Source organism: Pogoniulus pusillus, chromosome 28 (genome assembly GCF_015220805.1).
Source record: "Pogoniulus pusillus isolate bPogPus1 chromosome 28, bPogPus1.pri, whole genome shotgun sequence".
In the NCBI taxonomy this organism is placed as follows: Eukaryota; Metazoa; Chordata; class Aves; order Piciformes; family Lybiidae; genus Pogoniulus; species Pogoniulus pusillus.
This window is the reverse complement of record NC_087291.1, coordinates 10,452,421-10,583,245: the sequence shown is the minus strand read 5'-3', so window position 1 is coordinate 10,583,245 and position 130,825 is coordinate 10,452,421. Positions and strand designations below refer to the sequence as shown.

General features: G+C 42.5%; 1 protein-coding gene across 2 annotated transcripts; it reads left to right on the top strand.

Annotated features, from left to right (window-relative positions):
- The first annotated feature begins 41,657 nt into the window (after nucleotides 1-41,657).
- Nucleotides 41,658-98,974, top strand: ITGB8 (integrin subunit beta 8). 2 transcript variants are annotated; one of them, XM_064167297.1, is made up of 14 exons: nucleotides 41,658-41,889; nucleotides 59,275-59,360; nucleotides 63,035-63,209; nucleotides 65,067-65,313; nucleotides 67,480-67,645; nucleotides 70,769-70,927; nucleotides 76,732-76,827; nucleotides 76,924-77,013; nucleotides 80,628-80,762; nucleotides 84,037-84,442; nucleotides 87,624-87,849; nucleotides 91,550-91,653; nucleotides 93,279-93,442; nucleotides 93,536-98,974. In XM_064167297.1, the coding sequence occupies exons 1-14, from the start codon at nucleotides 41,760-41,762 to the stop codon at nucleotides 93,656-93,658; spliced, it is 2,307 nt and encodes a 768-aa protein (XP_064023367.1). In that variant the 5' UTR covers nucleotides 41,658-41,759; the 3' UTR covers nucleotides 93,659-98,974. The 2 variants fall into 2 exon arrangements, with proteins under 2 accessions (XP_064023367.1, XP_064023368.1); XM_064167298.1 differs by lacking the exon at nucleotides 93,536-98,974 and having other exon boundaries at nucleotides 93,370-93,442.
- The last annotated feature ends 31,851 nt before the right edge of the window (nucleotides 98,975-130,825 follow it).

The window sequence follows — 130,825 nt, the reverse complement described above, 5'->3', positions numbered from 1 at the left end:
AGGTTCCGTCTGTAAACACGGTTTCTTTGCCTCAGATTGAATAGCTGGGGCAGAGAGTAGCCTATCTTGTTTGGACTTGATCTCAGTTTTGCTGCAGTTCTCATCAGAAGAATGATAAACACCAAGGCTTCAGCGTACATTGCATATTGTTCTCATCTGGTTTGTTTCAGTTGTTCTCACAGCTCACAAGAAAACCAGTATGATCCTCTTGCCCATCAAAGCATTGGAAGAGAGACACCATAAACCCCAGGCAATGTGACAGTTACCTGTACTATTATTGCCAATGAAAATCAGCTGTGACCACTACACCATGACTTATGCATGCATGTATGAGAGGAAACAAAGGCACAATGTCAGGAGATGCTGGGTATAAGGAAGCCACTCAGATGTGGTCAATTGCTTTTTTTTTCTCTCACCCCTACTCACAGGATCACAGGCTGTCAGGGGTTGGAAGGGACCCAAAGAGGTCATCAAGTTCAAGCCCCCTGCCAGAGCAGGGCCATACAGTCCAGCTCAGATCACAGAGGAACACATTCAGACAGGCATTTCTGCCTCCAGAGAAGGAGACTCCACAACCTCTCTGGAGAGCCTGTTCCAGTGCTCTGGGACCCTTACAGTAAAGAAGTTCCCCCTCGTATTGAGGTGGAACCTCTTGTGCTGCAGCTTACATCCATCCCCAGCAATGGCAGAAAAATTTCCATGGCAAAGAATATTCTGACCAAAGATGTTTACACATGGTGTAGGCAGCTTGTGTATACCTCCCAATGAAATAATATTTAATATCCAAGAGAGGTGTGGGGGTGGAAAATGGGTTTCTGCCAGGCCTATGCTAGAAAATAGCTAGAAAAATGTTTAAGAGTATAGTTATGCTGGCAAAAGTGAGTTTGGCTGTTTTTACTGATTCCAGAACCCTGAGTGTAATGTGTATGAACAAAGGCACTTCCTCTGCTAGTTCTGTGTCCACATTAGGGCTGTTGCCATATCAAATGTCTCCAGAAATCACATTCCTAAAGGACATTACTTATACTAACAAAGGTTTCTAACACATAGCAGGCTTTACAAACACCAATGAATGCTGCACCCATGCAGGCAGGCAAAAGCACCTTTCCTGATAAACAGTGAACCAAAGCAATCAGTAAGCTTCTGCCTGGTTTCTGAAGGGCAGGGTAGACTTCTGGACAATGTTAAGAACTTTCAAAGCATGTTGTATCCTCAGTGAGTTATCTCTTGGGCTTTAGTGAAGACTTGCTTTAAAAAAATAATCTGCAGCAATGCATTTTAAGGAACACTGGGATGGTTTGGGTGTTACCCACCCCCCCACTCCTATGAAATCACTCAGACTAGACTGGAAGCTGGAAATTAAAGAATGAAGCTTTATATTTACTGCTTAGCACAATATACAAGCAGGGAGTTACAATACAGACAGAAATATACAAGTTAATAAAAGTAATACAGAAACACAGCAGCCTTCCCAGAAACCAGAGTCCCCAGGAGGGGCTCCCAACCACCCTTCCACCTCCTTTCCACCCCTCTACCTTATCCCAGACTTTGCCTTACATTCAAGGTGAGTTTGGAGAATTAGCCAGGGGGGTTAGGAAGGAGAAGGATTAGTTACACAGACAGCAGGTGAGAGAGAGAAGTGCAGGCAGCCAGAACCAGAGAGCAACTCTGTTATCTATGTTTGTGTTCTTGTTTTTATACATCTCAGCAAGCCTATGAGTGCAGTAGACATCACCATTGTTTCCTTTTCACAGCCTATCTTCTAATTCTTCTCACCAAAATATTCCAGCTAGCTTCAAACTAGCATGAGCACATAGAACTTGCAGCAACGATACCACAGTATGGGATACTACAGCCAAAGTCTGCAGGAAAAATACCTACTGAGACTGTTAAAAGGCAACAGATCAAACTGAAACAACACTGTGTAGCTTGGGCATTAGTAAGGAAGATGTTAGAGTGAGCATTGGCAGCTATATCCATATTGACTATATCTGCTTGTGCTCTGATAAAAAAAACAAAGTTGTATCAGCTCTTCTGATGAAGAGAGGAGCTGAACAGAAATTTGTTCCAAAAAAAAAGGAAAAATACTACCCAGAAGCTCCTGGTGAAAATGTAGTTGATCTATTTGCATGTATTGACCCAGAGAAATCATTTGTTTTCTCTAGTGCTTATCTTAGCAAAGGTATAAATACACCATGCCCTTATGCCAAATGAATATTAAATTACAGTAAAAAGAGATTCCCCCCCCCCCATTGAATAGAAAACTTTAAAGATGATCAGTCAATCAGAACAATATGAGTAGGTGGCTGGCAAATTGAGAAGTATCAGCACAGGAACTTTTGTGAATGGTGAGCATACAATTGCCAAAAGAGACTTGGAGGAAGAAGTCTTAAAGTCGTAGAGAAAGGTCTCTTTCTGCCCTCAAACAGCAAGTGTGTTGGAACTTGTGCCCTAGGGAAGGGTTCACAAAGTGTCTTTTGTATCATGAAAACATTTATTTCCTCTCTATAACTAAAACTGTTTGGCTTGGTTAACTGCAAGATTACTTTACACGAAATGTGTTCATTAAACAAACAGTTTCTTTTTGTGTTTGTTTACACTACTTGCACTCTGTTGCTAGCAAACCTCTGTCTCTCACAGCCAGAGCTGCTGTGCTCTGCAGGGAGCATGCTGACCTGTATCAGGAATAGTGCAGCCAGCAGGACAGGGGAGTTTATTCTTCCACTGTACTCAGCACTGGTCCAGCCACACCTTGAGTGCTGTGTCCTCAATGCAAGAGAGATATTGAGGTACTGGAACATGTGCAGAGAAGGGCGACAAAGCTGGTGAGGGGCCTGGAACACAGCCCTGTGAGGAGAGGCTGAGGGAGCTGGGGGTGTTTAGCTTAGAGAAGAGGAAGCCCAGGGCTGACCTCATTGCTGTCTACAACTACCTGAAGGGAGGTTGTAGCCAGGTGGGGTTGATCTCTTCTGCCAGGCAAGCAGCAACAGAACAAGGGGACACAGTCTCAAGTTGTGCTGGGGGAGGTCTAGGCTGGATGTTAGGAGGAAGTTATTGCCAGAGAGAGTGATTGGCATTGGAATGGGCTGCCCAGGGAGGTGGTGGAGTTGCTGTCCCTGGAGATGCTCAAGCAAAGCCTGGATGAGGCACTTAGTGCCATGGTCTAGCTGATTGGCTAGGGCTGGGTGCTAGATTGGACTGGATGAGCTTGGAGGTCTCTTCCAACCTGACTGATTCTACGATTCTGTGGATGTTCATTTCCTCTATTCTCACAGAGAAAAGATGACCTGTAAAGAAGGAAAAAAAACTGTCTTGAGCATGCAAGTCTGCCACCTCAACCAGTAAGATGCAGGCAAAGAACTCTGTGGCCCAAGCAGCGTTTGGCAGAGATCCTGTCCTGGAGAAGCGCTTACAGTGATGCCTCCAGAGCCATACAGAAGTGGCAAGCAACAGGGTCTCATAGCACTTAACCCTGTAGCAGACTGGGTAAAAGAGTAACACTTTTCAGGTCAGGAAAACACCATTTTTGTCCTAGTTCCTCCTTAAATCCTACCAAGTAATTAAAATGGATCGTTTCACTTACATTGCGTGTCACCAAGGGAAATGTTCCATGTTACAGTATAAAAAGTTCTGCAGATGGAGCAGCAAGGCAAACTAACAGTGTCCAGGCCACGAAGTTTGTGTTGGATGAGGTCTTCAGTGACCTGTTCTAGTGGGAGGTGTCCCTGCCTATGGCGAGGGGTTGGAACTGGATGATCCTTGAGGTCCCTTTCAAGCTAAACCATTCCATGTTTTAAAAAGGAATAAGCAGCAAGGCAAGAAAAATACTGTTCCATCTCAGAAGATTTCCTTATGATTAATGCACTGCACTCAGCCAGACTTGCACAGAAAACTGGCTGCTAGAGGTGAAGCAAATAAGATTGTATTGGGGTTTTTTAGGCTGATTTCCTCAGGAAACAAGGTCTGTGTCTGCCTAAGACTCTGACCTATCCCCCTCACCACTGGACTGTGAATCCATTAGCCAATTCAGCTTCATGCAGATACAGGAATCTTAGATTCAGTACAAGTCTGCAAGTTTCATGACAAGGCTCATCTGAGTAAAAGAGCAAGTGGAGGAAAGGTTGCTACATTATTAGACTGCAGAGAATCACAAGGAAAACAACAAATGGAAGAGAGATTGCTACCAAAGCACAAATTAATGAGAAATTGAGCTCCAGAAGCTACTCTTGTTCATAGGAACACAATTTTATTCTTCTTTTCATTTTCCAGCATCCATACAGAAAAAAAAAATAAAGGATAAAGAATATTTATGAGCATTTATACAACATAGACATAGCCCACCCCCCCCAAAATCTGATCTCACTGTAGATCCCAAGTAGCTCTGCTGATTCAAGTAGTAGGTGGATAGCTTTGACCACAAAGGTTGTAAACATGGACCAGTTTTTCAGCCAGGGGTGTGTTAAAACTTGAAAGTCTGGCCACGAGTGCCTCACTGGGAATCAGGAGATACCAGATGCTCCTGAAAGTCAAGTATTTGGTTAGATGTCTATATGGAAAGCAGGTGCTCCTGAAACCAGATTTGAGCTACCATGATAAGACCTGAGAAACCTATTCTAGCAACATTACAAACTTTAAAGTGATTGTCTCCATGTTAAACAAGGGTTGAACACTGGCATAAATAGTAGGAATTTCATGTTCTTTGTGCCGTTTAAAGCTGACACTAAGCATTTACTGTCTGTGTTTCCTTCCTTTTACTCCAGACTGATAAAAATGTAATTTTGGAAAGACCCAGACATAGTAATTATTTTTGTGTTGTACCTTCACACCAACTTAAATCACTATTTGCTAAAACCCCATCCATTACAGCATAATTATTACTTTTTACTTATAAACCAAGTATTCAGCCCTTTAACACTGATTGTGTTTTCAGTAACGTAGGAACTAGTAAGCCCTGAGACCTAGGGCTACACATTAAGTGTTTTCTTCATTGGAAGGTTAGGACTGGTTTGGTTTTGGGATTTCCCTCCAGTTGAGACATTTTCTCAGTTTAGTAGAAAACACTTCTCCTGATCAAATTTAACAACACTTTAGCCTGTATTTAATGATAAACCCAAATGTAACTGATCTTCTGAACTGGGGTCTCAAAAGTAATTAAGTGGCAAAGCTGTGAATGGAGCTGAGCACTGCCTTCCAGTCCTATCTCACAGTCACCTGGCATCCTTAATTGCAGCATCTTGTTGCTCACTATGAAGTGTCCTTGAAATGTGGCCTGCCAGATGACTGCATATCTCTGCAGTAACTGAAGTGCATTTCTTACATATCATACTCAGCACTTCATGTCTAATACCTTTGGTATTCATTAGTCATTATTTTCTGTGTGGTAGATCAGATAAAGTAGTGTAAAGATTTCCTTTCAAAAGTTGCAGACAACTAGAAGTAGGACTCAGGGTTTGGATAACACTGGTAGCATGAAAACTGATTTATCTGTAAAGCTGTGACAGAACTGTATGGGAGACCTGGATTAATCTGGTTTTATCCCTCAATTACCATTTTTGCAGGTTAAAAACATACAGGGGTTGGTTTCATTTTTCATCTATTCTCCTTTGATAACTTTACCTTTTTTAAAGCTAAGTTCTACTATGACTTTGGCACAGGTTTGGGATACAGAACCTTGGATGTGAACTCTTGCTTTCTATGTACTCATTACCTGGAAAAAGACTCTATTCTCACCATCAGGTACATCAACTAAGGGGAGAATCCCATAACAATTCAAAGGGGAAAAAACCCACAGCACTGATAAAGAAACTGTTCAGCTATTTAGTCACTGAGGTGTTCAATTAGGTTTCAGCAAAACATTAGCTAATCTTGCTGCTGTAATTCAGATGCACATGTAACTGTGTACTTTGCTCATTAGAAACAATATTATCCTACTTGCATTGCATATGTATATGGTCGGGTTTCTTTCTAAGCTGGAATCAAAGCTCTGGTGTATGTATCTCTCAGCTGTGCAAGTGACTGATATTAACCAGACACTGCCACCATCCTGATAATACCATTTCATAGAATCATAGAATGGTAGGGCTTGGAAGAGACCTTCAGAGATCACTGCATTCAACCCTCCCTGCCAAAGCAGGATCACCTAGGGCACATCACACAGGAATGCATCCAGGTGGATGATGAAAGTCTCCTGAAAAAGAAACTCACAAGAAGCATGTTCCAGTGCTTCATTACCCTTACAGTGAAGATGTTTTCCCTCATGTTGAGCCAGAGCTTTCTGTGTTCCAGTTTGTATCCATTGCCCATCAACCTACCACAGGACACCATTATGAAGAGACTGGGCCCTTCTTCTCAACACCTACCCTTCTGATATTTGTAAACATCAATAGATCTCCTCTCAGCCTTCTTCAGACTAAACAGCCACATGTCTCTCAGCCTTGCCTCATGCAACAGGTATTCCAGTCCCTTAATCATCCTCATCACCCTCTGTTGGACACTCTACTATATCCCTGTCCCTTCTTGAAATATCCCTGTCCCTTCTTGAAGTGGGGACTCTAGAACTAAATTCAATACTCCAGATGTGGTCTCACTTGGGCAGAGTAGAAGGGGAGCACAGTGAGCACATCACACTTCCTCCACTCCTTTCAGAAAAGACCTGGCATTTTCACCCTTTCAAGGAAAAAACTAGACCAGGCTTTAATTCCTAGGTGGCCTCACATAATGGCCCTGACACCTTCCTAGATAGTCTATAACATTGCCCACCAAAAGGGAAGCTCATTGCTGGCTGCCTTAGGAGCAGTAAGGCTGTAACCCAAGAGCTCTCACCTCTGGGTGAGTAGTACTTAAAAGAGATCCACTTATTCAGTAATGCTGCCAATTGCCTCTGATTACCATAATGCCAGTAATTAATGCCCACGCTAGCAGAGCAGTGTGTGCCTGTACAGCAGCCCTCCACCCACTGCAGCACCCCCGGCCATTCCCCGCAGCGTACGGGGCGGAAGCAGCGCGGCACTCCCTGCATGTACCAACACCTTTTGCGTTGAAGCTGCTAGTACAAGAGTAGCAAGAAGACAGTATTCTGACCTCATCTTCTGTTGCTCTCGTGTTTCATTTTAAGTTTCCTCTTTTAAGGCTCTCAAGAGTTCCAAATGACAATTATTTGCCAGCTCAGAGCAAAGCCACAAAGTGTAACAAATAGTGTTACGGTACAGCGTATGAGGAGAACGTAGAGTGAGAAAGAAGTAATGCCAAACCTTCAGCTGCTATTAATCACAACAACTCTGCTGAAGTCAAGGGGGTAATTCCAGTTTACATCTTCTAAGGGTCTGATCCTACAGCTACTACCAAAGCTGTCAAACATGAAACATTACTTCAGCACACTAGGTCCCTGTTAATTCAAAGCTGTGAAATCTCCTATGCCATTCTTTCTCGCTCACTACAAGAAAATGACACTGAGGTGCTGGGCCATGTCTAGAGAAGGGCAACAAAGCTGGTGAAGGATCTGGAGAACAAGTCTTATGAGGAGCAACTGAGAGAACTGAAATTGTTTAGTCTGGATAAAAGAGTATGAGTGGAAATCTCATTACTCTCCACAGCTACCTGAAAGGGGTTGCAGTGAGGTGGGTGTTGGTCTCTTCTTTCCAGTATCAAGTGACAGAATGAGAGAAAATGGCCTCCAATTCTACCAGGGGAGGTTTAGGCTAGATATTAGGAAATTAGGGTGGTCAGGCATTGGAATAAGTTGCCCAGAGAGGTGGTGAAGTCACCACTGCTGGAGGCATTCAATAAAATGCGTAGACATGGCACTTCAGGACACGGCTTAATGGTCATGGTGTTGTCCCATCGACAGGTGATGACCTTGATGACCTTAGAGGTCTTATCAAACTGAAACAATTGTATGATTCTGTGATTCTGTATTTAGTTTCAAAACCTTTCTGGGACCTGTTCTGGAAGGCAGCTTCCTGCAGTGCACTGAATATTTTCAGAGCTGACTGTCTCAAGGGAGTGCTCACTCAGAAATGTTGCAGGGTTTGCTCTTGCTGTGTTCGTTTAGGACATGATGATTTATCTTTGTTGACACCTACAGATGAAGGATAAGATCAAATAACAAACTGCTTTAAACTACTTTAAATTACATGGGTGGTTTCAGGAAATATTTTCCATCAAAATAATACTAGTTGTATTCCCCTAGTATCTTCCAGTCTTGTATGCAGCTCTGTTTGGCTTTAAGAACAAATGCATTCAGGAAGTGATGGTTATTCAGGGGTGTTGAAGTTGCACTTCTGCACCAAAGTTTATTGTGGTACTAACAGCTTGTGACTTTGCTGACTTCAGACAGCTTTGAGTTTAGACCAGCAGTGGCACTTCCCTATGGGTGAAAGTTCAGGTAGGAACTGGAAATAAAAGGGGCTTTAAAGCCATCTCTAAATGACACAAACAAACAAAACAAACCAAAACAAAAGCCAACAACACACACTGAAACGTTAACCAGTCTGTGAAGTAAGATGGTTTCAAATGACAGTTTGGACTGCAGAAGATTCATGAGGTTTCCCTTTGCATGCCTTTCCTGCTGAAGGCTAACTTCAAAAACATACTTAAATTGGCCAGTGACGCTGGTACACCTCAGTGAAGCTTCTAGATTATTGTAATGTGAATGCAAAAAAGCACATTAGAAGTGCTCAGCAATATCTGCACATATAAAAATCCACATTTTTCTTTCTTATTATTAGCTAATCTCTTCACTGTTTTAGTTCATTGACTTTTTTTTTTTACTTCATTTCTTCATGACAAAATACTTTTTGGAATAGGAGCCCATTATCTTACTTTAATAATAGTGAACAGATTTAGCCAGGTGGGGGTTGGTCTCTTCTCCTAGGCACCCAGCAACAGAACAAGGGGACACAGACTCAAGTTGTGCCAGGGGGAGATCTAGGCTGGATGTTAGGAGGAAGTCCTTGCCAGAGAGAGTGACTGGCATTGGAATGGGCTGCCCAGGGAGGTGGTGGAATCGCCATCTCTGGAGATGTTCAAGAAGAGGCTGGATGAGGCACTTAGTGCCATGGTCTAGCAGACTGGACAGGGCTGGGTGCTAGGTTGGACTGGATGATCTCAGAGGTCTCTTCCAACCTCTTGATTCTCTGATTATACATAAAAACATTAATCTTTTAAATATGAAGGAAGAGAACAAACCACAAATCTGCAAAAAGTCCAAAGAATGATCTTATGAACAAGTGTCTCAAAACGAATTCTTCAGCAACATCTGCAAGCTGTAAGTCATCTTTTTTTCCTCTTCACAAACATGTAAAATCATATACAAGTTCAGTCATGACTGCTAAATTGTGGATCAAAGCTGCAGTTCATTATAATGAAGAGAGTATTTATACGCCCACAAGACAGCATTCATTATCAGTGCCACCAGGCTGATCCTTACTGCCTTCACTGCTTTCAAAACCAGACCAAGTGCTTGCCTGAACAAATATACACAGGTCTGAGCTGGCTTGAACAATCTCGATGTGACCTGACAATGTCTCAAAATTGATATGACTTGTCAGGTCTCACACACTGAAAGGGAAGCTCTTGCATGGGGCCGCAGTCTCCTGCTCCCCTTGTAGCTGGGGATACATCTCATGCGCTGGCCACATGGTGCCTGTGCTCTGGTTTCTTTATTGCTGTTTGGTTCCTGACCAGCTGCACCTGCAATGTTCAGTTAGAGAGCAGGTGAGCCTGCTATGTGAGCACTAGAGATGTTGAGCAGACAAGTGGTAGCTAATAGTTGCCCTGTGTACAAAGACTTCTTCCAGGACTCATTTTTCTAGCTTAAAAAGTGTTACTTCCATGCTAAACCCTTTGACTCAGTTGTCAACCTCACATCCTTCTTTCTGTAATGCAAAATCTCCCTCGTGTGTTGAAGCACAGAATCATGGAATTGTTTAGGTTGGAAAAGACTCTTAAAATCGTTGAGCCCAACCAAAAGCAGACAAATCCTGAAAGGAAGCATATTAGGAAAATTGGAAGATCAGTCAGTCATAGTGGCAATTACAGAATCACAGAACCTTAGAGGTTGGAAGGGACTTCCAGAGATCATTGAATCCAACCTACATGCCATGGCAGGGTTACCTAAGGTAGTTTGCTCAGGAATGCATCCAGGTGGGTTTGGAAAGCCTCCAGAGAAGGAGACTCCACAATCTCCCTGGGCAGCCTGTTCCAGTGCTCTGTCATATTCACTGTAAAGAAGTTTCTCCTCATGTTGAGGTAAAACTTCCTATGTTTCTATGATGCTCAGAGGGCTGGAGCAGCTCTGCTAAGAGGACAGACTGAAAGAGTTGGGGCTGTTCAGTCTGGAGAAGAGGAGGCTCTCAGGTGATCTTCTTGTGGCCTTCCAGTATCTGAAGGGAGCCTACAAAAAAGCTGGGGAGGGACTTTTCAGGCTATCAGGTAGTGACAGGACTAGGGGGAATGGAGCAAAGCTGGAGGTGGGTAGGTTCAGACTGGACATGTTCAGCATGAGGGTGGTGAGAGCCTGGAATGGGTTGCCCAGGGAGGTGGTTGAGGCCCCATGGCTGGAGGTGTTTAAGGCCAGGCTGGATGAGGCTGTGGGCAGCCTGCTCTAGGGTAGAGTGTCCCTGCCCATGGCAGTGGGGGTGGAACTAGATGATCCTTGTGGTCCCTTCCAACCCTGACTGATTCTATGCTCCACATTGTACCCTTTGCTCCTTGTCTTATTGCTACAGATCACCAAGAAGAAATTGGCCTCATCCACTGGACACCCACCCCTCAGATATTTACAGATGTTGATGAGATCTCCTCTCAGTTTTTTCTTCCCCAGACTAAACAGCCCCAGGTCTCTCAGTCTCTCTTTGTAAGGCCATTACAACCATCCAGCAATTACAGCCATTCCCCCAGAGATGTCCCCATGCATGTTTCTGTTAATGCTAACATCATTATGAATTCCCAGATTTCACATCATCGGTGTCTCCTCTGTTCAAAGTCTGACTGAGTGCCGGACAGTGGGAAAGATATTTGTGAGCCAACAAAAAAACCTCTTAACATGCTCTGATGAATCTGAGTGTCTGGTTTTATTAGTCAGCCATGCTTTCTTTGGAACTCTCTTTTTCCTTGGAATCTCAGACACCTCCAAGTATTCCTAACTTCACATATTTTTGGTGGACGTGTCCTAGAATGTAACGTTTGGCAAGTCCTTGCTGCCAAAGTGTCTGTGGCAGCTCAGAAATCGCACCTGTCACAGATTTTCACCCTTGCTTCTCTGCCAAGGATTTTGTACCTAGAGCTCTTCCAGCAGAGTATATCAGCTGAGTGCTCCTCATTGCTCCTCCCTGCATACATCATGGGAAACTGTTTCATGAAAAACTTCTTACTGCAGCCCCATTGTGATGGTTTTGAGGCTGGGTGACTTTAAGGATCACAAGGGGACAAGGGGACACAGTCTCAAGTTGTGCCAGGGGACGTCTAGGTTATTATCCATGTATGCTTGAATGAAGTCAGTTGGGGAAATTTGCTGTTTTGTCAACCATGACTGGATACTGTTTACAAGAAACCATTGCAAAAGTAGCCCTCACAGACTTAAGATCCATGATTCCTGTTATCTCATCCTGAGTAGCTGGAATTGTGCATTTGTTCTGACCCTTTTCCAGTTGTTGTAAAGTACCAGGCTCACATCTGCTTGCAAAAAGCAGCTGAAACAAGTTTCCTTTGACTTCTGAGAGGCAGGCATGTCTTCATCTTGTTCCACAGAGTCATGTTCTGGTGCCAGTCTCTGCATTGCAAGATGACAAACACAACTTAGAATTTACATCTGCTTGCAAAAAGTTCCACCTCACACTACATCAGGCTGTCTAAAGCCTCATCCAGCCTGGCCTTAAACACCTTCAGGAATGGGGCTTCCACTGCCTCCCTGGGCAACCAGTTCCAGGGTCTCACCACCTTGATGGTGAAGAACTTCTTCCTAACAACCAGTCCGAATCTACTCATTTCTAGCTTTGGTTCATTCCCCCTAGTCCTATCACCACCTGACATCCTAAAAAGTCCCTCCTCAGCTTCCTTATAGGCTCCCTTAAGATACCAAAAGGTCACAGTAAGGCCACCTCAGAGCCTTCTCCTCTCCAGACTGAACATCCCCAACTCCCTCAGTCTCTTCTCACAGCAGAGCAGCTCCAGCCCTCTGATCATCCTCATGGCCCTTCTCTGAATTCACACTGGTGCTGATAATGATTATTAACTTAACCCGTGGACATAGAAGTCTTTTGTCACACATTTAACTTGCACTGCATGCCTTTCGCTGAATCATGCACTTGCACACTTCTCTGATGTCAATTATTTAACCAAAAAAATCAGTTATTAAGATTCATTTTCTGCAGCAACCTGAGTTATTTTGGAAAATGGACTCTATTCTGCAGCAGATGTTGCACAGAGAGCTGAACAAAAAAAAAAAGAGTGACAAAGTGATGCTCACCCACACCAACTTAGGTGCAGCTGAGCTGAATCAAGAGATAGTTAAATGCGATCTGTATGTGAAGGTTTGAAACCAGGGTTAACAGACACCTTGAAAACCAAGCAAAGTCCTCTAACATCTTTTACAAACCTTTCCACTGACAAAACACCCATGAGTCATATTTCTGAGTCTTTGCAATAAAGAAAGCTGCTATAACAGGGCTCTATTCCACATGCACACACGCAAAAGCAGTTGGAAACTCACATTAGTTTGATAGTGGAATAATTTTCTTCCAGAACACGTTCTTTTGCCAGCTTTTTTTTTTTCCCTATGAAAACAGCAGATCTTTCCCCATGAAACACAAGGCTGGGACACACACTCAATCACCAGAAAAGCATGTGTCTTTTCATAGAGTCACCTCATAACAGGATAATGCAATTAGAAATAACAGCATATTTTGCTTCTATTTATATTTCAGTCAATGAACTCTCATTTTTAAATGGAGGATTTATTCTTGTCATTAGATGCACGATTAAATGTTATGGAGAAGGAAAAGGGAATGACAAATATATTTATAAGGCATTTTCTTAGAACTTGTAAGTTTTCAGTACTTAATGAAGCTTGGGTTTAGTTTGCATAACATTCTTTCAAACTTACAATAATTAATAAGCTAAAACAATAAAATCAATCTATCACTGGCTTACCAGTTCCAACTAGACACAAAATGAAGGAAGCAGATATAAATCAGGCATGTCTGTGCCTTGCAGTGTTTGTTCCAGGAACAGACTATTACTGTAAGAGAGCAGCAGAGAGATGCTGCACACTACAATTGTTTGCAGGTGATGACCTTCAGAGTACTCCATGGGTCTGGCACCCTGCCACCTCTGATAAACCAGACAATTTGCTATGCATATCTTCACTGCTGAGCTTCTGTCAGAAGCAGTGCCAGCAGACAAAAGTCCAGAAAGTCAGTAAAGTATTACATCAAATTATTTGCCTAGCACTCCTAGATGGGAATCCTACTGGGAGCTATGAGAGAGTCCTGGGGCTGAGCCATTCATGTGCAGTCTTTTCCAGAGAGATTACATGCAGTGTTTTATCTGAGAGGGCAAAACAGACGATCACAACAGCCCCTTCTACTCTCATGAGCTATGAAAAACCAAGGATTCCATAAACTTTGAGATGAAGATATGGCCAAGCCTGTGAAGAAGAAAATTTATGGAGCCAAGAGTGGTCTAATATACTACAGCAACAAAGTGCAGGCCAGAGCTGGTTTGTACAGAGAAGTGTGCTAACACAGCTGAAGGGTTTAGGAGAAAGGGCTGAAATAAATCAACTCTGGCATTTTTAATGGGATGAAAAATGTAGAACGTCTTGGTAGGGCCTTGTGATAAGTTTAGCTGAGTGAGATGCATCAAGAAAATGCTTGTCCTGGTGCCTTCTTTTTAGAACAAGCTTTTCAGGCAATGATAAATTATGTTGTTTTTTTTTTTCCTGAGGACCCACTTTATATCTCATCAGGCTCATCAGCTCTTACAAAGAGTTGAAGGTTGGGTTTTTTTGCATCATTATTGCACTGTGCACAATTTCTCTTTAGCTCCTCTCTAGTACCATTCTTCTTCAGGGACAGTGTACACAGAAGACACAAAAGGAGGTTTCTGCAAATCATGACGTTTTGGGCAAAGAGGCCTGCTCTGGGGACTTGTGGCAGCCCCATCTGACTGAAGTAACCTCCTCAGCTGCAGGAGCCGAGTATGACAAGAGCAAAGTTTCTGTTGCCATAGTACTCCCTTCCCATTAAAGGGAAATGATCCATGAGTTTCTTAAATGACATTGTCTAATTATCCAGCTGAAACGTTGCTGAACATCTTTAATTAGTAGAGCTTATGCATCCTTTTGCTGCTTCTTCTGTCATTGTGTTAGATGTTTGGACTACAGATGTTGCCTTAAAGGAGAAAGAAAAACTTTCTTCTGGTTCCAGAGGAGGTCTTCTGTGTTTTCTTGGCATAGAACTGAATGAGGATAAAACTCAAAGGTTCATACTTGATTGTTGCTAGATGCACTGCAAAATAAGGTGCTAGTTCCAGAAAAACTAGAAATAGTTGGAGAAGATCTGTTATGATATTCAGCTGCATGATTAGTCATCAGAGTTTAAAATATGTAGCCAGGGTTGAAGAACAATGTCCATTACAAGGACAAGTTCTTTACCATGAGGGTAGTGGAACACTGGAACAGGCTGCCCAGGGAGGTGGTTTGGGCTCCATCCCTAGAGATATTCAAGGTCAGAGTCTGCAGGGCTCTGGGCAACCTGATCTAGTTGAGAATGTCCCTGCCGACTGCAGAAGGGGTTGGACTAGACGACTTTTGAAGGTCCCTTCCAACCCAGATCATCCTATGACTCTGATTGTTTTATTCTGAAACATATCTTCAATTAGGAAAACAACATTTCTGTTTAGGCTGTAAGAAGCATTTACTTCAGTATATCAAAGATAATTTCCTATCATGTTTTCTGATGTAGAAGATAACTATCTGAAAGTCTGGCTTACATTTAAAACTCTCCTATGAGTTGTGCAAGGGTGATTTCATTTGCAAATGACTGTGGAAGGGTACATAATGGAATGAAGTCGAGTAGCAAAATTAAGCAAGAGCAGAGAAAGCCTCTCAAAACATGGTCATGAGAGTTAAAGACAAAGGTTATTGTCTTTGGTTTTGCTGAGAGCTATGAGACCTTGTACTGAAGCAACAACTTTTGTCTCTTTAAATATGCTGTGAAAAAGAAATTACATTATATAGTATTGTATTAATCATATGCTGCATGCTGCTGTCTTCCAGTCTGTCTCCCAAACCCTACAACTTCACTTTCCCACATGGCAGACAACATTTTGCTGCCTGGGTCACACATCATATTTTTCCATCACAACACTTTCTATGGGAACCTGGGAACAGTAAAGCTATTTGAGATGCAGAGAGAATAAAACTTGTAGTAAGAGAGCAAATATAAAAGACATTTGAGAAGTTTCTCAGTGGGAAAAATGAGTAGTAGGAGGCTGAAACTCACCAAAATACAGAGAAACTCTGGGGCTAAGCAGAAGCCACTTCAAAATCAACTTTTCTGCCTACTTGACATTTTGTTTCATGTTTGATGCTTTTTTTCCTGTCTCCTATTTTCCACTGTCACACTGTGCCTTTTTAATAAGTTGACTCAATGGAGAGATCCTTTCATCTCAGATTTCAACTTTGCTAACCTTTCAATCTCTCTAAGCAGATGAAATACATTGACAGTGCACAAGGGGAAAAACACAGAAGAGTGAGATGTAAACTACATGTACTAGGACAGATGGGTATGCATGTCAGTCTATCTGTGTTCACTCAAATGCCAAGCATCTTAACCTCCTTCAGAGATACAGGTTACAGCCTTCCACATCACCCTTCCACGATGTTCTCCAGCTCTTTTATGGTCATTGCTACTTCCAGTTTCCTTTGCGTCACTTTGACCTTTCAGCCTTTTCCTAAACTACACAGCAGGGCATGTAATAGGGAAGAAACCACAGCATAAAGCTGCTAGAGGGGGATGTGAAATGTGGAAAGGTTCCTCTGCAACTGGAGCAGCAGAAAAGGCATAAAAGATGTCCCCATGATGTGTGGGCAAATAGGGATAGAGATGAAGGTACAAGGCTGCCACTCAGGATGTGAGATTTGACAAGTCTGCTCTGTCCTATGTCTGCTTTAGGCTCTCTTTTCTTGGCTTCTGGTTCACTTCTAAGTCAGATAGGGAGTGCCACCTACTGGGTGACCTTCTGAAAATAAGACATTAGCTTATGATTTAAGATAATTGTAACACAGACTTAGAGAAGAAACAGACCAAGGACCTAAACATAATGAATCAATGAATCAGACTCAGTGAGAAGGACAAATTGCACTCAAAGTAGCTCCCCAACAGTTTCCTGACCAGCTTGCTGCCCCTTTTACTAGTCCTTTTATGGCATCTGGTCAAAAATCTGTAAATCTGATCATTATCATCTTATCCTCTTTATGTGTAATGAAGCTTTTCAACAACTGATATGCCTTTTTAAAATACCAAACCATTCCAAGGGCTGAGTTGATGTTCCTGAAGCCAGCAATGTTGCCTGGGCTCCTTAGCTGGTGGCTGTATGGGCAGTGAGGCCCCAGAGACTCTGACCTTCCCAGGTCTTTCACCTGCTGCATTCTAGTGGAAGGACTGAGCTCTTGGGACTTCAGGAACCAGCCAGTTTCTGAAAAAACAATCAATCAAAACTCTGGGATCCTCATTATGAATACAGGCTGGGGGATGAGGTGATAGAAAACAACCCTGCAGAAAAGAACTTGGGAGTTCTGGTGGATGAGAAGCTGCACATGAGCCAAGAGTGTGCACTTGCAGTGCAGAAGGCAAGTCATATCCTGGGGTGCATCAAAAGTGTGGCCAGCAGATCCAGAGAGGTGATTTTGCCAAATGAAAGATTTTTATTGATGTCAAAGTAGCAAGATAGTGCTGAGTTCGATAGATAATGTGACATATCAAACCATCAAAACCTAAAACAAGGCAAGCAAGAAAAGGCTATAACTGAGGTAAACAGGGAACCAAAAAGCTGAATGCAAAACTGGGAGAGAGGAATGAAAGTTCTGCAGAGATTGGCTGTCCTGAGTTTATTTCTGTTCTCAGAATTATGCATGATGTGAGGGATCTATTTTATTGCTCTTAAGTCTCCTATTTTTACACTTCTATTTGCATATAGGACATCTAATTATGAACTACTGGTTAATGTTTCTGGTTGCCCAGAGAGGTGGTAGAAGCCCCACCCCTGGACATTTTTAAGGCCAGGCTGGATGGAACATTGAGCAACCTGATCTAGTGTGAGGTGTCCTTCTCCATGGCCTCTTTTAAGACATAGGAAGTTACACTGCTCGGTTGGTGTGTTAGTTTGAAGCTAGCTAGAATGTTTTGGTGAGAAGAACTAGATTAGAGGCTGTGAAAGACAAACAAGGGTGATGTCTGCTTCACTCATAGGCTTGCTGAGATGTATAAGAATAAGAATGCAAACATAGCTAAGGCACTTCTTCCTGGGGCATTGCCTGAGCAGCCTCTCTGCCATCTCTCTGATTAATCCACTTTGCTTCCTAACCTCCATTCTTCCTTGGAACTGAGGTAAGGTTGAGAGGGGTGGGAGAAGGTGGAAGGGTGGTTGGGAGACCCTCCTGGGGACTCAGGTTTCTGGAAGGGCTGCTGTGTTTCTGTATTACCTTTTACCTTGTATATAAATGTATATAGTGTAAATATCTGCTTGTATATTGTGCTAAAATGTAAACATAAGCTTCATTCAAATTCCCAGGGCTGGCTGAGTCTAGTCTGGGTGATTTCCAAAGTGTAAGGGGGCAGGGAACACCCAAACCATCACATCAACAGTCAAATCTGTTCCGACACTGGATCCTTGCCTTGAAATAATACTTTTTTAATACAGCTTCATGCACTTTGCAGTGGATTTTTTACTAATGCTCCTATGCAAGGGGAAGTGCAGCTGTAGGACAACAACATCTTCTAATTATTCAGTAATATTTTACATTCCAACTTTCACAAATTCAACTAAATGTACTTGCATCGTTCTTGTCACTCCAACAAAAGCTCACTCTTAAAGAAAAGCAATACCACTTCATTTCTTCTGAGTTTTCATTATAGGCTCTTCTTCTTGGGACTCTGGAAATAGAGAATAAAAATACCTCTGCTGGTTTCATGGCCCTGTTGCTAAGATAAAAATGGGCCATAGTCAGTTCAAGGCTTCATTGTTTACACCTAGAAAATAGAGGGCACGTTTACTTGCCTTTATAAAATATTTTAACATCTAAAGTAATCAGATCTCAACAAGCTTATTCAACAAGCTGAAGAGGAGAATGTTCCCCTCTGCATTTATTTCATGGTACAATTGTGTACCAGTTACATTTTTCATTTGTAAGGTTTGCCTACGTCTTGCTTTAGTCTTCATTTGCTTCCATCACTCCAAACTGAAGCAAAATTTGTCTGCAGTTGACTTTCAAGTAAATTCTAAACTGCCAAACCTAAGTTCTAAACTGTCCAAATTGCACATATCATTTGGATATTCCCAGCAGAACCTGAACATCTGCACAAAAAGAAATTTCCTTCAAAGTCAAATATGCATTCCCCCAAACCAATGCTTCATGTCATATTTTGATGGGAAAATCTAGGCAGGAATCAATATCAGTAGACATCATTCAAGCATAATTTCCTTTTCAAAGACTCTACTTGATTGATTTCCATTTGATAAGACATTTATATTTCAGTAGTTTAGCTTTTCTCTTCAGACATGGCTTTGCCTCTTACGATTGCTTTACCACCTATGTGGTGTGCAAACCTTTGTGTTCTGTGTTTCAGCAAGGAGCAGCTTTTTTGTTGGGCAGTGTGTATAACTGTCTGGGGGAAGGAAACACCTTCTGGTGGGTTTGTTTTTGTAAAGTATTCTGTTCTCACATATTCCAAGTAGCATAAGAACCTCCATTATTGGTAGCTTAATGTGATTTTTTTTTTTTAAGCTAAAAGACTAAAAATTCTCTCCCTGCTGAGTATGTAGAGACTACTCATATCTGGCTTCCCAGGAAGCTTGCTTTAGATTTCATATGTGCCAAACCATCTTACTTTGCTGAAACTTTTTAGAGGCAGCAGAAAATGCATGTGGAAGAACAGAATATGCAGGAGCAGAAAGGTTGCCATCTTTAGGCTCCTAATATTCCAGTTTTCCGAAAGGCCCTTAAAGTCTGCTTTAGTAGTACAGCAGCTTACAGCTGTTTCTGCACATCTGCCTACAAGAGACTGTGGTCTATGTATTTCAAAAAGCCTCTACTTTGAGAGGCTACCCAGGACAAAGAAGTAACTGTGCTGGCCCTTCCTAAACAGCTCAAGAATTCTAGCTGTGCCACTGCAAATACTTGGCAGGTTCTTCATGTACCCTGGCAGCACTCAGGGTCAGTCTGGAGACCTCACATCTGATTGGGGAGGGCAGTGCCGTCAGTGACAGCAAAGTAACCAAAATGGGAGCTTGTTATGTGCAATGAAAGAGAAGCTCCAGCATGACCTCTTACCTCTTCATACCTGGCTCCTGGACTTAAGTTAACTTCTTCTGTGTTGTCAGTGCTCAAAAAAATTCTCACTTCATGCCACGCTCTGCCATCACCAAAACGTTTGACAGGATCCAGAATACATGGCTGTGGCACAGCTTGTTTAGAAATCAGCATCTGGTTATAATGTCTTTCTTGCCAGCAGTGAAAGTGGATTTGTTCTGTATATAATAGCTCAGCTTGCCTAAGTGTAATCGTTTTAATGCTTCTGCTTAAAGACCCTTGCCACCGTCCGCTGGTCTCCTGCCTACACAGTGTGGAGAGTGCATTCTTTACTTGATGGGATCTTAATAAAGCTCTGACTCTAACTAGTCCCCAGAGGTTATACCTGCCGTGTTTCTTCTTGATCCCTCTTTCCTGTCTGTCTGTGCCATATTTATACCTTTTCCAGTAAAAGCAGAACTTTCAAACTAATTATCTTTTACACAGTGTTAATGAGTTCCCTTTCTGTGTAAGCTTTAAACTACATGCTGGTTACAAAAACTTAGTTACCCTTCAAACTTCATCAAAACTTCAGTTAGTTCCTCCTCTGCTCCCAACGACCAAATAATTTATGCCACACACATAAATCAGCCTGTCTCAGACAACACTGGGAACATTTATAGCTCCTGGTAATGCAGCTTTCCCTATTTGCAACCTTTACAAGCATCTGTTTATTTTAAACTTGACTTGGGGGTGAGAGAATAACTAAGAGTGAGTCTACAACTACCTGAAGGGAGGTTGTAGCCAGGTGGGGGTGGCCTCTTCTCCCAGGCAACCAGCAATAGAACAAGGGGGGACAGTCTCAAGTTGTGCTGGGGAAAGTCTAGGCCAGATGTTAGGAGGAAGTTGTTGGCAGAGAGAGTGATTGGCATTGGAATGGGCTGCCCAGGGAGGTGGTGGAGTCAGCATCCCTGGAGGTGTTGAAGAAATGCCTGTATGAGGCACTTAGTGCCATGGTCTAGGTGACTGGCTAGGGCTGGGTGATAGGTTGGACTGGATGATCTCGAAGGTCTCTTCCAACCTGGCTGATTCTATGATTCTATTCTATGATTCTAACAGCCCAGCTAGGGATAGGCTCAAGAAGAGCATTTAGGAAGTTCTAAGGGCATTGTTTTAACAGCTTACATCCAGAGCTGCATGAGGAGATGAAAGTCCACCTTAAACGTGCACCAATGACCATTTCTGAAAACAAAACAAACCCAAATAAGTCAACGTGTTCCAAAAAAAAAGTATTTTTAGGAATGAAAGTGCAAGAGATGCAGAAAACTCACTTTCAACTATCAACTTTGCAAAGAACTACAACTCATTGGAAAATATGGGGGGGGGGGGGGGGGGGGGGGGTGGGTTTGTGCATATATAGGAGCGTCCTGGAAGAGGAAATTTGGTGCCTACTTCCAATTGGATTCCATACTTCTTCATTGTGCCAAGTATCAGAGGCATGGGTCTCAGAGCAGGAGCACTCATCCTTTCTCTCTCAGAAGTTCCAGATAAGCTCAACATGTTTTATAGCAATGCAGAAAAAAGGAATACATTCTTACATGCTTGTTGTGAATACCAAACTCAGAGCAAGCAAGATCCCTCTACATCAGCCAAGTCCTTACCATTGCTTTTCTGCACAGTTTTATCCATTGCACAGCTGATGTCCCCTTTCTTGTAATAGCACTTAAGAGAATAGCAAGAAAAAAAAGTTTCTCTATTGTCCTTTGTGAAAAAGAAAAACCAGAAGAAATATCAGAAGGACAACTAATCTTTTAAAAGCTATTTCTGAACCAGCAACAGATCATTTAGGATTAGGGGTTATTTCACTGCAATTTTGATGGAGAGAACAAGGCATAGCAAGACAGTGTTTATACTGATTAAGCAGTGTACTTATGCCTCAAATTGCATTCCTCTAGGGAATCTATCTGTATCTATATTTTGTCTTTGCTCTGGTTCATCTCCATAGCAACGTGTTTGTTCCTGTGCAGAATCTGGGTGAATAATGTCAACCCGAGCAGGAGATGTTTAAAACAAGGGGGTTATTCTGCAGCAAATTATTATGGGCAAAGGCAATTTTTTAAAAGTTCAGAAAAGAAAATCTAATTTTGCCTTTTGTTTCTTTTACCCTGATCTCCACATGGTTGGCTCTGAACAATCCTCTGATCATTCTTTCCTCTGCCCTTCAGAGTGAGAGCAGGCTTATCCGCATGACTTCAGCGGCTGCTATAAAATCTAGGGGGGGACATCTTTGTTCCAATTTTAATGGCTCTCTTACTATATTCACTGATTATGTTGGAATATACACACATACCAAGTTTTGACTCAGAAACTGGGATTTTTACTTAAAAATAATGGAAAACAAAGAAAAAAAATCTCATAGAATCATAGAATCAATCAGGTTGGAAGAGACCTCCAAGATCATCCAGTCCAACCGAGCACCCAGCCCTAATCAATCAACTAGAGCATGGCACTAAGTGCCGCACCCAGTCTTTGCTTGAACACCTCCAGGGATGGTGACTCCACCACCTCCCTGGGCAGCCCATTCCAATGCCAATCACTCTCTCTGCCAACAACTTCCTCCTAACATCCAGCCTATACTTCCCTTGGCACAACTTGAGACTGTATCCCCTTCTTCTATTGCTGGTTGTCTGGGAGAAGAGACCAACCCCCACCTGGCTACAGCCTCCCTTCAGGTAGTTGTAGACAGCAGTGAGTTGCCCCCTGAGCCTCCTCATCTCCAGGCCAAACACCCCCAGCTCCCTCAGCCTCTCCTCACAGGGTTTATGTTCCAGGCCTCTCACCAGCTTCGTTGCCCTTCTCTGGACACATCCCAGCACCTCAACATCTCTCTTGAATTGAGGAGCCCAGAACTTTTAAGTCTAGTAGTAAAATGATCCAGGCTGATTTTCACTCAGATAATTTCAGGAATTGTCACAGAATTGCTACATTTGTTTGAACCAAGTCAGCTTTCCTGCATTGCACAATACAGCAAGACTGAAAATCCTGTCCGTAAGTTGGCACAAAAGCAAGTGCCCTTGTTTGGTTTGATTGCTCAGATGCTGGCCTGTTGAATTCATCCCAAACAATGCTATTCATCCAACTTACCAGAATTACAGCTGTGAAGTCTGAACAATTCTGCAATGTTTTAAGACAGACCCAGCATCTGCATCATCTGGAGGCAATAAGGCTTTCATTCTCCGTGCCAGCTATTCCAGCCTTCTATCTGGTACTCAAAAAGTTTTCACAGATGGTCCATTCCAACCTGTGCTCTTTCTGCTTCCCCTGGGTCTGTATTTTTTTATCCATTCCCCATCTGCTTACTGCAAGACCTTTAAATAGGTGGAATATTCTGGTGAAAGGAATGAATACTTTTACTCTGATTTCAAGCTCTTTCCCAGTGATGCCACATGCACATTAGAGCTGGCATGCCCATGCTTTGAAAAGAAGCATAAAGTTAAGAAAGGAAAATATGGGCTTGCTTTATGTGACAGTGAGTCACTGCTGCATTTCAATCAGAGGCTATGGAGTATAAAAGGGAAATGAGGTGTCGATGGTTTAACTGGCAGTAATAGGCAAGGGCTATACAGAGACAGCATTATCTCTATAAACTACAAAACTGCATTCATTTAGGGGATAGGTGCAGCTTTACCAAATCTACCTAGGGTAAGCAAACAGGACATAGAGTTATGGAAGTGGTTTCTGAATGCCACTGGGAACAATATACTTGCATGATACAAAATAGGCAAGAAATAGCTACTAAGCAAAGAGAGATGGTATCATTCATTCTGAATAAAAGCATTGAAGGAAATACATTCCTATTTCACAAAGGGGAAAAAAATGCATTAAACAATATCTGTGAATCATTTAAGCCAAACTTTCCTAGTTCAGAACACAGAAATGAGTGGCAGCTTTGTTTGGAACTGAGACTGGATTTATGTAAGAAAAAAAACCCCACGTGGTACGAGTGGCTTTTATTATTGCAATGTGTGTGCATTGAACTGGTTCATCATCTTCAGATTTCAATTGCAAGTCACTTGATTTCAGTGGAAAATAGAGAAAAAATCAGCTCCTGATTAAATCAGATATCCAAACTTGTGTTGCATAGTCCCAGGGTACTTAGAATCTCAGTCCACTCCTGCAAATCCAACTTCAGTGTAAAGCAGCCTATAGCCACTTTTGGAGTCTACTCCTATGTGTAATTCAACACTTCTGCTTCGAAACTCTAGGAACACCTACAAAGAGGATCACGTTCATCAGAATTAAAAGTCTTGGAGATGATGTGAATTATTACCCAGGTTCACACAGCCTTAGTGTTTTCTGTCCTAAAATTCAAGCTGATAAATATATCCTGCGGTGTAACATCTGTGCACCATCCCACAGTGAAAACCATGGGTATTCATCAACTCTGTGCAATATAAATACTTTGAAGACCACTCAGTCAAGCACTGAAAGATGGTTTTGATGTCATGAAGTGGACAAGAAGCTCACTGGCATCCTGGAGTTTACTGGAGACAGTGTGGTTAGGAGGTAGAAAGGTTCTTCTCTCCCTCTACTCTGCTCTGATGAGGCCACACCTGGAATATTGCACCCAGTTCTGGGCCCTGCAGTTCACGAAGAACCTCAAGGAACTGCTTGAAAGAGTCCAGTGCAGAGCCACAAAGATGATTAAGGGAGTAGAACACCTTCCTTCTGAGGAAAGGCTGAGGGAGCTGAGTGTCTACATTGGAGGAGACTGAGGGGTGACCTTATCAATGTTTATAAATACATGGAGAGCAAGTGTGGGCAGAAGAGAGCCAGGCTCTTTTCAGTGATGTCCAATGACAGGAGAAGGATCAATGGGTGCAAGCTGAAGCATAGGAGGTTCTCTATAAACATAAAGGAAAACTTTTTCACTGTGAGGATGACAGAGTACTGGAACAGGCTGCCCAGAAAGGTTGTGAAGTTTCCTTCACTGGAGGCATTCAAAAACTACCTTGATGCATTCCTTAAGTGACCTGCTCTAGGTGATCCCACTCTAGCAGGGGGGTTGGACTGGATGATCGTTCAAGGTCCCTCCAGCCCCTAACACTCTGTGACACTGAGCAATTCTGTGTAACCAAGAAGCAAGTCAGAAATAAACCACTGAAATGCAAGAAGGAAAAACAGCATCAGACTCATTTCAATAAATTATCAGCAAGTTTCACATGCAGTTTTTTAACGCTGATGGATACTTCCATGAGATGTTATTAAAAGTTAAAAGCCTTTTTCTGACAAAGGAATATTTGGAGACTCACTATCTAATAGCAAGCAGTCATGGATAAATAAGTTCTCCTTTTCAAGTACAAGAACTGTCTCTAAATGTGTGGAGACATCATAGGAAGCCCTCGGGAATACTGTATGTGTTTTGGAACACATAACAACTGAATGACTTTTAACTGTGGTTATACTGGAATCTATGTCATACTAGAGGTTGTATGAGGACACATATGATAGAAGTTAAACAGCTAGCTGACTGAATAAAATGAACCATATTACTATTTATCAGTCTTTGGTCTGGTGTATATTTTGTTGAGCCTAAATAAACATTCCAATGTCCTCATGAAGTGGCATGTCATGTTAGAAAGGATTCTTTTCTCAAACACCCTTTCTATATATCTATGTTAAAGAAAGACAGGCCAGAGAAATACATTTCATACTTGGAAGAAAATGTGGAAATAATAAAGGTGTTTAAAAACTTGTAGAAGGCAATTCCACTCTTGCATACAGAAGTTTTACTTGTAAAAAAGGAGAGTTTTACAGACTTGGAAGAAGGACACAATATACCACACCAGTCATGTAAGAGACAGGTTGACATTCCCACTCTCCAAAGTAAGCCAAAAGTTAGGGCACTTGTCCAGAGGTGCAAGTCTTGTCCCTGGAGGTGTTCAAGGAAAGACTGGATGAGGCACTTAGTGCCATGGTCTAGTTGACTGAATAGGGCTGGGTGCTAGGTTGGACTGGATGGTCTTGGAAGTCTCTTCCAAACTGCTTGATTCTATGAATTTGAAGCTTGTTAATCCAGGATATGCCTCAACTAATATGTGAGCTTTTGCATCTCAGGTTGGAGAACTTTTATGTGAGCTTTTGCATCTCAGGTTGGAGAACTTTTACGTGAGCTTTTGCATCTCAGGTTGGAGAACTTTCTCCAGGACAAAATATGCAAGGCTATGTATTGCCAGAAAATACTCTAGTTTCAGAAGGGAGGAGGGGGGGGAATATAGATAAGAACTTTTTGTTGGCTCTACAATGAATTAAGATCATGTTATCAACTGCTAGGATGGGATCTAGTATAACATTTACAGGGTAAAATTAAAAATCAGAAATAGTGCTTTCTGGAGTACCCATAAGGAATTGAAAACAACCCAGACACTAGAGGATGAATTAGCAAAATGTAAACAGAAAAAAACAGAAGGCAAATAGATGAGCCCCTCAGACTCTTTAACACTTCTTCATCTCTTCTTGGTTGGCTTTAGCACATTCTCCTTCCATGAAATGTTCTTGTCAAACATCCAAGATCAACTTACTGGCAGCATGATCTTAAGTGGTGAACATTAGTTAAAACATTTACGTTTCACACTAAACATGGATACAATCATCAACACAAAATAAAATCCTTTACCTGCACCCTTACTTATGAACATTTAGATTTCACATGGCAATTACATAAATAGGCATTTAAGATGTGCTAATAAAATAATAAAGTCACCTAAATACAAATTATGAACCCTGCCAACATTTCCTAAAGTCTACCCATTGCATCTGGGAGGCTATAGATTATCCCTTTCTCAGTAGCAGTCCTTCCTGAAAAGGTTTACCTAGAAATGTAGATGTAATTTCTGCTTTTGGTATTTCACCACCTCCTCCAGCCCTCTGTTGTATTTCTGTTTACAGAGTAGAACCACTTCTGCTTTAGTGTTTCCACTTAATACCGTTGTATAGCAGCCTATGGGTGTTGCCTAATTTGAAAGCCTCAGCCACTTAAAACATGGTTGGCAGCAGCAGTTGCTAAGAAACTACAACTTAACTGCTTTCAAATACGGTTTTACTAGAGTGCAATTACTCACACCTGCTATTATTATTTATATGAGCTAATGTGTAATTCCTTCTTCACCATCCAGGCCACGTCCTCCTGCACCTCCCATTGCACTAAGCCCCTGATTTCCAGCAACTTGTGAGATCATTTTTCGTGCATCTAAACAAACATTTTAAACCACCTCCATATCCTGGATTATTCCCCAGGCAGGGAAATGTGTCACAAAAATATTTTAGCATAGCTCAGCAAAAGACAAAGCATAAAAACCCAGCTGGTCACCGTCCCTTAGAATACTACTATTATGAGGCAGAGCCTCCATAGAATCATAGAATCAACCAGGTTGGAAGAGACCTCCAAGATCATCCAGTCCAACCTATCCCCCAGCCCTAACCAGTCAACTAGACCATGGCACTAAGTGCCTCATCCAGGCTTTTCTTGAAGACCTGCAGGGACGGTGCCTCCACCACCTCCCTGGGCAGCCCATTCCAATGGCAAATCACTCTCTCTGGGAAGAACTTCTTCCTAATATCCAGCCTATACCTACCCTGGCACAACTTGAGACTATGTCCCCTTGTTCTATTGCTGGTTGCCTGGGAGAAGAGGCCACCCCCCACCTGGCTACAATGCCCCTTCAGGTAGTTGTAGACAGTAATAAGATCACCCCTGAGCCTCCTCTTCTCCAGGCTAAACAGGCCCAGCTCCCTCAACCTCTCCTCATAGGATTTGTGCTCCAGGCCCCTCACCAGCTTTGTTGCCCATAGACATTGTATCCCAAGAGAAACAGTACTCGGAGAGGAAGCAGATGAGCATTTTTAATTGAAACAAATGCTTCTGCAGTGATAAATTATTTAACTAAAGAGTCAGTAGACCACTTAGCAACTCTCCTTCTAGTAAATCAGCCTCCAATGTTTTGTTAAATAAACTGCCAATAAGAAGGAACCTACGCTCAAGAGGAGTGGGGTATCTTTTGAGCACAAATCTTTGGTGTTTGCCTTTTTCTGTAGTATCACAGTATCACAGTATAATCAGGGTTGGAAGAGACCTCACAGATCATCAAGTCCAACCCTTCACCACAGAGCTCAAGGCCAGACCATGGCACCAAGTGCCACATCCAACCTTGCCTTGAACAGCCCCAGGGACGGCGACTCCACCACCTCCCCGGGCAGCCCATTCCAGTGTCCAATGACTCTCTCAGTGAAGAACTTTCTCCTCACCTCGACCCTAAACATCTATTGGTGCCTTTTGAATAACAAAGGCATCTTTTAGAGTATCTTGGCTGTATTTCACATCAGCTCACACCATTCTGCTCACTAAGTAATTTCAACCGTGTGGATGAGATGCCTTGGTCTGTACTTCCTGCAGGTGAGTGCAAACATCTTGTAGCCAGTTAAGCAGGGACTTGAATGAGAGGTAGTTTAGGCCAAAATCTGGGAGTGAGCCATTAAAATGCAAAGAACGTGTGAAGCTTGATGTCTGCTCTTTGTATGCAATGGGAGGTGAACTAGCATGAAGCAACACAGAGGAGTAAAGGGATAACAAAAAAGAGTAAAGCAAGGCACCTTGCCACAGGCAGGAAAAGTCAGGCTCACCTCTTGCTTCCACTCAGAACTTGACCAGACACAAACCAGTGAACAGGCTCTACAGGCTCAGACCAGGCATGTCTTAAAACAGCTCTAAGTCTTCTGGAGAGACCCTTGCTTGGACCTTCATTGAGAAATAAGACTTACAAACATCCTTAGTCATTCACATTCCTCCCCACACAGAAAGTAGGGAGGAGGAAAAGATTATTTTTTTAAGAAGGAACAAAACCCCCAAATCTTCTTCCCAATAAATACCAACATGGACTACATGCATTCGCAGCCTGTTAAAACGTTACATGTTCTGATGCAAATCTTGACACACACCAACATTGTTAATCATTGAACCTTACTCATTGAAGTTAAACAAGCTGATTTTTAACATCTGGCTTGTAGTTAGGGTACAATTACTTGGGATTGCACGTACAGAGGTTCCTGGCACCGCGGTGCTGAAGGGTGACGCAGCGTATGCAGCATCAGGCTGCTGAGGTAAACAGTGTGATTCGTAGCTGCATGTGATTGTTAATTAGGCAAAGAATAGCTTTGAAAACAAGACAGTCAACAGGCAGGGGTATTCGTAAATCTCTCATTTTTGTGTTTTTAACTCCCAAAGCACACAATATAAATCTGGCCTCATTTTCTTGCATGGCAGCAAGTTTAAAAAGAAAGGCAAATTTTGTCTCCAAAGATATCACTGTGCAGTTATTTGTAAAAACAAACAAGCATTTTCTTCCACAAGCCTCTTGAGTCTACAGTGTCTTTCAAATAGTTTTATCTTCATTAACAAACATTCTGACATCCTTATATGACTTAATAACATATTGGAAGAATGTATTTCAACAGAATTTCAACACAACTGCCACATAAATAACCTTAGGGTTTTGATAAGCCCATCTGATGAAAAATAAAACTTCTCAAAGCTCTGGTTTAGAATGGCATGAGTATAATGAGTACTCCTGAAGATGCCACTGGAATGACTACCTTTGGAGACACAGACTTCTATGGCATGGCCCAAATTGCCCTGGAGACTTGCAGAGGCTTTACTGTGCCAGAGAGAAAAGTGGCCCAGCAACCCCTGCCACTCTCCTGAAGTGGGCCATGGGGCAGAGGAGGAGCATGCCAAGTGGTGTCAACCTTTTTCCAGGTCCAGATGCACATTACCCTTCATGTTCTGGCTACAACATGAAAGCACTAGAGTGAGTGTCATCTTTATAACAAATCTATCAATAGGAGTAAGTTGATGGGGTTTAGAATCTGCTTTTAGGAGTGCTTTGAAAGAGACAGAATGGCAAAAGGACAGCAAACCAGAGAGAGCTTCCAGGTGTACATCCAGATACACTCCTGCTTTTTACAAATTGCTTCACCTGTGTGAAATTTATTCTGATGGATCAGAAATTCGTTCTTTATCATATCCCCTTTGTCACCTAAACCACGTAGCTAACAAATTTAGCGATTCAAACTGTAGCCCTTGGCTGCCACCTAAAGGTCTCACAGTCCTTCAGAGGGATGCCATCTGATTCCATTCCTGTGTTTGGACCGAAAAACTGCTTGCAGGCGGCTTCTGCAGTTGTTATTGCTAAAAGAGGTTGAAGGGAAAGGAAAATTTGCTTTGGAAGGAAAAAAAAATAAACTCAACCAAAAGAAAAGAAAAAAAGATTAGAAATATTAGTCCAGCGGTTTCTTCTTTGCAAATATTTTGGACTTGAAAACCAATCTAAAAATGAGAGGGGGAAAGTAGTATATATATCACTTGTTTTTTGGTAAAAGAAGAATCTCAGAACAAAGTGGGAGAAGAAAACAAAAGAAAAAGAGGAAGAGAGAAAGGAAGAGAGAAGAGGAAGAGAGAGGAAAAGAGAGAGGAAGAGAGGAAGAGAGGAAGAGAGGAAGAGAGGAAGAGAGAAGGAAGGAAAGAAGGAAAGAAGGAAAAGAAGGGAAGGAAAGAAGGAAAGAAGGAAGGAAGGAAGGAAGGAAGGAAGGAAGGAAGGAAGGAAGGAAGGAAGGAAGGAAGGAAGGAAGGAAGGAAGGAAGGAAGGAAGGAAGGAAGGAAGGAAGAAGAAAGAAAGAAAGAAAGAAAGAAAGAAAGAAAGAAAGAAAGAAAGAAGAAAGAAAGAAAGAAAGAAAGAAAGAAAGAAAGAAAGAAAGAAAGAAAGAAAGAAAAAGAAAGAGGGAGGAAGGAAGGACGAAGGAAGAAGGAAAGACATAAACTACTGAGTAATGGATATCTCAAGAGCAAAAAGGTGTGATGTGCACTTCTCAGCTCCCATTTGGGTAATGTAATGGTGACAGCAGACAAATCGAGTAGGATTTATGCTCTCTACAGAGAAGAGATTGGTCTCTCTAGGCACTCTTTAGAAATTCAAGCTACTCTGGCCATTGACTCCTTTTTGTACCAACAGGCATGATTCTGCCTCAACTCTCAACTCTATCTAACTTCATTTTCAATTTCAATCACGCCAAGATTAGCAATCACGTTGGGAAACATGTACCTATGTATCTAGAATTACTATACTATAGAGTGAATGTTACGTTTTGCTTGGTTGTCTAAATGGATCTCATCAAAACCTTTCAGTATGCTGTAAAATACACTGTGAGGATCTGAATAAGGACAAAGAGGGAACTGAAGGGTTGTGGCCACTCAGTATAAATGTAAAACTACCTGAGAATCCACCTATAGTTTGAAATGAAGTTGTACTCCACTTTTTAGAGTAATATCAATGCACATTCTTTTTTTCTAATTTCTGTGATACATTCAACATTTATGTTTTGCATCCTGGAGCACAAACAAGAGGAAAAAAATCCACATGATCAGCGGGCACAGCTGGCACTGTATTTCTGCTGGGTTTGGTTTTGAAGTTTAATCCTGATTTACTCACTCATCTTCATTTTGACTCCCTACAAGATCTCAGCTGTTTTATATTCAGTTTACCCTGTCCTCCTACAGGAATGACACCTCTCTTGCTCTTAGAGGGAAGTGGCCTGTCCAGCTAATAATCATGCACTGAAAAATAAACCAAGAGACTACAGAGAACTAGTGGTTTCCACCCACACATGGGAAGAAGCTTAGTGACAGCATAATTTGGCCCTCATTATAAAAATGAAAACCCACATGGAATCAGTAAATTCATAACTGCATTTTGAAGCTCTGATCATAGGGTATTTGTAGTATTGCCTAGGAGACAGTTAACAGCTAAGAGTAAAAGAGCCAGTCATTCCCTTCTGCCCTTTGAGTGTCCCATCTGTGTATGTCTTCTGTGGCAATGCACAGTTATATGTGAGTTGATTAACTTGATCACATCTCTTGAGATGATAACTTTCCATGGCAGTTGTTGTTATGATGGTTTGTGCATTGTTAAGGTGCACGTCACTGCTATTCGTACTGCTTTTGGTGTTGGCTCTTTGTGTTACTTCAGCTCCGCACCTGTATTTTTCTGTTAAATATGGTAAAATTTTACTTTAAACTGGTGTAATGCAATCCTTACTGGTTTCAGAGTCAGACAATCTTCTGCAGATTAACATTGTTTGTTCCATTTTCTTCCAGGTCCATGTCACAGAGCTTTGTTAACTGCCTGTAGAAGTATGGAATCCTAGAAGACTAATAGAATTTAAACTAAGAATTACAACGATCATCTTTTCTAACCTCTTGTGCTATACAAGCTCTACATCTTCACCTAGCAAATTCTCCATTAACCTTCACACTGTTTCATCTAAGGTCTGTTTCTTATACAACCATCAGGTTGTGTTGAATTAAAGATCACCTGTGATGGAAAGTGGTGCCAAAGAAATCTAATCAAAATCAGTTTTATTTCAAACATAGTTAGGCTTACTGACTTACTTTGGAACCACTACTTTCCTCACCTACCAGTGTTCATTAGTGTGTCATGTTACACAAGGACTACTTGCTGGTACAGTATCACATTCAATACATTCTAAAGGAACAAACTGCTAGTATGGCTGCCACTTGGTTATGTAAAATATTTTCTACTGGAAATAAAATTATAAAGTCTGGCAAATCCTCAGGTAGCTGTGTACTCTTATCAAGTACATGCTAACAATTCTGATCCTCAGTTTATACTGACTCTTTAAATGCTATTGAACAATTCAATTACTCCTAGACTGCTCAGCTCAGACTAGAAGTGTCTGCCCCAAACAAAGTGATATCTGTTTCTTAGCACCATGAATCCCATGGTGCCCCTCATGCCTTAGCTTTACTTTAGTGATGGTTGGTACCAGATGCCTCAGCTAAGGTGCTTTAAAAGGAAATTTCTCTGCAGCCCCAGACAGTGCTTGGGTATTGTTCTGAAGTATGAAAGCTTACCTTCATCACGCATTTTTATCCTGGCTAGTGTAAAGGCATATAAAAGTCATATGAATATCTCCTCTATTTTTAAACATACAACTACCTAAAAGGAGGTTGTAAAGAGGTTGGAGCTGGTCTCTTCTCCCGAATTACTAATGATAGGACAAGAGGAAATGGCCTCAAGTTGCATCAGGAGAGGTTTAGGTTGGATGTTGGGAGGAAGTTCTTTACTGAGTGGGTGGTCAGGCACTGGAACAGGCTGCCCAGGGAGGTGGTGAAGTTGCCATCCCTGGAGATATTTTATAAGAGTGGATGTGGTGCTTGAGGCTATGGTCTGGTGATTGAGGATTCTGGGATGAAGGTTGGACTGGATGATCCTGGTGGTCCTTTCCAACCATAGCAATTCACAGTGATTAGATGTTGTGCTGAGGGATTTGGTTCGGTCAGGGACTTGTCAGTGTGAAACTATTGACTGGACTCGAGGAGCTTGAAGGTCTTTTCCAATCTAAGAAATTCTGTGACTCTGTGATTCTCTAAACCCTACAAAGTACTTATCTGTAGTCAATTAATTCCACAAGTTAATATTTTATTAGAAGATTCTTAGCTTTATTATAGCATAAAGGTTTAAACAGTAAACCAAATAACTACAGTTCTACTGGATCCTGGAATTAGACAAGAGATTTATTGATATGAATAAAAAAACAAATCAGAGAAGGGATAGCTTTCAGAAATAGAGATCACAGGATGTCAGAGGCTGAAAGGGACCCAAGAGATCATTGAGTCTGACCCCCCATCTCACTTGTGGAAGATGCTGCCCAAATATGTACGCTCCTATGCCAAAATGATAAGGCTGTAAGGATAAGCAGGATGTGAGAGGTGATGAGACATACATATATATACAGACACATATTTGAAACTACTACAAAAATCAGTAATGGGACTTTTTATTATTTCTAAATATTCCCATCTGCCTCCATTCTTTCTCCACTTCACCATTCAACATTTCTTAATTTATTTTAGTTGTCATGTTTAGCAGCAAGTCTTGACCAGCAATCTGATCAGAGAAGGGGAGTGAGGGGGGGAATATGCCCCAAAAAATATCCCACAGAGAGCACCTTGCCTTAAATGTGTGAACCATATTTCAAGGCTGAGAGCAAGAACAGATGAAATCCTATCAGAAAGGTTGCAAATCTTTGATAATGCTGGAAAAACACATCCTCCCTGTCCCTATTTCCCACCCCTCCCATGTCCCCCTCTTTGCCACGCACATACAAAGTTTGCCTGGGGGATTTTTCCACTCATCGGCCACTGCTCGTTGCACCAGACTGAGCAGGTTAGCCACGGGCAGGAGAAATGATTTGTGCTCATTAATCACCCAGTTCCAAACTTCTGCACTGGAACTGTAGGCTACATTTGAGCCTGATCTACAAAGGCTATACTGTGCTAAAAAAAAAAAAACCCACCTTTAATTTTTGTTAAACAATACTAGTGCTGTTTCTAAACCACAACTTAACTTTCCCTTTCAACCTCTTAACACTTAATTTCCTTAATAGTTTCTCAGGAGGAACTTCACCCTTTCAGAAGTCCCAAGAAATATTTCCTACTATTTCTGAGCTACAGTCTATCTTTTTTTTTTCTTTCTACCAGTTCCTTGTAAAACACTACATAGAAAACCTCTGGGAAAAACAAGCATGGCAGGGGTTTACCTGGGAATTTTCTCTGAAAACTTTCCACAATTTTGTCAAGCCTGCTGTATTATTATGGAATATTTCATTTCACCACCACCATCCCTCCTTTGGTAAGCCAAGATCTTGGGGGGATCTTGGGGACAGAGGAGAGGTACAATCATCAGGGAGAGAGGATGAGGGATAAACTGCAGTGCTTCTTGAGACAGCTGCAGTGGCAGCAATCATGACCTTGGGACTCCATTAGGGAAGTGAGAGGAGCAGGGTAGAGGCCTGTAAAGTATCTAAAGATCCACATAAAACGACTGGGAAGTAACAGTCTTCAAGGTGAAACTCATTTGCTTAGCACCTAAGCTGGTCCTTAGCAGTAAGTGGAGATTACACACCTATTCAGGTACCAGAGGGACAGGCACCAAGAAGAAAAGAAAACAGGTGGAGGTAAAAAGACAGGCAAACACAGGGAGACACAGGGAGTGCTGGTGCAATGTGGAGAGGTTCAGCTTGCAACAATACAACAAAACAATAAACTGCTAAGTGTGTGGCTGTGCTGAACTTTACAGAGGCTCTTGCTCCTCTGTAGAAATGAAACCTTCTTTTCTGTCACAAACTACCCTTTGAAAAGTAGGTTCTGAGAGTTCAGTAGCCTTAGCATCACTAGATCTATACCTACAGCTACTGAGAGGACACTCAACCTTTGCTCATTCTCCATGGGGATGGAGAACCATACCATCAGCACCAAAACTGCAATGACTGTTTTGAGATGGGCTGTGAACATAAAACTGACTAAAACAATATGCTCTTCATTCTGCCTTTGTCCATGAAGGGAAACAGGAAAACGGCACAAGGATTAGTATCATGGGCTCTGGTTTTCAGGCAAAACTCCCACTGAAATAAGTTTAATACAATAACTTCTCTGGCTTACTGCCTTTCTATCCTACTCCTTCCAAAATCAAGCCACAGTGCCTGAAAAGTCCATGGTGTAACATTTGGGAAATACTAATGAGAGCACACAGGAGAAGTCTAGGTAAATTTTGTACTTTGGAGACAGGCCACAGGGTAGCTCTGCTGTCTTAAGTCAGAAAGGCTCCAAAAGCACACCACGTGCTTATCTGTTCAAAAGGAAGACAGCACTTCTATCTGAAATATCAGTTCCAGCACATAAAAAAAGCATTAAGCATTATACCAAAAAACCTCAGCCTAGCAGCATTCTTTAAAACTCTGCATGTGACCACAATTAAAATGCTCTTCTTTCAGAACACATCTGCTTCACTGAATTTACTGTTGGGCTTTTTTTTTAATTCCCAGTAAATACTTCCAGGAAGGGATTATCAGAGCATTTAAATAAACAACCCCAAGCTTCAACCACTTGTAACAGGACATTGTTTTGTGCTCCTGAGCATCACAGTTGGATTATGTAGATATTTTCTTATGCTTGCTCATCCCTAGAAAAATCATCCTACTCTTTCTTAAGCCTCATTGAGGCTCCCCTCAATGCTAATTTATGGATCAGCTGTCTGTGCTACAGATGTCCTAGGAAATATGTCCTATAGACTTTAAAGCATTGGTTTTAACCTAAGTAAACCCTAAACAGTTTCATGTCTTCTGGTCTGAGAAGCCCTTGCTCTCTATCTCAATTGCATGCTGACCATTCTGGTTGAGAATCAATCTTCATTGCAACTTCTCTTCTTCTCAATGGTGTGAAATAGATCAGGTTTAGTATCTTAAAATGCACTCCTCTTCAGTGGGCTCCTCACAAGCACTGAAGCACACAAGGTCAAGACCTGGGATAGAGGATTACATACTCTAATACATTTTTTTGATGATTCAACTGTAAAGAAGTGCATTGCTGAGGAGCTGGATTTAATTGTCTATGGAAAAGTAGAAGGGAGGGAATATTGCTGGCACTTAGACCAGGATTTAAAAAACCTCATCTTATAGTTAAACCCATACAAATAAATGGCACTTAAGAACTAGACACAGTATATACAAGTCACCAGGCTGAAAGCACGGAAAACAAAAGATGTTATTCCACCAGTCTATGTATGACATTGACCAAACTGATAGTGTCAAGAAGGTAAATGCAGAAAAGATCAGGCTTGCCAGACTGTTTCATGCAGGCCTGCTAAAGCCACTGGAGAAACTACAAGCAGGATTTGCAAGCCCACGTGAAATGTCCCTATGAAATCAAATGAAGCCTTCATGAAAAACTCTTAAACAAGAGTATCAGTTATTATGAATTATTGCTTTTCCTTAAAACAAACCATTTTGCCTTTGTGCAATGTGCATCAGGAAGTTCACTCACAGGGATTGGTAACTAACGTAGGCATTAATAAAAAAACCCCAAAAACTAATATTCTGGGGAGTAAATATCCTATTTTCAAAATCACATTACCACTTTTCTCTGTGAGAAATGAACTTAAAGTCAGTTTTAATATCTTCTATGGAAATGCATCATGACTTTGTCAAAATTACATTTTGTTTATAAATGTGTGCATTGCATTGGGCTGCTAGAATTGTACACAGTACTGCATACAAAAACCACCATAGGTGGATTGTTCATGGTCCACACCCATGGGGGGAAAGGCCTTTGAGTCCTCACCAATCTCTTTCTTGGGAGCAGTTATTGAATTTGAATTGTTCCACCATTTTAAATTAATGGGTTGTGAAAGATTAGCAAAATACACTGAGTGCTTTATATGAAACAGATGCAGCTTAGATTCAAATGCTCTGTAAAAGAAAAGTAGAACCCAGGCAGGCTACAGCAAATGCAATTGTATCTGACAGACAAGCATGTGATCCTTTTATTTAGTTAAGCAGCAAAAAAATTACAATTTGCATGTCAGTGGGACCAAGTTAAGATGCTCTATCAAAAAAAAATTACTGTGCTCCTGCAAGATTTTAAGTTATTCAAATAGGGAAGTTGGAGGAAAGTGCAGTTGAGTATATCAGAATCCTTTCTGTGGGGATTTTAATTATGTCTAAGATGCCACAACAACTTCAGAAATTATGTGACAGGCTAATGAATGCATTTTTCATGTTAAAAAAATTCTGAGATTAGAAATTGTAAAACACCATCACTTTTCCCTTTGCAGTCTTGGTTTGGACTCTCCCTCGTGACCTGGGTACATCCAAGATGGTTGGAAATATCCAACCAAAAAAGGAACATGGGTTTTGCAAGAAATGTTTTGGGTTTTTTGACCAGCTCTGGTAAACATTCATTGCAGATGCCACATCTTCAAAACTGTTTCCTGAAAAGAGAGGCTCAGCACCATGATAGACAATGACATTTTGTTTTCAATAAGCAAAAGTAAATGGCAGAAAGAAATCAAAGTTGGAACACTTCAAGAAATTTGGTGTACATGTAATACAAGAACAGAGGATTACACACTACACCATAACAATTCATGGAGTAATTTAGGTTGGTAAAAGCCCTAAGAGGCCAGAAAAACATGTCCAATCAGATCAGTCTGCTTGGGGACTTGTTCAGTTCAATTTCAAATAGTCCAGGGATGGAGATTCGACAACCACATTACTGTGTACAGTTCTGGGCCCCTCAATTCAAGAGAGATGTTGAGGTGCTGGAACGTGTCCAGAGAAGGGCAACAAAGCTGGGGAGGGGCCTGGAGCACAGCCCTGTGAGGAGAGGCTGAGGGAGCTGGGGTTGTTTAGCCTGGAGAAGAGGAGGCTCAGGGGTGACCTCATTGCTGTCTACAACTACCTGAAGGGACATTGTGGCCAGGCGGAGGGTGGCCTCTTCTCCCAGGCAACCAGCAACAGAACAAGGGGACACAGTCTCAAGTTGTGCCGGGGAAAGTATAGGCTGGAGGTTAGGAAGAAGTTCTTCCCAGAGAGAGTGACTGGCATTGGAATGGGCTGCCCAGGGAGGTGGTGGAGGCACTGTCCCTGGAAGTGTTCAAGAAAAGACTGGATGAGGCACTTGGTGCCATGGTCTAGTTGACTGGATAGGGCTGGGGGATAGGTTGGACTGGATGATCTTGGAGGTCTCTTCCAACCTGGTTGATTCTATGATTCTATGATTATATCAACCATTCATGGCCCTGTGGATAGGACAACAGACTGAACTCTAAATCCAGTTCCAGTGGTCCTGAACTCCTTGTTAATTCTTTTATGTGACCTTAGATGATTCTGTTTCTCCACCAGAGAACCAGAACTATTAGACAAATCTGCATAACGTTCTGTGAGATGTGACTTCTTTCACTGCACTACAAACGCTGCCTAAATGACAATATATTCAAAGATCATGCTTTAGGAAATATTTTTAAGGAAATATTTTTAAGTTTTTTGTATTCCACCATATGAGGAATGAAATTAAAGAAACATGGAGAAGCTGAGTGTTTCATAAACTGGCAGAATACTTTGGACAGTTACAGCAGCCTCAGCTCAGAGGCCTCAACTGTTGGCACCTTCAGCTCTTGGCTTCTTGGCTACTGCTGATACTGGTGACTATTCAGGGTGCACAGGTCTCACCTGGCACTGGCAGCCTTCTCCTAATGTTTTCAGTGTTTAGATTAATGACTAGAATGCATTTAATTTGGTTGCCTTATTCCATGGTTTTATATGACAATCATCTATCTTCTTCTTGTTGTTATTGTTCTACGTCAGACTGGAGGTATTGTGTCTTTCTGCTCAAAGTCATTGGATATCATTCTCACTGGGAGTAGTGCATAGAAGGTATATGCTTTCTATTTATATGGTGAACAGCCCACACTTACAAATTCACAAGATAATTCATTTTATTGAGGATAGAGCCACTCAACTTTGTGATGCTGATAACTTAAGTTCTGATCTCCTAACGAGATTCATAAAGAATAAAGGCATGTGAAGTATTAGCTGTATTTTTCCTCCCATCAGCACTATTTAGATCATGCAGGTGAAAATCTGAAAAGAGAGAGATCTCAATTTTGACAACTTTTGCTTCTGCTGGGATTTGGTTTAAAGATATTCCCCTTTAATTTCTTTATGTGAGTACCTGAACCCTGTTTTTGAGACACATTCATATCATGGTGAATTTGCAACATCATGATGCAGTAGCTAGACATCATAGTGTCGAATATGAGTAAACGGAGCTTGGTTCACCTGTCACTAGGGCATCTCATTTCAAAGAATAGCATGCAGCTGAGCTCCATGGAACATGTAACTCACCACTTCCATAGTTTGAAATTGTCACCACTGGAGTCACAGAGCTTTTAGGTCAAGAATGCCAAACATTTTAAGTCATGTAGATGCTATCCTTTTATGTCACCATCACTTGGCTTTGTCACATCCCATTATTAGGGAATTGGAGCATCACTTACTAGGAGAGGCTGAGAGACCTGGGTATCTTTAGCTTGGGAAAGAGAAGACTGAGAGGGGATTTTGTCAATGAATATAAATGTCTAAAGGGTGGAGGTCAAGAGGATGGGGCTGGGCCCTTATCACTGGTGGCCAGTGATAGTCAAAGGGCAATGGGTACAAACTTGAACACAAGAGGTATGCTTAAACATAGAAAAACCTTTATTTTGAGGGTGACAGGGCACTGGAACAGGCTGCTCAGAGAGGTTATGGAGTCTCCTCTGGAGAAATTCAAATCTCTGTGTTAGCAGGAGGGTCAGACTAGATGACATCCAGAGGTCCCTTCCAACCCCTCCCATTTTGTGATATCCCCATTTGGGCTATGGTCATGCAAACAGTGAAGCTCAACAGGAATTTTTTTGGAGATGAAGCAGAAATACAATACAGCATTTAAAAATGCCCAAGAGACAGGGTATGGGACTGTTTTGTGGACATCCCTTTCTCGGAGACCTCGAACAAACCCAGTGTACCCTCAGTTTCTGACCTTTGACATGCAGATAATAAACCATCTTTATCTCAGTCGCGGCAAGGCTTTGCACGTCTGAAAATGCTTCAGCAGCCTTTCATTTGTAAAGGCTGTGAAACTGCCCAGTACTCGCACCGGTTGCATTTGCATGACTTATTGAAGTCGTACCCTGCACAGGCAGATTTGGAGGCTGCGTCAAGATACTATTTCGGGACCTTGCACACACTGCCATGTGTTTGGTAGTATCAGCAATGAAGTGATGACACAGCGATGGCTATCGCTGGCTCTGCGCTCACCCCAGGGGCACCGAGGCCGGCACACCTATGCCTGAAGTGAGCTCCGTTGCTGGGTGTGACAGGACGAGGTGCCCAGGCGCGTTTCACCTGCCACAAAAACGACACCCACCACCTCCTCTGGGAACGGAGCCCTCCAGGGAAGAACAGTAAAATGAACGACAGGAGAGGCGGGCAGCAGAGCCGGTCTGGGCGGCGCAGGGCGCACCTAGGCCTGGCGGGGCTTTCCTGGCCCGCTGCGAGGTACTTTCCGCCCGGCCCCGTGCACAGTTAACCTTTGCGTTACTCTCACTTGGCCCCAGGGCGTGGAAACTCCGAGAAGAAACTTGTCGGGGTGGGCGATCGGAACGCTAAAAGGAAGGGAGATGGTTTTATGTAATGTGAAGTCGTCGGCGGTGGGGGGGGGGGGGGGTGAGTGGGTGCGCTGTAGGAGGGCTGTTTGCCGGCCTGCGGGAGGGGCCAGCCCATGTGGGCAGCGGTGCAGAAGGACACTCCGGAGAGAAACGGAGATGTTCCCCAAGTAGGGAGATGAAGAGGAGGAGATGCGGGAGAGAGACACGGCCACCGGCAAGGCGGGAGGTGCCGACAGGCCACCTTCGGGCCAAGGCAGCGGACTAGCGGAGGCTGGCGCAGCACCCTGTCCGCAGCCTGTGCTCGCCTCCCCGCGGCGGCTTTCGGCACGGCCCAGGAGCGAAGAGCTGCACGGCGCAGGGAACAATGGGCGCCGCGAGCCGCGGCTCAACGGAGAGACGCGCCGGGGCGGAGCGACTGCACCGCGAGGGTTGGCCCCGCCCCCTGTACACAGCCGGCCCCGCCCCCTGCACAAACTGGCCCCGCCCCCTGCACAAAACCGGCCCCGCTGCCGTCTCTTAGCAACCGCGGGGGGGCTCCGCGGTCCCGGCGCACACCGATCGCGCCGGGGCCCGACGGCTCAGCGGGCGGCATCTGCAAAGTAAATGCCGCCGGCCGCGTTCTAGACACCGGCGGCGATTTGGGACGGCGGCTGGCAGCGCCCACTTGGCGGCGTGGCGCCCCCGCGGGGGAGAGTGGCGGGGGCGGGAGCGGAGTGGCAGCTGGGGAAGGGCGGGGACAGCGCCCGGGCGATTGTTGCTCCGAGGAAGGTGCGGAGCCACCGCCGGTCCCTGCGCGGTGCCAAGTGCCTCCCCACAGCCGGGCGGGGCGCCCCTTTTGCGCCGGGCTGGAGGTGGATGGAGGGAACTGTTCTCTGCGCTCGGCCGAGGCCCCGCCGCCGCTGCGTCCCCGGGGCCGTCCCTCGCGGGGCGCGGGGGCGCGGCGGGCGCTGCCCCTGAGATGCGGCGGCCCGCGCCCGCCCCGCCGCTGCCGAGCTGCCTACCTGTGCCGATCCCGCCGCCGCCCCTCCCCCGGCCCCGCCGCCGCCCCCGCGGGGGCCGGGACAGAGCGCGCCGCGGCCCCGAGACGCGGCCCCGAGGAGAGGGCGAGGGAGCGGGAACCGTGCCGGCCTCGGTGCATGATGTGGGTGCCGCTGCTGGCGTGCCTCACCGCGGGGATCGTCTCCGTGCCCAAGTGCCAGCGCGGCCCCGGAGCCCTCCTGGGGGCGGCCCGGCTGCTGGCGGCCGTGCCGGGACTCTGCCAGCGCCGTAAGTTGCCAAGCCCCTCGGGGAGCGCGCCGTGCCCTTGGCTGGTTGGGGTTCGGGTTGGTTTTCTCGCGGGGGCTATGTGTGGGCGGGGGCCATACCCAGGGTCGGCAAGTGTGCTCTGGGCACAAGTCCTGACAGCTGGGGCCGGCCGGCGCCGCGGGCAGAGACCGCCCCGGCCGGACAGGCGGAGCTGGCGGTCGGAGGTACTGTACCTGTGGGGAGAGCCGGGCTGGAGCGGCTGGCTCCTGCCTGGGCTTCAGTACCGGTAGTGCGAGACTGTGATTAAATCGGCCCTCCTGGGAGCGACCGGCCGCCACGGAGCTGCGGCAGCTCCCCAGGAGCTTGGGGAGCCCGCGCTCCCTGCTTTGCCCTGTCATCTGCTGCGAGCTACCGAGAACTGGCGTACGGACATCTCCCATCCCGGAGATCACAGACTGCAGACGGGCAGTTCTCAGGAATGAAAACGCTCGGGTTTACATCGCTTATATGGATGGCATCGAGTGGCAGGGTTTAAAGTGGAGAGAGTTAGTGTGAAGTGTCTTTCTCTTCGGGTAACGTGTGTGCCTGTAGTACCCTGCGAGCTATGTATGATATTGGTGGTGCCTCTGGTAAAGGATGATAACCCCTCAAATTGTGGAAGGGCTTTCCAAACACCCAGGCATCAGGTCTGAACCGTGCAGGCTGCAAACTGTGCTGGTGTATCTTTGTACAGCAGTTGATCAGACAGGTTAGTCAAATGTTTCATAAAGAAACTTACTAAACTAGTAGTGGTCAGAAAAGCAAATCAAGTTGTTTATCACCTTTCCTTATTTTTTTCCTCCCTTGTGGAATGATTGCATATTCCTAGTTTAAGCCTGGAATGAATTTAAAATGTTAACATCTGACCTCTAAAAATAAGATTTACAATGGGAACAGTGTATTAGTCTTAAGTTCTTTATTGCATATGTGACAAATTCATGCCTAATTCAGCGGGATTTGCCCAATGCTATTAAAAACAATGGAATAATTTGTTAACTTTCATAGGATAATTTATTTTGTGCTTTTGGCTTCAGATTTTGAATTCAAAACCAAACTAAATGTCAGTAAGAAAAATAAAATATAGCATTATTAAATTTCTTATGAAACATGGCATCTTGTGTTTAGTATCCAAGATTCCTTTTTATACAGTGTAATTGAGTTGAAAGGCTAATTGAAACTTTATGGAGAGGATAGTTCTGTGTCTGAGTGCTGTGCTGTGCTTGCTCCAGGGTACACACTAGTGCAAATCGTGCATCAGAACAGAATACCATAGAGGAAGATTTTGCATGAGGCTATTGCTCTCTTTGATGTGCTTGATAGTGAAAATATACATGGGTGATACGTCATGGGTTATGTGTTTACTGTGACAACAACTGCCTAATTGGGCAGCCTGTAACTCAGACCTTGTTTTTTCCTCTTCCTTTGAAACCTCTGCTAATTCATGAAAGCTGAAAGTCACAGTGAATTCTTTCCTTCATACATAATCCCTTTACAGACTAGATCCACAATTGAAGCAAGAAGAGTGTTTTGGGCTTTTTCCTGTGAATAAAGACATGATGTTTTTTCTTCATTATTATTAATGTTACTAGTGGTGGTGGTGCATCCTTTTCATTTTTGGTTGTGATAGCTCTATCAGCCAGTGCAGCACCACCTGGATCTTCTGGCAGGCTGCTCTGAGAGACTCTGGGCAGCAGTTCCGTGTACAGCTGAGCAGCCACTCCTCTTTGTTTCTGCCTTGAGAGTGCTGAGCATGGAGAAGAACACCATCAGTGAATTCTGTTCAGTAACATGCAATAACTACCTGTGTAGTACATACCTGTACATGCAGTACGTACCTGTGTATCTGTTGAGTTAAATTTCCAGTTCTAAAAGAGACTGGAATGAAAATGACATATAGATGGTTTGATGTCACCTGAGGTAGTTATTCTGCAAACTGCAGTCCAAGATGTGATTTTTCTGCCTGGGAATAAGAAAAGGTAGAATTTGGCCCCAGGTTTGGAGTTAGAAGAAATGCAAAAGTAGATCTTACAACACTGTAAAGTTGCAGATCCCAAATTGAAGGTTCTTTAAGCTCAGATAAAAAGGTTAGTGTTGCCGCCTTCTACAAAGGGTCCCTTGTTCAGTAAGTCTTACCAAAGGAAATTTGCAGTTCACTAAGCCAACTAAAACAAATACCTGACATAAGAATGGACCTAGTTCCATAGTGCTTTCTACAGATCCCAGATTTATATTTGAACCTGACAGGCTCCTAAAGATGTAAACCAGTGAGCTGAATAAAATCTGGATTTGACAGCAGGAGCACGTGTATACATTGTATTAACCAGTTGTGCAAGCGCTCACTTCAGCGGAGACAGTCAGTTCCCTTGCTGTGTACAGGAACTGAACTGTTGAAACTCTTTATCTGCTCTATAAGCACATGGAATATGTAGGGCTTAAATACTGAGAAATGCCTGATGGTTCAAGGTTAACAGAGGACACGGGTTCACATCTCAGCAGTGTGTCAAAACCAGTTTTTACTTACATTAAGTTTTGAAAGATAAGGTATTTGAGGCTTTAGGAAAATTTAGGTGGTCATTCCTGTGTGAAGCTCAAGTAAGCAATTGTGATGCACAGACAGGGATGGAATGGCATTAAAAGCTTTAAAGAGTTGTAGAACAGTCGTGCAACAACTCTGCTGCAGAGTCATGGCTGACAAATCTCTTGGCTCTTTAAAAGTTGCTGTTTTCAGCCTTTAGTGTGCCGTTTGGGAGACTTGCTTAGTGGGCTGAGGAATCTGTGATTATGGCAGGGACAACTGTTAATTGTTTTATCCCAATACCATGAATTCTGAAGCCAAACATTAATTGATGTTACCTCATCTGGATCTTTGGTGTTTTGCCAGTCCCGCCACATCAGATTCTTCGCTGTGTTCCCTCTAGGAAGAGAGTTTCATAAATTGTTACTGTGTTACTTCTCAAAGGAATAGGTAAAGTCAGTCAAACCACCCATGGAAGAGCTGTTTTTGAAGAGAGGTTGTCAGGAAATGTCCCTGCGCACAGAAAAAAGGAAAACAAAAGCTGCCATGATACACCATGAGAGCTTTAACCACTGTTGCTTTCTCTTCTGTGCTGCTCATTTCCTTTTGGGAAGCATTGGAAGATACTGTTGTGTGAGATACCTAGCACTGTGCCAGTTCTGCTCTTCTTAAGGCTTAAAACAATCCAAGAAGGGACAGCCCATTTTAAATTTCCTGAGTCCACGTGGGTGATCAGCTTTGTAGGAGTTCTGGATCATCTCTGGGAAAGCCAACCTGTGTGTTTGAGGAGGCTGTAGGTTGCAGTTTGCAGGAACAGCAAGGGCGAGGTTTGCTATGTGCCTATTTCCCAAGGAGCACATCATGCCAACAGTCTGCATAAATTTGCTCTGCAGATTGTACAATTCTCATAATCTGTTGCAATTTCATGTCTCTTGAAGGCTTTTTTGTGGTAGTTTTGTTTACTTTATGGTTTTTGCAAGTTGAATGTCACTGGTGGTGGTTGCATTCAGAGTTTTTACAGTATTTCCCTGTTAGGGATGTTTGGATGGGGTGAGATTAGGAAAAGAGATGACAGTTTACCAACTAAAGAGCAATAACCATACTCTTGGTACTCTGAGAAGATAGTCTCATTTAGGACATGCTGTTGCTCATGGAAGTTGTGAAAGGCAGCCCAAACACTGCATGCAGCAGGAACAGTGTATAGCAGCTTGAAGAGGCAGTAGTTTCTTTTCTGGTCCTTAAACTTTCAACGGTTGGAATCACAACAAGGATTATACCTTGTTAGTCAATGAATAAATTTGATTTTCCATTGAAGTACAGTTTAACTTGAATTTGCCTCCCCAGAGCATTGGAAAGATGTCAGTGTGAAGTTTATGTAAGTTTAAGAAAATCTTCATAAAATATACCCTCATCTATTTGTGTGTTCAACAAGAGGACTTTAAAAGGTCAGATTACAATCTCCCTTCTACTTCACAAAGTACACAGATGCTGGTGATACTTTTCAAGTCCCTAGAAAGAGTTCATGATGACATGTCTGTGCATTGTATCTGGAATTTGAGACAATTGGTATTAGTTACTAATCCACAGGAGGAGTTAAGAGAAACATAAGTTACTATGTTTACAAATAGTGTAAATTGACACAGGTTGCTGATATTTATCAGGACTCTTTCAGAAAGTCACATTCATCATCATTAATTTTGGAGGTCTGTAGGAATTAGGGATCTCACTTTAGAATAGGGCTGATGTAAGAAACATTGGAGTTTGTGTACAAATAGAATCTACACTGCATAAGTGGATTATTTATCAGCAATGTACATTTTAAAAACAGCATATAGAAAAAATCATGGTTTTACTCAGGTCTGGATGCTAGGTTGGACTGGATGATCTTGGAGGTCTCTTCCAACCTGATTCTATGACTCTGTGATTCTATACTATCAGGATATGTGTATCTTAGGCAGGGACTGGAATTTAATGACTTCTGTCATTAGAATGGAAAGGAAAATAGCTTTCTGTGCTAAGCTTTAAAGTTTGCTCCGTGTTCTTAAGATATTTCAATGACACTAAAATTATATGTTATATTTTGAAGAATCATATGTGTGAACTATCCCTGTGCACCAGACACCTTTGTGTAAGGCTGGCTTCTGAAGACGAATGTACTAAACTCAAAATTCTGGAAAAGAATATGAATTCCTTTGTGTTAATAAACTTTAAGTGTTTTTTTTTAATAAAATTCTTAAGGCCTCAGTGTTTGTCTTTCCATTTATGACCTTTCCAGAGAAATCTACCTTCAAAGCTCCTCTATGTGTCTATTACTAATTGCTGACTTCTGTCTAACCAGTGGAAATATGTAATACTTCTTTCTGATCTGCTTAAATAGGCATGATTTATAATGTTCAAAGCAGGATACTGTCTGTTATTCTTCTCTAAGCACTTGAAATTTATGATTTTTTTTTCCTTCTTCTTTTGGCAGTTTACATAAATGGACTTGGGCTATTTAGTTTAGCTTTTGGGAAGGCAATAGGGCTCTAATGAATTAGTTCACTGTCCTCTGTAATGGAACCTTTCTTCAAGAAGAAAAGTAAGCTTCTTGCCAGCCATTCAGGATTCCCCCTTGTTCTGGTGGCAGAACAAGAATAACCCCTTAAGCAAAATGTATTTCAGGGTGATTGGAATTTGCAGCATTAGAAAGCTGCCAAAAAGACATCCTTCAGCTAAGGCTATTCTCTGCCAAAATTCAACAGTTTGCGAAGCTCATAATTGATTTTTTTTTCCTTCATATGCTTGTATGCTTCTCATAACTTCATTGTTACACACCTGCAGTGATTTATGCCTCTTGTTACCCACGGTGACAGTAGTGAGTCCGAAGTGTTTATAATTATCAAAAGATAATCAAGACAGAAAATGTAACTATAGTTCTTGGAGAAGGAAAATACTTCAGCTTTGAGCAGGTGGAATTATGTTCTTGGTTGCTGGATTTTTTTTTTCCTAGACCCTTCTCTGCTCAGTGACTTAAGTTGTTAGCAGCAGTATGTCACTGACTTCAAATATCAAAAACTTAAGTGGTTTTGGTATTTTGCTGTTGTTGTAGCTGTGTTATGAATACAGCTGCATGATGTATGGTGGTATCACAAAAGTAGTCCAAGTGTGATTAATCCAGTAACTGCCCTTTCCAAAATAAATTCTGTTCCTTCTCAGTGTTCAAAGAATTTAGACTAAGTGAATTCCACTTGTTCTGCTGTGCTTAAAAGTACAATTTATTTCTGTGTCATCACTGCAGTGCTGAGGACAACTTAATTCTCTCAGGTGGTAGCTTCTTGCTGGAGAGCTGAACTGAGATAACAAACAGGATGGCAATGAGATTAAACAAGTTTCAAGTGCCAGTTTGGCCACAACAACCCCCCAGGCAGAAAGGAACCTGAGGGTACTGGTCAACAGCCAACTGAACATGAGCCAGCAGTGTGCCCAGATGGCCAAAAAGACCAATGACATCCTGGCCTGTATCAGGAATAGTGTGACCAGCAGGACCAGGGAGGTCATTCTGCCTCTGTACTCAGCACTGGTTAGGCCACACCTTGATTACTGTGCCCAGTTCTGAACCTCTACATTTAAGAAAGATCTTGAGGGGCTTGAACATGTCCAGAGAAGGGCACCAAAGCTGGTGAGGGGGCTGGAGCACAGCCCTGTGAGGAGCAGCTGAGGGAGCTGGGAGTGTGCAGCCTGGAGAAGAGGTGGCTCAGGGGGGACCTTACTACACTCTACAACTACTTGAAAGAAGGTTGTGGCCAAGTTGGGGTTGGTCTTTTCTCCCAGGCAGTCCATAAGAGCACAAGAGATGCAGTCTCAAGTTGTGCCAGGGTAGGTTTAGGCTGGATGTTAGGAGGAAGTTCTTCACAGAGAGAGTGATTGGCATCGGAATGGGCTGCCCAGGGAGGTGGTGGAGTCCCTGTCCCTGGAAGTATTAAAAAGAGACTGAATATGGCACTTGATACCATAATGTAGTTGATTAGATGTTGCTGGGTGATAGGTTGGACTTGATCATCTCAAAAGTCTTTTCCAACCTGACTGATTCTGTGATTCTGTGATTCCCAGGAAATAAGAAAACTTGAAATGACTTACACTTGGGAAGATGATGCAAAAATGAAACTAATGACATTAGCAAGCATGTCATTTTGCTGGTGAAAATGTTGTGATGTGACTTCAGGACATTAAATAACCCACTACTTGTTTAAAACCTATAATTTGCATGTTTGAGGGCTGTTCCTTAGAGCACTTGCAGTGCACCTGCATGCAGGCCATACACACGTGTGAATGGAAAGTTGCAGAAGCACAAGCAGAAGCTTGCATTCAAACTGTGCATGTGCACCAGTAGTTGCAGTTAGTATGTGAGTGCATAGTTTATAGACTGTGGTCAGGTTCTGTGTAATCTCTGCCTCCAGATTCTAAAAAGCTAACAAGCATGTAAAACCTGAAGTAAAAGCTGGATGTCTGATCCTAAGAGGTATTGTTAGGTTGGGCTTTGGTGGTGGGGGTGAGAGGAGTAGTGTGTTGAGTACTTGTGAAGAATGTCCCTGGAAGTGTTCAAGCAAACTCTGGATGAGGCACTTAGTGCCATGGTCTAGTTGACTGAATAGGGCTGGGTGCTAGGTTGGCCTGGATGATCTTGGAGGTCTCTTCCAACCTGGTTGATTCTATGATTCTATGATGCATTTATCTCCTATTTGAAAAACTAATTTCTCACTATTCTCTTAGAAGATCTTTGTATTCATCCGTTTTTGATCTATGCATCCAGAAATGCACTATAGTTCAACTCCCCTTTGAAGGATGTGTAATTCAGCTGTTAATCATACAAATGTGGTCTTAAGATTCTCTTCTGCTGTTATCATACAGTTAATTAAAATATCTCATCTAATTGTTTCTGCATTCAAAGAGCATAAAAGTAGCCAAAATATTTTAGAGGAAAATCCCAGAAAGTTTTAACCACATTCCATTTTCCTCAGGGCCAATAAACATGTTTGAGGATTGAAAACTCTATTGACAAGCAAATAGAGAAGCAGCAAATACCAAACACTTTTGTATTCCAGAAAGCAATAACATTTTTTTAAATAGCTTCATTCTGATTCCCAGAGTTAATTAACAATCATTCAAAATTAATTTGCCCCTCGTTGGAGTGCCAAATAAAAAAAGATGTGATGGTTTGGGTGTTCCCTGCCCCCCCCCCCCCCCCCCCACACACACACACACTTTAGAAATCACCCAGACTAGACTCAGTCAGCTTTGGAAATATGAATGAAGCTTTTATTTACAGCTAGCACAATATACAAGCAGATATTTACAGTATATACAGTTGTAGATAGAAATATACAAGGTAAAAAGGTAATACAGAAACACAACAGCCCTCACAGAAACCTGAGTCCCCAGGAGTGGCTCTCAACCACCTCTTCACCTTCCCTCTACCCCTCACTTCCCCTTGCATAGGAGCATTAGTAAAAAATCCACTGTAAAGTGCATGAAGCTATATTAAAAAAGTATTATTTCAAGGCAAGGATCCAGTGTCGGAACAGATTTGACTGTTGATGTGATGGTTTGGGTGTTCCCTGCCCCCTTACACTTTGGAAATCACCCAGACTAGACTCAGCCAGCTCTGGGAATTTGAATGAAGCTTATGTTTACATTTTAGCACAATATACAAGCAGATATTTACACTATATACATTTATATACAAGGTAAAAGGTAATACAGAAACACAGCAGCCCTCCCAGAAACCTGAGTCCCCAGGAGGGTCTCCCAACCACCCTTCCACCTTCTCCCACCCCTCTCAACCTTACCTCAGTTCCAAGGAAGAATGGAGGTTAGGAAGCAAAGTGGATTAATCAGAGAGATGGCAGAGAGGCTGCTCAGGCAATGCCCCAGGAAGAAGTGCCTTAGCTATGTTTGCATTCTTATTCTTATACATCTCAGCAAGCCTATGAGTGAAGCAGACATCACCCTTGTTTGTTTTTCACAGCCTGTAATCTGGTTCTTCTCACCAAAACATTCTAGCTAGCTTCAAACTAGCACACCTTGCTGAATAAAAGCTCCTCCCAAATGTGTGCCCTACTTACTACAGGTCCTTAAGAGGTGGTGGCTATCTTCTCTGACACCAGGAGTAGTTTTTATTTAATGTTCTTGAGGTTTTCTCATCGTGAGTGTAACCTTGTCTATTATGTGTCCAACGTTCTGTTTTAACCTGAGCATATCTTCCCACATACACCCATATACACAGTATTTGGTTCGAGGCTTCTGGTTTGAATCATAGAATCATAGAATCAACCAGGTTGGTAGAGACCTCCAAGATCATCCAGTCCAACTTATCACCCAGCCCTAACCAATCAACTAGACCATGGCACTAAGTGCCTCATCCAGTCTTTTCTTGAAGACCTCCAGGGACGGTGCCTCCACCACCTCCCTGGGAAATCACTCTCTCTGTGAAGAACTTCTTCCTAATATCCAGCCTATACCTACCCTGGCACAACTTGAGACTGTGTCTCAGGAATCTATAAAAGCACATTTGGGTTACCATTTTGTGTTCAGAATTGCAGAGCTGGTGCCGTTAGATTTTCAGCTTTAAGACTTACAAGCTGAAATACAGAGTAGGTTTGTTCCAACTCACGAGGTATGCAAATAAAAGCAAACAAAGTGGCTGCGTGCAAAAGTGAAATGAGCTGTTTGTGCTGCTGTGGACTAAAAACCTGTGGGCTGGGTGGTCTGTGGTGACACTCCTTGAAAAGAAATAGCTCCAAGTTGTTGCCCATCCTCTGTCCTGCTTTGGGGTGTGTGAATGAAGGCTCAGCGCCAAGATGAGCTAATGGTTTTATGGGAACAAAAGCTGTAATTTGATGAAGATTACGTATGCAATAGAAAGGTAGATTAGGGAGGTGATTGAGGCCTGAGGGACTAGTTTAAAGAGGTAGAGCTATAGAAGATGGTGGGAGATAAGCTTGGACTTGTTTTTTATTCAAGGTTGAACTTCTTCAGCAGGTAATACCCTATCATTTGTGTCTACCTTTATATTCATCACAACCTCAAGTTTAGGTAAAGTCTTTATAGTATACACAGGAACATATTGATCATTGTATACTGTTGTGCTGCTTGCTAGCAGTTAGCTATGAAACACACCAGTTCCAGGCTTTGCTCAAGCAGCATGACTGTATCCAAGCTGGCCAGCTCCAAGGGAGATTCAAGCAGCTGGAAATGGCTAGAGTATAATGATTCCTATTCCCGAGCTGTGTCCTGGGAAACTAGTGAACTGACACATCTCCACACATCCTGAAGTTTCCTTTAAATCAAGGGATTTAATAAGAATGAATACATTTAAGCTCTCAGGTTCCATATGCTTTGCATTTTTAGTAGTACAAAGCTGCAAAGAGTACCATCAAACCTGTGCCACAAAAGCTCATGGCTGTGGGAAACAGTAAATTGTCCTGTATGGTCTTACTTGCAAGAAACAGAATAGATTGTTTTCAGAAGCTAAATAGTCTTTGACTCATTGTTTGCAGGCATGGACTGCATCAACATAAATTGTGTTGTGAAAATTTTCAAGGTTACACGACTTGTTTTCATTCTGTATTGCAGCTTGGGAACAAAGTCAGTCTAGAATAGTCAATAGCTCTGTCTCCCACAGTCAAGGTCATGTTTGAGGCTGTGGTTTGAATGTTGTGAGTCATTAACTACTATACCAGTAGCTATTTTGGGTAGTACCTTTTTCAAAATGCTGCTTTGCACATCTCTCTTTAAAAAAACAATCCTCTATATTGATATATATACATGGAAAACTTGAGTTTATGTGCATCTGTGAGGCTTCTGGCTCCAGGTTTTCCTCCTGAGCGATGTGCAGCATTCAAATAAATGATGGGACTTTCCAGAGACAAGGCTAAGAACACGTAGGCTCAGAGAGGTGTCAGGAGCACCTCCTTGAAGCCTAGTGTTTAAATCATTCCCTAATTATGGAAATATCCATACACTGCTTGGGAACTCCATCACCACGTGCCATTGAACAGCAACCTTTTGATATATTTGCTGTCCCTCCAGGATCAGCTATTTCTATTTCTGCCAGGGCTTTCCTAATGTTGTGTTGACAGAGGTGTGCCTCCTTCCCCCCCTTTTCCTCCCCTTTCCCCCTCTTCCCCCTCCCTTTTCCCTTTTCCCCCTTTTTTTCCTTTTTCTTTTTCCTTTTCCAGGTGGTAGTCCAGCATCAGTTCTCAAGTGGCATCACTCTCAGCTTGCACAGTGTCCACAAAGAGGAAGGTTGTGGTTCCTACACTTCATAGTTTGCAAAGGCATAAATCTTCATACAATAAGGCTGCAGTATTTTGTGTTTTGATGACTTTTAATACCATTTGTGTCAGTCAGTAATGCCCCTCAAGTTCATAGAGTGCTGTGTTCTTATGGTAATACAGATTAATTTGGGACCCTGCAACTATCAGGGGGATATTGGCAGTTAGGAATGGGAGCATGTATCAGCCATCAGGACTAGTGGTGCTTTTCACTACATTCATCCAGGTGTGGATACATTAATATCTCTTATTTTCTTTCTGTGGTGGTTTATCTCTTCCAGGATACTCTTTCTTGTTGGGACACTGTAACACCTAAATTTTTTTTTTTAATTTATGTCTTTATTTATTTTTATTTCTGAATGAGTGGTAGATAAAGAAGCTTTTGGCTGGTTTGTGGTTTAGGTTTGTTGTTTGTTGGGGTTTTTTCCGTGATTTTTTTTAATAGAAAGGTGGTTTCACTCACTTCCTGTGCTTACAGAAGTATTTTTCCAGGACTCAGGATTTAGCAGGGCCAGACATGTTTTGCACCTTTCTTTTACACATCTTCTTTTCTTTATAAAAACATGTGCCTCTTACATGCCTGGTCTTAGTTTACTGATTCATCTCTTGCTGGTAAAGGATATTTTCAAATATCCAGTGTGCAGCTTAGCTCCTGTCTGAATACTAAAACTGAAGTGCACAACCATTAATAGAGAAGTGAAGCCAGTTAACAAATCCAGTATGTAATAGGGAAAATGGAACAAAAGCTGTCTGATACTTCTGCTCAAGTAGTCTTAGGAATTTATTATAAAGCATAATAGATGTACAGTTTTCAAGTCAAAATCTCCTTTTCTGAGCAAGAGTGAGGACCTCCTAAAGCTGATTCTGTGGTGTACCTTGTAACCCTCTTGGAGAGATTGGCGGTCACAAAGTGAGGCTTTGAAACATGGCATTGTGCACGAAGGGTAGAGAAGATTATTCCTTGTTTGGAAGAAAAGGGAGGGAATTCCCTAATTCCAGGATTGGTAGTTAAAGTACAGACACTCCTTTTTTGTTGTTTTTTTTTTTCCCTTGTAGTCTGAGCAAGTAAGTGTCAGACACAATAATGATAGCAATAAATCCTCCCTCTGCAGCACTTTTACAATGCTTGTCGTTGTATCTACACACTCGGCCGATGCAAATGGAGAAGTTTGTGTTAGTTGGGACAGTCATTATCTCTCCCTTCTGCAGGAGTCATGTTGGTTTATCTCCTCAAGACAGAACTGTGAAGGTAACAGCAGTATACTGTGTAAAAATTTCAGCTTTCCTCATAAGTGATGCTACACACAAGTTACTGAAGGCCACTTTATGGACAGGGGCAGCCTGTCTGTTGCTCTAGATCACGACTGGATGCAGGATTTAAGGAAGAAAGCTCTCTAGAGTCTAGATGATTTTGGATCTTTTTGCCTTAACCCATGTGCAAAAGTCACAGAATTGTCAGAGCTGGAAGGGACCTCAAGGATCATTCATTTTCAACCGCCCTGCCGTGGGCAGGGACACCTCACATTGGATCGAATTGCCCAGAGATGCACCCAGCCTGGCCTTAAAACCTTCCAGGGATGGGGCTTCCACCACCTGCCTGGGCAACCTGTTCCAGTATCTCACTAGCCTCATGGTGAAGAACTTCTTCCTAACATGTAATCTAAATCCTCCTCTAGCTTGGATCAACTGCCCCTAGTCCTATCATTATCCAACATCCTAAAAAGCCCCTCACCAGCTTTCTCGTAGGCCCCCTTCAGATGTTGGAAGGCCACAACAAGGTCTCCTTAGGGCCTTCTGTTCTTCAGACTGAGCACCTTCAACTCTTCCAGTGTGTCCTTGTAGGAGAGGTGCTCCAGCCCTCTGATCATCCTTTGTGGCCCTTCTCTGGACATGTTCCAGCATATCCAGATCTTTCTTGTATTAGGGGTTCCAGAACTGGATGCAGTACTCCAGGGTGATCTGCTGGCCACACTTCTCTTGATGCAACCCAGCATACAGTTAGCTTTCTGGGCTACAAGTGTACACACCAAATGGCTATGATCCAGGAGTATAAGCTGCTAGTATAAGCTCATGGTACACCCCCCAAAACCACCACAAACATGTACCAACAGTAAAACTGACATAAATCCAAACACTTGGCTATATGCTTGGAAAAAAATGCTGTTTGCAAACCTGTTTAACATCCCTCTAAATGCCAGTGTGCATTATTGTTACTCCATCTCTGAGATAAATACCCTGATGATGATAAAGTGGTTTTCATAATAGTGAGGCAGGATACGATTGTACCGTGGATGATACTTACTTTGCCTCGATCCAAACTGCTGAAGGTTTAGGCTTGCCACACCTGCCATTACTGTAAATAGTTGCAGCCCTTGGAGCATGGTTGTGTTTTGTGGAGGAGGCTGGAAAAGTGTAGCTTAACCTGCTGCACTCATTTTTTATTATATGCATATGCCTGTGCAGTTCCCAGCACAAAATTTGGCCCTTGTTGAAAATAGCTTTGGCATACATCAGTTCTAACTAAGCCAGTAGAAGCTTGCCCTTAACTTTGGCTGAACAGTAACTCAGTCTTGTCTGGACTCTGGTTTTGGTGGAGTGGCAGGAAAAATAGTTCTTTTTTTTTTGAGCCAACTCATAAAAAAAGAAATGTTTCTTGCTTTATCATATTTTTTTAAAAGAAACTGAGAAGTTTATACAAAGTTATGATTTTAGAGTGGGCTTGTGAGTAAATAATAACTAGTTGTTGAATGAAAGCGTGCCTATAAGTGATACTGCTGTAAGGGACTAGCTACCTGGGAATTACAGTAGTGATGTCACCAGAATGTGTCTCAGGCATTAATAAACCTTTTTTCAAGTTTCTCTTCATTCCAAAAAGAAATCCACATTTGGAGCCATTGGTACCAAGCTTGTGAATTGCCAGTCTGTGACTTCATGTTGCAAAAATGGAGCTCTTAAGACTGGGGAGTTATCAGCAAAAGGATTTTCGTCCAGCAAAACTTTGTCTCTCATTTGGTAAAACATTTCATCTGCCATGATCACAATGAAAACCTCACTTGGGTTTTAGTATCTTCTTAGTAGTTTAGAAAGGCAGACACCTCCCCTGTATTTTGCCAGGCAGACTGTATTAATGAACTACATCAAGCTGGCATAGATTCAGTGAACTAACCATACAGGGAAAGGAAAAAAGGTTAAAAAGGGACAGTTCTTTTTCACTGAGCTTTCTGATGCATCTGAAAATATAGTACAGTTGTTTCAGCCATATTTACTTATTTTTAGCAAGTGTCCATTACAATAAGATGTTAATGTTTTGCTACATGGTCAGTGGCACTTAATTTTGGGAAATGTACATTATGCATGTTGAATTACACATTTTAGAAGGGAGTCTCAGACATTACTGCAAGAAATTAATTAGGCCAAACTCATTATTTGGTTTACTTTGATTTAGTGATTATAGAATCATAGAATTGTCAGGGCTGGAAGGGATCTCAAGGATCATCTATCTCCAGTCCTTCCTGCCATGGACAGGGACATCTCACACTAGATTAGATTGCTCAGAGACCCATCCAGCCTGGCCTTAAAAAGTTCCCTGGCTGATGACTAGGAATGACAAAGCCTATGAGGAGAGGCTGAGGGAGCTGGGGTTGTTTAGCTGGAGAAGAGGAGGCTCAGGGGTGACCTCATTGCTGTCTACAACTACCTGAAGGGAGGTTGTAGCCAGGTGGGGTGGTCTCTTCTCCCAGGCAACCAGCAACAGAACGAGAGGAGAGAGTCTCAAGTTGTACCTGGGGAGGTCTAGGCTGGATGTTAGGAGGAAGTTGTTGCCAGAGAGAGTGATTGGCATTGGAATGGGCTGCCCAGGGAGGTGGTGGAGTCACCAACCCTGGAGGTCTTCAAGAAGAGACTGGATGAGGCACTTAGTGCCATGGTCTAGTTGATTGTCTAGGGCTGAATGCTAGGTTGAACTGGGTGATCTTGAATATCTCTTCCAACCTGGTTGATTCTATGAATACAACTTGACTTAGTCCTTATCTGCATAGCTAGAAAGACAGGTCTCTCATTTCTTCCTGTCAACTATTTATTCTTACCATAACAGCTCTGTCTCTGACAGTATATATTAACATGTTTGATCACTTCAGAGTTCCTATTTTCTTCCCTGTTTTGTCCCATGGTGGACTTCAGCCATTATTAAGCACCTGATCAGCAATTCATATATTTCCTTGTCCTTTGGCACTTTTACCAAATACGTCACTCTGCTCTCTTTTTTCTTGTAATGCCTTTCATCTCTGCAGTCTTTGGTATCCAGTTGAAGATGGGAGTCATGTTTCTATGCCAAGAACAATTGCATTCCTTTTATTTTCACGCCTTCAACAACTTTTCATCCTGTGCCTTTGTACTTTGCTGTCTAGAAAGGGACCTGTGGCAAACTCTGCAACCCTGTGCATGTCAAGACCTACCTGGAATCCTCATCCTCATACTCCTCTCCTGTGGTTTGCAGTAACTTTTTCTATGGCCTCCAGGTCTGCTCCTCCAGACTGCAGAACATAAAGTGCTGTTTCCATCTTATAAGTGCAAAGTTTTATTGTGTCAGTGCCAAATGAGCTCGTTCTCATTTCATATCCAAGTTAAACTTGCTGGTTGTGTTTTCATAACAAACACATAAAAACTTCTTGGATTTTTTTCCTTCTCCTTAGTGGTGACTCCTGTATCCCTGCCCACCTCTCTCTAATCAGTTTTCCCTTTGTTTTACACCTTCCAGGTCTACTGTTCAGATTATTGTTTGTAGCATATGTGTAAGTTTCTCTCACTTTTGTGTACATTTCTTTTCTCATGTTGCCTGCATGACAAAATTTGCCAAGAGCAATTTATATGAAGTAGAAATAGAGTCTCAACCTTTGAAATGAATGACATTTCCACTAAGCTCTGTGTTATCAGTATAGTGCTGCAATTGTGCTGCACAAGGCTTTTTTTATCTTCTTAATACTGATAATGATACATATGTTGTTGATAACTTGCAAACTCCACTTAGTTCCTTAAATCATAAGTCACTCAGTCTGACCTGTTGAGGAGTAGCTGTTGATGTGAGGTCATCTTTGAATCCATAGCTGAAGTCACTTAAAGCCAAGCCAGATATTTTGGTTTGCATTTTCCTAATGCGGTTTTCATATACTCTAAAAAGAGAAATGGTTTGCAGTATTGCAAACTGGAAAGAAATAATCTCAGAGACAGTACAGGTAGCCAAAATTTTGGCTGAAAACCAAACCTTTCTTCAAACTCTTTTGATACAACGATCTCTACATGATCACTATTAGGTAACATATGTAGCCTTGCTGGTCTGCAGTAATTAATCATGGGTTGTTTCCAGTGTATTCTATAGTATGCCATGCTGAATATGCCACAAATATGCAGTGTTGTGAAACAATATTACTACTGTGCTGTGCATCTTCAATGTCATATTATGGGCCTTCCGCATAACTCTTTGCAAGTAACTTCTGTCTCATGTAGATGGACCCCAATCTACAAGAGACTTGTGTTGGACATGCTGAAGTGGTACACTAATGCTGACTTTCATGCTGAGCTGACCTAATCCCTTGGAAAGAATCACAGATTCAAGCAGGTTGGAAGAGACCTTGGAGATCATCCAGTCCAACCTATCACCTAGCCCTGTCTAATCAACTAGACCATGGCACTAAGTACATTATCCAGTCTTTTCTTGAAGACCTCCAGGGACGGTGATTCCACCACCTCCCCTGGCAGCCCATTCCAATGTCAAATCACTCTCTCTGTGAAGAACTTCCTCCTAAGGCTGCCTCTTCTCAATTCTGGCTGCCAGAGTTTCACAGCATAGAGTAGTAGCTTAAGCAATGACCTATAAAAACAAAGACTTGAGCAATGACCTATAAAAGCAAAGATGTGAGAAGCACACCAAGGACTTTGCTGTTAGACTTGTTGGTAGGCAGAATTTTTTGCAGTGAGTAGAAAGTGATGTGTTTTCTATCTGTGACACATGTAATTTGTATTCACCTCTGAAAAAAAGAATGATGTGCTTTTTCTGGGAAACCATTCCAGAAAATGCAGAAGGGGGAGTATTTATAGAAGGTGAGAAAATATTTTGGATTTCATGTGGAGTGAATAATGAATAACTCAATGAAGTAAGTGTAAATGACTTAAAAGGAAAACATCTATGAAGAGATAAGCTACCTGGTAAAGTGTTTTTTCTGTTAGGCAGTAAATCATCAAGGTACATACCCAAGACAAACTTTCACTTCAAAATTATTCTAAATCAGGATCTCAAACATTTGGCCCTGAGAATGGAGTGTGTTGAAGCTGTAGATCTAGTTCTAGACTGTAGATGAAAAAAGAAAGCACTGCAAGTATTCCCTCGCTGGGCTGCCTTTGTTCTGTTTTACTTCTGCTTGGATACGTTGTCATCACGCTTAATCTGCTGAAGTCATTTTTGAACTCTTGGTTTAAAATTAGGTATTTTACAATTCCCACATATCACCATAAATCACAAATGTTTGGGTTTGTGTTTCATTGCAGCGGAAAACAGATGTGCCACTTCAAATGCAGTAACATGCACAAAGTGTCTTGCTTTGGGTCCAGAGTGTGGATGGTGTGCTCAAGAGGTATGGCGTTTTGCTTCTTTACATTGGATTTTACAGCTTGGTTGCTTCTGATCTTTACAAAGACAAAAGACTTAAATGGTGAAAATTATAGGGAGAAATAGCAAGAAAATCTTTTCAACAACTCCTGGGGATAGAACCTGAGAAATCTATTTTGTTTCCAAAGCAGAAAACACCATCTTTTATTTGGAAAATTGCATCAATTTTAAATAAAGTGAGAACTTTTTAATGCATTCCATCTGCTTTGTAGACAGCATTGGCAGACTTATAGTGGCTTTGAGAGTTCAACAATTCTTGGCTTCAAAAGCAAAATTACTTATCAGTAATTTATATTGAGCCCTGATTATGTATCAGAGCAAATCTATACATATATGCCTGTTGCATTTAGCAAAAGGTTTTACTAACTGTGGAGGTAATTTTGACTTGATATATTGTGACCCTCTCAAAAAATGGCAAGAATTGGTATTTTTCTAATTTTGACACTTGAAACTAATCAGTTTTGAGACTTAGCACAGACTAAAGACCTTAAGTAGCAAGAATTTTCTAACATTTTCCTTTTTGCTTTGCAAACTGTAAGCACATGAGAATTTCTGGTTTTGCCTGACAGGAGGAAAAACAGTTGATTACATGATTTCAGATAAGGCTGGACCACTTTAAGCACTTCAGAGGAGCAAGGTCTTGGAGAATATCACTAACAACTACAAGCTCATGTGCTCTTGAAGGTCACATGCATATTATCTGTAGTAGCTTTCAGGTGAACGGAGAAGGTAAATAAGTTCCTAGGGTGTGCCTGCAGGTGATAAGGATTGTAAGGTGCTGCTGTAATTATATCTCAGATATCGTCTTATTGTTTCATGGAATGATTAACTTAGTCTACAACAAACATAAGGGCAAGTAATGCAAGGATCAAGAGAGGTATGGAGGGTCTGTTTTTTAAGCAGAGCTTTAGGGCTGTGTATATATAATACAATGGCATAGGAGCAGTCCATGGTTGTGGCCTGATGTCCTGCCTTGCGCATCGTTTTGTTTTGCTACATCTGTATTTATCATAGAACAGCAGCTTGTTAACTTTCCAGTGCTGTGGAGCTGTGGAAGGGCTAGCTAGGCACTCAGATTTGACAAGGTCTCACTTCTGCTCTGCTTCTTACTTTACTTTTCACATCAGTTCTGAGAAGAAGGAAAACAGGAATGCATCAAACCCTCTTAGACCATGCTTTGTAATAGCCAGTTCACCACAACTGCCCATGGCTGTGGAATGGCAAAACCCATAGCAATGGAGAAATCTTCCAATGTTATAGGAGCAGCTTTCAGCTTAGCTTGCTTCATCTAAACCCTGTTCTGAAAGGGAAGATTATCTCTGAGGAACACTTGGAATACTTTGTAGTACTCTCACACAGTGAACTCCAGAAAATGCTGCCTATCAGTTGTTACTGACAGCAATCATAGAATGGTTTAGTTTGGAAGGAACTTCAAGGATCATCCGGTTCCAACATACTGCCATAGGCAGGGACACCTCCCACTAGAACAGGTCACTCAAGGCCTCATCCAGCCTGGCCTTCAACATCTCCAAGGAGGGAGCAGCCACAACCTCCCTGGACAACCTGTGCCAGTGTCTCACCACCCTCACTGTAAACAACTTCTTCCCAACATCTAGTTTAAATCTCACCTCTGCCAGTTTAAACCCATTACTCCTCATCCTGTCTTTACAAAGCCTTGTCAATAGTCCCTCCCCAGCCCTTCTGTAGGCCCCCTTCAGATACTTGAAGGTCACTATAAGGTCTCCTCAAAGCCTTCTCTTCTCCAAGCTGAAGAGTCCCAACTCTCTCAGCCTGTCCTCATAGGCCACACTGCTCTTGCTGCATCCCAGCACAGGGTTGCTGTCAGGGCTACACTCACACTGCAGGCTCATGTTGAGCTTTTCATCAACCCAGACCCCCAGGTCCTTTTCCTCAGGGCTGCTCTCAGCCATTCCCCCACCCAGCCTGGATTTGTGCTTGGGATTGCTCCAACCCAGGTGCAGAACCTTACACTTGGCCTTGTTGAATGTCATGAGGTTGGCCTGGGCGCACCTCTGCAACCTGTTCAGGTCCCTCTGGATGGATCCCTACCCTCTAGCAAGTTGACTGTGCCACACAGCTTGGTGTCATCTGCAACTTTGTTGAGGGTGCCCTCGATTCCCTTGTCCATGTCGCTGACAAAGATGTTAAACAGCTCTGGTGCCAGTACTGACCCCTGGGGGATGCCACTTGGCACTGGTGGACATTGTGCCCTTGATCACCACTCTCTGCATGCCACCATCCAACCAATTCCTTATCCAGCAGTGCTCCACCTACCAAGTCCATGTTTTTCCAGTTTGGTGACCAGGATGTCAATGAGAGTAGCTGAGATCTTTATACATTTTAAAATCTACCTTTTTTAAATGTATATACACTGAAAAGGATATCACAGAATCACAGAATTAACCAAGTTGGAAAAGACCTCTAAGATCATTTAGTCCAACCTATCACTTAACCCTTCTAATTAACTAAACATGACACTAAGTGCCTCATCCAGCCTCCTCTTAAACACCTCCAATAATGGTGACTCCATCAGCTCCTCAGGAAGGTATGTAGATAGCAGTAAGCTTAAAACCAGGAATCTCTGTGGTCTAGGTTAAAGAAAAAAATGTGTCAGAGGTAGACTACAAAAATGTGTTGGAATTTGGAAAACAAGATAAGTGACTGTCAAGTCTTATTCTTCAGGGGCTTTCTCTGGTCTTTTTTGGGTGAGGATGGCTGTATGCACCTTTTGATTGTTTGCTTTCCCAGGCTGTCTGAAATATCAGAGATTGTCCAGTGCTGTGAGAGAGTACAAAGGATCTTGTCTTTTTTCCTTTACATGATCAGGATCATGATAATCATCAGATCTCTGGTCAGGAAGGAATTTTGTGTTGGGTCATGTTGGTACAATTTTGGCAATTTCGCACTTTCACTGCAACAAAGGATGTGCTGCTTCTGAGATCACCCCACAATTAATCACTTTTTTGTTGTTACAGGGTGGTTTGGGTTTGCTGTTTTTTTATCTTAAGCTGTCCAGTCCTGCAGTGCATAGCTTCCTCTTCCATGGGGTTGAAATTATATGGTCCAGCTGGTCTTTGGATTTGGTGTAGGGTACAGAGTGAAACTTAAACATCTGTGGTAAATAAATTCAGGTTAGCTAAAACTGAAGCTGAATTTTGCTGCTACTTTTAAATGTTAGCCTGAGTAACATTACCAGTGGATTCCTCTGGAAATTAACCTGGTTTGATATATCACAAGAATTAAACTTTCTTGCTATTTCTAACCCACAGCATAGCACTTAACTTCTTTTAAGGCCATAGTGACGGTTCATAGTTTCCTTTTTATCCAAAGTCAGCTTGTTCTTATTGTGCAGAATTCTCTTTCTCATACAAAAGTTTTGTCCTTGGTAGGAAAAAAAGTAATTGTGGCAGTTAGGTTTAACTTCTGATTTAAACATTTTGTCATTGCCCTTATGAAAAACATGTGGCTTGCATGAATTCATGCTACAATGTATGCAATTATAGTAGCATCTTTTATTGTTTCAAAGACTATTCTTTTAGTTTTCTCTTCCCTTTGAAGATATTACAGATGCTTTTCTCAGCTCAGTTTGTTTTGTACTGTTTGTCTCTTACAAAACAGGATTTCATGGCCGATGCAGCACAGAAAGGACGCTGTGACACTGTTTCCAACTTAATGAAAAGAGGCTGCCAATCAGACTTTGTAGAAAGTCCCACAGTTGATGTCACAATACCCAATGACCGTGAAACAAATACACAAGTGACGCCAGGAGAAGTTTCAGTCCAACTACGTCCAGGTTGGGTTGTCTTAATGTGTTGATACTATAGTCAGTTTAAATACAATACTATTAAGTATCATAGAATCAGCCAGGTTGGAAGAGACCTCCAAGCTCATCCAGTCTAACCTAGCACCCAGCCCTGTCCAGTCATCTAGACCATGGCACTAAATGTCTCATCCAGTCTTTTCTTGAACAAAGAGAAGAGGAGGAAAAGAGGAGGCTCAGGGGTGACCTCATTGCTGTCTACAACTACCTGAAGGGAGGTTGTAGCCAGGTGGGGGTTGGTCTCTTCTGCCAAGCAACCACCAATAGAACAAGTGGACACAGTCTCAAGCTGTGCCGGGGGGAAGTATAGGTTGGATGTTAGGAGGAAGTTGTTGGCAGAGAGAGTGATTGGCATTGGGATGGGCTGCCCAGGGAGGTGGTGGAGGCACCGTCCCTGGAGGTGTTCAAGAAAAGACTGGATGAGGCACTTAGTGCCATGGTCTAGTTGACTGGATGGGGTTGGGGGATAGGTTGGCCTGGATGATCTTGGAGGTCTCTTCCAACCTGGTTGATTCTATGATTCTATGATTCTATGACCTTCAGGGACAGTGAGCAGCTGGTATAATTATTTTGAAGAGGAATGCTATAGCATATTGTAGAACTATGGTGATCTTACTCCCTTCTTCCTCTGCTTTGCTGTATCTTCAGTGCATTGTACTGGACTCATCACGTGAAGAGTCATTTCTTCTTGACCTCACACTGTATGTCGTGCATTACTGTACCAACGCTGCCCATGCTCCAGTCACTTTACTCTGCTGCTATTAAATATACTAGGCAAGCAAAAATGTGGAGACTATACTCAGTGACTTCCAAAGCATTAAAGTTTTTGTTATACATGAGAATGTATTCTGCAGGAGAGACAGACATTTGTCATCCTGGAAAAATAAAAAAGAGTTCTGTTGTGTATATGCACAAAAGATGGAATTTTGTTATATTCAAACTTCTTAAAAAGATTAATTGATCCTATTGAGGTCTGTCATGGAATCTCTGGAAATCATTGCTGTCTACAACTACCTGAAGGGAGGCTGTAGCCAGGTGGGGGTTGGTCTCTTCTTCCAGGCAACCAGAAAGAGAACAAAGGGGACACAGTCTCAAGTTGTGCCGGGGGAGGTCTAGGCTGGATGTTAGGAGGAAGTTCTTGCCAGAGAGAGTGATTGGCATTGGAATGGGCTGCCCAGGGAGGTGGTGGAGGCACTGTCCCTGGAGATCTTCAAGAAAAGACTGGATGAGGCACTTAGTGCCATGGTCTAGTTGATTGGATAGGGCTGGGTGATAGGTTGGACTGGATGGTCTTGAAGGTCTCTTCCAACCTGGTTGATTCTATGATTCTGTGATTCTATGATTCTGTGATTCTATGTAAATTGATGTGAGTTTTTCAGGTATACCTGTAGTTTTAGGCTTACATGGCAAGCTATTTGCAGAATACACTTAGATACTTAGCTGTGTCAACCTTGAAGTGACTGACCACAATTTGTATGCAAACTCGTGTCCTTTGTGAGTCATGAATGCTTTCTGGTGTCATGCCAGAGGGATTGCATAACCAGGAATTTAAAAGAAAATGGGTAGAAGTCAGATTTTTACAATAAATTGCACAGTGCTCCTGCAAGAGGGAAAAAAAAAAGAAGGCAAGATGATCTACAAAGAGCCCCTTTATGGCTTGTTTTTGAATGGTGTTTCAAAGTTTCATTTACCCTTGGGAGGTTTTCTTGTTTGTATTTCTCTCTGCTGACACAAACAACTTTTTGCTGAGGTCGCTACAAAAATAAATTAATTGTTAAGAGTGTCTTTTCTAAAATAGTAAATAAACTGAACTTGTTTCCTTTGACTCAGGAAGTGAAGCAAGCTTTATGTTGAGAGTTCGTCCTCTAGAGAAATACCCTGTGGATCTTTATTATTTAGTTGATGTCTCAGCCTCTATGCACAACAACATAGAAAAACTGAATTCCGTTGGATTTGCTTTGTCCAAAAAGATGGAGAATATTTCCCTTGATTTTCGACTTGGATTTGGATCCTATGTGGATAAAACTGTGTCACCCTATATTAGCATTCATCCAGGCAGAATCCATAACCAATGCAGGTATGTAGCCTTTGTGTATTTATTGTACAACTGAGAGATTAACTGCACAAATATGCATTATGCATATTTATTTCTAAAGCACTTCAGAATCTTGTCTTTGTTTTTCATTATATCTTGATTCTCCAGCAAAGTTGTTAAGAAAATGCTGAAAATTGTTAGGCAGTGGTTACTTCTGAAATATCTGGTGAGTGATTTCAGAAGATCTGTTCCTGTGTCAGGAAAAACAAGAGAGTACTGTATTTTCCTCATCAAAAGAAGCCAAACAGCATACTGGTTTGGTATGGTTGAATATCTTGCTTTTCATTTCATAGTCAACTGTTGTCATAGAATAGAATAGTCATAGAATTGTTTTGATTGGAAGAGACTTCTAAGGTCATTGAGTCCAAGTCATCAACCCAACACCACCATGGCCATTAAACCATGGCCACAGGTTTCCTGAATGCCACCAGGGATGGGGACTGCACCACCTCCTTGGGCAGCCTGTGCCCATCCCTGACCACTCTTGTAGCAAACAAATTGTTCCTAATCTCCAAACTAACCCTCCCTTGGCACCATTTCAGGCCATTTTCTCTCCTTCTGTTGCATGGTAATAGAGAGAAGAGCTCAACTCCCAGCTCACTCCAACCTCCTTTCAGGGAGCTTTAGAGAGAGCAATGAGGTCTGTCCTCAGTCTCCTGTTTGTCAGACTAAACACCCTCAGTTGACTCAACTGTTCCTCACCAGATCTGTGCTCCAGACCCTTCCTCAGCTTTCTTGCCCTTCTCTGGACCCATGCCAGCCCCTCAATATCCTTCTTGGATAACAAGTATTTGAGGTGTAGCTTCACCAGTGCTTAGTACAGGGAGACAATCCTTGCCCTGGTCCTGCTGGCCACACCATTGCTGATCCAGGCCAGGATGCTGGTGGCCTTCTTGGCCACCTGAGCACAGTGCTGGCTCATCTTCAGCTGGCTGTTGATTAACACCCCCAGGTCTTTTTGTGCTGGGCAGTTTCCATCCACTGCCCTGTTCCTGGGCTTGTTGTGACTTACTTATTTTGGGTATGTTGCCTCGATTAATCTTAAAGCTTTGTACTCTCTGACCTAAGCCTTCTGTTGTGTTGTGAGATCATGTATTCATTAACTCTTTTCTTAAAACTCTGTGGGTTTTTGATGTGATGCAGTTTCTTTCAGCTCACTTAATGAACAAAAGCCATCCTCTGGTTTAATTCCACAGCTGTAATGTGAATGAACTCTCAAATAAGAAAGACGTTCTGACTTGCATTTCTTTTTCATACCATGTCTTTTATAGCTTGCACTCAACACTTACATAAAGTGAGGGATCACTTTCAAAACCCTCTGGTGAGCAAGATTATTCACAACATATCCAAATCTGTCTAAAATGTAGTGCAACAGAGGTTAACTGAGTTGGATGAAACCTGCTCAATATCTCTGAATTAGAAAAGCGCTTCAGCTTGAGCAGCAAATTCCACTGCTCTAAATAGGTCACAGAGCAATGACCTGTAGAAGTGCCGTGGCATTAGATTCCTTATGTCAAACCTCCTACTTTCTCCCTTATACATGATTTCAAAAAGTGTCATTTACAACTAAAAATGGAGTTTCTCATCCCTGTAATGAGATAACTTTTCCTGTTCACAACATTCATTTTATGTGCCTCTACTTACTACTAGTGGATGTCAGAACTTAAATCTCATTTTGATTTCGGTCCAGTATCCTTTGTGCCAGGAATTAAAGGAGCTCAATGTTGTGATGACCTCTCTCAGGATAAGGAGATGCTGTGGGCTTTTTCTTAGGATAAGGAAAAGCAAAGATGTACCACTCTCTAGATGTTCCAAAAGGAGTCATGTACCCTCTGAGATCGTGCCGTCACTCACTTTGTCTTTCTTCTCATTCTGTACAGATACAAATATTAACTTAAGTTCTATTCTATACATTTTCCTAACAAAAAACCCAAACTAAACCAAAGCAAACATTTTTTTTTCAGAGTACATTAGAACTGATTCCCACTACACTTTCTCTCACACGGAGTTATTCTTCTTTCTTTCAGCACTTGTTTCTCTGTGCGTAGATGCATCTTCATTAGTCACAGAACTAACAGGGACACAATATTTACATCTCCTTAAAATATGGACTGTATTAGACTTCTGTTTTGTTTTATTTTTATGCAGTGATTATAATTTAGATTGTATGCCTCCCCATGGTTATATTCACGTGCTATCCCTGACTGACAATATAGCAGAATTCAGAAATGCAGTGAATAAACAAAAAATTTCGGGGAATATTGATACACCTGAAGGCGGTTTTGATGCGATGCTCCAAGCAGCTGTCTGCCAGGTAAAGTACTTATTTAAAACCAAAAAAAGAATGAATTTAAGATATGATTTCTGGGCCTTGAAATAGTAGCAGTACTTTTTTTCCTTCTTTGCCAGTATTTCCCCCTTAACTATCCATTCCTTCTTTTCCAAATTGAAACTGAAAAAGGAGAGCATAGAATCATAGCATGGTTTAGGTTGGAGGGGACCTCAAAGAGAATCATAGAATGGTTTAGGTTGAAAGGGACCTCAAAGATCATCCAGTTCCAACCCCCTGCCATTGGCAGGGGCATCTCCCACTAGAACAGATCCCACAAGGCCTCATTCAACCTGGCTTTCAACATTTTGAAGGAGAGAGCATCCACAACCTCCCTGGGCAACCTGTGCCAGTGTCCCACCACCCTCACTGTAAACCACTTCTTTCTAAAATCTAGTTTAAATCTCCCCTCTGCCAGTTTAAACCCATTACTCCTCATCATGTCATTATCAGAGCTTGCAAATAATCCCTCCCCAGCCTTCTTATAGGCCCCCTTCAGATATTGTAATGCTACTCCAAGGTCTCATCGAAGCCTTCTCTCCTCCAGGCTGAAGAGCCTCAACTCTTGTCGCCTGCCCTCATAGGAGAGGTGCTCCAGCATAAGGAAGTATTTTTCAGTAGTAGCTAATAATGTTATTCAAATTCTGGCTTTAACCAGCCCAACCTACATAGGATGGATGATGAAAGCTTCTTGCTTGAACAAACACATGTGTTTATTCACAGAATTACAAAATTGGTTTCAAAAGTCATTAGACCCCTCCTTGTGTTGCTAAGTGCAGACATGCCATTTAACTTTTCTTCTGCTTGAGAGTGTATCTGAGAGCTGAAGCATCAGTCACACATCCACTCGTGTAAATAAGGAAAACAAATGCCCTTCAATGTCATCTCAGCTTTTAAGGAATTTGTCTGTAAAAACTGTACAAATCAGCTGAAAAATAACTTTTGCATGTTGATAAAATTTCATCACCATCCCTCCCATGCAGAATAGGATGACAAAGATCTTCATCAGTACCTCTCAAGCTGTAAGCATATTAAACAATAGGAATTATGTTGCTCTCAAAGGCTATTTTGCATATTGTTTTTATTCTGTTGCATATTCTGCAACAGAAGTGTTGGAAGTTGGCTGATTGATGGGTTTGCTAATGCTCTAGAACATACTAAACATAGATCTTCATCAGTACCTCTCAAGCTATAAGCATATTAAACAATAGGAATTATTTTGCTCTCAAAGGCTATTTTGCATATTGTTTTTATTCTGTTGCATATTCTGCAACAGAAGTTTTGGAAGTTGGCTGATTGATGGGTTTGCTAATGCTCTAGAACATACTCTTTTCTGGTCCTCTTAAGGAAAGTCATTCAACTCCAATCCAATTCAGAGGTTTGGTGTGTTTCTCATCTCTTGGGATGATGTCAGGACAATGTTTTTATTTTGTCCATCTTCACTGTTTTGATTTTGTTTTGTTTCGTTTTGTTTCTTTGAGCATGGAATGACTTGAGGACAAAAACTAATCCAAACTATGCTAAAACTTGATAGTTTGGCATGATTTTATTTTCAGGTTTTGATAAGCTGTAAAATGGATAAGTAAATGCCACTCTTCATGGCTGCCAACAGCTGTTACCAAAACAAAATTGTTCTGCAACTGGAAAAATGCCTTAAAATTCAGTGTTGCTCATTAGACACATTCCAGTTACGACATGAGAGCTCTAGAATAATACATGCTTCTGAAAACAATGGGATGGAAGCTTTCAGGAGAATGGAGAGTTTTTCCTGCTAACTGAATTGCGACCCAAAGTGGATGAGAACAATGCACAATTCATAATGACCATCATGATGTATCATTTAAAGTGCACTCACTTTGCCTGCAGTGGAACTTTACCACTTGCCCCATCTTGCTTTAACCAATATATCCTTGTTGCAAACAGCAGCATGTTAGAACATGAAGGTACTTTAAACTTTTGGTTGCTGTGACACGTAGGTAGGAGTCTTGAGGTGATAATGTAAAATGAGGAAGTCTTAGGAGCAAGAAGTTTGTGGTGCTGGAGGAGAATTTGGTGTTATTTAAGACACAACCTGTTAATAAGCAAAATCTCCTTTAGGGGCTGATACCTAATGTGTGTCTAACAAAAATACCACACTCCCCTGTACTTCATCATCCCTGCTTTTATGAGATACTTAACCATGCAGAGCTAGCAAGGAATGAGCTGGGGAAGGAAGCTAAATCCCTCTGCAAAGCAAAGAAAGGATAGGAAAGAGTAAGTGATGAAGCCTGTCTGAGTAGAAGGATACAGGGATGGTACTGCAGATGACATTTCATATGAAGTGAAAGATACCTGGTGGTGTTGAGGGGAATGGTAGAGGTGAGACAGTGTTGTAGGAAGGACGAGCAAAGAATGATGAAAATGGAGGGGAAATGGAAATGGTGAAGAAGATGGAATAATTGAGAGGGGCAATAATGAAAACCAGGATGAGGTGATTCATGGGTGCCATTAGAGTTTGATTTAAAGCAGTTTATTCCTTACAGGAAAGTAAAATATTATGAAAATATGAATTTGCTATTTAACCATTAGGGTGGTGAACAGATGTAGTATTTTGCTGCATAAGAAAGGTTTTCTCAATTTGCAGGTGCATGGAGTCACTCACATTTTAGTTGGTTTGTTGATCACATGCCAGTGTCTTTTCTGGAAAGCTGCATAGGAAAAAGAAATTCTAGAATGATGAGATTATAGAGTAAATATAAAGTAAAAATAGAAGAGGGCAGCAAGTACCAACATGAGTGAATGCATATTTATTTGTTATAATGCTTTTTGGATCCCAGACACACACAGTGTGGCAGCTGTTATCCGTGCCCACTACAAAATGTATAACTTGTGTATGTTTTGAGAGGTCTTTCTTTCACAAGCAGAGAAAGTGATAAGTGTATCTCAGACTCACAGTGTTAGTTGTCAGATGTAGGCCATGATAGGTTTCCACACAGAATGGTTTACATGGCCTTTTTTAAACACAGTGCTGCTAAGCAGTGTAGTATCTGGAAGAAGACTTTGATATTCATTTTCCACTTTGTTGTTTATTGTTTTTAATGCTTATGCTTAATGTTGTTTTCTTTCTAGAGTCATATTGGCTGGCGTAAAGAAGCAAAACGACTGCTTCTTGTGATGACAGATCAAACTTCCCACCTGGCCCTTGACAGTAAATTAGCAGGGATTGTAATTCCCCATGATGGAAACTGTCATTTGAAAGATAATGTGTACATCAAAGCTACGAGTATGGTAAGGTATATGTCATAGTTTCTGCCTCCAGTGATGCATTGTAGAACTGTAAAGGATTCTAAATTGCTGTCAAATCATTGCTTTTATATTCAGTTATTAAAGTAGTACTTTTCCAGGTAAGCAAGTTGTGAAATGAAGAATCAATCACCTGGTCCAAGTGCAGGGTCCTGCACTTTGACCACAATAACCCCATGCATCACTACAGACTAGGGGATGAGTAGATGGAGAGCAGCCTGGATCAGAGAGATCTGGCAGCGTTGGGTGACAGCAGCTGAGCATGAGCCTGCAGTGTGCCCAGCTGGCACAGAAGGCCAGTGGCATCTTGGCCTCTATCAGGAAGAGTGTGGCTAGCAGGACTAGGGATGCCATTCTTCCCTGTACTCAGCACTGGTGAGGCCTCACCTCAAGCACTGTGTGCAACTCTGGGCCCCTCACTTCAAGAAGGATATTGAGGAGGCAGAGCAGGTGAGGGGGCTGGAAGGAAAGTTGCGTCAGGAGAGGCTGAGGGAGCTGAGAGTGTTCAGCCTGGAGAAGAGGAGACTTAGTGAGGACCTTATCAGTATCTACAACTACCTAAAAGGAAGTTGTAGTCAGTCTCTGTAGGCTGACTGTAAGCAGTCAGGCTCTTCTCTCAGGCAATGTGTGACAGGACAAGAGGGCATGGCCTGAACTGTGCCAGGGAATGTTTAGGTTGGATATTAGGAAGCTCTTCCTCATGGAAAAGGTGATTAGGCACTGGAACGGACTGCCCAGGGAGGTGGTGGAGTCTCCATCCCTGGAGGTCTTTAAGAAAGGATTGCATGTGGCACTCACAGACATGGTTTAGTTGATGTCATGGTGCTAGGTCATAGGCTGGACTCAGTGATCTCAGAGGTCTGTTCCAGCCTCAATGATTCTGTGAAATGTGAGCATTATTTTTGTCTGGGATAAAGTATTGTGGAGCCTGAGACACAGCAGAGGAAGATATGTTACTGGGGTTGGTATGGGGGGTGTATTACCATTTTATAGTAATGAGCAGTTCTTACATGCATATGTAAGGATTGCACAATCCTGCTAATGAGACAAAGGTCTTTGTGGTCTTTATGGTCAGAAGATGCATAGTTGCATTGATTAAAAAGGCTTGGTAAAAGCAAAGCAGAAGGTATACAACAGCTATGATCTAATTGAGCCACGATGAACTAGAAGATACTGTCATGCCACAAAGTTGTGCTGTAGCATTAAATACCTTCGGATCTCACACTATGAAACTGATGTGGCAATACAAAACCTGTGCAGAACATTGCATCAAATCCAGTGCAGCAAAGTAATACACCTTCAGCAGATAACTGTTAGCTTTGAAGTGATGAGTGACTGAAGAATCATTTATTTAAGAACCATGCACCACTACTTAATTGCCAGAAAGCAGAAATATGGCTCATTAGAGCACTTCATTCTCTGTGTTTGCTGCACTTAGTTAAATTATGTAGCCTGTGTTCAGCCCAAGCATCAGGGTGCTGAGTGTAAGTTAGGCTAGACCTGAATCCATTGCCAGCAACTGGTGTTTACAGGGATAGTGGGGCAGCAGGAAGCGTGGCTGTGTTGTGTGATCATGAAATACAGGAGCTTTCTGGGAACTGGTGGCTGTTCTGGGCCCTGCTGAGCAGAGGAGGGAGCTGACAGGAAGGTTGTTTGGATTCCCCATTATCTGATGTTCTTGCATTCGTGTACTCCCTCTGTCACCTCTTGGATATTCCCTCACAGATGCCAGGATTGTTTCCCTCTAGCCAGTCTGTTCAGTTTCAGTACTGAACAGTGTCCCTGGGATAAAAACAGCCCCTTCCTCTCTTCTACTAAAAGCAAATAATCATAATACCTCCCTTTCCCAAAGCAGAGTATGCTTACAGGTTGTGGTGTCCCTTTCTCTTAAGGGGGATTTTTTTGTGGTCTGGTTTTGGTTTTGGTTTTGGTTTTTTGTTTGTTTGAGTTTCTTTGTGTGCTTATTTTGTTGTTGTTAGTGTTGTTTTGGGAGGTTTTTATTCCTACTTGCTGTGCTATAAATTAGAAGTTTCTCTTCTCATTAAACAGTTGCTGAAGATACAAATCTTTTTCTGATGTTGAGTAGTAAAGGTACTGTCTTTTCAACCTATATTTATTTTCTACCCAACCTGAGAAATTAAAGTCTGTTGCAGCTGGAAAACATCACCAACATAAGATACAGACAAAATCAATCAGTCTTTTCTAAGCACCTGCAATAGGTTGATGGCTGACTGAAGAAAGACTTTGAACTTACATTCTGAATTCTGTTTGGGAAGATCCTGATTTTACTGCACTAGATAGAAAAAGAAGTTTCCATGATTATTGCTCTTGATGCTGGGTGAGGCTTAGGCTTGATATTAGGAGAAAGTTCTTCACAGAGAGAGCGATTTGCCATTAAAATGGGCTGCCCAAGGAGGTGGTGGAGTCACTGTCCCTGGAGGTAGAAACAATTAACCAGGTTGGAAGAGACCTCTAAGATTATCCAGTCCAACCTAGCACCCAGGCCTATGCAATCAACTAGACCATGGCACTAAGTGCCTCATCCAGTTTTTTCATTGCTGTCCATGGAGGTGTTCAAGAAAAGCCTGGATGAGGCACTTGGTGCCATGGTGTAATTGATTGGACAGGGCTGGGTGCTAGGTTGGACTGGATGATCTTGGAGGTCTCTTCCAACCTACTTGATTCTATGATTCTATGAAACGAAGTGATGTCAGCCACCTAAGTCAAATGACTTTGAAAGATGCTTTGATCTGTGGTGACTCATTTTGGCCTATGTGTTTTCTGACTGCCTTCTCAAAGTTTTTTTTTCAACCAGGGTCTAATTCTCAGATGCCCACATGTAACAGAGGCAGTAATAGAAAAGGGACAGAATGGAAATCTTTCTCCATGTTAGATATTTTCTAGAGTAGCTTTGACATGACACAGTAGTGTCTCTAAGGATAGGTGCACTAGTTTCTGGGGTTTTATTTCATAGGAATCCATAACAAAGCTTCAAATGATCAAATTGAAAGGATGGGGGAAAGACTATTGGATGTTTAAATAAAATGTCATTAAAGGCTATCAGCTTTTAAGAAAAACATATGATACATATTATTGCTTACCTTTTTTCTTATCCAGTTTGTTTGTACTGTGATAAATTAAAGAGCTGTCTGTAATCACATCATTTTCCTACTTTCACTCTTAGCCTGTAGTAGTCTTAAGAAGAATCCATTTCAGCATATATTTATTATGCCCTCATGCCAATCAAGAGGACTTTGCTTTAGTTCCTTGCATAAGCTTAGCCTTCACATCAGAGATGTTTCCAGTTAGTCAATTTTCTGCCTGTTTCTTTTTGACTTTTGCTAAGCAGTCACACAGAGGTCAGCAAAAAAAGCATAGACAGGAAAGGAATCTAGTCCATTTTAGTGGAATCTGTGCTTGGTTAACTCCCTTTCTGAAATGCTTAACATCTGCAGTAGTTATCTTCTCAGCTTAACACAGTAGGTTAAAATAGTAAGATGAATGGTGCAATTCAAACAAGAAAGATGATCTAAAATGAAAATATGTTCATTTAAGTAGTAGTGGGAAGACATAAGATAAAGACACATAAGGTATAGCAAGGTTTTCACATTAAGCAAAGCAAGGCTCTATGAATGACCAACAATTCATTATGTCATTTCCTTACATGCTTAAAATAAGAAAGATAGCATGAGTCTGTTGATGCTTTTATATTAAAACTCCCTTCTAATAAAAAGAAAAAAAACTTCTTTCTAATCTGAAGTGAGACTTTAATATGCTGCTAACCGAGCTGGGTACTCTTGTGTGTTAGAGCTGACAAGCAGATGAAGGTTTAGCTTTACTTGTAAACAGACTAGGGAGTTTGGGGAACCAATCCCTGCAACCCTTGCACATCTAAGCCTGTCATCTCTTGCCTTCAGTAAACTCCATCCGAATAATTTTTTGTTCCATGAGAGCATGGAAGTCAATTTTTTATATCACTGCTGCTAGAGTTCTGCTGTTAGTTGCAGAGATGGTGAGGGGCTGCTCTGCTGGAGTTTGAACATGTCTAGCATCCCGTGTTAAGCAGGAAGACTAACTTACTTGACCACCATCTCATGAGCTCTCAATAGTACTCCTGTCCTTCATACATTTACAGTGCAGGAGGTATATGCAGAACATCTGGCTTCACTCACCCATGGCCTTGGGTCACCTATGGTGTCTCTGGTCTGCCTGCCAGTTGAATGTACAGTGCCGTGGAGGCTCACCACTGTGCTGTGTGGTCATGGAGAAGGAGGAAGGTTCTAGTACTGTGGTCTAGGCTACTGAAAATAGCAATAAAGCCACTGTTGCTGCAGTTCACTCACAACTACTGTCCAGTGAGAATGCATGCTCACTGGACCCCATGTATGGTAGGCTCTCCAGCTGCAGCTCTAAGAATGCCCATTTACTGCTGTTGCCTACCTTCCACCACCTATCTTAAGGAATACTATCTCCTACCAAAGGGTAGAAGAATTGAGAGGCACTGACCTTGAATAAGATCGAATTGCAGCAAGAAACTCCTTTGTTCTTTTTATACAAGACTCTTTATAATGGTGCAACGTGATGGAAAATAGATTTTGCTTCCTTGTGTAGTCTCAGATGTCTTGGCATTCAGATTATTTACTTCAGATTTTCAGAGTGTTTGGAGCAACAAGTAGCACTGTGGAGAAATTAATTGTGTAGGGAAACTGTGTGTTTGTGCAAGAGAGACAGTGTGGGGCATTTGTGAAACATACCAGGAGAAGAAAGTATAGAGGGGAAAGAGCTTGAAGGACTTGACATGAGTGGAGGTGTCCAGAAGACATCTCTGTAAGGGGAAACACTGGTCAGGGCCCCAGTCACTGTAAGTGTTGAATTTACTTCTTGAATGGTGTTTGTGAATGTGTGGTAAATAAGCAGTAACTTTCAGATGCAGTTTGTTTGAGAACACTGGAGCTTGGAAGTTCTCACATAGCCCAGGTGTACAAAGAACACTGGGACCACACAAACACCTTTGTGCATCCCCACATCTTGGATGAAGGGATAACACACCTCTTACTCTCAAAGCCATGTCAGATCTCTCAATAGGAAATGTAGAAAGACAGGTTGCTGTCACAGGACATGCTGTCACGGATACTTCACCAGACAGAGCAGTATCATTAGTGGGAAGAGATGTAAAATCCATACTACCTTCTTCAAACACAAGTGTCACTAAGGAAACAGGCAGAGGCGTCACTCCTAAGGCAGATCTTGGACACACAGAGAAGGAGAAAGCTGTCAACCATAAGTAAGATATGTACAGCATAGTGACATTGCTGTGATGTGCCCCCATGGCTGCAGTTACCTGATGTGTCTGATCCCGTGTGCCAGAACACATTTCTGAGAAACAAACTTAGTTACTCACGTTGCTGTTCCCAAAAGCAAGGCCCCCTCACCTTAGTGCCCCCATATGGTACTTTCTCCCTGACTTTCACTCAGGAATCCACATGTCACTCTCAGGAGACAGACCATGTACAACACCTTATGCAGATCTCTTAAGCATCAGACTCAAAGAGTACTGTATGAGTCCCACCAGATAACCTTGTCACAGTCCAGCTGATGCTCTATTGATTTTCTTTGTCTCGTGATCTCTTTATTTAGTTGGCCCCACCTTCTTTTGGATGTAGGCTGAGCATTGCTCTGTACCTTTAGAAATGAAGACTGGGGGGCATTTTGGAGTCCTGTGCTGTGTCATATGTGAAATCTAAGGGGTTTCCCTCCTAACCCACTGTCTTCTCTGTTGTATTTTGCAGGAGCATCCATCTCTTGGGCAGCTCTCTGAAAAATTGATTGACAATAACATCAATGTTATTTTTGCAGTTCAAGGAAGCCAGTTCCATTGGTATAAAGTAGGTTAGAAACCTGATGTATTTTTTGCCACTTTTGAAAGAACAATATTTATGTCAAAAATTAAAACTGTGCAATAATTATGGTCTTTTTCATAGGATCTGTTACCCCTGCTGCCTGGTACTGTTGCAAGACAGATAGAGTCACAAGCAGCAAATCTCAATGATTTGGTGGTAGAAGCCTATCAGGTATAATCAGAGTGACAATGGTTTATGTAATTATTTGTGAAGGGATTTTTTTTATTACCTTTTGTAGCCTGAAGTTGAAGATTCCTGGATCTTGGCTCTGATCTGAAACCCACAAGGTTAAGTTCCCTACTTTTCTGACTATCCAGGTTGGTAGGTGACACTATCACATGATAGCTGTCAAATTCTTATGCTGTCAGTATCTCAAAGCACTTTTCTGTTCTGATAATGCCTGTAAATATGCTCTTTGAGTCTCTGCACCTGTTGCTGTGTGTCTCTGAGAGAAGTGTCTGACCTACTTAGTTTTGGCACCTCAAATTATTACCTACAGACCGTCTAAGGCACTATATAAATTCAGAGCAAAAGGGCAGTGTAGTATCTAGAAGGTTTTACAGCTGAATTCTTAGAAAATGGACAACAGTTGAAAATTTGCAAGGAGGTAACTTGACAACAGTGGATATTGTGCCAAGCAGAATTTACACTGCACAAAGCGGTGTGATGACTCGAAGTTTTGAGGCATGGCAGGGGTTTGGGGGAGACAGGATTGACAGGGATTTGGGAGACAGGATTGACAGGGATTTGGGAGACAACAATGGAAATAGCTTTGTCAAATCTCATAGCTTTAGCCTGAAGGAGACTGAGAGGTGACCTCATGAATGTTTATAAATATGTAAAGGGTGAGTGCCAGGAGGCTGGAGCCAGGCTCTGCTCGGTGATGCTCAATGGCAGGACAAGGGGCACTGAGTGGAAGCTGAGGCATAGCAAGTTTCATTTAAACATAAGGAGGATTTTCTTCACTGTGAGGGTGACAGAACACTGGAACAGGCTGCCCAGGGGGGTTGCAGAGTCTCCCTGTCTGGAGATACTCAAAACCCACCTGGACACGTTCCTGTGTGATCTGGTCTAGGTGATCCTGCTCTGGCAGGGAGGTTGAACTGAGGATCTTTCAAGGTCACTTCCAGCCCTTGACGTTCTGTGATTCTATGATAGGGAGTTCTCAGCCAAAAGTAGTGGTATGGAACAAAGTAGTAGTATGGGAAAGAGTATAAAGTAATTTTTCATTAATGATTGACTGGGAATGGCAGCTTGAAAGTGGCAGTTGACATCTTGATAGTGAATGAAAGATAGCCTGATAAGAGGGCTCACAAACAGCTTTGAACATGAAGCCAAGTTGTATATATTTGATGTACCAGAGCCAGGAAGCCCACAGAGCAGTACCAAAATGAATGTGATGCATTAGATGGTTGAATGATGTTGAAGTGTGTAGGTTGCACAAACATGCAAGTTTAAGAGTTGAAAAATCTCTTACAAAGCTATATGCAAGCTATTGACTTATATCACATGAATTTTAATTAATTGGACATGGGAGGCTGAAATTACCCATTGTACTAGGTTAATCACCTAAATCAGGCTATTTGCTTTCAGCAAACTGGCTGTAACAAAGAGCCAAGTCTCAGCTCTCTTCCTAGTCAATACAATGGGTTTCTGCACATATTTCTCACTGTCATGTTGGAAACATTATACAGAAGACGAAGATATGCCAAAAGGAGGAGATTAGGTGCAGAGAAATTGCAGAGTAGTCCTTGATATAGTACTTTCTCACATAAAATCAAAGAATCTCTTTCTCACATAAAAACAAATAATCTCTTTTTGAATGTGGAGGTTTGGTGGAAATTGCTGGCAACAAAATTTTGACAATCATAGTATGCCACTTCTACCCAGTCCATCTCAAACTGCATCCTGGTTTTCAGAGTGCAGTGTGGGGCAAACATTTGAGGAGAGGAAATGAAAATTTAACAAAAGAATGGTTTAGATCAATGGAAGATTCTGTGGGACTTTCCTCTTCCAGCCACTCCCAGTTTGCTCATGCCGTATTTTAGTGTTTTAGACACTGTGTTCCTTCCCATCCTAAACTTCATTGAATTTGACACTTTGAAATGTATACTGTAGTTTTAGGAGCTTTTGATGTACAAACATAGAGTGAACAGGGCTTGAATGTTCTGCTTTCCTGAAAGCCAAAGCTCTAAGATAAGAAGTTGACGTTCAATGACAGTGTGCCTCTTGCACTCTTGCTCTAAGCAGGGAAACCTTAGGCTTAGATGTGGAAAACCCTGGCTGAAAATCCCTGGCTAAAGAGCCAAAGATGAGTCACTAGTTTTTAAAAAGTTACTAAGATAAACATGTGTTCAGGTTCATGCAATTCCATTTCTATTTGCAGTGGTAAAAATATCCCACTAAAGAAAAAATTTAATGGGAATGTGCCAAGAATTGTAATAATTTCTTTGTGCAGTCTTCAGCTCAGAAGTGTATACAGAGCTTTAATAAATTGTAAAGATGTCCAGAAGCAATATGTCTTCTTGGAAGGAAGGGGGATTTTAGAGCATGCAGTAAATACAAATTACAAAGTAGCTGGCTTTTTTGTCGTCTTACGTTGAAAAAAACCCTAATGGGAATCAATCAGCTGTTGACTTACATAGTCCTAGCTGACCCAAATAGATCAGTAAGTATAATCTTAATAGGTTTGGATAGAATGGTTTAGGTTGGAAAGGACCTCAAAGATCATCCAGTTCCAACCCCCTGCCATAGGCAGAGACACCTCCCACTAGAACAGGTTGCTCAAGGCTCCTGGCCTTGAACATCTCCGAGGAGGAAGCATCCACAACCTCCCTGTGTCTCACCACCCTCACTGTAAAGAACTTCCTCCTAACATCTAGTTTAAATCTCCCTTCTTCCAGCTTAAAGCCATTAGTCCTCATCCTGTCATTACAAGACCTTGTCAATAGTCCCTCCCTACCCTTTCTGTAGGCCCCCTTCAGATACTGGAAGGCCACCACAAGATCTCCTCAAAGCCTTCTCTTCTCCAGGCTGCAGAGCCCCAACTCTCGTAGCCTGTCCTCATAGCAGAGCTGCAGTAGCCCTCTCAGCATCTTTGTGATCCTCCTCTGTACTCGCTCCAACAATGTCCTTCTTATGTTGGGGGCTCCAGATCTGTACACAGTACTCCAGGTGGGGCCTGATGAGAGCAGAGTAAAGGGAGAGAATCACCTCCCTTGCCCTGCTGGCCACACTTCTCTCAATGCAACCCAGTACATGGTTGCACACACACACTGCTGGCTCATCAACCAAGACCCCCAGATTTGCTCAGATGAATTTTTTTCCCAGACACATGCAAAATACCAGAAGTTTACAAAGCACCAAACCAGTTAGGGATGTTTCCTGCCGAGTAACAGTAGCTGCATGTATGTTTACTGGTTTATTTCAGATGTGTGGCTAACAGCCAGTGTAGCCTCTCAAACAATCGCTTTTGTTGTGCGTGGCTGTTAGAATAGATTTTCGAATCATGTCAAACACAGGCTCAAAACCATCTCAGAAGAGCTGAAAACATTCTTATCTGGAAAACATAATCCCCTTTATCAGAACTGCCAATTCACTGGTTGTGTATATTTGGAATGTAATTGGGTCTTTATGTGGAAAACAATGCTTTAATTCATTCCTTTACTCACAGAGGCAAGCTTTCTTCATTTTCAGTCAGACATAGTAGCCTTACTTGGTATTAGTCACCAATGTGCATGATATGTGGAGATGCAGTGTGACTAAAACTGGTTTTCTCGTTGCAGAAACTAATCTCTGAGGTGAAAATTCAAGTGGATAACCCAATACAAGATCTTCATTTCAATATCACTGCAATCTGTCCTGATGGAAGTAAAAAAATTGGCATGGAAGGATGTAAAAACGTGGGATATAATGAAGAAGTATGTTGGTAGTTCTCATTCTTTCAGGACCTGGGATACTTACTTTGTTTAGTTGCCTGTTAGTGGTGTGAAGTCTTCTAGGGATTTACTTAAACTGAAAATGGATTTATGTGATTAATGATCACAGACTCTCTATTATTCTCTGGTTTTATTTCCCCTGAATCTTATTTTAGTTCTCACTAATCTTGTGGAACTAAGGCTCAAAGCTTTTCCTGAAAGCTAACGTCCATTAAAACTCTCCTCCTTTGTCCTCCGCTGGGCACAATGGCCACGTTCATTGTGATGAAATCTGTACATAAAGAGGCTGAGAGATAATCACCCAGTGGAAAAGAATCACTGGAATTTGTATTCCTTGGCTCTGTATTAGACACCACTTTTTTTTTTTCTCCTTTCTTTCTAGTAGTCTTCCTGCACAGTCAGGGCTGTGGATAATTAGTTTATTTTGTAAATCAAATTAATAAAATGATTTATCCTCATTTGGATCAGTGCCACCTACTGAATGAAATGGATTGTAAAACTGGAGCATCGTGCACCGAGAAAATGTGGGGGAAGATGCATGGTTTTCTTCCCAGAACAACTTCTCTGTGCCTTGACTTATTTATTTAATTGCTTGGACTAGTAATTAATTTTGCTTGCCAGGAAGATGTCTGTGTTTCTGGAGAGCAGGGTCAAGGAGTTGTTTCCTTCTTGATGTGCACATATGTCTCATGTGGTGTGATTTTACTCGTGTTGGTGTGTAGAAATAGCAAACCAAATCAGTAGATTAAAGATGTGAACTTTAAATAGGTTCCTTTAGATGGATTTTTATGCTCTTCTGAATTTTATCTGCGTGACTTGCTGCTAATTAGCTTCTGCAGTATGAGGGAGATTTGCTGTGGTTTTCTTCTTAACTCATATCTTCTCCAGTGTTGTTCCCTGTGCATGTCACAAGGAATAGGGATGGAATTTTTCTGTTTAATGAAAAGAAAAATATTTATATCTGTTTCTTTTTAATAAAAAGCCAAGTCAGTTGATTGTAAAAGGTTGCATGTGGTCCTAAACCTCTGCTGCTGTTGAAAATGAGCCATCCTCAAGAGATTAGTTTATTTTAGCCCTAAATCCTCCTTTCAGTACTTGTTTACAGGCAAAATGCTTTTCCCTAATTCTCACATTCCTTTCATTGTCTAATCCTTCTTTCTTCCTTTTCTTACCAAAACACAAAGTGTATTATATTCCGGAAGAGTCCTGCAGCCTCTTCAGGGTGCAAAACTAACTTTGGCCATGAGCGAGTGTCAGTCTTCACGTTGGTGTATTTATCTAATCACTAATTTCATGGCTCCTACACAAGACACATTTTGCCCTCCCTCACATCTCCCTGCCATCTCCAGTACTATATTGTACATCAAGATGATGTTTTCTAGCAGGGTTCTGTGTTGAATAAGCAGCACATTCTCTAGCTGCAGCCTGTCCTCCCTGCGTGATACGCACCTGCCATATGAATTAATTGCTGCAGAGCCACACTTTTGGCCCCTAACCAAAGGGAAGAAGTCTCATGCATGGAGAGTGTAGGCGGCCAAGGGGCTATGTGTGTAGTGATGCATTTGAGAAACAACAAGAAGAAAAGCAAAGGGCAGAACAAAGCCTGTGTGCCCCCTCAATACAACACAAAGTGCATGCTTCTGCACAGCATTCTTCTCCTGTTGTCCGTGTAGGCAGCCATGGCCTCACTCTTCACAAAGCCACCATTGTCCCCAAAGGCTTGACTGTTCTGATGTGGGGGCATAGCAGGAAGAGGAGACAGTGATGAGAAGTGAATGGCCTCAGTCTTTGTGGGTAGCTTCAACCTTGTATATAATCAGTTTCTTAGTTTTTATCTTTTTTTTTTTTCCCTTACTTGGAACTCTTTGTTCTTTGGTGGTAAAGACTAAAGGTATTTCCTTCTCCTGGGCTCCTTTCTCATCTTTTCCTCTTGCTTATATTTTCTCTGTGAGGAGGCAAGGAAGAGTTGTTTTCTATCAGCAGACTAAATAGCCTTAGTGAGAATACCCTGTCAGAATCCCAAACCAGCCATGAAGTATGAGATTGGTATCCAATCAAAGTATTTCATGTGTCAGGGTTGCCAAAGAGTTTTGGTAGTGGTTGATGCAAACTCTGCAGTAGTCATCTAACCACCAAAATGGTCCAGAATCCAGTGGCAGGACTCTGGAAAGCCAGAAGAGTTGCTGGGGCAGTGGGTGTTCATGAGGAGAGGACCTGGGGCGTGGTGGTGATGGCCATGACATAGCCAGGAGCTACATATTGGGTTCACTCTAAAACAGCACTTGATCTGCCCAGGGCCACACTAAGAGCAACAAGACTTTTGCTGCATCCCTATTATAGGAATTGAGAAAGACAAGATTCTGCCAAGATGTGAGCCATTTCTGTGGTTTAGTAGGAGTACACAAAGCTGTGTGGTTTCTGCTTGCGCAGACTGTTTTTGCCACAAGAACATTCATTGTAGGTTCTTTTAAAGAGTATCTCCGTCTCTGCTTGTGCATTGTCTTGCTTAGTCTTGTCCCAATTCTCATCTATTTCTGTTTTATATCAGAGTGTGCACATTAAGTAACAATGAGAATGTGATGATGGTAATTCTATTACTATTTAACTTGCATTAAACTTGTCTTTTGCAGCTATGCTTTCTTAACTGATGTCAGTCTTCTGCTGTTAACAGTATTTGTGATGCCTATCATTACTAATCTATAAAGGGGGGGACTGGAGAGACTGAGGGACCTGGGACCTTTTAGCCTGGAGAAGAGAAGACTGAGAGGGGATTTAATAAATGTTTATAAACACTTGAGGGCTGGTTAGGAGGGGTGGGACAGGCTCTGCTCACTTGCTACCTGTGATAGGACAAGGAGCAATGGGTTTAAGTTGCAGCACAGGAGGTTCCACCTCAACACAAGGGGGAACTTCTTTACTGTAAGAGTCACAGAGCACTGGAACAGGCTCCCCAGAGAGGTTGTGGAGTCTCCTTCCCTGGAGACTTTCAAAGCCTGTCTGGATGTGTTCCTCTGTGATCTGTGCTAGATTGTGTGGTCCTTCTCTGGCAGGGGGTTTGGACTCGATGATCTCCTTGGGTCCTTTCCAGTCCCTAATATCCTGTGAGCCTGTGATCAAATGTGACAGTTGGCCCCTATGTATTTTATCATCAGCTAGCGCACGTACAATGTAAGAGTCTACTTTTATTTGTGTGTTAAATGCAGTAAGCAATGTATAGGAAGTGCTAATGATGTAAAGTCCATCTTTTTCTTCTTAGGTACTTTTCAATGTATCAGTGACAATGAAAGGATGTGATACAGCAGGAGGAAGAAAGTATGCAGTACTTAAGCCTATTGGTTTCAATGAAACCGCCATCGTTAACGTGCAGAAGAGCTGTGCTTGTCAGTATGGAGACAGCGCAAAGCACAAAAGAGTATGGACTGAGGAAACTTTTTCTGAGGGCAAACAGTCCCATTGCAGTGACAATAGTTGTAGCTCTAGTAGAGATATCCTTCCTTCTGAGACATGCAGACAGCACCAGGACCAGCCCATCTGCAGCGGTCAAGGAAATTGCATAGATGGGAAATGTTTCTGCTACAAAAACAAGCTGGGCAAGGTGTATGGCAAGTACTGTGAAATGGATGACTTCTCCTGCCCGTATCACCAGGGAAACCTGTGTTCTGGTAAGCTGCCAAATTAATCTCTGGTTTGGGTTTTGGGTTTGATTTTGCTTTGTTTTCTGAAGCTTGTATACATGATGCAGCTGAAAAGGATTACTTAAGGCTGTCAGGTACGAGAATTCTGTGCCCAGAATTAGTGTGGAAATGTCCTGGACAGCCTTTAGGAATTCATGCTCCTGAGCTGTCTCCACCACAGAGGTATGTGCTGTCTTCTGAACTTCAGCACTGCTTTTTGAGGGCTTTATTGGTTTTCTTTCTAGGTTCAACTATTTTAAGATTTAAATGTCCGTCTTGTTCAAAATAATGATGCTGATCTATTGGATAAAACAGTAGCATCCTTCCAGAAAGTAAGCTGATAGACTTCACCCTTAGTGGGAATATGACATGCTAAGAGACTGGGAGGAATCATAACTTCCAAAGGGGATTGTGGTTTTCTAACACTGTAGATCAGCCTTGTGAGAGAGAGAGACAGTGAGACCTGATTTCAAGTACTGATCCAGAGCCTAACGCTGTTTTGATCACCTGCTCCGAAAAGGAGAGTGTAAGTGAAACAAACAGGAAGAGTTGTTAGAAACTCATACTCTTTTTTGTGGCTTACTTTATGTTTATTAAAGAAAGCATGCAAATGAAAATTGCTTAGGAACAATATACAAAAGTATGTAAGGAAAAATGGGATTATATCAGTATCATTGCTGTATGTCTGCCAGATTTCTTTTTCCCCTCAAAAGTAATTACATACTTAGAAAGCTGTACTGCTGCCCTGGATCCTTTGTTTCACTGTATATTGAGGCACTCATTTTTTAACCACAGTAAAGTTATTTCTGTGTTGCTGTGAACTTTATGTGAAGAGAAAAATGAAGAGAAACAATGATAGCTGATGCTTTAAATACCTCATTCCAACACAGGGTTGCAGTTCATCTTCTAACTCCTCTTCACAACCCACTTTGCAAACTTGCTATTTCTTAAACATAAACAGACACCAAACACAGAAGCTCTTAAAGCCTGAGACATGGTTGGCAGAGGACACAGGGAGGTCTTTGTCTAAGAGATGTTGGACACTGTCACCTGTGATGGTGTCCTGTGATGGGGTACCACAAGGAAGCCTGCTACCCAGGGCTCTCGCTGAGCTGTGTACCTCTTCATGACATGTGTTCTGTGCAGAGCTTTGCTCAAATGTGTCCTATGATGCCCTTCCCAACTCCATTTTTCCCAGCCCAGGCTAAAATTGGGGCAGCCTGGGCCTTGGCCTCACTCCCATTTGGGGGATCACATCTGCTAGATGGAACTGTCTCCCTGCACCTGCTCTGTACGCCCCTGGAGCACAAAAAGGGCCAAGTTTTGTGAAACTTGGGTTTTTCTGAATCATAGTTGAGGAGGCCTCATGAGGTTTGCTAGACTTGCCTGTGCTTTGTGTACTGTTTCCTGAAGGTGATCTCACACACTGTAAAAATGTGGCCCAAATTATCAGCACATCAGTCATACACCTGCCTAAACATGCTACACCGTGGAAAACACAGGAATTATGCCTCCAAGCTCCCAGAGATTTGCCTAGGAAAGTATAAAGGCCAATTGAGGTTTCTCACTGCCTTTGAATCGCAGAGCCTGAGTGTTCTAAGTCCTTGCTAGACAGCCTGGTGTTCATAAGGGCAGCGTAGCCACCCGTCCAGCTCAGTCATCTGTCCTTCAGAAAGGCAAGAAAAGCTGTGCTGTCATGCCTTCTTCTGAAAAGGAAACACAACCTGGTGTGTGCACAGCAGCTGGAGACTCCTTCCTCCACTGAGTCTTGCTGTTTCTTCGAATTTAATACTTTCTTGCTAAAGACAACTTTGTTTATTTTGCCTGAAAACTGTTTTTCTGGTCATTGAGTAATTCCAAATCCCCACTGCTTTGATCCAAAGCACAGGGGAAAATTCTGTTAAAATATTCTAGGATGCCGTCAAGGTTTTGCTCAACTTAACAACAGCAGCCATTAATGTACATCATGCTGGTAATTTCAGCCCAAGCTGTTCACTTAAAAACTAATTAGCAAGCTGTGATGGTTTGGGTGTTCCCCACCTCCCCACACTTTGGAAATCACCCAGACTAGACTCAGAGGCTCTGGAAATTGAATGCAGCTTTATATTTACAGCTTAGCACAACATACAAGCAGATAGTTACAATAGATACAGCTATAGACAGAAATAGACAAGGTAAAAGGTAATACAGAAACACAACTCCCTTCCCAGAAACCTGAGTTCCCAGGAGGGGCTCTCAACCACCCTTCCACCTTCCCCCTACCCCTCAACTTTACCCAAGATCTTGCCTTATGTTTAAGGTAGCTTGGAGGGTCGTCCAGGGGGGTTAGGAAGCAGATGGATTAGTCACAAAGATGGCAGGTTAGGTTTGCAGCCCAAAGCCCAGACAGTGACTCTCTTATCTATGTTTGTGTTCTTGTTCTTGTACATCTCAGCAAGCCTATAAGTGCAGTAGGCATCACCATTGTTTTCTTTTCACAGCCTATAATCTAATTCTTCTCACCAAAACATTCTAGCTAGGCTCAAACTAGCACACAAGCCAGGATCTCAGTCAGTTGTCTGTTATGGGTTGGACTTACAGCCCAACAAATCAGGAATCTATCACATTATTCAGAAATTTGGAAATGAAATTATAGTCACAAAAGTGGACCAAATATAAAAAGTGTAAAAGGCAATAAACACATACAGGGCAAATTTACATATATTTACAGTTCAGTAAGCAGCACAATATCCCCTTGTACAGTATTTCAGCTCTCCCCACTGCTGGACACACAGAGGTCCAGAGGGCCTGCTGGCTCTCCCCCCCACACACACCTTGTACCTTTGCTAGTAGACAAAATAACCATCAGGCAAGGTCAAGAGAGGCAAGCAGCAAGCAGTAAGTGGCAGAAAGTGAGGAAGTGCAAGCTTTCACTCCAAATAGATATTCAGCAGACCAATGGAATTAGATAAATGTATATTCTTATTATTACTCTATGCCCTATGTCTATAACTGTTTCTTCTAAACTCAAACTCTCTGGAAAGTTTTTCTCTTAAATGTAGACATAGCCTCAAACTGTTACACTGTCTTTAAGGTAAAGCACCAGCAACACCAATGTATGTACCAATATAGGAGCTGACTTTCTATGTTTTCATAACAGCACATGACTGAAGACTGTCTGATGTTGTAGGTAACGGTGAATGTGAAGCTGGCAAATGCAAATGCTTTGCTGGCTGGGAAGGTGACCGTTGCCAGTGCTCCATACAGTCCTCGAAACACTGCCTGAATGCAAAGGGCCAGACTTGCAGTGGAAGAGGAAGATGTGTATGTGGAAGGTGTGAGTGCACGGACCCAAGGAGCTTTGGCCGCTTGTGTGAATATTGCCCTACTTGTAACAAAGCCTGTGATGAAAACTGGTAGGTGCCTTCTGCTAGACTTTAACAGTGCAGTCTTGGAACAAGGAGAAAGGCTTGGGCTTGCCTAGATGTGTGCTCTACTTCATAGAAATGCCAGGTTGGAAGGGGGGCCCCGAGGGCACAAGGCCTATGATGAGGGAGCTGGGGTTGTTCAGCCTGGAGGCAGCTCAGGGCAGACCTTATTGCTGTCTACAACTACCTGAAAGGAGGCTGTGGCCAGGTGAGGGTTGGCCTCTTCTCCCAGGCACCCAGTGACAGAACAAGCGGACACAGCCTCAAGCTGTGCCAGGGCAGGTTCAGACTGGATGTTAGGAAGAAGTTCTTCACAGCAGGAGTGATTGGCATTGGAATGGACTGCCCAAGGAGGTGGAGTCACCATCCCTGGAGGTGTCTTAAGAGGAGGCTGGATGAGGCACTTAGTGCCATGGTTTAGTTAAAAGAAGGGTTAGGTGGTAGACTGGACTCGATGACCTCAAACATCTTTTCCAGTCTGGTTAATTCTGTAATTCTGTGATCTGGTCCAAGCTTTCTATATGTTAGTGTCATTTAAATCAGATGGTCCAGCAGTCTGTCAAGCTGACTCTTTAAAACTGACCAGGCTAGGGAAATCCACTGCTTCTCTTGGGAAATTGTTGGATATTTAGACTGTAGAAAACTGAAACAATTCATAGTTGAGAATTTACTCTGTGTAGCTGAGTGGCAATTAAGAGAACTGCATGTCCCTGCCTGTGGTCACCAGCCTGTCCAGCTTGCAGCTTTTTGAAGCTGTGTCCTATGAGTATCCTTTTTTTTCCATACATTTATGGAAAAAACGTTCTTCATACAAAATTTTCTGGGTAGGAATTAAAGCCCAACACTTTGGAGTTTTAAGAATGGAGAGTAGGTGCTATTCTTGAATGCCACAAAGTCCAGCATTACTTTCCACATTTGTTTTTGCACACTCCGTGTGCTTCTCAACTGAAAGGAGGTGTGGAGCAAGAACAGTACCTGCACATTATAGTGCTCTTTAGTATCTTCATCAGTAACATAGGCTGTGGGATTGAGGGCACCCTCAGCAAGTCTGCAGATGACATTAGGCTGAGTGGTGCAGTTTACTTACCAGAGGGAGGAGATGCCATTAAGAAGGAACCTGGACAAGCCTGAGAAGTTGGCCTGTGTGACATCAAGACAAGGTGCAAGGTCCTGCACCTGTATCAGGGCAATTCTCAGTATCAATACTGGCTGGAAAATGATGGGATTGAGAGCAGTCCTGCAGAGAAGGACTTGCAGGGACTGGTACATTAAGCTGGAAGTGAACTGGCAATGTGTGCTTGAAGCAGTGAAGGCCAAATGTAGCCAGGGCTGCATCAAAAGAAGCATGGCCAGCAGATCTTGGGAGGTGATTCTGTTGCTCTGCTCCTCTCTGGTGAGATCTCATCTAGAGTACTGTGTCCAGCCTTGGCATCCCACACACGACAAGGACATGAGCCTGTGGTAGTAGGTCCAGAGTGCCACAGATATTATCAGAGGTCTGGAACACCTCTCATTTGAAGAAAAGGTGAGAGAGTTGGGCTTGTTTAGCCTGGAAAAGAGAGGACTCTAGAAAGACCTTGCAGTATTTAAGTTCTTATAGTGGACCCACAAGAAAGATGGGACTTTTTAGCAGGGCTTTTTCTAACAGGACCAAGAGCAATGGTTTTAACCTAAAAGAGGGTAAATTTAGACTGGATAGAAGGAATAATTATTTTTTTTCAAGGGGAGTGAAACACTGGCACAGGTTCCCCAGAGAGATGGTAGATACCCCATCCCTGGAAACATTTAGAGTCAGGTTGGATGGGGCTCTGAGCAGCCTGATATAGTTAAAAGATGTCCCTGCTTACTGCAGGAGCTCCCTTCCAACCCAAAACATTCTGTGATAGTCACTATCATTGATCAGCAGAGCAGAGCTGATCCTGCCCAGAGAGCAACATTCTGCATTACTCATTTTTAAACCACTTAGTCTTTGTCATGCTGGTTTTAAAGCATGTCATTGTTCTTTACCCATATCAAGGAAGAGACAGTGTGGAGGTCAAAATGAGCAGCCCAAGGAGCTTGACCAAGCTCTCAGTGACACAGTGAGTGCTGTTGGCTTAAAGAGTCAATGAAGCCCTGTCTTCATTGAGTCAGTGAAGCCTGGGGATGTCTCTTCTATGCCTTTCCATCAGCACAGGCAATGTACTACATCCCACTGTGGGATGAGGGTGAGAAATCACCATTTCACTGGAAAGGGAATCATGATCAAAACAGAATTGTTGTTTATTTATATTCACTTGAATTATAGCTCATCTGGTGAATATGCTGGAGAGCCAAGCTGGATCACATCTGAAAAGGTCTCTGCTGAGATTTCACTAGATAAAAAGCAGTTAGCCTTGCTGGCTGAGACTTGTTCAAAGTCCCTGTGAAATGTGTGCCTTTATTAAATTCAGGAGATAGCACAGCTTCATTAAAATGTCAGTCAGGGCTTTTTCAAGGTGTCCATCTTCCACAAGGCTATATAGCGAGGATGGTAAGACTGACAGCACTGCCTCCCGTGCTGCTTACCCTCTGAACCCCTCAGCATCAGGAGTTCATTTGGCTAGGTCTTAGCCCATCATCCAAAAACATATTAACAAAACCATGTTTCCTCCACCTATCAATACCCAGGGTATCACAAGCAGGGATAAAGATGACATTCTCCCACTCTACTCAGTGCTGGTCAGGCCATACCTTCAGTACTGGGTGCAGATTTGGTCCCCACTACACAAAAAGCATGCAGACAGGCTGGAAAGGGTCCAGAGACAGGCCACAAGAGTGATCAGAGGACTGAAAGACCTGTCATGTGAAGGAAGGCTGAGGGAGCTGGGTTTGTTCAGCCTTGAGAAGAGAAGGCTTAGGGGAGACCTCATAACCATATACCAGTACATAAAGGGGAACTATCATGAGGAAGGAGACTCCCTTTTTGAAAGGAGTCATATGGTAAAGAAAAGAGATAATAGGCACAAGTGGCTACTGAGGAGATTTCAACTGGATGCCAGGAAATAGATGTTCACCATTTGAACTGTTAAACACTGGAATAAACTCCCAAGGGAGGAGGTGGTTCCCCTCCATTAGACAGTTTCACAGTATCACAGTATCACAGTATCACCAAGGTTGGAAGAGACCTCACAGATCATCAAGTCCAACCCTTTACCACAGTCCCCAAGGTTAGACCATGGTGCTGTGCCATCTCATTTAAACTATGTTCTTACCCTGAAAGGTTGGACTAGATGATCCTTGAGGTCCCTTCCAACCTGGTATTCCATGAACCTATGAATCTCTACCCTTCGGTTCCAGCATGCATCCCAGTGAGACTGACAGGACTGAACTGGAGGCCGATAGCTGGTGAAAGGGTGCTGGACTCTAAGCTACACCCCATGGAGAACTCACATGACAAAATGCAGGAGCAGTGGCCAGACAAAGGTGGCTCAAAGCCAAAGACTTATTTTGCTTTGAGACTTTTTACTCATTACTGCTGAAAAGTGTCACAGGGAGAAAATACTGAGAAAGGCAGCCCCATCTCAGAAAAGAAATAGCTAAATGTCACAGTGTTGTCACTAGCAAGAGGAAAGCTGCATGTGCCAGCACTATGTCAGCCTGCTGACACAATCTCTTGGAGTGCAGAGACAGAGAGACAAAGGGTTTTAATTACCTTCTGATTTTACAGGAACTGTGTTCAGTGCCATCATTCTAGCAACACATCTCAAGCAAAACTTGACCAGTGCACAACCTCATGTGCTTACCTGCTGCATTATATTGACCAAACTTCAGGTATGTGACATCCTCTAGGTAATTTCAGTTAAAGATGTAGTTCTGTTGGGATTAAGAATTGATTTCACCCTTGTTACGATGTCTTTCCAATGTGTCTCATATTGCCTTAAAAAAAGCTGACCAGCTTTATCTAAGAGCCCAATTTCTGCTTCTTCTGCAGTGGTTTAGTAGATTGGGTGGTCATCTTCTGGTCCTGAGTGAACATTTACTTACATCTCAGAACTGCTAGGCTGTCTTTTCCAAAAGGAGCAGTATGTGCTTTAGAGCAAACTTGAGAGTGGGGAGGCTGCAAGAGTGAAATTAGACACTAGAGTGGTGGTCAGGTCAGTTGCTGGGGAAGTGAAGAACACAGTTGTCACCTCAGTAGGCTTCCTGCATGAAATGGCCATAAGAAACAGCCTCAAGTTGCACCAGGGGAAGTTCAGATTGGATATGAGAAGAAACCTCTTCACTGAAAGGGTTTTCAACCACTGGAACAGGATCCCCAGAGAGGTGGTTGAATCCATACTCAGACATGTTTCAGAGTAGCAGAGATGTGGTGCTAAGGTACATGGTTTAACACCAGCCTTGGTGGAGTTAGAGAGTGGTTGAACTTGATGATCTCAAAGGTCTCTTTCAAGCAAAACAATTTATCTGCTTTGAGTTACTAAGGAAGCAAAGAAAGAAAGGAAGAAAAAGAGAAAAAAATCACTCCCAGCATCAGGGAAAGTAAGAGATACGTAACAACAGGAAATGTGATTGGCAAGCACTGCTGAACTAGATTTCCCATCTCATTGAGAATTCACATCTAGCAATAATGAATGCTGCCTGAGCAATGCTTAAAGAAATATTTAGAAAACTCTGTTATGGCAGCTGTATGTTTTATTACTGTGGGTATGCTTACATTATTTGACATTACCAGAGAAGGAGGAAGAATGAGCATTCAGTAATGTTTAAGTATTACTTCCAAGTATGAAAATCTGCCAGATTATGAGGGCTGTGGAAGAATAAATCAAAAACTCAGTAAAATCTTGTAAAGCTTAATCCACACTGCAACAAAAAATGCAGGTAAATGGTTACCTTTTGTCCCTTCTTTGTATCTTACAGTTGCTCATAAAGGAGGAAACTAAGGAGGTAACTTCAGTATTAATTAAGGAAAGCTTACTGTGTGAGAGAGGTCAAGCAGTGAGGAGAGCACTGGACAAGGATTTGAATAAACCACATTTCCTTTCATGTTTTTCCAATGATCTGCACTCTGATCTTGTGAAGATCAAATTATCTTGGCTTCATACATCTCTAGCACATCATCCTCTCTATTTCAGCTAGGAACTCACTGGCTTACGGAGAATTTATGGTAGCCAGCACGTCAAAGCCTGAGTCTTAACTCTGTAGCTTAAAGGAATAGATTCACCATTTTCCTACAGTGGATCTTGATTGGACAGGCTTTTCTTGGTGTGGCCCTCTTTGAAAGCTTGCATATGGCAGCTTTTCTTCTCAACATCCCTGAAGTTATTTTCTCTTAGCTTTTATCAGGCCCATGTTACATTTACGCTGCTTTTACTATGCAGTGGTTGATACCAGCTGTGTTTAAGGGATGTGCCCGTTGCCTACCTTAGGCTTTACATTGTGTTTCCCTTTTGTTGCAGAATGTTTCTCTGGACGAAGCTACTTTAGAGTCTTTTCCATAATCTTTATAGTTACCTTTCTGATCGGGTTGCTTGTTGTCCTTATCATCAGGCAGATAATTCTGCAGGGGAGTAGCAACAAAGTTAAATCTTCAGCTGATTACAGAGTGTCGGCAACAAAGAAGGTAACTGATTTCAGAGCTGTCATGTGTAGTAATCTTGTTCTGGCATATAAAACTTAGCTCATTGCTGATAAAAATTGTATCTTCTCCTTCAAGGATAAGATGTTTTTGCCTACTGTTTGTACAAGAACAGTAACGTACAGACGTGACAAGCCAGAGGAAATAAATATCGACATCAGCAAGCTACGACTAAACGAGACTTTCAAGTGTGAGCTCTGAAGACACTGTGTTTCCTGCAAACGTTTGTTTCCATCATGCTTGACTTTTCCAAAGTCACCTTTTGTGCTCTGGCAGAGGCTCGACTGTTGCCCTCTGGTTTTGTCTTGTGCATTTTGTTGAATACTGTAACAAAGTGACGTGTAAGCATATTCACAGAACTGTGTGACTATGTTTGGAACTAGAGCTGCTGTATTTTCTTTTTTTACTTGGGTTTTGTTTTGTTTTGTTGTTGAAAGAGAAATGTGCATTACTACTGTTCAGGAACATTAGTGTCAACGTAGCACTTTAGTATCTTCTAATTTATTTAGTTATGGCCTAGAATGTAGATATGAACTGGTCTGACAAAGCACTGATCTCACTGTACATGTAGCTAGGACTGATGTGCTCTGTGGGAATGGACAAAAGCTGTGACTGAAACCTTAACATTGCTGTATATTATAGCAATAGATGAAACTATTCAAGCACTCTTAAGTACAGTAAATGGTACTTTTATAGTCCTCTCAGTTGACAAATTCCACTGATTTGTCTGCTTTAGCCTCTTAGCTTTTCCTCAGTACTTAAAAGCGATTAGATTAAATGAGTGCTTAGTTACTGTGTGGGTGTGTGGTTGTGTGTGTATGCACACACACACATGCATACACACACACAGAGGTGAATTGTATGCATAGTTTTCTATATGTACTGAAAGATAATTTATGTCATTTTTAGTCTTTTTTTTTTCTTTGACTTGTTTCAACATAAAATCTTCTATACAAATTCTAAGGTGTTTGGAAACTGAGTGGCTACAGAGAACGAGAGGGTTCCTCTGTTCAACAGCATAGTCTATGTGGTGATCACTGCCAGCTGACTTCACCTTTGGAGTCAGCAGTATCCACTCCATTGCAAGTAGATAAATTACACACCAGGGCTGTGTTTGCTTTGCTAGCTACATGTCAGTGTTTTGCCAAATAAGGGCTTTGTTCTTTTGATGTGATATCAGACATACGTCTGATTGTACACATGTGCTCTTTTTTCTGTATAAATGAGTTGACAGGATTAGGGGGGCTGTGAATTCTTATGTAAACACTTCCATTTTGGTGACTGTATATTGAGAAATGTGTTCACTGTGGTGTGAAAAAGAGCCTGCAGTTGGGAAGAAGGTGAGGAAAACAGGAGTCTTTTTCTCAAGAGACCACACTAATTGACTTCATAAATGTGGGATCAAATTCTGCTTCAGCAATAGGCAAAAACTCTTCTAAACACAGTGGGACCAATATATGCTTACCTGAGAGCAGAATTAGAACTACAAGGTCAAGCAGAAGCATTTTTTTTACCCCTGAAACTGGGTATAGTGGTGGAAGACAAGTTATTGTTATATACTAGTTGGAAGAATTAGCCAACAGTCTGATTTACTAACTTTGTGCTGCCAAAATCCAATGAAAATCTGATCAACCTCTAATGCACTAAAATCTTGCTGGCAAAAAGAAAAATCACCTCAAAAGACAGTATGCAGTGTATAATTTTGGGCTCTGAGCTTTCTACCAGACAGGTAAAAGTATCTCATTTAAAGAAAAGGGAGGTTCCTTACACTGACCCTGATTTTAGTAATAGCTTCATTTTAGATTATTTCTGTCATCTATTGAGTATGCCTTAAACTCTCTTTTAAAACACATGGGACCATTTTCCCCAGATTCAAAACAGTGGGACAAAGAGAAAGGATTAATAAATATTAACCTGCAACTGTCCTTGTCACAATGCACTCATAGCTTAAAGTCAGCAGGAAGCAAAGTCTCTGGGTGCCTGTTTTACTTAACCAGCCAAACAAACAAATGTAAATGCTCAGGGGAGAGTTTCTGAGTAGATAGAAAAATATGTGATTATGTTTTTTTAAAGTGGGAGGTGTCCCTGCCTATGGCCTGGGGTTGGAACTAGATGATCTTTGAGGTCTTTTCCAACCTAAACTATTCTTTGATTCTATGATTCTATCTTTTTTTTAAACAGAAAAAAATCCATATTTCCCATAGTGGCCTTTAAAACATTTCCTGAAGGGATAGGTTTGGGATATCTTTTCTTTAGGAATTACTTTTGACTGCTAGAAGAAGTTAAATTACATGGGATAGGGACAGTGGATCTGGGTTCTTTGTGAAAGAAAGATTTTGAGCTATAACACACATCTTCCAGACACATGACACTGCTACTGCTTTTCTTCTGTAGCTCTTGGTTGGCATTGACAGTGCTGCCTGTGCAGCACAGCCAATACTTCCTTATCAGCCACCTGCCTGAGCATTTAATATGCTCTGGTTAAATAGATTGGGTTCACAGGACAAACCCCATTGTACGCTGCTGGCTGTCCTGAGGTTAATAAAAAGCATATTAAAAAAAATACCCCCTAAAGTATCTTAAGAACACAAAACCAAGAACACTAAGGGGAAAAAAAAAGCTTTTCTTGTCTCTCCCTTATGGCTTTGCTGTATTGTGGAGGAGGCTAGTGAAAAAGAATAAGCTGCTAATGTGACAGGTCAAGGCTTTTAGAAGGCCCATGGGGAGCTTATACAGAGCAGGATCCTTGGGAGGAGGCTTTGTTTCTAGGGATGGAATCTATCCATGAGAAACTCTGGCTTTGCTTGGTACTTGTTTCCCTCTGCCTTTGACCATGTTTTTCAGAAGAGCTGCTGCAGGAGATGAATAGCCCAACAAAAGCCTCACTATTTAGGGAGCTGTGTTCCCTCAGCACATGACCTTAAATGAGAAGCAGCCTGTAATTCACAAGGAATTTCCTCAGTGATTGCAGAAGGACTCTGCTTCCTATAGGGCTTAATATGGGAGATATTAAAGACAAATTAGTTCATATTAGTTTTCAATATTGTATGTCAAAGATGCTCATAAAAATAGGGGGAAACACCTAGCCTTGCCTCAATATAGAACATTCCAGTTTCCTGAAATAAAGCTTTTTGTACTAAGTTTCTTTTAAAACATGAAGAAAAAAAATGGAAAAGAAAAAAAAAAACAAAAGAAGTCAGTAGTTTGTCTGCATGCTTGTACCCAAAAATATACCAGCAGATACTGCTGCATCTCAGCAGTGGTTTGAGGAGTTGCTTTTAGAGTTGCTTCCACCAACGGACTACGTGCATGCCTTTTCCACAGCACGTTTGTTAATGTTAAATTCCATCTAGATAATCCTTCAGTTCTAATGGCAGTTTATTTTTAATTTAACCTTTTTTTTGGCTAATATTTCAGAAGTGCCACGTTTGTGCAGTTTTAAAAAGCATGCATTTCACTTCAGGCTGGGGTTTGGTTTGTTGGGTTGGGTTTGGGTTTTGTTTTTTTTTTAAGACTCTAAAAAATGCTATGAATTGATTATTCCCAAGCATCGTGTGTACACTGCTACAGAAGCCTGTGGGAAAATAGCTGTTTCATCCAGAAAACCTGCACATGGTATGTAAGGAATTTTCATTGTGCCCAGCTGAAATTCCCTTGCATCACAAAGAATGTTGAAGCCAAAAGGAAGGAGGTTTATGTAGGCATAGTTTACATTTTATCCATTATTTTCAACTGGATTTATTTTTTTCCTCTCCATGGTGTCATGAAAACCTGCTATGTAAAGTATTCTTCTGACTGCAATGGGAAACAAAAGATAGATTCCCAGTCTGATCATATATAACCTTTGTTTCCTGCTCGTGTGCATACCTAAATGTACGTGTGCTGCAAACCGTGGGAGTGAACATCTGAAGAGGCATCAAGGAACCCTTAGTCCTGCAGTAGCCAAACAGGCCTTGTGATGCCCCAGGCAGAGAGGTGAGAGACTTGGAAATGAATGGCATCCTCAACAGGGAAATGCCGCCTTCAATTCCCCACGCTATCCCCTACAGGAATGGTGCTCAGAGACTGCATGTCTCCATTTGTCAGGGCAGGAAGGCTCTCCCAAGTGGGCTGGCTTGGCAGAGGTGATAGAGTTTCTGTGCTAGGCACTGGGGCTGCACACTGCCCTCAGCACTGCGGGCTGCTGCGGCTTCGCTGCGCAGAAAATGCTTGCATGTATCATGGCAAGGACTGCCTGCGCCAGTACATTCTGCAAACCTGGATGCTGCAGACCTCCCTCAACATTTCTGGGAAGTCCTTGGACATCTGCCCATTGACTTCCCACCAGCCCCAGGATCTCCACTAGCCAGCCTCAAGGAATGGAAGCTGTAGCTGGGAAAGGGCACTTCTGATAGCGGCATTTGTGCTGAGTCGGTGCCGGGTGACATGGTGAGTGAAGGGTGATGCCAGTGTTCTGGCAGTCCATTTGCAGCAGAGGGGAGAGATCTATTTGCTAAGGGAGTAGTAGCTAAGAAGAACACCACTTTGTAATGATGATCTTGACACTGCTCCCAGACATCTCCTGGATCGCACAGAGAGTTGAAATTCATGGAGAGGGAAGAAAGGTTTAAATTAGTCAGCATGAGTGCATTTCTGTAGGAAGCCAAACCAGTGGGGTTTCACCAAGTGCGAGCCAGCTGAGCATGGTTGGCCTTTCTGGAGGGGGGGAAGGAAAAGAAAAAAACCTAAAATGAGTAGATTCTTAAGCTTTAGAAATGCTGCACTAGATTGCATGATCTTTTTGTTTCTTTTTCTGCACACTTAAAAAAGGTACTTATTAAAAAAAAGTGTATTAAAATCTCTGTCTGTTGTCAAAATGATGGCTTCTGCCCAAATCCTGATATTTCATCCTGATACCTGTGTTGTCTTTGGTCTATTTCAGCTATATTTTGAAGGGAGATGTTGCAAGATGAAAGATATGGGGAGGAGGGAAGGCATTAGTGTTGGGTGAATTCACCGTGCTAACATCTTCTTCACTTTTACCTACTACTGGCTTCCAAAACTAAAGTTACTCTAAAGTGTCTTATTTAGCAAGAGTGTGACAGCTATTAATAACACTACAGTTTTTCACTTTCTATTTAACATATGCTACCTTTTGTAAAGAAAAAAAAAATAGAGAGAGAGAAATAATGTTCCTCTAGATTTTATGCATAGAGAATGTTAGGAAGGGAAGAGGTTTTAAATTTATAACTGCTTACTGTGCATTTTACATTTTAAATGATACTTCTAAATCACTACTTTTGTTTGTCTGAAAATATACCGAATATTTTATTATTTAAAAACAGTATACTTTTATAGCTGTTTCTTAATTGCAGTTGACTACTAACTTCTATTTTGGTATTTATTAATGAGTTGACACTGTAGTATATTGAGATGTTTATTTTTCTATCAGAGCTGTAACAACTATGACATAGCATTATTTTAATGCAACATCATTGTACTTGCTCTCTAAAAAAAATAAAATCAATATTTAATCCACATGGGCTTTTCATGTTTTTAAGGTTTTGTGTGTCTTTGATAGTTTAAGGCAGACACCCTGCCCACCTGCTTTTCAAAATATAAAGCACTTTTGTCAAGGTGCACTAACATCTGCCAAAGGAAGTGTATGATTACAGTTATTTTAAAATGGAATAATGTTCATAGAAGCATAGAATCAGTCAGGGTTGGAAGGGACCACGAGGATCATCTAGTTCCAACCCCCTGCCGTGGACAGGGACACCCTACCCTAGATCAAGCTGCCCACAGCCTCATCCTTAAACACCTGCCCCTAAACACCTCCAGGGATGGGGCTGCAATCACCTCCCTGGGCAACCCATTCCAGGCTCTCAGCACTCTCATGATGAACAGCTTCCTCCTCATGTCCAGTGTGAGTCTCCCTACCTCCAGCTTTGCTCCATTCCCCCTAGTCCTGTCACTCCCTTATAGCCTGAAAAGTCCCTCCCCAGTTTTCTTGTAGGCTCCCTTCAGATACTGGAAGGCCACAAGAAGGTCACCTGGGAGCCTCCTCTTCTCCAGACACCCTACCCTAGATCAGCCTGGCCCTAAACATCTCCAGGGCTGAGTCCTCAACTGCCTCCCTTGGCAACCCATTGCAGCCTCTCACCACTCTCATGCTGAAAAGCCTCCTCCTCCTCATGTCCAGTCTCAGGAGAGGTAAAATCACAGAATCACAGAATATTAGGGGTTGGAGGCATTGCTCACCTTTGGTGGAGTGATGATAATTATTCTTCATGAAGCTTTTCTGACTACATCCTATAATCCTGCAATTAAATCCAATCCTGCCTATGTACCCCAAAATATCCAGATAATGGCAGGCAGTGGCACTGTATTTAGCCAATTTTTACACACATCCACCAAAAAAAGGGCAGTGAGGGCACAACAGTGCCCTAAGTTGGCTCTAAAGTAATGCAGCTGCTGTTTTATTGCAGACACCTTTGAAAAGAAGAAGTCTTGCTGATCAGTCTCTCCCAAGAGGAAAGAAACATGGGTTACAACCTCTAAAGACAGAGGAAGAAAGATTCTGGTTCCAGACACTTTTCTTAGCACCATGTAGGTGCATTTCTCTCCCTGCATGACTCCCTTCATGGTACAGAGTTTGATCCAATACATATGGATGACAGGAAGGGCACTTGATTGGTGGGAAGATCTGAACATGCATGATGGCAACCAAAAGGCAATCACAGAATCATAGAATGGTCACCTTAAAAATGGCCTTTGGGGGTGAGAAATCATTCTTTCACTTCTAGGCTTTGTTCAAAGTCTGAAGTTCTGAACTTAAGAATTTTGGCAGAGATTCCTCCAACTTTTGGCACAGCACAGGCTTAAATGCACTCCTACGTTTGTTGAATCCCAAGAAGTGGAAAATTAAAGAGAAAAAAAGAAAAAGACTACTGGGATAACTGTGAAAGAAAAGCATGATGGAAATCTACTAACATGTTTTCCATAGTATGAATCTCTAAGGCTTTTCCACGTGGGGTAAGTATTTGGATTAAAGTAGCTATCTTGACAGGCTGGAGGAATGGGCCAACAGGAGCCTCATGAAATTCAGCAAGGAGAAATGCCAAGTCCTGCACCTGGGGCAGGCTAACCTCTTGCACTGATCCAGGCCAGGGTCTGCCTGGTTGAGGAGCAACCAGGATCTGGGTGTCTTGGTGGACACAAGCTGAATGTAGGACAGCAGGAAGCTCCACTACCAAAGGGAGTCAGCAGCATCCTGGGTTGTATTAGCAGGAGCACAGAAAGTAAAATGATGGAAGGAATTGTGTCCTTTTACTTAGAACTCATTAGAGCACATCTGGATACTGCACCCATTCTGCTGCCTTAGAACAAGACATTAAGAACCTTGAGCAAGTTCAGTGGAGCATGTCTGAGATGGTTATGTTTGCAATACTTACCCAATAGGAAGAGTCCAAGGGAGCTGGGCTTGCTCAGTCTGGAGAAGAGATTGCTTCAGGGGACCAAAAAGCAGCCAGACAGAGTCTGTGAGTAGGTTATCAAAAAGACAGAGCTCTTCACTGAGGTCCATGGTGAAGTAACAGACATAAGCTGAAACAGGGAAATGCAACGGGATATAAGGGAAAATGTTCATTTTGAGTGTGGTTAAGTGTTGGGAGAGGTTGCTCAAAGCAACTGTGGAGTCTTTGTTCTTTGGTGTTTTCAAAACCCAGCTGGGCAAAATCCTGAGCCAACCAGCCTGATGTAGTGTTGTCTTCCTTTGAGCAGGGGTTAGGACTGGAAACCTCACAAGGTCCCTCCAACCTCCATAGGTTTGTGAGTCTCTGATAAACGTGGAGCCTAGTTAGCTCTCCAAAGACACTGTTGGTCCCCTTCATATTAGCTGCACTTAGTTCAAGAGGCTGGCAGTATGCTAGTGGTGAGTGGTGCTGCTAGCAGCAGTTTATTAACAATCTGCTGAGAGGGAAAAGCTGCAGTTTTCAAACTACTTTACAAAGCAAGCAGATCTTCTTCAGTGAAGGAATAGCTACACAAGGAAACTCAATACAGTGACATTTACAGCATATGTTGACTTTTTGAACGTGTATTTCTCATTTGGCCATGGATTTTTTTGCCATCTAAAGCAAGGGGCCATATTCCTCTCTGAGGCATACACAAATCCCCTTAGCCTCAACTGGAATAGCATATACATAGCTGAGGGCATGGTTTGGCCCATGGTCAATAACCTCCTGAAAGTTTTTTCCTACTTCTATTTTTTTTTTCTTATGGTATTCATCTTCTTTCCTTTCAAAAGTTTCTGATGTCATTGCTGTTGCTGCAGTTATAAAGTTCAGTTCAGTGGGAACATCTTTGAAGTCTAATTAGATTTCTTGAGAAAGACCATGGGTAATCTGAAATACAAATACACAAAATTGCTTCAGGCCTGAAGTGTCACATAGCTCTGTATTAGACCAAGTATTATCCAATTGTTCTGTAATTCATGAGCCCTTCCCACTCATGAGTTGAATTTGAAAAGCTTATGAAGCATATATGACATATCACAGAGGTGCCAAACGTTCCTCATCCAGTCCACTCACATTTCCTATGGCAAAGTTCCCCTCTCCCAGTACTCCTCTTCCCATATTAAGCTAAAGTTAGTCCATTGCACCAGGGTAATATCATCTATGTCCACCAAGTTGCAAAGCATCACTTGGTTCACTGCAGTTTGGACATACTATGAGGGGTATTGTTAAATTACATGGAGTTCACAGGATTACACAAGGTTAAGTGCTGGAAGGGACCTCCATAGACCATCGAGTCCAGACCTCCTGCCAGAGCAGGACCAAAGAATCTAGCACAGGTCACACAGAAATGCTTCCAAATGTGTCTTGAAAGTGTCCAAAGGAGATTCCACAGCTTCTCTGGGGAGCTCACTCCGGTGCTCTGTGACCACTACAGTAAAGGAGTTCTTCCTCATGTTGAGGTGGAGCTTCCTGTGCTGTAGTTTACACCCATTGCCTTTCATCCTATCATGGGGCACAACTGAGAAGAGTTTGTCCCCTCCCTCTTGACCCTCAGTCCTCAGATATTTCTAAATATTGATTAGATCCCCTCTAAGTCTTCTCTTCACCAGACCAAAAAGGCCCAGGTCCCTCAGCCTCTCCTCATAGGGAATGTATTGCACTTCACAAGTGATTCTGTAAGAGTTACTCACATGTAACTATAAAAACTTGAACATTGAACCTTACAGCAATTCTGAACCAGTCTGGGCTTTGATTGTCTGCCATGCTGTTTGCAGTGGGTGTAAAATCAGGGCTGCTTTGTCTTTGGAAGCAGGCACAGACAGCAGAGAGAGGAGGGGATGAGATTGCTCATGTACATACCCATGCTTTATTCAAGTAATCCCTCACAAAGTGCCCTGGAAGTGCTGGGGAGTGAGAGGAGAGATTGTATCCCATCTTCTGGACCTCATCACTTCCCTCATGCCCAACAAGTGAGCATCTCTGCTTTGCAGCACAGAAGGGAGCACAGCACAGACTGCTTGCACACCACACTAACATCTTGTTTACAGCTGCAACATTTTCAGCCCAGAAGATCCTGAAGTGTATTTACAAACTCTAAGTTGACGTTTACTCTTAGCAACTGTGACTGTTTCCATGGGCTGAACTCAGCCATGGTCATCTCAAAAGACCCCAGCTGCCTAACGCAGCTTAACACTGCTGCTCTTGAGGAAGGGGTGCTAGGAAGAGAGGCTCTCCTGGATGAATTGCTCTAAGAATTTAACTGGAGAGACTGCAATGCCACAAGCTGAAATACTGGTGGCACACCAGACTGGCTGAGCAGAGAGCAAAGCACCTCAGTCCTGGCAGCAAGTGCATGCTTTGTGTCTCCTCCACACTGTTCCCACTGCTCTGTCAGGCACAAGAGCCTCAGGGCCACCTCCTCCCAAGCCCTCACTTTCCATGGAAGTTTCTCACTGAGCAAGGCATGACCCTATTAAGATATTAGGAGGTGGTAGCCCAGGGTTGTATGGCCACAAGTCATTCGGAACATACACTGAACACAGTAGGAAAAGCAACTGAGCTTTCTGTGCAAAAGCCTCAGAGAGCTAGACCAGAACTCATATGATGGGGATGTGTGTTGCTCAGAGTCAGATACAAACAGTTCCTCTTTTTCTCTTTGTTTGTTTTCCCCCTCTGGGCACCTATAATATTGCCTGCACTATTGGGATGCAGGACTGACATTTTTCATATTAAATTGGGATCCTAAGGGGAAAACTCTTCTCATAAATTTTTGAGGTGAAAACAACCGAGGGGATGCCTAGAACTGAGGGAGAGGCTTAAGCCCTTAACTGCTGACTGGTGGTTTATTAAAAAGATAGAGTTTGGCAGGGAAAAGTATGATTATGAGAAAGCCTAATCCACTGCCAAATATTTTATTGAATTTCAGAATTGAATTGCAGGCTCCAAGCTATTTTAAGTATTAAACAGAGGAATAAAACATAGGGATTCTATAAACATAGAGATTCTATAAACAAAGGCAAAATGTACTGCCACTCATGGTAACTTTAGGAGGGCACTCTGACACAACAGCAGTGAAGGTGGATTGATTTCATGGGGGGGAAAGGAAGACACTATATATATATATGTATATTTTTATTAATGCTTTTCTTTTCCCATCCAAAAATGGACTGATTGGCAGTCCAAAGTGAAATTGCAGTAATGTTGATATTCCAAAGAAAAACAAAAAGGACAAAGGTTCCTCAATCTGAGGTTAATTTCCCATTTGATGTAATAAAAATGTCAAGAATGAGGCTAAAGAAAAGCAGTATTGAGCTTAACTTTTGCATCTCTGCCATCTCTGAAGTTTTGTGATCTTCCTAACTTCTTTAGCAAACAGGGAGAGAGGTAGAAGCCCTTGTTTGAGGCACAAACTTATTGCCCATAAGCTAAGCCTTAGCTTGATTTGCAAAGGATGTTTGTCTAGAAACTGTTCTTTCAAATAAATTCTCATAAACTTCCACATTCGTATCCAACGAAGCTACCACACATTTAATTTTTTATGTGACAGATTAGCACATGACAAAAACTATTAATTGTCCCAAATACATCGCCCAACACCTCTGTTTTGTAACATACTCCAATTCCTAGCCTCTAGTCATAGCCCTTTTCTTAGGCAATGGTAGAAGAACCTGTGATGAATTTCATACAATGATAGAATCAACCAGGTTGGAAGGACCTCCAAGCTCATCCAGTCCTACCTAGCACCCAGCCCTGTCCAGTCGACTGGACCATGGCACTAAGTGCCTCATCCAGGGTTTTGTTGAACGCTTCCAGGGACAGTGACTCCACCACCTCCCTGGGCGCAGCCCATTCCAATGCCAATCACTCTCTCTGGCAAGAACTTATTTCTGACATCCAGCCTAGACCTCCCCCAGCACAACTTGAGACTGTGTCCCCTTGTTCTATTGCTGGTTGCCTGGCAGAAGAGACCAACCCCACCTGGCTACAGCCTCCCTCCAGGTAGTTGTAGACAGCAATGAGGTCACCCCTGAGGCTCCTCTTCTCATTTCTTCTAGTGGACTCCCAGCCATGGAATTTACATTCAAGTGTCACTTTTTCAGCAGGTAATAAGTCTGGAAATTACAAAAAAAACCCAAACTATTACAATGTTAAAAACCAAGCATCATTCTGATGTTAATCTAAATGCCATTGACGGAACTGGCTTTGTGCCATAATGAATCAGGCCTCAAAGCTGTGCGCTGCAAGCAGATGGCTGTAGCCGAATGTGAGCTTTAATTCACACCAAGGGATCTGTTGCTGTCTGTGGGCTGCAGTATCAGCAAAGCTCTGCGAATAAATGAGGGGCCTACAGTATCTTTATTTTATGGGCTTTAATCTCTTGGCAATTGCCTTAAATTCTCTATGAGAAATAAGCACAGAATGTACAGAATGGAAGGCTTTTATCCACAAAACTTTGATTTCAGAGACATCCAGAAACTGCTGATTTTGCCTGTGGATTTCAGTAGGTCCAAATAACTCTGTGTGTACCTTCAGCTCTGTGCAAAGTGAGGTTATTAATTTTCCTGCAGGAGCGGCCAAGGTCCTGGTTAGTCACCCATTGTGCTGTGGACAGCACAAACTCCAAGTAAAAAGACAGTTCGTGCCTCAGGTCATCCAACAAAGTCAGAATGGTCCATTTGGAATGCTGGGGACAAGAAGAGCATTGGCTCAGGGGCGTTTAGTGGGTGCCCCAGGGTGACAGAGTGGGAACTTGCTCTTCATCATTTGGGTAGGGCCATGCAGACAAGCACAGATGAGTGCAGAGCAGCGGTGGGGCAGAAGGGTAGAGAGCTGGGTAGGGCCCATCCAGCTAATACTCCTCTGGCTGGACCGCTCTGACCTATCCTGCATTCCTCCCCACTGTCTATACTAGGAAGGGGATGAGAGCAGCATAGTGCTGGGGTGCAGGGCTAGCAGTGACTAGCTTAGGAGGAGTCCCACAAGGGAATCTCAGCCTCAGCTCAGGATTTGCAAGCAGCACCCCATCATCGAGGCCCCTTTGCTCAGCAGCACCCACACAAGGCAGCCATTATCCTCTCTGTTAGTCCATTTTTTGTCACTTTGTTCTTCATTTTAGACACTGAGGAGAAAGAATTAAGTTCCCTAACTCAAATGTCCTCTGTAGGAGAGTCAACTTGTGTGCTAGAGAGTGGTGGTGTGCCAGGTCTTGTCCTTGCAGCAAAGCAAGCTCTTCCTTCATGCTCATGCCTTAGGTTTGTGTAGGAGTCTGCAGGAATATTAAGTACAGGCTTCTTTTCAGTTTCATCCAGTGGTTTGAGGTCTCAGGGGTACTACTTTTTTCCCCATCAAGAGGATCCCTCCTCCACACATGAACGGGTCAGCTATTCATACAAATACTGTTTATTCTTCTGTTTTTGAATTATGCCTATTAAAGACTTTGCTCTGCTGCGAGAGAGGCGTTCCTGGGATTTGGAACTGGCCACAGGCCACCGTTTTCCACATGCAAACCCTTGGAGCTACTGTCAGCCTTTCCATGGTGGCTTTGTGCTTCTACAGCCTTCATGGGTATCATTACTGACTTAATCCCAACCCCCCAAACCCACCCCCCCCCCGCCTACCCCCCATTTATTTTTATGTGCATTGAAAACTAAACATTTGATTGTGTTTTTCGGACTTTAAAACAACTTTTAAAAGCATGAGCAGTAGATTTGGTGAAATTTGGTCTCTCTCCACCAGCAGCCTCCCCATCTTTCCCTGACAATGCCAGTACCCTCTTGTATGTTCCTGCTTGTTTGGTTGGCAGAGCAGAGGTTGAAGCAATGTGTCCAGCTCTGGGCTCCTCAATTCAAGAGAGATGTTGAGGTACTGCAACGTGTCCACAGGAGGGCGCCAAAGCTGCTGATGGGCCTGGAGCACAGCCCTGTGAGGAGAGGCTGAGGGAGCTGGGGGTGTGCAGCCTGGAGAAGAGGAGGCTCAGGGGTGACCTCATTGCTGTCTACAGCTACCTGAAGGGAGGCTGTAGCCAGGTGGGAGTTGGTCTCTTCTGCCAGGCAATCAGCAACAGAACAAGGGGACACAGTCTCAAGTTGTGCTGGGGGAGGTCTAGGCTGGATGTTAGGAGGAAGTTGTTGGCAGAGAGAGTGATTGGCATTGGAATGGGCTGCCCAGGGAGGTGGTGGAGGCACCATCCCTGGAGGTGTTCAAGCAAAGACTGGATGAGGCACTTAGTGCCATGGTCTAGTTGATTGGATAGAACTGTGATAGGTTGGACTGGATGATCCTGAAGGTCTCTTCCAACCTGGTTGATTCTGTGATTCTATGATTCAATGCATGCACCTGTCAGGCAGCTCTCAGAAGGGGTAAGAGGACAGTGTTGCTTCATGTCTTGTTCCTCAAGTACCATCTTATTCTACGTCAGACTGGGAGAAATTGATACACTTAAGAGCTGTGGGCTGCTGAGAAGTTATTCAAGGCAAGTGGCCAAGTGTGTAACAACATGATTGTGCAAATCTCTCTTCATCCTGTTGTTATTTTTTTTAGAAAACCACAAGAAAAAATTAATGAGCAGTTCTTAAGCTTGTTTGCTGTGGCTGATTTGGGCAAACAGAGATGCCCACCCACTTTGCAGTTGTCGTTGGGTTTGTATCTCCCCAAGAGAATATCAGTCAAAATCACAGCTGAAAATGGACCTGGGAAGGAGAGGTCTCACACCACCAATAGGCTCCCAGTAAAGCCTATCAAAAGGCTGATGCTGATGCTGCTGTTGCTGTGTATTATTGTACTACCAAGGCTGAATGCAACTCTCTTTTACTTCAACTAGAATCATTTAGATTGGAAAAGATCTTCAAGATCATTAAGTATATCCCCAAGCACCACATCTACATGGCTTTTAAACACACCCAGAGATGGTGACTTTAAGGTTCATTTTTATTTCTCATTATCCTACTCTGACTTGTAAAAACTTAAGCTAGTTTCCCCCAGCTTGCTCCTGGTGGTGCTTGGTGAGTGATCTCTCCCTGTCCTCATCTTGATTCACTGTATTTCCTCTCTCCTGTCCAGCTGAGGAACCAGACTGGCTTTTGGTGGGCACCAGACATCTCAGTGAGGATCAGCCCAGCACATGAGGTGCAATTTTTGCAGGCACAAATCCAAGGAATGGAGACTAGAGTTCTCCTCCCCCTCTTGTGAGTCCCCAAGATCTTTGTGGGTGACAATATTTGACTCTCAGGAACAGACCATGGTAGAATCACTTTATTATAGGTTAATCTTGTAAATTTAGAATGATTATCTTATTGTAGATCGTTCTTCAAATTCAACTAGTAATGTATCTCAATGGGGGCAAAGCTCACAGCCTCCTGTGCTATGGCTTATGGAAATCTTCCCCAGTTTTCTTCAAGGGAGGAAAAAAAGGTGGAAGATCCAAAAAATAGCAGCAAGAAAAAAAATCAGGCAAATGCAGCTCACTTGACACCATGAAAAAGGGGGCTTGAAACAAAACAGGCAATGAGGTTCCAAAAACTCAACCAGAAAATCAGGGGCACTTCTGTAACTTCCATGTTTAGAGCTATAAATTGTAATTTATTCTTGAAAGACTAAGTATTTGATGTCAGATAGTTCTGCTTCTACATTTTCCTTCCAGATTACTTTTCTTTTCTTTTCTTTTCTTTTCTTTTCTTTTCTTTTCTTTTCTTTTCTTTTCTTTTCTTTTCTTTTCTTTTCTTTTCTTTTCTTTTCTTTTCTTTTCTTTTCTTTTCTTTTCTTTTCTTTTCTTTTCTTTTCTTTTCTTTTCTTTTCTTTTCTTCTCTTATTTTCTTTTCTCTTATTTTCTCTTCTTTTATTTTCTTTTCTCTTGTTTTCTCTTCTCTTTTTTTTCTTTTCTCTTCTCTCTTCTCTTCTTTTCTCTTCTCTTCTTTTCTCTTCTTTTCTCTCCTCACGGATTTGAAGACAGTGGAGCTACACAATCCGGGGAAAAGGCAAAGTTCAGTGCTGTGGTAATTCCTCAAGCAGTTGTTCTGGTCGGTTGATCTGTTGAAGCAGCAATGTTTGTGGGACGTCATAAATTGTGCAGTGACAAAGTGTACTCCCTAACCGCTGTATGGCTGCAGTGTTCTGCTTTGGTTTATTGCACTGTAAATAACTACCTTGCATCTGGGTCGGTTTGTTTATTCCTTTGTATCGGAAGGAGAAAAAGCCAGCCAGTTGTGCAATAGTTAAACAGAGCAATTGTGCCATCCAGTGGCTAGCAAAGTTAACTTTTTTTTCCCTCCTTTCGCACGATCACTTGGTGCTATTCAAAAATCATGTGTAAAAACTGCAAAGTGCAAGGTTTGATCCACTCTGCAGCCTACTGATACAGGTGGCAAGCACATTAACTCTATGTAGCCATACTTTTTTCTACCATCCTACTCAAACTGAAGTCTCAGAGAGAAGGAAGGTTTGCTTATATACCTCCTGATCAATCACAGGTTGCTCACACATCCTCTCAGCAAACACCACAGGCCATTGAGAACACTGAGCCAAGAAAAGCGTAGCTCTCGACTCAGCTTCTCCGCTGTGCCCATTTACTGCAGCAGAAGCTTTGATGAAGTGTTCCCAAAATAACCTTTTGTAATAACAACCATAACTGAGATTATAAGTTGGTTCACGAAACATCTCTGCAGCTGAAAGTCAGAGGGGGTAGGCAATATGACAAAATAGCCCTGCAGTATGATTACAGTCTTCTGCGATCAGTCTCATGCATTTCACCACCAATTCTCTGGAGCACAGGGTGAGAGCTGGGCTTTGCTGCCTGAATCTGTACTGAGTAGGATAGGAAAAGGCCTCTTCATTTCCAAAAACAGAGTCTACTGTAATCACTTCTGACGAAGAAGGACACCCTCGATTGCAACATTCTGTTAGTGAAACAGGAGCTTGTTTGGGGGGAAACCTCACTGTGCAAATGAGGCTTTCTGGTCAGCAGCAGTAAGACAAGGACAAATGGCTACAAAATGGAACACAGAAGGTTTCACCTCAACATGAGAAGAAACTTCTTCACAGTGAGGGTGATGGAGCCCTGGAACAGGCTGTCCAGAGAGATTGTGGAGTCTCCTTCTCTGGAGACTTTCCAAACCCACCTGGATGTGTTTCTGTGCAAACTACCCTAGGGGATCCTGCCTTGGCAAGGGGGTTGGACTCAATGAACTCTGGAGGTCCCTGCCAAACCCTAAAGTTCTGTTATTCTGTGAAATTAACTTTCTGGCATCCACGTGAAGCCTCCAATTTGGAAAAAAAGAGCAAAATGTGGGAAAGAAGAAAACAAGCAGAAGGTGCAAACTCAATGGGGGAGGCTCAGGCATGTGTAATACTACACAGCTGCTACAGTGTTGGAGAAGCAAAATGGATTCTGATAGACTACTCTGTCTCATTTTCCTACTCCTGTGTTTTGAGACCTTCCATTGCCCTGAAACAATAACCTTGTGCAGGTGAAAGTGCACATCCCAAGGCCTGTCATCTGGAGAGAAAGTGTGTTGCTAAAACTGAGTGAGGGCTTCGTGCTGTGGATATGGCTCATGAAGGGAGATCTCATAGGTAGAGTTTGATTTTCGAATAAGAGCCCTGCATTTTTGTGACCTTGTCAGCAAAGGGGAGAGGAATGCCCAGATGCCTCTCTTAACAGCTGGACTGTCTGCCCATTTTCACTTGGGTTTAACTGCAGCTTTTCAGCTTCTTGGGCTCTTCATGAAGTCCAGCTGTGGAGGCCTTCCAGGAGTGGCATAAATATATTCAGTGACCTCATGCCAAGTGCCCTACTCCAGGTACAGCAGCCAATGCAGCCCCCATTCTGGCATGTCCCCCCTGTGTCCCTTCTCCACTGCATTCCCAACATAAGTGTGACTCACTATATCTCAGTGTGATTCCTCGAGGATTAAGTATTTCCCAATATGCTTTTTGAACTCAAGTGGCAACTTCCCATACGCTAAGAAGAGCTTCCAAGGAAATCTGAGTGCAGTGCTGCCCTGCCTTTCAGGGACAGGAATCACTGCAGCTCAGTGCCTTAGGTGCTCCAGCACTCTGAGATGAGAGACCGCTTGATAATCCACTGGCTGCAGAGACACAGGAAGACTCTCCCACAAGGAAACTCTTTGATCTAAACTAAGTCACATCTTGGCCTGAAGTTTAGAAGGTGGTTGCAGATTTAGAGAGTGTCTTGATTTCAAGAAGGCTAGTCTAAGAGAGACTTAAAACACATTTTCTCCTGGCAAGAATCCAGCATTTTCAAGGGTTCTTCAAAAATGAGGCAGGGAAATCACTGGGCACTTCTTGAAATGTTCTTTGAGATACTTTGTCCCTGATGCACACAGCTCAGATTTACAGAACAGTCACACCATTCCTCCACACATGTAAAGAACCTTTGTACCATTCTTTTTATTTCAGCTGTCACAAATGAGAGAGAGGTTACATATATTACTTATAGAATCATAGAATCAACCAGGATGGAAGAAACCTCCAAGATGATCCAGTCCAACCTAGCACCCAGCCCTATCTAATCAACTACATCATGGCACTAAGTGCCTCAGCCAGTCTTTGCTTGAACACCTCCAGGGATGGTGACTCCACCACCTCCCTGGGCAGCCCATTCCAATGGCAATCACTCTCTCTGCCAACAACTTTCTCCTTACATCCAGCCTAGACCTCCCCTGGCACAACTTCAGACTGTGTCCCCTTGTTCTATTGCTGGTTGTCTGGGAGAAGAGACCAACCCCACCTGGCTACAGCCTCCCTTCAGGTAGCTGAAGATGCAATGAGGTCATCCCTGAGCATCCTCTTCTGCAGGCTGCACACCCCCAGCTCCCTCAGCCTCTCCTCACAGAGCTGTGCTCCAGGCCTCTCAGCAGCTTTGGCGCCCTCCTGTGGACACGTTGCAGTATCGCAACATCTCTCTTGAATTGAGGAGCCCAGAGCTGGACACAGGACTCAAGGTGTGGCCTGACCAGTGCTGAGTACAGGGGCAGAATAACCTCCCTTGTCCACACTCTTCCTGATCCAGGCCAGGATGCCATTGGCTCTCTTGGTCACCTAGGCACACTGCTGGCTCAGGTTCAGCTACTATCTACCAGTACCCCCCAGGTCCCTTTCTGCCTGGATGCTCTCCAGTCACTCTGTCCCCAGCCTGTAGTGCTGCTTGGGGTCATTGTGGCCAAAGTGCAGAACCCTGCACTTGGCCTTGTTAAATCTCATCCCACTGGCCTCTGCCCACCCATCCAGCCTGTCCAGGTCCCTCTGCAGGGCTCTCCTACCCTCCAGCAGATCGACACCTGCTCCTAGCTTGGTGTCATCTGCAAACTTACTGATGGTGGACTCAATCTCCTTGGGCAGATCATCAATAAAGATATTGAACAGGACTGGGCCCAGCACTGATCCTAGGGAACAGATCATCCTGTCATGTTATGCTATGCTGTATTGCATAATATACATTGTATTATCATATTTTTATAAGACAGATATAAATCTATACTCAGAAAAGAGATTAAAAACAGCTAAGTGCAGGAGTTCTGTGCTAGTTGGAGGTTTTTCCTAAACTGTTACTCAAAACGAATGCATTTTTGAAGCAAACAAACAAACAAAAAAAGAAAAATCACAAACAACAGAACTACTACTATTATTATTATTATTATTATTATTATTATTATTATTATTATTAAAAATAAAAGCCACCAAAATAGAAAACAAAGCCCAGAATTAAAAGATCAGGGATGGATGGAAGTTTCCAAAGCCAAAGTTTCCTCACCTCCTCAGCTGTCAAACTCTAAGAAGACCAAATGGCCGTTTTGAATATTTGTGGGAAAACAAAAATCTTCCCCAAGAGCAAGGCTCAGCCTCCCAGGGCAGGCAAAGAATTCACTGTTCAGGAGCTCTTTGAAGAACAAAAGTGCTGACAGTTGTCACTATTGCACTCCTACTGAGCGTGCGTCTGCCAGGCAAACCCCTGCACCCCTCCTGTGTGGATCCCATTGATCAAATCCAGCTGAAGCTGGGGCCAGGTGTGGGTATAAGTTTGTGGCTGAGATCAGCATTACTGCAATAACCTGAGTTCTGATCAAAGGGGAGGGAAAAATCAGCTTGAGCTCCATTGAAATAATGTTAATGAATTTTTACTGAAGAATTTTTCCTGGACAGATGACCTAATGTGGTCTGGGAAAGCTTAGCTCTCCCTTGCAGCCTGCATGAGCATCTTGCACGTTTATAGTAACGCATGGTCACAGAATCATAGAATCATAGACTCAACCAGGTTGGAAGAGACCTCCAAGATCATCCAGTCCAACCTAGCACCCAGCCCTAGCCAGTCAACTAGACCATGGCACTAAGTGCCTCATCCAGGCTTTGCTTGAACACCTCCAGCAACAGCAACTCCACCACCTCCCTGGGCAGCCCATTCCAGTGCCAGTCATTCTCTCTGTGAAGGATTTCCACCTAACATCCAGCCTAGACCTCACCTGGCCCAACTTGAGCAGTGTGCATGGACTGATACCTAAACACTCCAGCACTGCATCCAGAAGAAAGTCTCCTGCTGAAAGGTCCTAGGCCTCGTTTCTGCCTGTCTGCAGCTGACCCAATCAATAATTACTGACTTTGGTGGGTTTGACTTTTCTTTTGTTCTTAGGGAGTTTGCAACAATTTCATCCAGCTTTTATGGGAGAGCATTATGGGAATACTTTGTCCCATTTGGGGACAACTCACCACAAGGTCCCTGTGCTCTTAAAAGAAAATGCAAGCAGAGCTTTTGTGGTCATTCGGGAGTAGCCCAGCTGCAGGGCAGATGTACACTGGCACACCATTACCTGTGGAGCAGGTGGTGGCTGTGTAAGCTGGATGATGCACACCAAGGGGCCTCTATGTAGAGAAATGTCACAAGGCTAAAGCTGTGTCAGGGCAGGGATGGAGCAATGTGGAACTGGTCCTCTTACTGTACACTTTAAGTCTTCAAAGTGCTTTAATTTGGGTTAGCCTAAAACACTGAGAGTAACAGCATGGAGAAAATTCATCACCATGAATGATACAACATGAAGAGCAAAAAGATCAAGGCCAGGTGAGTAAAAAGAGAAAAGGAGCAAAGGTATTGCAAATTTCTCTCACCTCACTGTAGGATTTCCTAAGTGAATTCATTTTTACCGTGAATTAAAAGTGAATTAAGATTAAAGTAATTAAGTATTGAGCAAGAAGCAGACATCTGCTACAACAGATAGGAAGTTCTTTTGCTTGCATTTCCCCTCCAAATCATTGGAAGCTCCTCTACTCAGGTAGACCTTTCACCCTCATTCTGTAAATTAAAACTGGTCACAGTCAGTATGTTAGAGCTGACCATCAGGCTAGCACTGGGTTGGGAAAACAAAACTTAAGGGCAGAGTAGCATTATGGGCTCAGCTTGCCTGTGAGGTCTTGGAGTTGCTGTCATATCACTAGCACAAGATACCTGTGCAGTAACAGGCTGAACAAAATTCATCTGAAGCTTTGCTCACTGCAAATATTGACTGTACAAGTTCCAAGGGAGGTTTTCATTCCAAATTCCTCATGTAAAATAAAGTGGGCACAGAATCATTGCCAGCTTTTTCTGGGATGAAATCACATACTTAGGAACTTCTGCTGACTTAATTGGTTGTTCATTTACTTCTTCATTATTTTTTAACAGGCTGCCTTAATTTCCTTCTCAAAACTGGAGCAAAGGCTTTTGCAGAGTGTTTCCTGGCAAGATCTGGGAACTGGTGGCAGCAGATTGAACACTGCTGCTTAGCAATCCTGTTGTCTTTTGCTGAGGATAGTGGAACTGCAATACTGCATTTCCTTTACTTCTGTTAAAGTGGCACAAAGACACTCTATGACTTGAATAAATCCATTAGCACAGGATAGAAAAAGGAAGTGCTTAATTTTAGCAAGATAAAACAAGGAAATTAGGGGAAGACAGCAATAAAGCTGTGAGAGGGGCTGCCCAAGAACAAGCACTTGTCTAAGGTCAGATATGGGGACATGGCTTTTTTGGCAGTGAGTAGATGTGTTCCTGCTTGCCTCAGGGTGATCTAAATGCTGACTACAAGCAGGTATGGAGCTTACTCTCACATCATTGCTGCTCCCTATTGCAGGTATTTCTAGAGTTGAAGATAGTTTGATTTTTAGGACTGGAAGACCTGCTTGGACATCTTCAAGTTGTAAATGGTGGCTATAGTTTTCCAAAGCAATCTTCCTTTACTCTGGGATTTAGAAATATTATAAGCACATTTTTTTCCAACAGCTTTTTGGCTTTTTTACTTGAATCCCAGCTGGATCCTTCAGTTTTGAGATAAGCAGACATGAAAAACAAACTTTGCTAAGAAAACAGCCAACTTGAGTAAACCTCCAACAGTGCTGGATGCAGAGTTTGGGATAAACTCAAATGCATTCTTTTATGTCATCCATTTCCGTTATCTAACATTTGAATGGCACCTCAGAAGGAAATCAGCTTTTCAGTGAAGGTGGTAGCACTAAACAGTTAACTTTCAGGGAAAGCACTACCTGCTTTAACATTTCTGGGCCAGTGGTTTTGATTTGTTTGAGGCTGGGGTTTGGCCTCTTTTGCTTTCCTTCCTTTGGCTATTCAGTTTTTATACTAATTTCCTCACAGTGCCCAGTGTGTCTGTAAATTCTCTGAACTGGCCATATCCCCTTCATATGACTTACACACTGAAATCTGTTTTCCACACTTTCTGTCTTCCTTCAGGTTTGGAACATGTAATAAACAGCAAGTTATCAAGCCCTCTGGTTTCTGCAGTGCCAGTGAAGTCTCACGTGATTAACCTGCTGAATAGGGCATGAAATGCTAAGAAACAAATGTTCCATGAGGCACGAACTGCACACAACAAATGCAGCAAACCATGTTTTAATGCTTTAGATTAATGGCTCTACTCTGTTTCCCCGAGGCTAAATGAATATTTTGTTATTTTTTGGTTGATATACTGAAACTGACAAATAAACTAGTGCCAAATACTGGTAACAGCTTATGGACAAAACTTAAGCAAACTGCGTGTGTGGGAGAAGAAAAGGCATACAGTCCTGCTCTACTTGAAGTCAAATGCATGAGTTTCAAACTGAGCTAGAATGTATCATAGAATCATAGAATCAACCTATGGTTGGAAGAGACCTCCAAGATCATTCAGTCCAACCTATCCCCCAGCCCTATCCAGTCAACTAGACCATGGCACCAAGTGCCTCATCCAGGCTTTTCTTGAAGACCTCCAGGGACAATGCCTCTACCACCTCCCTGGGCAGCCCATTCCAATGCCAATCACTCTCTCTGTGAAGAACTTCCTCCTAACACCCAGCCTATACCTACCCCAGCACAACTTGAGACTGTGTCTCCTTATTCTGTTGCTGGTTGCCTGGGAGAAGAGGCCACCCCCCACCTGGCTACAATGTCCCTTCAGGTAGTTGTAGACAGCAATGAGGTCACCCCTGAGCCTCCTCTTCTGCAGGCTGCACACCCCCAGCTCCCTCAGCCTCTCCTCATAGGGTTTGTGTTCCAGGCCCCTCACCAGCTTTGTTGCCCTTCTCTGGACACGTTCCAGCACCTCAACATCTCTCTTGAATTGAGGAGCCCAGAACTAAACACATTTACAGACCATGGACCCTCCTCTACAAATTCTCTCCCATTCAGTCTTGGGCTGCTCATGGCCTCAAACAACACCTAAGAAGGACACAAATCAGAGAAGCTTCTAAATTTTCTTATTAGAAAGAGAATAATTTGGGCAACAGACAAACTTATACCTCTACATTTTTTACACCCTTTCACATCCTCATGCTAACTTGTTGTGATGTTAAATACTCTGTTCTGCTTACAAGGCTGTAGGTGTACTTCTCCTGGGCTGCCTTACAATACAACAAAATCCAACATGAAGATTATTGATGTATATTAGCCTGGTAAAATATCAGATGGGCTGAGCTGTACCCGGTAATGATTGGCTTCTAAATATTGGTCTTGCACACCAGGGCAGCTCTTTTATCTTCTACACAGTTGAGCAGCTCTGCAACTTGCCCAGCCCTTCTGCCAGTGATATTTGCTTGGATTAAATAGTTAATATTACAAAGGGATGCATCCAATTTATCACATTATTTTGCTATGACTGTTCATTACAGTATGATGAGTGTAGTAAAAGGTAGCTTTTGTATAGGCAAAGGTAAACGGGAGTTCACTCCACTCCCTCTTTCTGTCACCTTGCATGAATGTCAGGAGCAGGTTCTTGGTTCATAACCCTTTTATCTCTCGAAAACATTAAACATAAACCACCTTCTGATAAGCAGTGATAGCACATTTTGTAGGGAAACTGTAAAACAGATAAGGCAGTTAAGAAATCTGAGTTAAAGTTTTCTCTCTGGCTCGAGGGAAGTTCCTGCTCCATGCATACAAAATCAGGGGAGAGAATAACAGTAACCAAATGAGGATGTGAAGGTACAATACCTCTTGCAAAATAATTGCCAATTGTAAGTGCTAAGAAGACACAGAAACTGTGGGTTTATTCCAGCGTTTTCTGACTCCTCCATCATATCAGTAGTGCTCCCTCTCACTATTTATGGCCTCTTTGGTGGAGGAAGGGATTTTATCTCTCTTTTCATAGAATCACAGAATGGTTTAGGTTGGAAGGAACCTCAAATATCACCTAGTTCCAACCCACCACCATGGGCAGGGATGCCTCCTACTAGAACAGGTCACTCAAGGCCTCATCCAGTCTGGCCTTGAACACCTCCAGCTGTGGTTATATCCAATTGTCTCATCATATCCAATTATCTGCCTGCCACTGCAGAAACTTTCAGTCTATTTGCTAGCAGTTTGCTATCAACAGTTTTAAGTGCAATTTAGTTCTGATAACAGTCACATTAAATAGAGACGAGCTTTAGTATCACAGTTCAGACCAAGCATTCATCAAACCTATCACCAAATATAGCTGCATATCCCACACCACTGAGAATTCTCAGTGAGAGGGACACCATTTCCCAAAATTTCACTTTTCTATTTCAAATTACATTTTTGCCCCAAGTTTTCAGCTTGTAAAGCCTGATTTTGTCGCTGGAGCTCAGTGTTAGACTTCAGCATGCCTTGGCTAGGCTTACTTTATTATGATTGGCTTAACTGCTCATCTACTCAGATACTGTTCCCCAGTTTCTTGATGAGGGGTATAAAAGGCTTTGTTGCTTCACTAGGAATTTGAAACCCAGTCAATAAAGTGATGCTTGCAAAACGTCTTTAGACTCAGCTGAGTTATTATCAAAACTCATATTACTATATGAGGGAGCTGGGATTGGTTAGCCTGGAGAAGAGGAGGCTCAGGGGTGACCTTATTGCTGTCTACAACTACCTGAGGGGTGGTTGTGGCCAGGAGGAGGTTGCTCTCTTCTCTCAGGTGGCCAGCACCAGAAAGAGAGGACACAGCCTCGGGCTGTGCCAGGGGAGATTTAGGCTGGAGGTGAGGAGAAAGTTCTTCACTGAGAGAGTCATTGGACACTGGAATGGGCTGCCCGGGGAGGTGGTGGAGTCGCCGTCCCTGGAGCTGTTCAAGGCAAGATTGGACGTAGCACTTGGTGCCATGGTCTAGCCTTGAGCTCTGTGGTGGAGGGTTGGACTTGATGATCTGTGAGGTCTCTTCCAACCCTGATAATACTGTGATACTGTGATACTAATTTAGGGATGCTAAGTAATAACAGCTCTGAGAATAAAATTATTACCACTGTGAGGGGGTAATGGTTGAAGCATGATCAGAGAGGGGAGGGAAACATCTGGCTTTTCCTTGGATGCACAAGGATTTTCAGTTTGTTCTGTCAGCTCCTACGAGGCCAAGACTGGGGCTCCTGCTGCCTTTTCTCACCAGTGGCACACAGAGCAGCAGCAAGGGCACCTGTCCTCAGTGACCTTTGAGAGGCACTAGGCAGGACAAGCACAGCTGAACCTTGCCAGCAGCTGCCCAGGAAGGCTGATCAAGCCGGTGGTGGCAGAAAGGAGGAGTTATTTGAGGTTGAGGACAGAGCAGAGAAAGAATAGGCCCAGGCATTAGAGCAGGAGCTGCCAAAGTGCCTTTCTCTAGGGCTGTTCATTACTATATAGCATGCAATGGAGAGCATGTTTTTGATTGTGAGAGGTAAACAGGAATAACCTCAGGACAGTGTTTCCAGGGTTTTTATTAGATTGCCCTTCACATTTTTGTCACGTTTCAGCTAGAGTCCAGGCTGCAAATGCTGGCTGCTGCTGCTGCTGCAAAGTCAGGCTGAGCATGTTTGCACACACACGTGTCCCTGCATGCTGGCAGTTCACCAACCTGTTCAGCTTTCCCTTGTCATACTTCCACTGGTGTATCCTTATTGGTTTAGTACCACAGCAGGCTTGTTTCTGAGCTAAGAAAGTGCTGGCTCCAGCTACTGAAATCTTTTTTTCTGTCTTTTCATAGATTCATAGAATCGCTTAGGTTGGAAGGGACCTTATATATCATCCATTCAGTTCAAATCACCCTGCCATGGGCAGGGACACCTCCCACTAGCCCAGGTTGCTCAAGGCCTCATGCGACCTGACCATGAATACCTCCAGGGTATCCACAACCTCTCCAGGCAACCTTTTCCAAGGTCTCACCACACCCACCCTGAAGAATTTCTTCCTGATCTCTAGCCTAAAGTCTGAGCAAGTGTGACCCTTATAAGTTGGTTCTTCTGCTCTATGGGAGAGCTAACATTTGCTTTAACATGTCTGCTAACACCACAAAAGTGCTAGTTTATGTCCTCTGAGCAAATGTCATTCCCAGTTAAAAAATTGTATTTCAGAGTTTTCACTCACACTTCTTTCCCTTTTGCATTTACTGCATGATATATGTAGTAACAGGGACACCTCTAACTTGTCTGGCTGTACAACCTGCACATTTCTCTCTTTCACTGTATTCTCACAACACTTCTGTGGATAAAGGCACCATCCCTGGAGGTCTTCAAGAAAAGACTGGATGAGGCACTTAGTGCCATGGTCTAGTTGACTGGCTAGGGCTGGGTGCTAGGTGGGACTGGATGATCTTGGAGGTCTCTTCCAACCTGGTTGATTCTATGATTCTATGATTCTGGTGGTCCTTTCCAATCATAGTGATTCATAGTCATTAGATGTTGTGCTGAGGGATTTGATTTAGTCAAGGACTTGTCAGTGTGAAACTAATGATTGGACTCGATGATCTTGAAGGTCTTTTCCAATCTAAGAAATTCTGTGATTCTGTGATTCTGTGATTCTGTGAAAGAAAGATGTATTTCACAAATACCATCTCATAAATAGGTGAACATTTTAAAACTTCAATAAAATCCTCTTTGTTTCTTTGTTTGGTTCGGTTTGTTTTGTTTGTTTGCTTGATTTGGGTTTTGTTTTGCTTTTCAGTAACTGAGAGGAGAAAATCAGCTGCCCAAGGTCATGCAAGTTAGTGGCAGGAGAGCTAAAAAACCCCCAAACAACTTTCTAGATCATAGCTTTCTAGATCATCTCATCTCTAAAGATGGTTCTCTAAAACATTCAGAGTGAAGTTCCTGTTGTTATAAGACTAGGCTAGTGATGTAAATACAAAAACAAGGGATATAAGATAAGAAAAGTTTTGTGTGGAGTATCAATTTATTTCCCCACATTCACTCCCTTGAATCAAAATTGCATCAGTCACTTAATGTGTTTGATTAGTTTTTCCTATGAACACTCTAGCTTCTGATGACAGTACTTCTATTTAGTTTAATTCAGGATATGCAAACAAAAGCAGATACCATTAACACAATCACAGTAATCAGAGAATCACAGAATCACAGAGCTTTAGAGGTTGGAAGGGACCTCCAGAGATCATCGGGTCCAACCCCCCTGGCAAACAAGATCCCCTAGTGTAGTTCACACCAGAATACACTCAGATGGGTTTTGAAAGTCTCCAGAGAAGGAGACTCCACAACCTCTCTGGGCAGCCTGTTCCAGTCAAATGGGTTGATATTTGCCTACATTCAAGGTGGGATACAGTTCCCACACTGACATCTAATTTTAGATGTCTGCATGTAAAGAAGGTGTCTAGCTCCCATTAGTTTCAGTGGAGATCTAGTCCACAGAGTGAGTGTAGAAAACTGATCATCTCTCCTTCAATTAGATATCTACATTATTGACCATACTCCTGTTGACTATAATGGGAATTTGGACAAACTATTTATATGGAGGCATCAATGTGCAGTCACATAAACAGAGCTAATTGAGTCTGCCAGCTGAGTCCCATTCCCAGCGTAGGATGTAGAAGAGCCAAGCTCAGGCTCACAATTTTCCAAAGAGAATTTTAATCCTCGCTCACTAGCAGGTTCAATTTGCTAGCCACCTGGCTCCTAATCTCACCTGTAAATCTGCTTCATGCTGTGTTCATAACTTGACATTAATTGGACCAAAAGCAGGACTCAAAGTGGCTATTGGTCATCCCACCAGCATGACCACATCTCCTCTCTCCTGCTCCGTTTTCCTCTGGGAGACTCAAAGCCAGACCTGAGACCCATTTCCAGCAGCACAGAAATTTAGATGTTGTGTGCCACACAGTGTTCTGAACTGCTGGCAGAGAAATGCTTCTCACCTTCCCCCTTGATTGTTTTTAACACTTCAGTAAATCTTGGCTTTGTCCTGTTCCATGGCTGAACTTCTACATCCTTTTGGCAAAAGAGGAATTGTTCCCTCTTGGATTCTGCTTAAAGCTAGCATAAGTTCACGCTGAGGTCCAGAGCTGGAAAAGAGACAATAACAGCTTTCTTGATTAAAAAATAAATAAATCTCCAAGACCTCAGGAGAAATAAGTGGGTTGTGAGCCTAGATTTATTTTTACCAGGTTTATAGGTAGAGGAAAGTTGCAGAATGTTGCTATTCTACAGCGTTGCAACACATATAACTCGGAGGTATAAAACTGAATCAGAAATGTCCACGTTGTATTTTCTTATCTGTTATAGGGTAGCATCCAATATAAACAGAGTGGAAAAAAAAAATCAATGCATTCACAGTGATAGCCTCTGAAAGCTCCTCCTGCCTGCTGTCTTGGACATATGGTATCAATTTCCTTGTAATTCATTAAAAGCTTTTTTATTTTGAATGACATCAAAAAGGGAACTGCACAGTGCATATTGACTTTAAGGATATTAAGTAATGAGTAGTGCAGGCAGCCAAGGATCTTCTGATTATTTCCATAAGTAGCAGTTCATCAGAACAGTACAAGTGGGTCCTAGTGAATGACAGAGACTTGTAAGGAAGGATAGGAGGGGGAAAAAAATCATTTTTCCCCTTTTTCATTGACCTAAGTTTGTCTCCACTAACAAATCAAAGTAGTATTTGAGTAACTGCCATTTAATATCTGAATTTCTTCTTTTCCTTTGGGATTACTTTTGGTGGAACTGCTCCCAGTTACTTTCTAGAATGTGTATTTCACTTTTTAAATGTCTATTTTACTTATATATCTGTTATGTCTGCAATACAGCTAAAAACCCATCAGATTGAACACTACTTCTCTGAACACAAACTGTTTTATGGTCCAGTTAATTAAGTGATGTACTACCTGAATTTATTCCTGTACTATGTCATTCATTAAACAGTTATGAGACTATTAAGTAGCTTTGAATAGATTTGGATAGACTACCAGGGAGCATTTTATATCATTTTGAAAAGAGTAGAGAAGAACTAAGAATTACATGGCAGCAGTTACAGTTATTTTTAGTGTTCCTACCTATTCTTTCATAATCACAGGCACATAAAGGAAGATCAGTATATTCTGAAAGCTAATCTCTGATAGTCTAATCTTTTTTTGGCAGACTGCTGCTTACTAGTAAAGCCTAATCATTTCCTGAATCTTTAAGAGTTATTCAAGTATGTTCCTGTGCATACCTTGGAAGCTCCAACTCCTTCTTAAAAGGAAATATCCTTCATTGAACTCTATTTTATGCCCATGTTAATTTAAGACCAACCAGAAGTTTGTTATAGTTCTTGTTTAGAAAATAGTACAGAAGGAAAGTTTGGTGAAAGCCTAAGCATGACTGTGCAGTGATGCATACAGAAATGTAAGCTTACATAACTAGCTTAATATTGCAAACACAGTTAGAGCTAAAAGTTCAGCACTGCATGAAAACAGTACAGGCAGTCCTGATCTGGAGTTTACATCAACAGGACAAAAACTGGGATCTGCATCTCACTAGTTCCCTTAGTTGTTTGAACACTCCCTGGTCAACGTGAAGGGTTTCCTTCAGTCTTGTGAGAGTAAAATGATAAAGATTACACTGGACAAAAGATGCTCCTAAACTCTGCTCATATGTCAGCTGAGGGGATGAATAAGGAACTTATGGGGAAAGGAGGTAGGCTTAGATCCCAGTCTGCAGAGTATGCAGGTAACTACAGTCACTGAATACTGTTACTACTTAAGTGGAAGGAGAAAATAGAAAGAGGAATTTGCAGTGATAACTGCAAAGTCTACTGCATGGTACTGAAAATGAGAGGATGTTTAGAAGATGCCAGCATCTTTTATCTAAAGTCAGCTTTGGCACTTGGAGCTCTTGATCTTCATGTTACCACAAGCTATGTGACAGAGACTTGGAACACTTTGGTCCTTCTCTCAGCCCTGTTAGCCGATTTTCTTCCCTCTGAACTGGAACTCAGTGCCATAGTAGCCATCATCAGGACTAGCCAGCATGGCCATGGCAGTCTGAAACACAGGAAGCATCAGCTGGCAGAAATCCTGCTGCTTTTGTCTGAAGTGCCAACATCCTTTTCATCAGAAGAGAATGTGACCAAATACATGTGAATGGGCTGTCGTGGAAAAAGAACAACGACCCCAAAGGGAAAAAATATTCTGACCTGTAATAACATTGTGACCTCTCCTGGTTTTGCCAAGAAGAGGAAAACTTTCTGTTTGAGCTCCTTTTCTTGCTTGTGTTCCCCCTGACTCTGCTGCTCTTCCTTCTGCAGACTGCTTTCCTGCTTATTGTGGCTGCCATACACTTCCTGAGTTCACCATAACTTCATACACTCTATATTTAGATAGGTTTGACTGTTTCATTACATCTGTTTTCATTTCAACCTGTGACCCTTTTCTCTTCTCCTACTTCTCTGAGGGGTCATAAGGTGATAGAGCTACTGCTGTAGTTTAACTCCTGTGTGACTGTTGGAGTGTTGCCTGTCTGGGAGTGTCCATGTGTGTTATTTAAACAGGAAACTTGTTTGTCATCTTAAGAATTTTAGTTTGGGTTAAAAGTTTTACATGCATCTTCACGCACTTGTCTTGTGCCTCTGACTTTAAAACTTTTCCTAATTTATGTAGTATCACTGAAAAGTCACTGTGGACATCTTTGGGATGAGGGGAGCCTCCATTTTAACTATGGTCTGTCCTGGAAGGGCAGCACTGAGTGATGTGCTCATAAGAGTCATGAAGCACATGCTCAGTGAGCAGAGATGTTTACACTGATTCCTTTAGATTAAAAGGACTCTGCTTACTGGCCCTTGGAACAGATAAACTTAACCAGAACATCATTCAACAGTAAGCACATGCTACCTGTATGAATAACACCATTTGACTCAGCCATGTGCTATAAAAAATTACATATGTAAAAAAATCTAGATTACTGGAGGGAGAGGCTTGACCCTAATCGACCTCAGAATTTGGCTCTGTGTTGAGAAGTACAAATATTTAAAAGAACATAATTGCCACTTGGTAATTTCCCTTGGGAATCTGAGATTAAAGGAGAAATGAACGGAAAATCTCCCTGCTGCCCACACCCTGCCTGGCACTGTACATTCAAAACATTTCTCATGTCTAAAAAGGGGCTTGGCTAATGCTACCCTTGCAATAAAGATACCTGATGTTTTCTTCACATTTTCATGTTGATAATTCACCATCCAGCTTTTTGGTGTGAAATGAGGCTGAGTCCTTGGACAAGACTTTTTAGAAATACAATACATGGTCTCTACCCATGCAACTTCATTCATTCCAAGGTTATGTTAGTAAAGCACCATGAAATCCTACCATCAATCAGTAGTTATGTCTACACTATGTAAAATATCTGACTCCTGAAGAGGCCCATGGCCTTCATGGTTTCATCAGCTTTTAGCCACTTTGCCCAGAAATAGCCCCTCTGGAGCAGATTTGGCCACATTTCCATGACCTAACACTTAATCTTGGTTTTCTTTGCATCTCATGTGGTGCACTCCGAACCCTAAGGCATATTGGTTATTTCTTGTCTCCTAACAGCCCGTAGTACAGTGCATGAGTGAGCTGTGTTGCAGTGCTGTTACAGAGAAAGCAAAATCAGATGTTTTTAGAGTCCTAAGTGAAGCATATTCATTGCATGCTGCAGAATACAGTGTGTAAAAACAAGGGTGCAAAGACCTGAGGAAGAACAATCCCATGTATCAGTACAGCTTGAGGACTGACCTGCTGGAAAGCACTGAAGGGGAAAAGAACCTGAGGGTCCTGCTGGGTGACAGGTTGACCATGAGCCAGCAATGTGCTTTGGTGGCCAAGAGGGCAAATGCCATTCTGGGGTGTGGTTAGCAGGTCAAGAGAGGTTCTTCTCCCCCTCTACTCTGCCCTGGTGAGGCCACATTTGGAGTACTGTGTCCAGTTCTGGGCCCCTCAGTTTGAGAAGGGCAGGGAACTACTTGAAAGAGTTCAGCACAGAGCCACAAAAATTATTAAGAGAGTGGAACATCTTCCTTACAAGGAGAGACTGAGGGAGCTGGGGTTGTTTAGCCTGGAAAAGAGGAGGCTCAGGGGTGATCTCATTGCTGTCTACAACTACCTGAAGGGAGGCTGTAGCAAGGTGAGGTTGGTCTCCTCTCCCAAGCAACCAGCAACAGAACAAGGGGACACTTAGTGCCATGGTCTAGTTGACTGTCTAGGGCTGGGTGCTAGGTTGAACTGGATGATCTTGGAGATCTCTTCCAACCTGGTTGATTCTATGATTCTATGATTCTATGATGCATTCCAGTGTGATCTGGTATAAGTGATCCTACTCTGGCAGAGGAGCTGAAGTAGATGATCTTTTGAGGTCTCTTCCAGCCTCTGCCATTCTGTGATACTGTGACTGTGTTCTGGGGCTGCAGAAGAGTGAAGGAACCAAAACTGTCCTATATAAATGAATTATAGATAGAAAACTCAGGAATGAACTATTCTCAAAAGCATAGCCCACTTTCATCTAGAAGTGAACTAAATCATTCACTCCAAAATGAAGCCTGAGGATTAATGCATGTGTCGTGTCAATGATCCATGTCAGGATATAAACCAGGTAGTGAAGTCACTGTCATTTGTCCAATTTCCCACCTCTCTAGAGCAAAACCCTGTACCAAAACTGTCACCAGTTGTTCTACAGACTCAGTGTATACCTAACCTCATGTCTTCAATCAAAATGCAAGATGTACCACCTTTGTTTCATTTTGCCTTTTGTTACATTTATCAGCGTGACAGAGAAGATACAGCCAATGACTACTTCAGAGGGCAATTTTATTTCCCCTCATTCCTCAAGGCAAAATCATCTATAGTGATTTATTTTCTTGTAAAACAATTTCTTGACTTTATTTGAAAAGAAGGGAAAAAAAAAAAAACAAGATAACAATAGCTCCATGAATAGCCTGACCCAGTGCTTAACTATCCACAGAGCTAATGCCATTTTCCCAACATCAATATTTTCTCTTTCTCACTGTAGTTCAGTGCCACAGCAGATACGTTGGGCACTGGATTACATTGGTTTTGCAACAGTCTTAATCTCCACTACACCAAATTCTATCTGTCTTTCCTCAGAGGTCATGTCTACTAAACTCCTTCAGTTTAGCTTTATTCCATAACTCCTATCACTCACATCTTTCTTGAAATAACCAAAGTCAGACACAGCACTCCAAGGGAGGGCTTAACAGCACTACTCAGAGACAAGACGACTCCATCTGGCTCACACATGACTCTGCCCTGCTTTTGTGAATCTTGCTTTTTTTCACAGCAGTTTGACATTGTTGGCTTCTGTTCAGTTTTCCATCCAGCATGTCTCCTGGATGCCATCCTGCAGAAAAGCTGCCTATAAAATCATCCTCAACCTCTACTTCTTGATAATGTATTTCTACACAAGGATTTTGTGGTTCTACATGAAAATGACCTCTTACTTGTGTTTGTTTCTCTTGTCATTTATTTTGTATTCCCTTTGCCATTAAATTGACTTTCCGTGATTAACAATAATCCTATGCTCAAAGTTATTCTCTTTACTCTGTTGTCATTTATCTCTTTTCCCTAAAGAACCAAGAACTTCATAATTTCACTTTCACTCATGCAAATTTCCATCCTCAATCACATTCCACTTCTGAGGATTAAATATGGAAGAGCCCATCCCCAGTTATTTACCTCTTGAAGAACAATTTGATTCCTGGCAATTTCCAAGCATTTAAGAGACTTTTTTTTCTCCATCTTACTTGTGTTGCCCAGCCCAGCATTTAATGGCCTTTTTAGTCTTTTCCTTTAGCTAGACTAACGAAACATTCTCTTCCTAATACTCCCAGTCTGATGGACCAAAACCTCCTAGTTTTTCCTTCTCCCCATACAAGGCCCTGGAATAAGTAACTTGCTCACATAAAGCAGTTCTTCCCCTCTGCCCTTTCCCTTTCTTTCCTCCATTTATTTTTTAAGTAGATGCACAACTTCACAGTTAGTCCTGTGAATTGCCTCTATAGGTCTTTACAGATGAAGTCACCATTTGGATAATGTGTGAAGTCTGCCTTTTTAAGGTATACAAAGTGTTCAGCTGAATTACTGCTTTCTGCACTTCCTATAATCTTACCACCTACATCACTCTTTTACTTAGATGAAAAAAAAGGGAAAAAAGTTTTTTTTCTTTTATAAAAAGCAATGAACCATGTTGACTTGATGTTTTTGCTAAAGGCAAGAAGAATTACAGTAGTTACTTGAGAAACCTAAAGATTCTTCACTCTTACCAGCTGAATCTTTCCTAAACCAGACCTGCACAGGCACTGCTAGGTCATACAGAATCATAGAATCATTAAGATTGTCCAGTCCAATCTTCTGCCTAACACCTCCACAATCATTAGATCATGTCCTGTAGCCCAACTTGCATCAGTCAGGCAGTGACGGTGAAAACTCTACCTCTCAGCCACCCCCAGAGGTTAACTAAGCTTAAGCAGAGTCTTTCTATTCGCTTCTATAATGACAAAAGTTGACTATGTAGGATATAGCTGTAACTCCTATATTCATAACTCAAATGTCCAACAGTCATAACCTACTATTCATGAATTCAGTGAAGAACTTCAAATGATGAGCCACTCCTTTTACACCCACCAAAGTCTGACTCTGTCTCAGACTAAGGCTGCAAGCACTGTGCCATGACTACAGGTACCATCAGTGGTTACTACTAACATTATTGTTGAGCTTGAGTATGATACATTTCCCTATACTGCTGAAGATATGTGGTAGCTGACGACAATTAATGGTGATCAGCTCATCGAGTCTACAAGACCTGCTGTGCCAGTGTGCCAATCTGGACTGATTTCTGACAAACACATAAGAAAATAGGGTGATTTAAATGTTATTTTTTCAGTGATTCTGGTAAGTATTTTCTGTCTGAATCACAGCTACGGCACGGATGCAAAAGTCACCAAGCAACTAGGAGCAAAGAGCAGTAATGTGTCCAGAGAAGGGCAACAAGGCTGGTGAGGAGTCTGAAGCATGAGCCCTATGAGGAGCAGATGAGGCAGCTGGGGTTGTTTAGTCTGGAGAAGAGGAGGCTCAGGGTGGGGGACACTTTCTCTACAACTACCTGAAAGGAGGTTGTAGCCAGGTGGAAGTTGCTCTCTTCTCCCAGGCAACCAGTGGCAGAATGAAGGGATGTGGTCTCAAACTGCACCAGGACAGGTTTAGGTTGGATGTCAGGAAGAAGTTCTTCACAGAAAGAGTGATTGGAGTGATTGGCCATTGGAATGGGCTGCCCAGAGAGGTGGTGGAGTCACTATCCCTAGAGCTATTTAAAAAGAAACTGAACGTGGCACTTGGTGCCATGACTTAGTTGATTAGATGGGGTCAGGCGGTAGGTTGGACTTGATGATCTCAAAGGTCTTTTACAACCTTATTAATTTTGTGAGTTTGTCATCCAGTTGCCTAGTCAACTTGTAAAGGTGCTTTATGGCTGCCAGCTATAAAACCCAGTTATTTGAAAAGAGTAGGTGATTACCTGCAATTAAGATAATGGGTGAAATGCAGGCCCTGGTGCTCTACACGTGGCTTGTGGGTGCAAGTTGGGTAGACACTGGTGCTGGTGATCTTCTGGTCACTTGCAGGAGTCCAGAAGGAGATAGTAAGCAGCTTGTAAAGTACAATTGACTTGTAAAGTACAATTCACTTATAAAGTTGCCATAGTTTGAGGCCATGAGCTACCCAAGACTGGACGACAGAGGTGACTCTTACTCCATTTAGGGAGTAAGAATGAAGACACTGCACACTGGTTGGAAGTGTAAAGAGAGGTTCTGTTTGCTAGTGCATGTATGCAAAAGGCAATCAGGTAGAAGGGATACAGCCACAAGGTAGGCCAAGTCTATTGGACTAAATCCAGCTAGAACCCTCCAACTATTCCACCCTTGGCAAGCCTGAGAGTAGGCCATAGCTGCTTACCCCCACCCCCCATCTTAGCAGGCTGCATGACGCAGCTCCAAATTCCCTGCCAGCTGGGAGCCATCTGCCCCACACACACCATGAGGTCAGAAGGAATATGAGCTCTTCACAGAGAAAAGAGGTGAAGGACCCACACATGCCATGAGGTCAGAAGGAACATGAGCTCTTCACAGAGAAAAGAGGTGAAGGACCCACACAGACCATGGGATCAGAAGGAACATGAGCTCTTCACAGAGAAAAGAGGTGAAGGACCCACACAGACCATGGGATCAGAAGGAACATGAGCTCTTCACAGAGAAAAGAGGTGAAGGGAGAAGAGGCAAGGAGGGGAAAAGAGCAGTATCAACCAAGCACCAGCTTATAAGTTATGATACCAGAAAATGGAATGGCATAACAATATTACAACGTCCTGGGATGCCCAGATCCATCCCCTGGGATGGGTCTTGGTCCCTTGTAGTTTTCTTAGGGGAACCTGGGACCCCTCAAACTATGACAAAAGTGCAATTCACCTTCTTTGTATTGGCCTGGTGAAGAAGTGTTCCAGTAAAGTTGGGTGTGCTGTGATGACATATGCTGAATTATTTTCCAGTGGTGATGCTTTGATGAGTAAATGAGTTCTCATTTCCAGTTTGTGTTTTGGTGGAGGGGTTTTGTTTGGGTGGTTCTAATAATGTTGTCCTTCTGGTTAACAATTCATTAAAGTAGATATCTTTTCCAACTTAGTCAGTTATGGCTGGTGTTAATTAATGATATCTGACTGTATTTAATTTTGCTTTCTCCTGTCACTGAGTGGCTTTGGACAGATGAACCAAACACATGAAGGAATGGGTGTATATTGTCAGCTTGGAATAGAATACTTTTCAGATACAATGACTATTGCCCAAACTTACACATATGTTTGGATAAAACTGAAAGAACATTTGTTCTCCAAAGTACATGGTGCTCTCTTATCAAAATATGTGTCCCTCCCAAAGACTGCAAGCACATTACTGTAAACTACTCTTTCTAGTGTTGCCTTTCTGCCTTCTTTTATTAATGAGAGTCTTCTCTGCTTGACATGTGTGCTAATTTGAAGCTAGCTAGAATGTTTGGGTGAGAAGAAAAAGATTGCAGGCTGTGAAAGAGAAACAATGGTGATGTCTACTTCACTCATAGGCTTGCTGAGATGTATAAGAACAAGAGTATAAACATAGGTAAGGCATTTGGCACAGCCTGGGCTT

What these genes read in the sequence shown, in the direction of transcription:
- ITGB8 (XM_064167297.1), top strand. Translation starts at nt 41,760, where the DNA reads ATGATGTGGGTGCCGCTGCTGGCGTGCCTCACCGCGGGGATCGTCTCC. An exon ending in TTCAGTCCAACTACGTCCAG is followed by an intron (nt 63,210 to 65,066) that starts GTTGGGTTGTCT and finishes CCTTTGACTCAG; the next exon opens with GAAGTGAAGCAAGCTTTATG. An exon ending in ACATCAAAGCTACGAGTATG is followed by an intron (nt 70,928 to 76,731) that starts GTAAGGTATATG and finishes TGTATTTTGCAG; the next exon opens with GAGCATCCATCTCTTGGGCA.